This window comes from Populus alba, chromosome 12 (assembly GCF_005239225.2).
Source record: "Populus alba chromosome 12, ASM523922v2, whole genome shotgun sequence".
Lineage (NCBI taxonomy): Eukaryota > Viridiplantae > Streptophyta > Magnoliopsida > Malpighiales > Salicaceae > Populus > Populus alba.
Window position 1 is genome coordinate 12,072,205 of NC_133295.1, and position 132,802 is coordinate 12,205,006.

The 132,802-nt window shown below is 32.1% G+C and overlaps 14 protein-coding genes, 1 non-coding gene and 2 pseudogenes across 19 annotated transcripts in view; 12 read left to right on the top strand and 5 right to left on the bottom strand.

Moving 5' to 3' along the window:
- The window catches only part of LOC118044656 (palmitoyl-acyl carrier protein thioesterase, chloroplastic), a 7,596-nt gene extending 3,913 nt beyond the window's left edge, over window positions 1-3,683 (bottom strand). Inside the window, exon 1 of the mRNA XM_073412896.1 lies at window positions 3,473-3,683. Within this exon, the coding sequence (XP_073268997.1) occupies window positions 3,473-3,683 (211 nt within the window). The remainder of the gene's footprint in view (window positions 1-3,472) is intronic.
- Window positions 3,684-5,674: 1,991 nt separating this feature from the next.
- On the top strand, window positions 5,675-7,009 carry LOC118044655 (HVA22-like protein e). Its single transcript, XM_035053063.2, has 5 exons — window positions 5,675-5,889; window positions 5,987-6,013; window positions 6,121-6,243; window positions 6,375-6,594; window positions 6,749-7,009. Exons 1-4 carry the CDS (start codon window positions 5,843-5,845, stop codon window positions 6,592-6,594), a joined length of 417 nt encoding a protein of 138 aa, XP_034908954.1. The 5' UTR covers window positions 5,675-5,842; the 3' UTR covers window positions 6,749-7,009.
- Window positions 7,010-12,137: 5,128 nt separating this feature from the next.
- Window positions 12,138-13,059, top strand: LOC118044654 (uncharacterized). Its single transcript, XM_035053062.2, has one exon. It carries the CDS (start codon window positions 12,306-12,308, stop codon window positions 12,891-12,893), a length of 588 nt encoding a protein of 195 aa, XP_034908953.1. The 5' UTR covers window positions 12,138-12,305; the 3' UTR covers window positions 12,894-13,059.
- Window positions 13,060-14,508: 1,449 nt separating this feature from the next.
- On the top strand, window positions 14,509-17,725 carry LOC118044653 (11-beta-hydroxysteroid dehydrogenase A-like). The gene is made up of 6 exons (XM_035053061.1): window positions 14,509-14,691; window positions 16,353-16,545; window positions 16,625-16,710; window positions 16,820-16,951; window positions 17,037-17,165; window positions 17,552-17,725. The coding sequence occupies exons 1-6, from the start codon at window positions 14,509-14,511 to the stop codon at window positions 17,723-17,725; spliced, it is 897 nt and encodes a 298-aa protein (XP_034908952.1).
- Window positions 17,726-19,837: 2,112 nt separating this feature from the next.
- On the top strand, window positions 19,838-28,799 carry LOC118044652 (11-beta-hydroxysteroid dehydrogenase A-like). The gene is made up of 6 exons (XM_035053060.1): window positions 19,838-20,099; window positions 20,195-20,387; window positions 20,500-20,585; window positions 27,898-28,029; window positions 28,122-28,250; window positions 28,409-28,799. Exons 1-6 carry the CDS (start codon window positions 19,917-19,919, stop codon window positions 28,616-28,618), a joined length of 933 nt encoding a protein of 310 aa, XP_034908951.1. The 5' UTR covers window positions 19,838-19,916; the 3' UTR covers window positions 28,619-28,799.
- Window positions 28,800-32,677: 3,878 nt separating this feature from the next.
- On the top strand, window positions 32,678-35,027 carry LOC118044651 (ACT domain-containing protein ACR4). 2 transcript variants are annotated; one of them, XM_035053059.2, is made up of 7 exons: window positions 32,678-32,957; window positions 33,046-33,091; window positions 33,219-33,333; window positions 33,414-33,481; window positions 33,555-34,139; window positions 34,244-34,348; window positions 34,476-34,753. In XM_035053059.2, exons 1-7 carry the CDS (start codon window positions 32,884-32,886, stop codon window positions 34,611-34,613), a joined length of 1,131 nt encoding a protein of 376 aa, XP_034908950.1. In that variant the 5' UTR covers window positions 32,678-32,883; the 3' UTR covers window positions 34,614-34,753. The 2 variants fall into 2 exon arrangements, with proteins under 2 accessions (XP_034908950.1, XP_034908949.1); XM_035053058.2 differs by having other exon boundaries at window positions 32,699-32,957; window positions 34,427-35,027.
- Window positions 35,028-39,791: 4,764 nt separating this feature from the next.
- Window positions 39,792-41,507, bottom strand: LOC118044650 (uncharacterized). Its single transcript, XM_035053056.2, has 3 exons — window positions 41,386-41,507; window positions 41,164-41,298; window positions 39,792-40,832 (listed from the first exon to the last, which is right to left on the bottom strand). Exons 1-3 carry the CDS (start codon window positions 41,479-41,481, stop codon window positions 40,389-40,391), a joined length of 675 nt encoding a protein of 224 aa, XP_034908947.1. The 5' UTR covers window positions 41,482-41,507; the 3' UTR covers window positions 39,792-40,388.
- A 3,704-nt stretch (window positions 41,508-45,211) lies between these two features.
- LOC118044649 (chitinase 2) lies at window positions 45,212-46,506 on the top strand. The gene has a single exon (XM_035053055.2). It carries the CDS (start codon window positions 45,388-45,390, stop codon window positions 46,312-46,314), a length of 927 nt encoding a protein of 308 aa, XP_034908946.1. The 5' UTR covers window positions 45,212-45,387; the 3' UTR covers window positions 46,315-46,506.
- Window positions 46,507-49,745: 3,239 nt separating this feature from the next.
- On the top strand, window positions 49,746-57,294 carry LOC118044648 (DEK domain-containing chromatin-associated protein 1). Of its 2 annotated transcripts, XM_035053054.2 has the most exons (11): window positions 49,749-50,633; window positions 50,770-50,803; window positions 52,268-52,347; window positions 52,716-52,775; window positions 52,991-53,101; window positions 53,186-53,266; window positions 53,361-53,432; window positions 54,208-54,739; window positions 56,354-56,451; window positions 56,552-56,582; window positions 56,675-57,294. In XM_035053054.2, the coding sequence occupies exons 1-11, from the start codon at window positions 50,199-50,201 to the stop codon at window positions 56,845-56,847; spliced, it is 1,707 nt and encodes a 568-aa protein (XP_034908945.1). In that variant the 5' UTR covers window positions 49,749-50,198; the 3' UTR covers window positions 56,848-57,294. The 2 variants fall into 2 exon arrangements, with proteins under 2 accessions (XP_073259656.1, XP_034908945.1); XM_073403555.1 differs by lacking the exons at window positions 56,354-56,451; window positions 56,552-56,582; window positions 56,675-57,294 and adding an exon at window positions 55,085-55,272 and having other exon boundaries at window positions 49,746-50,633.
- Window positions 57,295-57,605: 311 nt separating this feature from the next.
- On the top strand, window positions 57,606-59,562 carry LOC118044840 (omega-hydroxypalmitate O-feruloyl transferase-like; annotated as a pseudogene).
- A 9,434-nt stretch (window positions 59,563-68,996) lies between these two features.
- Window positions 68,997-69,542, bottom strand: LOC118044646 (uncharacterized). The gene has a single exon (XM_035053053.2). It carries the CDS (start codon window positions 69,540-69,542, stop codon window positions 68,997-68,999), a length of 546 nt encoding a protein of 181 aa, XP_034908944.1.
- Window positions 69,543-89,245: 19,703 nt separating this feature from the next.
- Window positions 89,246-97,436, top strand: LOC118044645 (protein MICRORCHIDIA 7). 2 transcript variants are annotated; one of them, XM_035053051.2, is made up of 20 exons: window positions 89,246-89,850; window positions 90,023-90,097; window positions 90,212-90,246; window positions 90,328-90,406; window positions 90,801-90,893; window positions 90,979-91,063; window positions 91,160-91,235; window positions 92,146-92,274; window positions 92,594-92,692; window positions 92,782-92,883; window positions 93,638-93,799; window positions 93,875-93,973; window positions 94,731-94,782; window positions 94,865-94,976; window positions 95,068-95,138; window positions 95,261-95,688; window positions 96,263-96,357; window positions 96,434-96,515; window positions 96,640-96,762; window positions 96,883-97,436. In XM_035053051.2, exons 1-20 carry the CDS (start codon window positions 89,403-89,405, stop codon window positions 96,940-96,942), a joined length of 2,505 nt encoding a protein of 834 aa, XP_034908942.1. In that variant the 5' UTR covers window positions 89,246-89,402; the 3' UTR covers window positions 96,943-97,436. The 2 variants fall into 2 exon arrangements, with proteins under 2 accessions (XP_034908942.1, XP_034908943.1); XM_035053052.2 differs by having other exon boundaries at window positions 89,247-89,850; window positions 93,878-93,973.
- Window positions 97,437-103,909: 6,473 nt separating this feature from the next.
- On the top strand, window positions 103,910-106,178 carry LOC118044644 (protein TAPETUM DETERMINANT 1). The gene is made up of 3 exons (XM_035053050.2): window positions 103,910-104,287; window positions 104,513-104,617; window positions 105,453-106,178. Exons 1-3 carry the CDS (start codon window positions 104,176-104,178, stop codon window positions 105,791-105,793), a joined length of 558 nt encoding a protein of 185 aa, XP_034908941.1. The 5' UTR covers window positions 103,910-104,175; the 3' UTR covers window positions 105,794-106,178.
- A 734-nt stretch (window positions 106,179-106,912) lies between these two features.
- On the top strand, window positions 106,913-108,837 carry LOC118044839 (glutamate-1-semialdehyde 2,1-aminomutase 2, chloroplastic-like; annotated as a pseudogene).
- On the bottom strand, window positions 108,584-112,213 carry LOC118044643 (membrane-anchored ubiquitin-fold protein 3). Of its 2 annotated transcripts, XR_004686820.2 has the most exons (5): window positions 112,047-112,213; window positions 111,735-111,962; window positions 110,597-110,767; window positions 109,119-109,227; window positions 108,584-108,722 (listed from the first exon to the last, which is right to left on the bottom strand). XR_004686820.2 is itself a non-coding variant. In XM_035053049.2 (4 exons), exons 2-4 carry the CDS (start codon window positions 111,862-111,864, stop codon window positions 109,172-109,174), a joined length of 357 nt encoding a protein of 118 aa, XP_034908940.1. In that variant the 5' UTR covers window positions 111,865-111,962; window positions 112,047-112,212; the 3' UTR covers window positions 108,910-109,171. The 2 variants fall into 2 exon arrangements, 1 of the variants encoding a protein (XP_034908940.1); XM_035053049.2 differs by lacking the exon at window positions 108,584-108,722 and having other exon boundaries at window positions 108,910-109,227; window positions 112,047-112,212.
- A 7,894-nt stretch (window positions 112,214-120,107) lies between these two features.
- LOC118044642 (bidirectional sugar transporter SWEET10) lies at window positions 120,108-121,712 on the bottom strand. Its single transcript, XM_035053048.1, has 6 exons — window positions 121,670-121,712; window positions 121,260-121,296; window positions 120,938-121,148; window positions 120,683-120,844; window positions 120,481-120,600; window positions 120,108-120,386 (listed from the first exon to the last, which is right to left on the bottom strand). The coding sequence occupies exons 1-6, from the start codon at window positions 121,710-121,712 to the stop codon at window positions 120,108-120,110; spliced, it is 852 nt and encodes a 283-aa protein (XP_034908939.1).
- A 4,940-nt stretch (window positions 121,713-126,652) lies between these two features.
- TRNAQ-UUG (transfer RNA glutamine (anticodon UUG)) lies at window positions 126,653-126,724 on the top strand. The gene has a single exon. It is a non-coding gene; the product is annotated as a tRNA-Gln (tRNA).
- The last annotated feature ends 6,078 nt before the right edge of the window (window positions 126,725-132,802 follow it).

Below are 132,802 nucleotides of genomic sequence, written 5' to 3' on the forward strand. Positions count from 1 at the left end.
CTCTGATTGTAGTAAGTCGTACCACCGGAGAAAATATCTCATTGAAGTCTATTCCTTCTTTCTGAGCATATCCTTTCACCACCAATCTTGCACGATACCGCTCCACTTGATCATTTCCATCACGCTTTATCTTGTAAACCCATTTGTTGCCAATGGCCTTTCTTCCTTGTGGTAGCGGAACAAGATCCCAAGTGTTATTCTTGTGCAGAGCTTCAATCTCCTCTTGCATTGCTGTCATCCACATAGATACATCTGTGCTTTTGATAGCCTCATGGAAAGTTGATGGCTCTCCATCCTCTGTTAGAAGACAGTATGCAATGTTGCTCTCAGTAACATATTCTGAGTGCCAAGCCGGTGGTCTTCTTTCACGAGTTGACCGTCGAACTTCAGGAGTTTCAGACTCTATTTGTTCTTGTTCTTCATGCTCTGGTACAGCTTCAGAAGAAGTATGATTCTGAGTATTTTCCATCTGGACTTCTGTAGTCTCCTTTAAAATGCTATTATTTTCTTTCATTTGCATTTTATCTTCTGCAAATATGACATCTCTACTAATGACTACCTTGTGGGCAGTGGGATCCCACAAGCGATACCCCTTCACTCCATCAGCATACCCCAAGAATACACATTTTCTGGATTTTGAATCCAGCTTACTGACCTCTTGAGTATTGTACATCACGTACACAGGACTTCCAAATATATGCAATCGAGAATAATCAGCTGGCTTTCCAGTCCACATCTCCATCGGTGTCTTCAACTCAATTGCAGTAGACGGAGATCGATTTATTACATAACAGGCGGTATTGACTGCTTCTGCCCAGAATGACTTTTCTAGACCTGCAGCCTTCAACATTGCTCTTGTTCTTTCCAATAGAGTTCTGTTCATCCGCTCTGCCACTCCATTTTGTTGTGGAGTGTATGCCGTTGTGAACTGCCTTTTGATACCTTCATGTTGACAGAAGTTATCAAATTCATCACTGGTATATTCTCCTCCATTGTCAGTCCTCAAACACTTGATCTTCTTTTCAGATTCAAGTTCTACCCGCGCTTTGAAGGTTTTAAAAACTACGAACACATCTGCCTTCCTTCTAATCGGATACACCCAACATCTCCTAGAGAAGTCATCTATGAATGATACAAAGTATCTTGCTCCTCCCAAGGATACAACCGGTGCTTGCCAAACATCAGAGTGAATCAGGTCTAAGATGCATTTGCTCTTAGTTGTTGACGTGCCAAACTTCAACCTATGTTGTTTGCTTGTAACACAGTGCTCACAAAAGGGTAAAGTAACCTTTGTAAGCCCAGGAGTAACTTCTGATCAGAGAGAACCTTTAAACCTTTCTCTGACATGTGGCCTAGTTTTTGATGCCACATCATCGTCTTCTCTTCTGCAGGACTAGCTGATGCGATTGATGCTTCTGCCCCATGATGCGTTTCTCCCATTAATACAAACATGTTAGCAACTGTCTTTCTTGCCTTTAAAACCACCAGCGCGCCTTTGACAATTTTCATGATTCCATTGTCTGTTCGGATCTTACAGCCAAGACTATCAAATTGTCCTACGGACAAAAGATTCTTCTTTAAGTCTTTCACATGTCGCACTCCTGAAATAGTACGAATTAAGCCATCATACATCTTCAATTTGATGGTGCCAATGCCAGAAATCTCTACAGCATGATTATCACCCATGAACACTGTACCTCCAGAGATAGGTTCATATGTATGGAACCAATCTCGTCTAGGGGTCATATGCCATGTTGCTCCTGAATCCATAAGCCAGACCTCAGTGAGCTCTTCTCTATCTGTAGAGCTTGTTGCTGCTTCACTATATAAAATCTCTCCATCTTCTGAGGTGCTTGCAACACATCCTTGAGGTCTTGATGACTCTGCAGTATTCTCTATACCCTTTTTAAACCAACAATCCTTTTTGAAGTGCCCTTTTCTGCCACAGTTGTAGCATTTCATAGCCTTCTTACTTCTTGATTTAGACCTCCCCTGCCTTTGACTCCCACTGGAGCCACGCTCCGTTGATCTTCCTCTTGACACCAATAATGCCTCTGCTTGGTTTGAACTGTTTCTGTCTCCTTTGTTTTTGCGCCTATTTTCTTCTTCCAAGATAGCGGCTGCAACATCATCGAAGACTAAATAGTCTGAGAGGATATTATTGGTCAAGTTGATAATGAGCTGATCATACGAATCAGGAAGACTTTGAAGTAGAAGCTCTGCACGTTCATTTTCCTCTATTTGCTGACCCAACGTAGTGAGTTGTGAAAATAGAGTTCTTATTGTGTTGATGTGGTCAGTCACCGACGTGGTTTCTGCCATTCGAAGGGTATAAAGTCTCCGCTTTAAGAAAATCTTAGTGTGCAAAGACTTGGACTCGTATAACTTTGTTAGAGTCTCCCATATCTCCTTAGCTGTTTTCTTCTCCGCCACACTTGATAATACTTCATCAGCTAATGCTAAATGTATGTTAGCAATAGCATTGCCATCCATCTCATTCCATTTTGCATTATCAGTGATCTCCGCGGGCCGATCCCCAATTGCTGCCAAGCAATTGTCTTTCCTCAAGATTGCCTTGATTCTCATTTTCCACAGTGAGAAATTACTCCCTTGAACCTCTCAATCTCGTACTTTGCTGCCATTGTATTCACCGAGATCTATTCAGCTATCACCGTTTCACAGATCTGTAACGTATATAGAAATAGTATCGTGTGAATAATACTTCACTAAGTAAGTTCCCAGGAAAGATTGGAGGGGTCACAAACGGTCCCGCTTAAAACCCAATCTCCTTAGACAGAACTTCCTAGACTGTATTTAATCACCGCACTGACTTTCTATATACGCCAACAGTAACGAAAGTGAACAGTACCGTATGGGTGAATAGTGCTGTATAGGTGAATAGTGCCGTATACGTGAATAGTGACCGTATACACGAATAACTTTTGTGTGTTAACAACACCAACCAAGAAGGCTCTGATACCACTGTTAGGATACTGACATGCAAACCCGACAAGACAAAAGGCTAAAATGAGAAATGAGACACACAAGAATTTACGTGGTTCACCCAATTAGGCTACGTCCACGGGCAAGTATAGAAGGATTTTACTAAGTAATGTGGGAATTACAACCTCTCTCAAATAATAGGAGAACAACTAAGAATCTCTCTATTACTAGGAGAAAACACCTCACTTACTCTCTCACAAATACCTCACAAATTTGTGGGATTATTTTCCCTCTTCACTCTCCTCTTCCTCTCTTGTTTCTCTCTTATGGTGTGTTTACAATGCTTGGATGCATTGCCTATTTATAGGCAAACATCCATACAAATACAAGGGGTAGGCAAGTGGCACAAGTTTGGCACAAGTTTGGTGCCTACAATTTGTGACTAAGGAAGGATGGCTTCACCACCATTGTTGACTCCCACCATTGTTGACTTAGGTGGTTGGTTTCACATTGGTTGGTTTCACAGGAGGATTACCGGCGCTTGCTTTTGCGTAAAAGCTTCGTTTTTTCGGTGTGATCATGTGCCAAGAACAAGGAAATCCTGCCTTGGCCATGGCCAATACCGTCACATTATTCTTTTTCTCTACCTTGTGCAAATCCCCTGGAAAATATAATCCAGCTGCTCCCTTTGTCGCCATTGACGCCATTGCTAAGTGATCATTCAATGAACACAAGCACATCGGAGCCCAAGAAGAGTTTTAGGTTCGAAAAAGGCAGGTGGGTGAAGCTTCTGGCTCAGGTTGGTAAATTCCTAGAAGGGAAAGTTTTCAAAGTATTTGGTGGTCTAACTACGTATTTATGTACAAAGATTCAAACAAGAAGCCAAGACGAAAGATCGGAAGAAACTTCCCTCCAACAGAGGGGACAAGCATTGGTAAAAGAGGAGAAATGAGATTAATTAGCAGCTCAACTACTTTAATAATCGGAATATTCTCCAATGCTAGCTCACACGCAAGTGTTTAGGGATTTGAATGGTGGTGTTTGCTTAGTTTTAGTGGCTCTGCTAGTTTTTAATTATCTCAATGCCCTTTGCTTTTCTTAATCGATCTGGACTAATGTGTGAAAACTATCAGATTGGTATTATTCTTCCTTGAAGATTGGTGGGGTGGTTGAATTGCTTCTTGGCCAGAAAAGGTCAGTCGACAACTTGTATACATTCAGCTGCTTTTCATTGGTTCAACCACATATTTGTTTTTCAGTGTAATCACGGTTGTTTTTTAAATAATTTTTCGTGCTAAAATATATGCAATAATATTTTTTTTATTTTTTAAAATCATTTTTGAAATCAGCACATCAAAATGATTTGAAAACACTAAAAACATATTAATTTAAAGTTAATAAAAAAAATAAAAAAAAAATTAATTTTTTTTAAAAACGCTTTTGAAACGCAGAAACAAACAGGCCCTATGATCGATAACATTTGACAAAATGATTTCATGGCGGATTTGCTAGAATTTGGAAGAACATGAACTCGGCCTGCTCTCTCTGCCCATAATCATTGCGTGGAGTTTGAACCTGTTTTTTTCTAAATCGATCGCTCCTCGTGTAGGCTCAATAAACACCATTTAACAGCTGAAGTTTAGTTATTTTTTTAAAATATTTTTTTATTTAAAAAATTATTAAAATAATATTTTTATTTTTAAAAAATTACTTTAACATCAACATATTAAAATAATAAAAAATAAAAAAATATTAATTTAAAATAAAAAAAAATTAATTTATTTTTAAAAATACTTTTATATCACAAAAGTTTGAAAATATTACAAAAGTAGATCATATCCTCTTACGCATTATGGACCCAATAGCTGATGGCACGTGTCGCCGACCTTATACTTCAAAAACATGACACGTGGATCTGGCTGGGGAGAAGACAACACCCACTAAAAACCTGGGAAACCTCAGAAAAGCCCCCGAATTATATAGGTAGTCTTGATTGCGTTTCTAAAGAAGTTTTTATATCAATTGAGCCCCTAAGGCTTTCGAACTCCCCAATTTTTAAGCCTCTCCATCCAAACTCGCTAGTGAATTAAAACCAAAATTTACCCTTTTCCTTTATAAAATACATCATTTTGTAAGAAATACAACGTTTTCATTAAGCATATCTGAAGTATTTGGCTAGAAAAAAATATTATTTGAGAATCTTGGATTATTTCAAGGGTTATAAGCCATTAATTAAAGATCAAGTGGGTGTTGATAATATTGTAGAGGGTGTTTTTAAATCAAAATTTATCAATATTATGTTTAATTTTTTTATATTGATGTATCAAAAATCATAAAAAATGTCTAAGAAAAATTAATTTATTATTTTTTAAATAAAATATAATTTAAAAAAACTTTAAAAAATAGATTGCACCATATTATCAAAAGTAACAAACCTCAAGAAAACTCAGGAGATTTTTTATGAGGTTTCTCTTAAAATAATTTTATATAACAAGATATCTGATTAAAGTAAAAAATATTGTGAATTTTAAGATTGAAACGCAACATGGTACTGCATGCACCATAACTTTAAATAAAGATCAATTTGGACGGTACTGCGCTTTTTGGATTGCGATATAGGATATATTTTTAAATAATTAATTTAATGTATTTTTTAAAATTAAAAAAATAGAAACCTACTGCCATGCTTAACTCCCTTCTAGCAGACGCCAAGTGTCCTCAACGACACCATCTCAGCGGTTCCTTCACTTTCAAGTCTTGAGCCACTTATCATTCCACACTGTCTCACTGTCATTAATTGGTTTCGACTTCACTCTCCTTTCAGTTCAAGCCCTTCTCCCAGTTTCTTTGGCGTTTCTTGTCGATAAGAAAACTAACAGGAAGAGCGAGACCAGCAAATATGGGTCGTTTATTGACTTTTCTCACTCACGTTCATACAATATCTGGGTAAATCTTGAGTGATCCCAAGATATTCCTTCCTTTCTTTGTTTTTAGGCCTTAATATTTTGGTTTATCTGATTTATGTTTGTTTAATAACACGCAGGCCAGTGTTGATGTTGCTATACCCCTTGTAAGAATCTGGACCATTTCTAGAAGTTTTGTTTGTGCTCTTTTCTTTCTCTTAGGGTGTGTGCCCACCAAATTTGCAATCTATCTAATTGTTCTTCTGGTAAACAGGTATGCATCAGTGGTTGCTATAGAGAGTCCATCTAGAGAGGATGATAAGCAGTGGCTTGCTTATTGGATCTTATATTCATTTCTTACTCTCACTGAGATGCTGCTCCAATCCCTTCTAGAGTGGTAAATTAAGAAAGTTTTACTTCCAGATTTTCTTTTTTGGCATTTTAATTAGCAGTTATGAATTCTTTCTCTCCTCTTGAATCTAGAGTCCATAATCTCTAGTTAATGGGGCTCCGATTGTGTCATTTTAGGATTCCCATATGGTACTCTTTGAAACTGGTGCTGGCAGCATGGTTGGTTCTACCACAGTTCAAGGGGGCAGCTTTCGTTTATGAAAGGTATGTGAGAGAGCATATCACGAAATTTATAGGGGTACAAGATCATCAGTTTCCCCATCCCGAGTCGCCCATTGCCACCGGTAGTGGTGGCAGAGGCAAGAAGAAGTCTGTCCAGTTCTCAACCCCCGATTAAGTAAGTAAATCAATCTGCTTGTACCATATAATATTTCCATAAGCCACAAATTCGGAGGCCATTTATGTAGTTCGATATCTTTGCAAAAAAAGAATAGATTGATGCAGATTTTTCATGGGATTCTAATGATTTACAATGAATCGTCCATGGACAGGGAGAACATGAGGCTTACTGAAGAGGGGAGAAAAAATAATTAGAAGAGGAGACACATAGATAAGATATCGTCGGCGGCTGGATTTTGAGGGATCTTTTAACCCTCGTAGGGATCTTTAACCCATGTAGGGATCTTCGCTTCTCTGCTCCCACTCTGGTGCTTGTAAATCTTTAACCCATCTACAAGTTTGAATTTCGTGACTTTCCTTTCATATACTTAAGTTAATTCAATATGTTGAAAATGTATGGTGTTTGATGGTAATATTTGTCCCCTTGACGATGATGCTTTGCCGAATTTTTCTTTAATCTTGGGTGTTTACCATCTTAATTATGTGGTGGGATTAATTAGTGAAGTTAATTAATCCTCGCCTGGCCAAGTAATTGGCATCAAATGACGTTCACATACGATTCAGGGAGGGAAAAAGAAGAGTGTGTGGGGGAACAATGAAGATATTTTGAAGATACTTAAAGTCACACGCCAATGCTCTTTTCTATTCATACACCTAATCGTGCCAAACTGAGAAAAGATGATTTAACAAAAAATAAATAAAAATTCATTCATTTATTAGGGCAACAAATGAATTAAATTTTGGTACAACCAAATACCAAGTTCTTATTTGTTAAGGATTCAATGGAGAGAGAATATGGCAAGTAATTTTAATTTTATTTTCAAATAGGTATATCATGAGTTTTTATTTTCCTTGCACAATTTTCTTTGAACGAATAATCTCATATCTAAATTAATACGTAAATTTATTTGACTTTCTTATTGCCAATTTGTTTTTAAATTATTTTGATGTATTATATTAAATTTTTTTTTAAAAAATATTATTTTAATATATTTTCAAATAAAAAACAACACTTAATATAATCTCTAACCCACAAAATTAAATGGGCTCCCTCCCGAGACACGATTTACACTAAATGGGCTCTCGAAAATTTCTGTTGTAGAGGTTTGAGCCATCAAAAACAAGGTTATGGGTTAGGCTGATTCAGCTTTAAGTATTTGGCCCAAAGACAACCTATGCTATAATGTTTTAAGCACTTTCTGTTTTTTTTTTTTTTTTTTTTAATATTACAATGTGTTATCTATATTTCTATGTTAATTTCAATTACTATTCTGTAATTTATAACTGCTTATCGCAGCATATTTCTGTTAGAATCCATAAAAAATTAATGTTTATTGCAAATTTGCCATTATACATATATACATAATTTTCTCTTAATAAATCAACCCTTGATCAGAAAAATAAAGTGCACAAAATGAAGAAAAATATTTTTAGTAGTAAAAATGGGTGTACTGTTCGTCTAGACTAATCATAAAAACACGGTGGCTTTGACATTCTGATGGAGAATATTAATGAATACTCTGAATTTACTGCTCCATCTCTTCTCCAATTTGTGTGGTCTACATAAATGTGACTGATGGTGGCATTTCATCACCTTTTTGAATTAGCACTGAGGGTGTTTGGTTATCCAAAGTGGTTTCTAGAAAATAATTTTTTATATTTTTTTATTTTATTTATTATTTAAAAAATTTATCAATAAAAAATATTTTTTATTTTAAAAAAAATTAGTTTGATTTTTAAAAAAATATTTTTCTTTTATTTTGAACGAAAAACACTTTTAGAAAGTTATGAAAAAATTAGAAATGTCATATTATTTATTGATTATATCAAATTTGATCCTCAAATTTTTTATTACTATATATATTTTGTTTTAAATATTTATTTTTTAATTTTATCCATTAGAATTTAATTTTTATATTAACTTTAGTCTTTATTTTTATAATTATTATTTGCTTTTTCCTTATCATTTTTTAATTTAGATTTTTTATCAATCAAATTTGGTCCTTATTTTTTTGATTGTTACTTATTTTATTTGAAATAATTTATTAAATGTTAATTATTATTATTTTAATTTCTTCATCTTTTAATTTTTTAATTTTTTAGATTTGATCTCTATTATTTTGATTATTATTTATTTTATTTCAGATAATTTATAAAATTATATTTTTTTTCAATTTCATTCTCATTCAACTTTTTAATTTGTAAGATTTGTTTCTCATTATTTTAATAAACTTAAAAAAAATAAAACATTAATAAGTTATTTTTAAGAATATAACCAAATATTGAAAAGTATTTTACAACTTATTTTTTATTATATTATCAAATATATAAAAAATAATTGACTTTTCTAGAATTTATTTTTAAAAATAGGTTTAAGTATATGGCCAAGGCCTGACTGATTCCGGGGAAGAACAGCCTCTCGACAATGAGTTTTATTCAAGTACACCATGGTTAATTTATAGGATTTGTTCAAGTCTGATGATCTAGTGGAATTGTTTGCACCTGAAAAGAGTAGAACCTGAGATCTTGCACAGGACCATATTGCCGATTCCCAGGTGTTCTCAGCTGGGCAAACTCCAGAGCAGGCAGTTCACTACTGCATCCCACATCTGAGGAGAATCATAAACTAGTTGGACCCTCAGATCATAACTCTACCTCTAAAACTAATTGTACAAAGCAGCATGTTCAGAAGAAAATCTCTACGAGCAACTTGTTAAATAAATATGAAGAACAAGAATCATAAAAGTACCATTTGTGACTAAAAAATGTTAAGACTGATAAGCAAAATCAGTAATCAAATTGTGAAAGCCTGCACGCAGAAATGAGACCTCGCATTTCTGCTGGCTCCTTGTGTGCCATAGGGCATCAATGATTCTTCTACATGTGAAAAAAAGTGCAGAGGTCGGCTTCTTCTAACTTTATACATCAATAATGTCTTTCAACCTGTAGCAAACTTCCCCTTAATTGCCTCTTTGTCTCGATACTTAGCTTGTGTTTGTTTAATTAGATTTCCCTCGAAGGAAGGTATAAGAGTGCTTGTACTGTGGAGTACAGATACGTACATTCGCTTATGTACACATCCATGCCCATTAAAAGATCTCTAATTTTTTTTCCGAAAGCCAAGAAAGCTTCATCTCCAGCTGTTCTTCTTCTCTTTATGATTAGCAGGACCATGTGATTAGGCACTTCAGATATTTTTCTTTGTTTATCATCTCCAGCTGTTCTTCTTCTCTTTATGATTAGCAAGACCATGTGCTTAGGCACTTGAGATATTTTTCTTTGTTTAAGCATTAAGGTATCGAGTTAAGAGTACAGTGGCTGATAAACAATGATGCGTTACCAAACCTTTCCTTTTTGGTCATTTCCCTGAAGTTTCATCTCTTCCACAAAACTATATAATAATGCATAAATCTTCATATGCTCTACTAGAATAATTGAATAAAAGCCACTTTTACACACTCCATTTGTACCTCGTGCGGCTCGTGCCCACCTGTAGCTGACAGATACAGAGTTTAGGCATGTAGTAATGTTCTCGATCTCTTTTGTGTCAAAAACAGGTAGAGGAAACCAGTGACCTTAAAATGCAGAGATTCTAATCCACAGATTGGCCATTCTCTCCTTTTTATCCTTCACTTAAACAAGCCAGAAACTCAAGATTTTAAATTATTTGAATCCTGTGGTGAAATCAGGAAATCTTAGCTTTAGCAAAAGCATTCCTGTCCTATCAATCTTTACACGCACCCACAAAAAAAAAGGATCAATAAGGGAAACTCCATTGTTTGTGCCCGTGATGAGATATTAAAAGGTAAGACTAAAAACAGGTAATATTTACTTATTTACTTCAGAATTTCAAGGAATGGAACGTCTGTCTAAAGAAAATCAATAATGCTTTGCTACCTCATCGAAAGCAGTTGCAAATATAGCTCCTCTAGATGCATCTAAAGGGGCCTTGGAGCTTTCACCACCTAATAAAGCTACTTGCATGACTAAACTTTGAAGAGAGATTGCACGCTTGTTTGCTTAAAAAATGTTCACTTGATACACCACACGTATTCATCCTGATCCAATATAAGAATTGTTTAACCATCATTAATCACTTGCTGATACACCACATGTCTTTCTTTATGTTGCAAGATATCAGTAAAAGCATACATGTTGACTGCGATCCGCCATACCTCAATCCTGTTGCTGCTAAGCAAAAAGAAAAATCTCACTAGACACAAGGAGGTAAAAATGATAGAATTTTCTGTTAAAGTAATCGGTCCAGTTTTCTGCCAGGAAATCAATGCAGCAGCCTTTTCTACCTTCAACATATATGATTTAAGTAAGTTTAGATTACCAATGATATGGATGCATATCATAGTAGTTTTACCAAGACAGCTTTTACCCTGTTCAGTGGACAACAAGCTAGAGAAGTGTGTCCAAGAGGATGCTAAATATTGCAATTTGTTCATCAGAAGACAGACAAACTACTGTGGTAGCCAACAGCCAATATCTTGTTCGTCTGTTTTCGAGTTTTGCTTACATCAAAATGAAGATATACAAACAAAGAATGCATCAATTAATACATGTTGTTGTTATTCAAAAAGGGCCTCTCTCTATTTTCATTAAAGGTTTCCATAATCCCAACCAAGCCCTTAATATCATTACCAAGCTTCATATTCTGTGTGGATATATGGGCTTTCAGATGATATATCCACAGAATCCCCTTTTCTGCCAGTAACTTACAAAAATGCCCCACTTCCCAGGTCCTATACCAGCTTCCCTTTTTTGCTCCACTCAACAATTTGCCTTCTGCTAGTAGAATTATGCAAGGAAAAGCTTTAGCACATGCTTTAAGCAAACCTCCCACTTCGCTTCCACTGAGCACTCAGGAAAGAAAAAGATCTAACGCTTTTTTTTAAGTGGACTTCCAACATTAACGTGCTAGGTGTTCCTCTCTCTCAACATTCGAGGAAAAAAAGAAAAAAATGGGTTCCCAACAATATCAAGTCTCCCTAACCAAATAATACAGAAATAATGTATTGATGAAATTATTAAAGCAAATCTCCAAAGACAGTATGAGGCTCGTCTAATAGGCAAAGATTTTTCCTCATTCACTTTGTTAATTATAAGGTACACTGGACCTTGATCCTAAGCAGCCATTCTTGGTTTTCTATTTCTGATGTTCTTGCAACATTAAACACTTTCCTATCCGTCCTAGTTAAAACCACTAAGCTAAAGTTTGTCAGTTGATGCCAGGCAACAAAAATCAAGTAAGAAAACATTTTCACTCTTTAATTTAAGTAGAAAGGAAAGGAGAATGTTCACAGTTTACACAGATTACCTTAATAATTATTCCAAGAGTTCTTTATATATCAACGTATCATAAAATACAGGAAAGCAGGAAGCCAAAAGAAAAAAGTAGCCAATAAGCACTAATCAATCTCTCACAGCTTTTCGTAAAGTCATATAGCCATTCCAAAGTAGAGTAAAAGTAGCCTGTGTTTGAATTTTACCAAATCAACCTCCTTTCCCCTTCTATATAATTCCATGTTTACAATGCCTTGTGTTCAGTCAGATGGCAGTTCTCTTTACTGGTCTTTTAAAATTTGCCTCTGAGTTCTTTCTCGGAATTGCATCTATTCCTTTCCTCAAGGATAGAGTGAATTCCTGGTGACCTTATAACCCCAACTAAACCCTCTTCTGTATTCTAAACAAAATCAAGAAATGGATCTCATTAAGCTAAGAGAGATTCATGCAATTAACAAGTCCAAGAAGCATCAACTTCTTGACAATATTTTCTTGTATTCTTTGACTGTCTTGACCTGTACTCTTTTCTGTTCTAGCCCTTTCTGGTTTCCCTCCCTATTTGATTCCGTGAAGCTCTTTCTCTTCGGCTCTCCTCCAAAATTAGGTTCTGTTTTCCTCAGCCCCAAGTTCATTTTCATAGTTGGCAACCTTATAATCTTTGTCCTTGTTGGAGAGTCCAAGTTCTTTACTTCAAATTCTCCATCAGCTACTGATGTTTACTATGATGAGTACATTGACCACAAGAACCTTCAAACAGCTTCCAGTGTTGAACAGAAGGAGGAGACAAAAATGGGGAAATCATCCAAAGAAAAACGTAGCAGAACTTGCGAAAACGGAGAAAAGAATGAAGGGAAAGGAATGGCTGAGGGAAACTTGAACGTACACGAGGAAAGAAAGGATTTACAAGAACACGCCCTCAGTTTGCCTACAGAGGAATTGAATAAAAGGGCTGATGACTTCATTGCAAGGGTTAACAGACAAAGGATGCTTGAAGCTAGGCTATAATTAGTTCGGTAAAGTTAATAAAACCAAGCTAATTAGTGGCATCAATTAGTGGTTTGGTACTTGTGGATTGAACCTGGCTGAGTTTTAAACTCAAAGATGGTCCTGTAAATTACAGGAATATTATCATAGTACATAAATAAAATGTAATAATCATGGTTTCGGACAACGTGAATATAGTCTATGCTTTCACCATTACATGAGTTTGCTTGACATTGATTTTGAAATGAATCCTATTAACTTATCGGAAACAGATTGGATCACTTGATGCTACAAATCTTGGACTCAGAAACTAGATTTTACAAATTAAAGAAAAAAAATGTTTCTTTTTTATTACAAATTCCCTTTCCTATTTCATATTTTTTTTGAAAAAATCTTTTTTATTAGAAACATATTTTTTAATAGAAACTTATTATGATAATGAAACCAAGTTTAAATAAAAATTATAAAACGTATGAATGAATCATTTCTACACGACTGTGTGTGTGTGTGAATTTATATATATATTGAATAGAAAACTTGTCAATGTTAAAGAATAGCAATAAAATAAATAAGAGCCCAATCTAAAATGAAAAAGAATTATGGAGGATGAAATAAATAAAAAATAAATTCAAGTCTATAGATTAATTAAATTTAAAAAAAAAACTAGTTAAAAAAACATGACCAAATCCTAAAAATAAAATAAAATTGAAGGGTTGTTATAATGTTGTACGGGCAAACACAAAAACCAAATGAAAATGAGAAAAGAAGTAAAAAGAAAAAAAGCCAACCTGCTTCAAACCGCTTGTAATTAAACCACATGTGCCGCCTAGGAAGGTTTTCCTTGTCGTTGCGAATCGCAAAACACCAAGAAAGCTGCTTTTTAACCATTGTGAGCCAACACATACGCCGCCCGAAAATGGTGGAGGAACTCACTTGTTGGCGCATTCAATAAACACGCTAGGAGCTTTTCCTTTTCCTTTTTATTTTTTATTAATTAAATTATCAAATCACTCTCGAACCCGTTTCAGATATAAGTATTGCCAAAATTACCAACATGAAATAACTAATATGCCCCTAAAATCAAGCCTAAGATTTTTTGCTTCAAGGATAGAGTATCATATTGTGCATATCAAAAGGAATTGTTGAAAAAACCCCTAGGCCAAAGACTTTTTATTTAATTTTTTATTTTATTTTTAAAGTAATCAAGTAATTTAATTGTTTAAAATATTATGAAAAAACCGAGATACTCAAACAATTCCAGAATGATAATAAATAGACCTCACAAAAAGACTTCTTTACCCTTCAATACCAGACCAGTTCTCTGTTTTTTTTAGTGAAGAGCAAAATCTTAATTTAGCTTAATATAAATCACCGTAAATGAAGGCAAGTGTACAATATTTTTTCCACTGAAATAGGTTCTGTTAATTTTGATCCGGAAATCTGGTGAAGCCTGATTTTAGTTCATTGGTAATCACGTTCAATTACTGCAGAAGAGCTTTCCGAGCAAAAATTCTGATATTGGCAACAAATCTTCTCGATAACCTTTCCTCTCCGGCTTTCCTGGTTCAGCTACATAAGAAACAGAAATTGCTGTCTTTCTGCCTTTCCTCTCCGGCTTTACTGAAGCTAGCACAGCATGGATTTGATTCACAAGGTCATGAACATTGTACTTCCTCCTATAACCTTGACTCTGATACTTCTCTTCTTGCCGTCGTTTCTTGTTTTCAAGTTTATAAGTTGCATTAAAAGATATATAACTAGTGAAAGGGTGGCCGGAAAAGTAGTTCTAATCACTGGGGCATCTTCAGGCATTGGCGAGGTTGGTATACATTCTGTGCACAGATTTAAATGTCTATCATGTTATGCAGACCTAGAAGTCCAGTGGCGGAGCCACGTGGGGACAAAAGGGGCAATTGCCCCCTTAACTTTTTTTTTTTTTTAAATAATATATTAGTTTAGGGAATTTACTGCAGGGAAGGAAAAAGGAAATGTACCTGCATTGTTTATAATTGTAGATTTGTAGGCTTCTAATATAATATAATATAATATATATATAAATAGCTCTTAAAAACGTACCTGCACAATTGTTTTCCTTTTTTTCTTTTGTTTCCATATTAAATTGATGGTACCATCTTTAAAATATGAAATACCTAGCTATCAAAGAGTATTTTTTGTTTCTTGCTTTTGCTGCGTTGTTTTTTTCATGAGCTGTTGTTCTTTGCCTCTCTCGTATATAAATTTCTCATCAAGTATAGGTAAGTAATTAATCTTTTTTTCCTTTTACTTTATATTTTAGGAAAATTTTCTTTATTTATTTCATTGTTTAATTTTAATTTTATTCTTTTATAATTAGCTATTAAAAATATTAGGGTTCATGATAATTTATGGGTTTTGATATAAATATGTTCAAAATAAATGTTTAAATCTACTAATTTAATCAATTAAATATTTCTTTTCTTATTATAAAGGAATAAATTAATATTCATGCAAAACCATTATTCTTGACATCTCTTGCATTGGCAGAGTAGTTTATTGAAATTTAATATTTTCATATGACTTGTTTGTAAGTAAAATATCAAGTAGAAAGCATGTTTTTTCAAGAATTGTTTCTCTTACACATACACTAGGCATTGCTTTTCAATTAAATATCTAGAAATAATTAAGTATAATTTAATCAACATACTTATTATATTTATATAGATATGAATTGAAATAGGTTTTGATTTTGATGAATTGATGTGTATTTTGATATGAATTTCATATGAAAGATTTAGAATTATTGTGTAACTCAACTGATTTTTATTTAATAGTGAATTATTATGTAGTTGTGTTAATTATTATGTAGACACTAATGATGATAAAAAAATAATCCACGTGGTGATGATGATACGTATATTATGGTATTTGGTGACCAACTTGATACGTATATTATTGATCTACGTGGTGATGATGAGTTCTCTGGTATTGAAGGTATTACTAGTCTTGCAGAGAAAATGGTAAAAACAAAGAAGAATTTGATATTTTCATTAGTATATATGCTTATCAAATTATCATTACTTCTACCAGTTGCAACTGCTATAGTTGAGAGAGTTTTTTCTGCCATGCATATTGTCAAGAGTAGATTACGGAATAGAAAGGGAGATAAGTGGATGAATGATAGTTTGGTTGTATACATTGAGAAAGATATCTTCGATAAGATTGATAATGAAGCTATTATGAAGCGATTTCAAAATATAAAAACTCGAAGAGAACAATTATAATGTAAGTTTTTTATTTTGAAAGTATTTTTAAATTAATTTTACTTGATATGAATTAGTATATATGCTTTGAATTGATTTTTAATGTATATCTATATAATTTAGTATTTGTTAATAATTTGCCCCCTCATTGAAAAAACTCTGGCTACGCCACTGCCTAGAACCCCGCATTCCCAAACGAAAACATTGGAAACTTGTTAACTGTGTTTTGTGATTTTTGAAGTATCTTGCATATGAGTATGCTAGGAGAGGAGCATGTTTAGCCCTTGCTGCCAGAAGAGAGGAGCGTCTTCGAGCAGTCGCAGATAAAGCGCGGATGCTGGGATCACCGGATGTTATAGTCATCTCTACTGACATTTCAAAGGTTGAAGACTGCGAGCGGTTTATTACCAAGGCAGTGAATCATTTTGGCCGATGTAAGGATCTTCTTTCAATTTCAATTATTTCTTTTTCAAAACAGTGGATTTACAATGACTCACGGGGTTTATACAATAGTGGATCATCTGGTGAACAATGCTGGTATTATTCAAATTGACATGTTTGAGCATTGCAAGGAAATCTCAGATTGTGCAGTACTTATGGTATGTTCTCGGTATTACTTACCTACTTAAAATTGCAAGATCCATCTTTCAACATTTTGCGTTGCCAGAAAATTAATTTTCTGAGGATCCGTTTTGGTGCCTTTTGCAGAATACAAATTTCTGGGGTTCTGTATATGTCACCCGTTTCGCTATTCCACACCTAAGAAAAAGTAAAGGGAGGATCGTGGGGATTTCTTCAATTGCTGGATGGTGCTCAGTACCTAAGATGAGCTTCTACTGTGTAAGACTTGCCCTTAATACATGCTACATTCAGTCAATCAATCAGTCATTTATAGAGTAACTTATCAATATTATAATTGCTTCAGGCAAGCAAGGCAGCCATTACAAGTTTTTATGAGACACTAGCTGCTGAATTTGGTCCGGATATTGGAATAACAATAGTCACTCCTGGTGTAGTTGAGTCAGAAATGAGCCAAGGTGATTTTATATCAAAGGTATATCTGAAGGAACTAAATCGTGAAACGACAGATGAATGTTCCTCTTTTTACTTATAAGTTCTTGCGTGATTTTTTTTTCGGGTGAATGAATTTTGCTCTGATTTTAACTGGTTATGTGATATAAATGATGGTAGAAATCTCATGTTCATCATCTATTAACTTGTTACATTTTCACTGCCCTTCACTTTCAGACTTCTATGGTGAAAAGGCCGAGTCAGATGCTAGTATTTGATCTTTAAATCATGTCTCGTCTCATAATTTTTTGTTGGAGATTACTTTTCAATACATGTTTATACCCGAATTCTTCCATGCAATTTGATTCTCTAACAAATTTTTTAAAATGTAATACGCTGCAGGCTCAAATGGACTTTGTCCCGGCTGAGTCAACTGAAAGGTGTGCGAAAGCAATCGTAAACAGTGCTTGCCGAGGAGACAGATACTTGGTAGAGCCGTCTTGGACAAGGATGTCGTTTCTGCTGAAGGTCCTTTGTCCTGAAGTGATGGAGTGGCACTTGCACTGGGTATTGACAGCCAGGACTTCAAAGAAAAGTAACTAGCATTAACATCTGTGGTCTCAGTTAACAGGCCAGGAAATTTGTCTTGCTCGGTTCAGCTTTAATTCAATTTTGAGACCTCAAGCAGACTGGTTTTCTGTTTCATGTTTTTCTTTCTCCTCGGAAAATGCAGAGCTTTGTCGCTGTAGTAAATAAAGGCATTTCTAGTTCATTCTGCAGCTAGAATATGATCATTTTGGAGCTGCAATTCCCAGTTCCTGCTGTCATTTCCTTAATCAGCAAGCAGAGAACGTCCATTTTTATAGATTTAATTTTGTTGGTACTTGGTTATTGTCAAAGAACCATCTCAACGTAATAGTTTAAACTGTTAGGTGAGGTCCCAGGATATGATTTATATTATTTTCTAACACACCTCCTCAAGTGAAAGCTCTTTAAACTTGAAACTTGCATAAGTTCAGATTACATTATGTTTAATTTTTATTAAATAAATAGGGATGGTGAGATTCGAACTCGTGACCGTTTGGTCATCAAGGCTCTGATACCATATCAAAAAATCATCCCAATGTAATAGCTTAAGCTGTTAGGTGAGATCTCAGGATATAATTTATATTATTTTCTAAGAGTTATTAACCATGTTCTAGCAAGTTTACTTCGAGAATGAGTTGCCTAAATCTCATCTGCAAATTAGTTGGTGTCCGTTCTATTTTTTTTTTTTTTAGCATGAATCAGAAAGCCAGTCAGCATTACATGTAGCAAAAATTCAAAGCCAGCTTCAACCTTCAGGATATTTCATTAGTGCTGATTGTGATCACATGCTTCCGGACTGGAGAAAATATTGTAGATTATTCGGAAAAATAAGAGCTTGATCAAGATCCAAACGTATCTTGCTGGTGTTGGAGACATAAATTTCAATACCTAAAAATTAAGCCAACAAAACTATGTTAAACTTTGACCTAACATAGTTTTGTTACTTGTAAACTTGGTGAAGGAGGCTTGGAAGCTATTGAGAGAGTTTCATAGTTGAAAAACTTCTCTCCAAGAAAATCTTGTATCTTCAGATTATATTCTTTTTTTTTTTTCGTGTCTATGGTGAGGTAGTTTATTTATAGAGATTTGGAGGGGTATTTAAGTTTTTTTTTTTTTTTATCAATACCACATGATATTATTTTATTATTTGATTTTTATTTATAAAATCTTATATTTAAGTCAAAATACCTTAACTATCCCATCCTATGTGTCAATTTTATTAACTAAGAAATATATAAAGGCCTATCTATTTTCTATATCATTTATTTTAATTTTATTTAATTTTTTATGTAAAAATAAAATAAAAGACACATGTCAACGAATTTTGATTCATAGAAAGTTTTTGTTTCTACATGTCCCATCAAGACAAGTTACCTTAAATTTTAAAATAAATGGAGATGTCCCAAAAATATGATTAAGAGGGTTTTAAACTTTGAATATATATTTTAAAATAAAATATAATTTAATCATATTAAATTTTTAGAATAAACATATATAGACATATTTTTTTGTTATGAAAATAAAATATAATTGTCAAAATTACAAGTTTAGAAACAAATTTTAATTGAAATTTATCAAATTTTGATGTGTAATTTGTCAAAGATAGGCGAGTCGGTTTACTGCAAAGGTTATAAAATGAGCTTGCAAAGTTGCACTAACTTAATTAAGGTCATCATACTGTGTAGTAAGGGGTTAGGCTGAGGCATGAATGACACGCGGGGGTTTGTTACTGGGCAAGGCCTGCCAAGTATAGGGCTGTCCTTTTCTTCTTTTTTTTTTTTTTTGCCGTCATTAACTATCTTTATGGGTGTTTGCAAACGTTATTTTAAAAAAATATTTATTTTATATTTTCAAGAAAAAAAATATCATTTTAAAAAAATATTTTAAACCACGTGTCTATATAAATAGTACCCTTTTCCAGATCTAATATTGAGTTAGTTGAGGCGAGATGTTATCAACCACATATCGAGTTAGTTGAGGCGAGTTGGGACAACAGGTTAGGTCGGCTGGCCAGTTATAAAGAAGATAGTGATGCATGGCATGCTGCTCGCTCTAGCTAGTGATCCGTATATGTATATATATATGTGAAAGTGTTTATTACAAATTAATTGACTTGTTCATCGAGACATGAATATAAGCATGCTCTCTCATTCCCTTCCAGCAGGGAAATATTAACAGTTCTGCTTCTCCATACTGCTGCGAAGCTATGGATATGACTACAAAGTTGATGAATATTTTACTTCCTCCTATAGCACTCATCGTGCTTCTTTTAATCTTGCCACCATATCTTGTTCTCAAGTTTCTTGGCCTCATAAAAGGATTTATATACAGCGAAGACGTGGCCGGAAAAGTAGTACTTATAACTGGAGCATCTTCCGGCATTGGTGAGGTTAGTCCAGAGCATAATCGATCAAAGTTTCTTTCTTTTATACACGACCTACGTTGTGCAATACCATACATGCTGGTTTTTTTATTGTTTTTAAGCAAATTGCATACCAATATGCAAGGAGAGGAGCTCGTTTAGCACTCGTTGCTAGAAGAGAAGATCGCCTCCGAGGAGTTGCAAGTGAAGCCAGGAAGATGGGTTCGCCAGATGTTATGATGATACGTGCAGATGTTTCCAAGGTTGAAGATTGCAAGAGATTTGTTGATGAGGCAATGAAACATTTTGGACAGTGTAAGTAGAGTTTCCTTTCAATTCTTGAATATTGCTTTAGAAGAAAAACTTGAGATCGATTTAATTCGTATATATTATATCCTGTGTTGATGCGTTGGCTACAATGCTGCAGTGGATCATCTGGTGAATAATGCTGGGATTCCTTGTGTTTGCTTGTTAGAAGAAGCTCCCAACATATCTGATTTGAATTCTGTAGTGGTACATGATTGAAGATGCATGATCTTCACATATCTGTTGTGCATACTGGACCGAAAGCAAACACAAATAAAACACAAACAACAGATTTATGTGGTTCCCCAAAACCGGGTACGTCCACGGAGGCAGCAGATTGTATATATTTGGAGGAATAATACAAACACTCAAACTCAACCCCAATACATACCCAAAACCCAGTGTTTCTCTCTACACTCGGTGTTTCTCTCAAATCTGTATTTTTTCACTCTCACAGTTGCACTCACTTGCACTCACCACACCTTCCTCTGCACTTGACACTTCCTCTCTTCATCCCTTTCTCTGCACTCTCTCGTCTCTGTCTTTATAGGAGAGCCTTGGTGGGAAGTGATGGTAGTCAAAAAGCAAGGAGAGAGTGGTTGATAGTGGTTGAGTAAAGGAGAGGGTGGTTGAGAAAATGTTGACAATTGCTACAAATCTCCACCTTGGCAAGATTTTTCCATCCAATCCTCGTGATTAATCAATGCCGCCTCCATTGCGCCATATGGCGCTGCACCCTGAAGGTGCTCAACACCGAGAGATGTTGACCAAGTCCAAACAATGTTGGAACTTGATCACTGAGACACATTTTGTGAGCATGTCAGCTGGATTATCTGCGGTACCAATCTTCTGTAGCAGAATATCCCCTTCATCCACAATTTCTCGAACAAAATGAAAACGAACATCGATGTGCTTGGTACGGGAATGATGAACCTGATTCTTTGCAAGACAAATAGCACTTTGACTATCACAATGGACAACCACGTGCTCTTGAACAATTCCCAAATCTTCAATCAACCCATGTAACCAAATAGCTTCCTTGAAAGCTTCTGTTACTGCCATGTACTCTGCCTCAGTTGTTGACAAAGCTACTGTTGATTGTAAAGTTGACCTCCAACTTACAGGCCCTTTAGCAAGTGTAAACACATAGCCTGTTGTGGAACGACGCTTGTCTAAGTCACCAGCATAATCCGAATCCACATAACCAACTAAATTTTGTTCGAGTCTATCATCCCTCTCAAATTTCAAACCAATATCAGTTGTGCCATGAATGTACCGTAGAATCCACTTAACTGCCTGTCAGTGACCCTTTCCCGGATCATGCATATACCTGCTCACCATACTGACAGCATGTGAAATATCTGGTCTCGTACAAACCATTGCATACATTAATGCACCAACTGCATTTGCATACGGAATTTGAGCCATATGTTTGCGCTCTTCCTCTGTGCGTGGAGACATTGAAGCACTTAGCTTAAAATGAGGAGCTAAGGGTGTGCTTACCGGCTTGGTCTTACCATCTACTCCAAATCTCTGTAGAATTTTCTTCAAGTATTGGGTCTGTGTCAAACAGACAGTGCCTTTTCTTCTGTCTCTCTGAATCTCCATGCCAAGAATCTTCTTAGCTTCTCCAAGGTCTTTCATTTCAAACTCAGTTCTCAGTTGAGCTTTCAATCTATCAATCTCCACCTTGCTCTTTGATGCAATCAACATATCATCCACGTATAAGAGCAAATAGATGAAAGAACCATCAAGAAGTCTGCGAAAATATACACAGTTGTCAAACTGACTTCGTGTGTATCCATGTTCTGTCATGAACTTATCAAATCGCTTATACCACTGGCGAGGAGATTGTTTCAATCCATACAATGACTTCTTCAGTTTACAAGCCCAATTCTCTTTCCCAGTGACTTTAAAACCATCTGGCTGAGACATGTAAATTTCCTCTTCCAAATCTCCATGTAGGAAGGCAGTTTTCACATCAAGTTGGGCTAACTCCAAATCAAATTGTGCAACTAAGGCTAGCAAAATACGAATTGATGAATGCTTAACAACTGGGGAGAATACCTCATTATAATCTATCCCCTCCTTCTGAGCATAGCCTTTTGCTACCAATCTTGCTTTGAATCGGATGTTGTCTTTTCCAGGATTACCTTCCTTCTTGGCATATACCCACTTGCAACCAATTGTCTTCTTTTCCTTAGGGAGTTGTACCAAATCCCAAGTCTGATTCTTGTGGAGAGATTTCATCTCTTCATCCATTGCCTCTTTCCATTTTGCATTTTCTACACTCTGTACTGCTTCTTTGTAGGTGTAGGGGATTCCATCATCAATCACTGGAAGTGCATAAGCCACCATGTCACAATACCGAGCAGGTTTCTTGATAACTCTTTTCGGTTTACTCGTTGCAATGGATTCTTGTTGTGTGGTTGCTGGAGTTGTTGCATCCTCTTCATCTGAACTTTCATCTGAATCTCCTTCAGTAGGGATTGTCTGAACAGTCTTTATAGGGATGACTGAAGTCTCCAACTCCACCTGTTGTGCATCACCAGACTGTTTTTCCTTCTCCTGTGATTTCTCCTGCTGTAACATGCCAGACTCATCAAAAGTGACATCTCTACTCAAAATCACTTTCTTTGATTCAGAACACCAGAGTCTGTAACCTTTTACTCCTCCACTAAAGCCCAAAAATATAGCTTTCTTGGCTCTAGGATCTAGTTTAGACTCGGTAACATGATAATATGCTGAGCAACCAAATATACGCATAGAGTCATAATCATTTGCAGGAGAATCTGACCATACCTCCAAGGGGGTTCTTCCATTTAATGCTGATGAAGGTAACCGATTAACAATATGACGAGCATAGCTTAATGCCTCGCCCCAGAACACTTTGCTTAGTCCCGAATGTGATAGCATACATCGGACTTTCTCCACCAGTGTGCGGTTCATGCGTTCTGCTACTCCATTTTGTTGTGGTGTTTTGCGCACAGTAAAATGTCGCTTGATCCCTTCATCCTGGCAAACTTCAAAGAAAGGATCTGAAGTGTACTCACCACCATTATCTGACCGAAGAGTCTTAACTCTCTTTCCCGTTTGAGTCTCCACCATTTTCTTCCATTTCAGAAAGATACCAAGGACCTCATCCTTGTGTTTCATCATGTACACCCATACTCGTCTTGAGAAATCATCAATAAAAGTAACAAACCAACGATTACCTCCAATAGATTCATTCTTTGAAGGTCCCCATACATCTGTGTGAACATAATCTAGAATCCCTTTTGTGTTGTGTACTGCAGTGCCAAACTTGACCCTTGTCTGTTTTCCAAGAACACAATGCTCACAGAACCCATGCTTCCCAGTCTTGGCGCCTTTTAATAGACCTTGCTTGACTAGTCCTTGCAAAGCCTTTTCACCAGCATGCCCTAAGCGCATGTGCCAAAGTCTGGAATTATCTGCTTCAGCATCTTCTAAGCTTTTGGAAACAGCTGCTATACCAGTAACAGTAGATCCATCTAGGAAATATATGTTTCCTATCCTCGTGCCTCTTAAGACAACTAATGCACCACGGATTGCTTTTAGGATTCCACCATGCATGATAATCTTATAACCACTGGATTCAAGGACTCCAAGTGAGAAGAGATTTTTCTTCAAGTCAGGTACATACCGTACCTCTGTTAGTGTCTTGACTACCCCATTATGCATCTTCAGATGGATAGTCCCAATCCCTTTGACCTCAGAAACGTTATTATTGCCCATAAACACAACTCCTCCATCGAACTCCTCAAGTCTCGAGAATAAGTGCTTGTTAGGGGACATGTGATAAGAACATGCAGAATCAAGAATCCATTCACCATAATGTTTTTCTGGTGATGAGACCATGAATGCAGAGTCTCGTTCATCTTCTTCTCGTGCAACGTTCACAGTTGGTTCATCTTTTTCCTTATTGCCCTTGATTGGACAATCTTTCTTCCAGTGCCCTTTTTTGTGACAAAAGGCACACTCATCTTTTGCAAGATATCGCCTGTTTGATGATTCTCCTCTAGATTTTGAGCGAGATCTCCCTCGCCCTCGAAATCTTCTAGGGTTTGTTCTGCCTCTAACTGTCAATGCTTCTGACGTTGACTCCTTGTGAACAATCTGGTCCTTCTTCCGGTACTCATTATTCACCAAAGCATTGGACACATCAATGAATTTAATCTTTTCTTTACCATACAGTAAAGTGGTGACGAGATGTTCATATGTGTCAGGCAGTGAATTCAATAATAACAGAGCTTTATCTTCATCATCTATTTCCACATCTAAATTCTTCAAATCAGCTATCATTTTATTGAAATCATTCCGATGCTCATTCATGGAAGTACCTTTCTTGTGCTGAAAACGGAAGATTCTTTTCTTCAAGTAGAGACGATTCTCTATACTCTTCTTCATAAACTTGTCCTCTAGTGCTTGCCATAATTCCTTTGCAGAGTTTTGTTCTGAAAAGGCGTACTTCTGATCCTTAACAAGACAAAGTCGGATGGAACTGCAAGCTAACTGATTTATCCTCTCCCAGCTTTTCTCATCCAAATCCTTCGGTTTATCTTCTAGAGTGAAATCCAAATTCATTTGGACAAGCATATCCATAACTTCACATTTCCACATGCCAAAATTACCTTTCCCGTCAAACTTCTCCACCTCAAATTTGGTATTCGATACCGGGATGTATTGTGGAGGTATACTAGCATTCCCCGCTGATTTTTCTTCTGGAACATCAGCCATTATGACGCCTTTGGATTACAAATGGACTCCCGAAATTGTTAAAACACGCACTTTTATGCTCAAAAGAGCCAAAACAGTAACTTCCGTGTGCTGTTTCACAAAACGGACACCACGGTTGCGTCCGGAACGGTTGAAAATGCTAGGAACAAGCTTGACTCGGCCAAAAACAGGCTACAAAATCACTGAGTTGGCTAAAAAAACAATCTGACCGAGTTGACTCAGGAAAGGAATATTCTGTCTCTGATAAAGAATATTCTGTCAAAGACAAGGGAATATTCTGTCACTGCCAAGAGAATATTCTGTCTCGTTTAACGGAATATGCTCATTCTGTCAAGAGAATATTCTGTCACTGCCAAGGGAATATTCTGTCTCTGTTAACGGAATATTCTCATTTTGTCAAGAGAATATTCTGTCACTGTTTGGTGACGTGGCGGATGACGTGGCAGTCTTCTCAGGCAAGAATTCCGGCAGTCTGGTTTTTCCGGCAAATTTCCGGCGAAACTTCGGCGAGCTCTACAAGGCTCGTTTCAACTCCGATTTTGATGATCTTTATATCGTCGGACTCGTATCGACGAGAGGAATCTCCGCAGCTGGTCAAAATCACGATCTGAGAACTTTGAAAATTCTGCAACTTCGAACCGAGAGCTGAAAAACGTGTTTTTTTCAGTGTTCTAGCTTCCCAAACGCTCTGATACCAATTTGTTGTGCATACTGGACCGAAAGCAAACACAAATAAAACACAAACAACAGATTTACGTGGTTCCCCAAAACCGGGTACGTCCACGGAGGCAGCAGATTGTATATATTTGGAGGAATAATACAAACACTCAAACTCAACCCCAATACATACCCAAAACCCAGTGTTTCTCTCTACACTCGGTGTTTCTCTCAAATCTGTATTTTTTCACTCTCACAGTTGCACTCACTTGCACTCACCACACCTTCCTCTGCACTTGACACTTCCTCTCTTCATCCCTTTCTCTGCACTCTCTCGTCTCTGTCTTTATAGGAGAGCCTTGGTGGGAAGTGATGGTAGTCAAAAAGCAAGGAGAGAGTGGTTGATAGTGGTTGAGTAAAGGAGAGGGTGGTTGAGAAAATGTTGACAATTGCTACAATATCTACCTTTTTATTAAGTTTTATTTATTATTTAATTCATATTTGTTTTGACTTATGGAATTAATAAAAGAATCATGATAACCGGATCAACATGTCAACAAGTTGACTATTTTTTTAATTAAGCCGTGTTTTGTTTTCTGGAAAGTAGTTTTTGGGAAATCATTTTCTAAACTTTCCTGTGTTTGTTTGTCATTAGAAAAGTTGGTCAACGAAAAACATTTTTCAGTCAACAAAAAATACTTTCTAGTCAACGGAAAACATTTTCCAGTCAATTTCAGTCAAAAAAAAAATTTGACTTGATTTTCAGGAAAGTGTTTTCCTTTTAGCTGTGTTTGTTTTCCGGAAAGTGGTTTCCGGAAAATCACTTTCCAAACTTTATTGTGTTTGTTTGCCAGTAGAAAAGTTGGTCAATACAAAACACTTTTCAGTAAAAGAAAAATTTCGCTTGGTTTTCAGGAAAGTGTTTTCCTGAAAAATTTGAGGGGAAAACACTTTCTAGAAGTTGTAAAAAATTTAGAAATGTCATTATTTTCTGATTATATCAAATTTAATCCTCAAACTTTTGATTGCTATATATATTTTTTGTTTTGAATATTTATTTTTCAATTTCATCTCTTAAAATTTTATTTTTATATTAATTTTGGTCCTTATTTTTATAATTGCTATTTGCTTTTTCCTTATCATATTTTTATTGAAATTTTTTATCTATCAAATTTGGTCCTCATTCTTTTGATTGTTACTTATTTTATTTGAAATAATTTATGAAATGTTGATTATTATTATTTTAATTTCTTCATCTTTTATTTTTTTTAATTTTTTAGATTTGATCTCTATTATTTTGATTATTATTTATTTTATTTGAGATAATTTATGAAAATATTTTTTCAATTTCATTCTCATTCAACTTTTTAATTTGTAAGATTTGTTCCTCATTATTTTAATAAACTTAAGAAAAATAAAATATTAATAAGTTATTTTCCAGCTCATTTTCCATGACATAACCAAACACTGGAAAGTGTTTTCCAACTCATTTTTCATTACACTACCAAACATTGAAAAATACTTTCTCGGAATTCACTTTCCCCGGAATTCATTTTCCAAAAAAACTACTTTCCAGCAAACAAACGGAGCCTAAAACACATCACTCTCTCTTTTTTTTCTTTTTCTTTTTTGTGGTTGAATTGGTTGGCCTGGTGCTGACAATCAGAAGGGTTTTTAAGAATGTGATAACGGTTATTTTTTAAAGTGTTTTTTATTTCAAAATATATTAAAATAATATATTTTTTTTAAAATTATTTTTGACATCAACACATCAAAATGATCTGAGAATATAAAAAAATATTAATTTGAAGCAAAATAAAATAAAAAAATAATATTTTTTTTAAAATGCTTTCAAAATACAATATCAAACACTATCTAAATGAGTTTGGTAATATTTTATCCGATTTAAATAAAAATATGACTTGAATCATGTTTCAAATCTTCTAATTTTTATATTAACCTATTAAAATGGAACAGATTTAATAATGATCTAAATCATTATTGTAAATAACTAAATGGATTGTGAAAAAGAATAATATGAGTATCATAATTCGTTAAAGTTGCCTGTTAGATGAAGAGAATTCACGTTCGATGTCTTTTGCAGGACATAAATTTCTGGGGTTCGGTGTATGGCACTTATTTTGCAGTTCCACACCTAAGAAAAACTCAAGGGAAAATCATCGTCATCTCTTCAGCTGCTGGACGTTTCCCTTGTCCACGAGCAAGCATATACGGTGTAAGAATCATTCTTAGTGAGCAGATTTAAATCTCGAGTCTTCCATTTTACTTTGAGCTACTGATCAGTTTGTGTGTCTAACATGCCTTCAGGCAAGCAAAGCAGCCTTAATAAGCCTGTATGAATCACTGAGGATTGAATTCGGTTCAGATATTGGAATAACAATTGTGACTCCTGGGCTCGTGAAGTCAGAAATGACCACAGGCGAGCTACGATCAAAGGTATCATACACCTCAAGAAATTCCTGAAATTTATGGCTAGCTCGACCTGGGCGTGATTTGGTTAAATATTTATCATATTTGTTAAGAAACAGTACTGACTCTTCCACAATCTGAAACACCATCTGTTTTCTCACTGTTTCTTGATTTCAATTTCTCAGGCTAAAGTAGAAAGCCTCCCAGTTGAATCAACTGAGGATTGTGCTAAAGCAATTGTGGACAGCGCTTGCCGTGGAGACAGGTACCTGGTAGAGCCATCATGGGTCGGGATAGTTTTCCTGTTCAAGCTGCTTTGTCCTGAAGTCCTGGAATGGTGTGTCCACGGGCTATTATTCTCCTCTGCACCAAGGAATCTCAAGAAGGCTGCGTAGGAAAGGCCTCCTTCCTGTATGCATTAAGAAAAAATAATGAAACAGCTGGGCTCCTCAAATCCTTAGAGCACCTCACGCAGCAAATTTTAGTTTCTATGGAACGGCTGTATAATTCTATGTTCGTATTAAATGTTGCAAAGTTATTAAAGAGTTAAATAAATTTGAAAGAAAATAATAATAATTTTACGATTAGGATGACATATAATAGGTTAGGTATGCAGCCAAGCCCCATGCCTAACCGGTAAAAAATATTATACCAAACCCACCTAGCTAGAGGGGCAAACTATTTTTTCATCTCGATCAAGTTTTAGATTCTTAAATTGTCACGTAAAAATCATATAATTTCTTCTTATTTCATTAAAAAAAAATAATGGATTTACTAAAATCTCTGTCACGAGATAGAACGAAGACTTTTTTGTGTAATATGGTTTATATCACATGACTTTTATATTATCTAAAATTAGGATTTTAGAGAATTCGTTGGTTTTTTTAAGAGAAAAAAATTAAATCATACTCGGTTCATGCTAGCTTGCCAAAAGATTTGTTTAAAGTTTGAGAATTAAAATTGATATTTATAAAAATAAAAATAAAAACAACTCAAATCGTGGAAGAAAGTTTGTATTTTTTTTAAGCCAAGATTTCTGTTTTTATTCATGTATTTATTTTTAACAAAATTAACAAGTCTTTATTATTAGTGACATGGTTTTTTTCAATTAAAATAAAGACAATTCAAATAAATGTTTGTAAAAACTTACAATACTCCAAGAACATAAAAAAAATATTTTTTTTTCATCAATATTTAAATCATTATATATCTTCTTATGAATATTTATTTTAATTATTGTATAATTAAATAAAAATAAAATTGGAAAAAGTAGCTCGCGTGAACTCTAAAAATCTACTTCCATTAATGCTCATTATCATAGAAAATGAGAATTGTAAATTTAAAATTCTATCTAATTAAGTAAACGAACCAAACAAAATCTCATAAGGAATGGAAAAGAGTGGAAATAAAATTTTATATATATATATATATAAAAAAAAAACAAGCCATGACCCCCTTTAGACGTTCGAGATGAAATGGACTGTTATAACGTCTACAAAAAGAATCAAGTTGATTGTTATTCGGTACGAGATCAAGTTTTTTTAACCTCCACAGAGCGAATAAACCATATATATTAAACACTTTGATGTCTTTAATGGACGCATAGGCCATGACCCTTTTAGCTCACAAGATTTTCGTCGGCGAAGTATTGTGGCGACAACCATTAGATTAGCAAGTATGAAATGTTGGGCAGTGATTGGTGGATGAAGCTCAAATTGATCATCTACACGTGGAAGAAACTCTTGCATATTGGGACTATATATGTGCTCATCTCCAATTGGTTGAGACTCACTAATCTTGGAGGAAAGAGGCTAGCGCTAATATTTGGTGGATGCAGAAGTCAGCACACAACACTAAATTGTAATAAGATAATCAATCACTTCAATTTTGAAGGTATATCTTCAGGATTGTTGCGGTCTCAATGATTTATAAAACGCTATTCATGTTAATGGGGAATCATTCCAGACTCGATTTCTCGCTATAAATGAACAGGGTGTGTTGTTCCTCTTCAAGACAACAAAATTCAGTAACCTGGACAAGTAGTGAGAGGAAATTCAGGGAAGATCTCAAATGGAAGGCAGAGTGAAGCTGGGTTCAGTTTTAGTGGTCCTTGCGGTGCTAGGGTTCTTGGTTTTGGGTCCAGAATCTGTGGGGTGTGCATTTAGCATCCAACTCAACCCATGCACGCTTTCACAGTGCATCGCCGACTGCAAAAAAGCCTTGCAGGAAAAGTTCCTCAGCGCAACCTGCACCACCGGGTCTCAGGGGAAGTTCTGCATTTGCCTGGGGTGATATTATCCACACACAGAAGCCTGTTCTGAATATCAAACTTAAAAGCTATTCGAGATTGTGTAATCTTACTTCATTCTTCTAGCTAATAAGAGTTTGTAAGTTGTTCCTCTTCCCTTAAATTAATCTGAAAAGCAGTGCTCTTCTTGAGCGTTATCGCTAGCAATCGTTAATATTACAAGGTCAGTAATCTTGTAAACTAGTACTGCTATGTCCTGTTTTCCGGTGTGGAGGCTGGTGGCTTGGCAACCAGCCCCTGAAACCCATCAGAGATCCAATAATGACCCCTCTACAACCTGAATAAATCCTTCTAATTAATCATTTTGGAAACTAGAGCAACATTCCAGCTGTGCAAGACATGGTTGTGAATCTGGAATTCATTTCGTTAGAAAGGTAAACTGTTTCTGCAATTAACTCCATTGCTTTTAAGAAATCACGTTTTTGAGGTGAGATGTTGCCCCAGATTTCTTGCCACTCAAATTAGATTGTGTTTGATTTTAGGTTAACAGAGGATCAAATGTTTATGTATTAACATTTTTTGTTCTTTTAATCATGCTTGATTTTAGGTTAATAAAATGTTGTTGGGAGCATGACGTTTGTTTGTAGCGTGTGTTCGGAACACTGTTGAAACCCACGAGTTTCTAGAAAATTGAATTTTTTTTATATATTTATTAATTGTTTTGACCTGTTAATATAAAAATAATTTTTAAAAATTAATATATATATATATATATATATATATGAGGAGTTAGATTGAAAAATCAAGAGAGAACTAATAAAGTGGATTCACGTGCAATGATTCATTCATTCACGTGCTTCCCTCTTGAATAAAAGAAAGAAAGTAGATGGCTTGTTACGGTCCTTACGGAGACATACCTTTCATCAAATCAAACGAAACTTCGTGATAAATCATTAAAGATCCATTTCAATACTCAATCATTCCTTCAAAAATATCTCAAGTTTTTTAAAAGAAAAAAAATAAATTCTTCTTTAAATACAATATTTATCTATTTAAAAATAATTTTTAGTTTTCTGAATTTATTTTGAGTTTGAAAAATATACGCTTCTTTATGAATTTCTTATTGTTTTTCGAATAAAAAAAAATGAACAATAAAAAAGATTTTCTTTCATGTACATGCGTTTTTTTAGTGCTGAAAATAATTATATTTATTTTTTTATATTTTTCATATTTATTTAGTGTTATAAATTAATTTAATTTTTATTACAAAATATAATTTAAAGACTTTCTAGTTTTTGAGTTAAAAATATAAAGTAATTCTTACTGTAAATGAAATAAAAATATAATACAACATTAAAATGATTATTATAAAATATGGTCTTGATTTTTATGAGAAAACATTTGCAATTATAATTTATTTTCTTGTGAAAATTAAGATTGATTTTGGTTTTTGGAAAAATGGATGAATCTTTAGTCTTTCATAAAAGAATAAAAATAAAAAACAATTAACTAGAAATAAAAAAATAATAATTTTGTTTCACTAAACACACCCTAATTATTATCTACCGTTGATTTCTAATAAAATAAAAAGGAATATATAAAACATGAAGAATGGGTGGGTTTGTCATCATGCAAGAAGCAGTGCTGAATGTTGCCACGTTCATTGTTTCTCTATCACTCTACTTGCCATCGCAGCTTTATATATCTTTTGCACAGATCAAAGATATGTGCTCAGTCAATTCAACGCGTCGTTGTTTCATCTTTGCTTCTGGTGTTTGGTCTTCTTTCGTACCTTGAATTTCTTATCCTTATCCACTGTCTGAAAACACTCTACTGTCAGGTGTGGCCGTTTAGAAATCACCCTTTTTAAAAAAATAATTTGGATATTTGTTGGATATTCTTGGAGTTCCAGATTTGCTATAGGCCCTTGCCATTGGCCATCGCCGAATATTGGATCAGAATTTATTACAAAACAAATGGAAAACTGATCAAATATGTTGTCTTTTTTTTTTTCCTTCCCTAGAACTGTCAAATGGGAGCGTGCCGGAAGAACTTTCTTACTTATTATTTCAATGGACAATAAATCAACTCTAACTTGTCAAAGCTGTCACGAGACAACAGTTCAAGAATGCCAAGCCACGTGCTATATCCTGAAGTCCATCAATGATAAGGCAATTGAATCCAAGAAAAAGACAACTCCTAAGAATCTAGGAAATTTTTATAGATGGCAACCTTAACTGTTTTTTTCACGTAACCAACCACTGTGCTTGTCGTTACTCGTTAGTATTCTTTCGGGTTTCTGTCTATAAATGGCCTCGACACTCAACCGTGTTTCTCGCCGGGGATTTAGGCACCGTGGGAGTTTTGGTGGTTTCTTATTCAATTCCTAATAAAGATCAAAGAAACCCAGAAATGGATGACCGTGATGGTGATGGTGATGGTGATGATGCATATGCAAAGCTTGTAAGGAGAATGAACTCTCCAAGGTATTTCATATCTCTCCAATCTGTTCATTGGTAGGAGAAAGTGCAGTGTTTTGTTATTACATGACCCTAGCTAACTGTGTGGTTGCAGAGTTGTGATTGAAAATGATGTTTGTGAGCATGCCACAGTCATTCAGGTAAATTACCTTGAACTTTCAATAACGCAAGAATGTTTATCCATCTAGGATTTCTTTCATGTTTTTTTGTTATCCACTTGTTTCTTATCCGTTGTCTTGATTTTTATTTTTATTTTTCTTTGTTTAGGTGGATACTGTCTACAGGCAAGGTACTCTGCTTGAAGTTGTTCAAGCTCTCGCAGACCTAAACCTTGTAATAACAAAAGCGTACATGTCGTCTGATGGAGGGTGGTTCATGAATGGTACAGTTAATTGAAAACTCTTCTCAAATAAACGATACCCTCTTTCTTCCTTCAATTTGACTGTTGAGTTCGATTTTCAGTGTTTCATGTGACCGATGATGGTGGAAACAAAATTAGAGATGAAGGCATCCTCAATTGCATAGAGAAGGTATTTAGTTTCTCGCTTATTCTCTCTGTCATATGAAAATCTTTTTTGGTAACTGTTTTGCTTGCTTTTACAGGCTCTTGAGACTGATGCATATATGGTCAAATCAATGGGGAAGATGCTTCTTTCTAAAGAGCATACTTTAGTTGAACTGACCGGCACTGACCGGCCTGGTTTGCTGTCAGAAGTATGTGCAGTGCTGACTGACCTGAGTTGCAATGTCGTCAATGCGGAGATTTGGGCACACAATGCTAGAGCAGCAGCAGTCATACACGTTACAGACCAGTCAACTGGAACTGCAATTGAAGACCCGGGGCAGCTTTCCCTGATAAAGGAACTTCTTTATAATGTCCTGAAAGGTCTGGGCGATTATAGGACGCCAACAGTGTCCATTTCTTCTCCTGGGGAAATACATATAGGAAGAAGGTTGCACCAGATGATGTTTGCTGCCAGGGATTTTGAAAGGCCTCCCAGTGAGGATGACAATAGCGTGAGGCCATCCGTAACAGTATCTGACTGTCCCGATAGAGACTACACTGTTGTTACAGCGAGGTCCATCGACCGGCCAAAGCTATTGTTTGACACCGTGTGCACTCTAACAGACATGCAATATCTGGTGTTCCATGGAACAGTCAATACTAGCGGCGATGAAGCTTATCAGGTATTTAAAGACATGATCCCTTTCAGTGGAGTTCCTAATTATGAACTAAGAAGCGGCTAATTTTCATTTGTACAAAATGCTGAAGACAGTTTATATGATTGCAGGAATACTATATCAGACATGTCGATGGACTCCCTGTGAGCTCAGAAGCAGAGCGACAACGTGTCATGGAGTGTATTCAGGCAGCCATTGAAAGGCGAGCATCAGAGGTATAGCTGCACCTCTTTTGGAGATTTATATTTTCCCAGTCCATATAGCCATCTTCTCAGGTTCCTCGCCTGTTGCAGGGACTACATCTTGAGTTGTTCACAGATGATCATTTTGGTCTTCTCTCAGATACTACAAGGATACTTCGTGAGAACGGTTTATGCCCCAAAAGGGCAGAAATTTCGACAAAGAATGGGAAGGCAAAACATAATTTTATTGTCACGGATGTGTCTGGCAACCCTGTTGAACCTAAAACTATCTATTTGATCCGGCAGCAAATGGGACAAACCGTGATACAGGTGAAAGGGGATTTATGTTTGTCTCAGAAATTTCCCCAGCAGACACCAAGAAGTTTCCTCTTTGGGAGCTTTTTCAAATGCCCAAGTTTCCAAAATTTTGGGCTCGACAAATCCCATTCATAGCATGCCTATAGTTTGCAGACATTGCAAAAAAGGCAGAACAAATTGTTGCCTAAAGGACTCCATTACCGTGGGACCATAAGTGACTTCAAGCATGTGCATACATCAAAATGAACTTCAAAGCTAATTGTTAGTTTACATGGTTTGTGTTCAGCTATTGTACAGGTTGCTTTTTTTGGGTTTGTAATAGTGAGAGAATGATTGTAAAGATGAAGATCATTAATGAAAAGAGGCAAATATGTTTCAGCAACGATTTCTTTTCGCACAGCATTGGCTCAATTTTCTACAAACTGTTTTTCTCTCAAGCTGCACCCTGGATAGTGCTCTGTTGCAGTGTTACCATGTTGATGGTATTGAGTGACCTTAACTGGTCAACTGCATTTGCTACAACATATTGAATAAACTTCCATATCGGATCCATCAATTCCTACTTTTAAGCTCCAAAGCAAGTTAAGAAATAGGATTTCCCCTTCTTTCTTTGCGGGATAAAGCAAGGCCCCTGCAGTTGGTGGCGAGGAAATTCCCGCAGAGCAACCAACCTTGAAACAATCGACACTAGAAAGGTAAACTGGATTTTTCAACTGAAACTTGATCACTAACTATACAAGTTAAGAAATCCATAAACTGTCTGCAAATCTCATGGGACATCACCATGCTTCCTAATCCAACATCTCTCAAGAAAAGGAACTAGCAAAATCAAGAGGAAAAGAAAGAGGCTGATAACAAATGATGCACGAGGTGATTACCTGGTAGAACGCAAAAAAACTGTTCTAAAACTGAAGTGAACTATTAGCATTCCAAAAGGCCTTTAGAATTTCATAATGCATACAAAACGAGCAATCAACTCCATTGCAAGTGTTGCTGCCCAAAGTGGAGGTCTGCTTCTTGAAGTCTCATAATCGATAATTAGTTATCTCTCTATCAGCTGTAAATCAGCTCACTTCCATGCATTGCATTTAAGAAATCACGTTCTTGGAGGTGAGAATTTGCCAAGATTTCTTGCCGCACAGATGAGGTTGTTTCTGGTTTTAAGGATTAAATGTTAATTGATTAACATTTTTCCCTTTTAATTAAGTTTGGTAATTTGTAAGAGATAGGGAGGGATTAAATGATTAAAAGGCTAACACTTAACTATATTTTGAGAGTTGAGTGTTAATCTAGTGGGGATAGTTAACAAAAATCTTCGGGGAATTGTGTTTTATTGTTATTTGAAATATAACTCTTACAAAATTTTCACTAATTTTCTCTCTTTTTTCCCCTTAAAATAACGTTAGATTACATTATATTTGATTTTTACGCATCAACCAAATATTTATTTTAAAATTACTTTTTTATCCTTAATACATCATTCCATATCTTAAAATCACGATTTTGACCTCTAGCTTTTAACATCTAAACAAATACAATTAAATTAACTTGAATAAATAATGTAAAATATCAACCCTAAAGGTAGGTTTGATAAGAGATTTATATTAATTTTTGAGTTTTTATATCTAAATATAAAATTAATATATAAGAGAATTTATTGACATATTACACCGGACTAATTTGAAGTGCATTCTTAAAAATTAAATAAATAAATCATTCATGTCTTTTTATGGAGGGTGGTTCATGAAAAAAAACTTATATTGAGTAGTCGGGCTTTCCTGTACAATATACTTCCCTATAAATGGTTTTTTCTTTGAAAGGACCCCCTTTTAGCGTGACGGCATCACACTTAATAAGTCTGTGTCTAGAGAGACTTTCTATATCTTTTGTGTCTATTAACAGCTGTCACCTAACGATTCATGGTCGTCAGAAACACTACTAGAAGAACTACTAGGAACCTTGTTCATACAACGCGCTACTACTTTCTCTGGGCATCTACATAAATTAAAGGATTGAAGAGGGTAATAACATTCCTATTTTAACAAAATAAATTATTAGCACCTCCTTTATATAAAAAACTACCTAAAATTTTATTAGTTGTAAAAATACACATTAATAATATATTGTCACAAAACAATTGATTCTATTCACGATGGGTCCTTAATATTAAACTTACCCAATTTCCATTACTTTCTAAATTTCCAATATATTACTAAAACTATTAAACCTTTAGAAACCTACCTTACCAAATGCCACATAAACTTTAAACCTCTTTACCATTATTAGAATACCAAAATAAATAAATCAACACCAATGCATGTAAATTTTTTCTAACTCTCTTGAATATTTTGACGGACTTAATCCATCGATGGTAGTATTTGTTGGTTTTTTACATGTCTTCAATAATTCCATCGATATAAAACATTTTCAATGTCAAAAAACTATTTGTATTCCTTATCTACTCATCCTACAAATACATTAAAATCATGGCACAATAACATCATTCTATATATAATAATGAAATCATAAAATATAAATATTTTCCTTTCAACCTATTCCCTTCATGAAAATGTTTTCTCGCTCATTCGATAATTCTATCATTATTGACTTCACTCAGCTCATGATCCAACTTGATAGTAAATACATGTACAATGGCCGATAATTTATTGTGATTTATACACTTATCTCATAATGGTTCGTTAGAATCTTTCAAAAAATTAAAAAATCAAGTTATATCTGCATTTGATTCTTCATCTACGATTAAACATTTATCTGTATAACCCTGATTCATTCTTATCGCATTCATAACCATGTTCTTATAAGGATCACTATTATCATCTACAACTTCATGCATGTTACTAGAACTAAAAGTTTATTCAATCATTCTTTCTAACATAGTCTTGTAAGGAACATATAGTTCTTTATATGCAAATCAACACAAATATTTTTTCATGAACTCTTTTTGTAAAAGATGTATCATTACAAAATCTGGATCAATAAACTTTTTATTTTTTACACCTCTTACATAGACATCTAATATCGTTTCCACTAATATATCTTGGATTAGATAATGAGTAATTTATAAAACCCTCAACCTCATTACAATAATTTATCATACACAACTCTTTGGGTGAATATTGATACATCAATGAATGATTATCCATTACTTATATCAAACCTATATAAAACATTGATGACAACATGTATTACTTAATTATGTAAACTAAATAAATTAACTAATATTGATTTAACTTAAACTTATTAATCTATTTTAATAGTACTCTTAAGTCATTATCAATTATTTATATAAATTCAAATTCCTATATATTTACTGAAATTTTTAACTCAACAATAAAATTGATAATATATAAAATATACTCATTAAATAAATCATTATTTATTTCATTACAATACACCTAAGTCATAAAATAAAAATCAATTTCATCAAATTACAAACAAATATAATTTTTTTAAAATCTCAAATAAACCCTAAAATGTACAAATCATACATCATAATACAAATTTCTATAAGAAAAGGCTATAGAACAAGTAAACACAAAAATAATATAGTTTTGCCTACTTGATATGGAAAATCCTAAAAATAATTAAATTAAATAGTGATATTATAGATTGAATGTTGGAGTGGCCGAACTTATAATGATATGAGATTATTTGTGATAAAATAAGCAGAGAGGGTATGTTGTTTTTCACAGAGAAAATGGAAAAAGAAAAGGAAATTAAAAGGGGAGGGGAGTCGCTCATCGTCAGATCATAACTAAATATCACCGACAGATTTACAAATTGATATTATTGACGAGTTTGTTCTATTTATTTTTCTGTTGTAAAAATGACACATCATTATATCTTTTTGCTTATTTTAATTTTTTTTTTCTATTGTAATTTCATCGGTATATACCGATAGAAAAAAAAAATCGGTGTTTACTAATAGATTTAATGAAAAAATATTTTATCAGTAAAGTTCATTGCAATTTATCGATAAAAAAATTTTCATTAATATTTTTATTTGTATTAATTAATTTTTTAGTAATGAAAAAAGATGAAGATCTGGACACAATTTAGCAGTGGTGGTTGAATTCATCACAAAGTTGGCATTGGATTAGTTCCTTGCCATGTGAACGGAGGAGAAGAACCTGAGAAATAAGCATGTTGCTGCCATGGTCGCACACAGCCAAAATACAGACCTATGGGCACATAACCACGTCGTGGAAAGGTGAAACTATTATTTTACACAGTGGCTGCCTCACAGAAAAGGAGAAGAGGATATAATTTTAGAAAACCCTAAGATGAGATGGCTCTGATATGTTAGCTTAATTGGACAGAAATCAGGTTCGACTGCATGATATCATTCTCAAGAGAGTTTTTGGGCTACACAATATGGTGGCAGCCCTCTCCCCATAGATACCTACTGCCTACTGATCTAACAGGTTAATTCACGGCGGCAAAGGGGACAAGTATTGCTTTCTTGCAACCACTTGGTGATACAATGTCGGTGGTAAACATGAGAACACGGCGTCCGAGCGGCTTCAATACCAGACTCGAATTCTTCCATGCAAACCGCACAAACTCCAGATGAACTACCTGCATCCTGATGGTTGAAATTAATTACCACTTCCTCCAGTGATCTTTCAACTAAAGTTGTGGAAGATGGGTTTGGCCTGCGTTGTTGCCGCAGATCAGCCCTCGAAATACGACGGCCGATTGTCGTTGGTGTTGTTCAGAAAGACCTCCTTTCTGTCCAGGCTGAAGACGAACCGTCTAGCAGACGACATGAAGGCTGGAGCTATGTGATGCTAAGCAAACCCTATCGATAAAATTAATCTTTTGTTGAAACTGATCTGTCGTCGTGAGTCTCTTCATTTATTTATACAGCTTGTAAACTAAAAGGACACGGATTGGACGTGAGGCTTGCGATTAATTAGTCTTATCTTTCCTTCCATGGAATCCGAGTAAAAGGCGGTGTCTTATGGGAATTCAGAATGGTTCTTCGCGGATTCAAGTAGTTGTATAAGAGATGGATCAAAGGGTACTCAACAATTCTTCCGCACACAAAAACTCTAATTGACAGCAAAAATCTTAAGAGAATGAAACATCTAGATAACAACGGATCAAAGTTTTGCAGACAGAATTGCACCCAAACACGTTTACCTGGACAAGAGCATTTACAACGAGAAGGGGGCAAATTTAAACGGTGGCGTGCCTCCATTTACCATATTCTATAGCAAATGATAACTGCACAAAAACGATCATGGAAGAGAAAGAAATTAAGTACAACTAGTTTTATCAACGTGCTCATGCAGACATACAGCTATATAAGAGATATGCATGAAGGGTGCAGATTCAACATTATATGGAACATAGAAATCTTTAGGAGCAACCTTGAGATGTCAAGCCCCATTCTGTGCGCATTGGATAATAGCAACATAGAAACCTTGTAACCAATCCGATATTGAATTGTATATTATCACTAGAGTATCAATTAGCACATGTCTCGTAACACTCTATTTCGGCGTCAAAGAAGAACTTGTGCCATAGATCTGAACCAAAAACACTCACACAGACAACGCCAGTCACAGCAGAACTATACAATACAGAGTTCCAATTTCCAACTTAGCTGATCTCACTCTAGAACAACTAGAAAGCCAATGCAAATAATGCAATGGCATATCGTATATGAACAGAACTAAACCTGGAAAAAAGAAACAAAACACGAATCATACCCTTTCCGAGCAATCATTCAAGTGGGCAATGGTCCACCAGCAGAGCCACCCAATCCCGAACCAAACAAGAACATCGTGGACACCACAAAGCTCCAGATCAAGAAAAACAAGCACACAATGCGCCCTTTCATGGAAACAAGGTCAGTCATCCAGTCTTTCTCTTCAGGCAGTGTATAATACTCATCCATAACAGCCTTCGTCAATGCATCTAGAACCTTCTTTGACCGAACATCAGAATTCGAAACCCCAACTCTCGCTTCTTTTAGAAGCTTCACCGCAACATCTGCCTCCAACCCCTCCACTGGACCGATCTTTGAACCGCATAGTTTGCCGAGTCCATATTTCTCGACGGAACCTGGCCCGTCTGTGATGGTGCTGATTTCTGAAGTTGGGGTAAGATCAGAGACAGATAATGTGTCTGTCGAAGCCCATGGAGCCGGATTTAAAGGCGACTCGGAGTTCTGGACCGAGGAAAAGAATTTATCCAGACAAACAGAAATCAAAATACATAAAATAGCTAGATGACAAAATTTACTAGGAATTTTTAATCATTTCAACTGTGATTTTTTCTTAACAAAAAAAAAATCAAAATGAAAACAAATTGCTAGAAGACATTTAAGGATTATGTAACAGGAAATCAGCATAAATTAGAAAAATAGTAATCTGTGATTACGATCGCAGCGAGTTCAAAAGATAAAAATCGAAGTACTATACCTAAAGCAGTTTTGCGTAAGAGAAAAATCGAAATAAAATCGAAAATAAGGAATTTCAATGAAATGAAGAGAAATTTACTTGTGCTGTTTGGCCACAGTGATTAGCATCAAAGATGTCTGGAACTGGAGCGAAATCACTCAATTCGTAGTTGATTTCCGGCGAAACAACTTCGGCGGCCGAAGAAAACACACCGTTCAAGCTTTTCTTTGCGATCTACACAAGCGAGAGATATTCAAAAAGAGATTCGGAAATATAGAGAGTAAATTTAGGGTTTGGAGTTCAATTAGTTGATTAATTAACCCTTTGTGGCTTCTTCAATTGAGACTCTTTGAATTTGCGAGCGGAAGAAGATGATGATCGCGAGAGTTCTTTTAATGGCGTTTGGTACTCTTTCATTTTGGCGGGACAAATTTGATTTTTTATTTGTTCTTCTTTTTTAAAAAGAAAAAAAAAAAAAAAACTTAAATAGATGAAAAAGTTAAGGGAGAGTCTTATATACAGTGGAGCCCGGGATTATGGAGGTTACAGCGCTAAACGCTTAAATTATGGTTTAATAGTTTCTGGTTATTAAGAGGGTTATTAATGGTTAAAATGTTGACTTTTTTTTTAATAACAAATTTGAGGATATTGAGATTTGATAGATTTTCAATGGTAGCGCTCAACTTCAATGATTTTGAAACTTAATGGGTTTTGGCCCGTAGATCAATTGGCCCAACCGTTTATCAAGTTAAGTCCAGGCTTATTAAATTTTTAATTGAGTTCGTCCCACTACAAAGGATTTTTATTATATATATCATATTTATTATTTATTTAATAAAAAAATTTAGATGCACAATATCTATATGAATATTTATTATTTGGATATTTTTTAATATTAAAAATTGTTCATTAAATATTTTTTAAGGGTCTGAATTGGGCCTGATAAAAGTTAATTATGCCATCCTCAAGCATAATATAGAACATAGAGATAATCATTGTTGCAATCATCACCTAACTACCCCTTTGTAATTAATATAAATATCTATCATTGTCTTCTTGTTATTCTTGGATCACCCCTCTGTCTCTGTTAACCTCGTCATTTGTTTCCATCAAAACAATCATCGCCATAACTATAAGTTTGAGGTTTAAATATGGTTTATTTTTATATTTTAAAAAATAATAATAAAAAAAAATTATTTTTTTAAATTAAATTTTTTTATGATATTAAATCATTTTGATACACTGATGTTAAAAATTACTTTTTAAAAATAAAAAATATTTTATTTTAATATATTTTCAAATAAAAAATATTTTGAAAAATAACCCCACCACACTTTTCAATACCACTTTAATCGAGAAATAATAATGTGTGAATATAAATCCAGATTTAGGAAATTTTCTAGTAATTTCAAGACTTTGATGTAAACTTACCTCATTTTTTATATTTTTTTTTTACTGGCTTGGGTCTGTCCAACTCCTTAATTATTCAAAAACATAAACTAATTTTTCTAGTGATATTACTGTGCCTTAGGACACACGAAGTACTATTCATTACAATATTATAATTACTATGTTACTCCTTTATTAGTTTATCTTTTGTCTTTGCTCTGAGAGTAAGGTTTTTTTTTTACTATAACACAAATTTCTTTTGAGGATTATACAGAGTTATTTTGATAATTATATTTTCAATACATGATAAAATTTATAATGTAACCCTTGAATAACATAATTCAATGACTTCTCCACAATGGTGTTCTTGTATTTTTCATACTTGATAGAATAGTAGAATTACTATTGTATCCTTACCATTTAAAATTTTTAATCTTGGCTTTAGGGTCTTAGTTTTAATTTTATAATGGTTTGTTTGTTATTATTGTTTAATCATGAAGGCAAATTCGGTTTTGTACAAATAAAAAATAAAAAAATTGTTAATGCATGCCTTACATATGTTAAGTGTTCTACTGCCTTCTAGCAACGCATGCAGTTGGCTCTAATGGTTGTAATCGTGATTTCACCACATCATTTGATTCATCTCGTCATCTTCTTCATTTTTAGGTGGTGTTTGTGGTAATTCAACATGGTTTGGTCCAAAATTTCTTTTGTTTTCTTTATTTTTTTCCTTCTTTTTCTTCCTTGAATTCTATGATGGCTATACAAAAAATCATATCTACCCTTCAATTTATTTTTTCTTTTGATTCAATTTCTATTTTCTTATTTGCAATTGTTTTATTTACATTGATTGTTTCTAACTGGATTTTATTTTCAATTTCATTATTGGTCATTCTTTTAATTGTTATTTATTTTGTCTTGAATCATTTTCTTGATTGATTTTTTTTTTTTTTAATTTCACCCCTATGCATTTATTTTCATTTAATTTTTATGTCAAATTTGGTCCTATTTTTTAATTATTTTCTTAATAGATTTGTTTTTTACAATTCCACCTCTAAACATTTAATTTCATTTGATTCTTCCCTAAATATTTAATTTCATTTAATTTTTATATTGGATTTAGTCTTGATTCTTTTAATTGATTTTTTTTTGTTTTGCATTGTTTTTTTTTATTGATTTTTTTTTCTTAATTCCATCCCTTCAAATTTGTTTGATTAAGAATTTTACTTCTTTATTTTTTCAGGTTTGTCTTTAGTGGGTTCACCCTAGTCTCGCGACCCGGGTAATAGATTTGAATAATTAGACTTAGTTGACTTCCATATTTTTTAAAGCATTATTTTTTGAATATTTCTTTTGCCAGTTTTTTTTCGCTTTCCTATTTAGAGGGTCATTCCAATTTCATATCATAAGTCATGTGTTTGATTTATTGACCTGGGTTAACTATCGGGTTTGCTCAATGTTTTTTTTGTTATCTTCTTTTTTTTTTCTTTGACAAGTTTTTAAAATTTATATTTTTAAATTAACTTGTAATAAATTTCTTGATAGGATCCAAATCTAGGATTCTATAGGTTGCGAACTTTTTAAGATTTGACTATGTTTATGATGTTTGTTCGGGTTTGCTTGATTCTTAAAGATGTTTTCAATTTCACCTCCTCTAATTTTTTCTATTTTAAAATCTTGATCCTAATTTTTTTAATTGTAATATTTTTATATGGGATATTTTTTTTTTAGATTTCATCCTCATTGAGTTTTTTCTTGTCAAATTTCAGCCTCATTCTTTTTCTTAGTGTTTTTTTTTCTTTGCAAGTTTTTCAACAATTCCATTATTAAAAATTAAATTAGATATCATTTAAGTTTTTCAATTGAACCCGAGTCTATGATTTAACAAGTTCAAGTTTTTTATATTAGATTATATTTAGTAGGTTCACCCGAATTTATTTGGTTTCTCCCTCTTTTTTTAAACTGATGTTTTATTTATTTTTTTTTTTTTAAGCCTGACTCTTTTTTGTTTTATGGTTTTTTTTAAGTAAGGTTAGTATTGGGTTGTTTGATAATTTGGATATACTTGAGTGAGGCTTTTTTTTCCTGTCATTTATTTATTGTTTTTTTTTTGTATTATTTAAATGATTACTTTAATCAATGACTGAGACTTTAATTTTTTTTAACATTTTGCTTTTTTTACATAAATCAAAATTGTTCGGCATGGCAGTTCACTTTTAAATTTTTATTTATTTATTGTTGCTTGGTATTGCATTCCAATAGATGGTATGATAAAATTTGAAAAAAAAAAAACTAAAATTATTATTTTTTATTTTTTTGATATGCTGGTATTAAAAATAATTTTTTTAAAAATAAAAAAATAAATATTATTTTGATGTATTTTTTAAAAAAACACACTTTAAAAAAATAAGAATGTCTACATTTCTAAACATGAAAAATCACTATTATTTCAAGGCTCGAGCATGGAAAAAAAAGAGGTGTTTAATAATATTAATCGTGTGTTTGGCTTAAAGATGTGATTGGTTTTTTTAAAAGATATAATCCATTTAAAACATAAAACACATCTCACAAAAATAAAATATACATATTTTTTATATGAATACCACACAAAAAAAACCAACTAAACCTCTATCAAAAAAAAAAAAAGAACTCTTTAATATAGGAATGGAAACAAAGCGATGTTCTTTCAAACACTTCAGTATAGTGGTCGCAACAGTGTTCCTAGTAAAACAAAATAGTTGTCTTTCCACTAATACGTGCATTTGTCAAGAAGAAATAATCTTCAATCTGAAAATTGCATCCACGGCAATCCACATATATTATATTGATAGCTTTTGCTTTGCTCAATTCATGCTAAGTATTTCCGCATTGACAAGGTATATATAGACAAGGTTAACACCCAAGAAAACACAACCTCTTGAACAGTTGCAAGAAATGGAGTTTTCAAGGTTGTTCATCACCCTTCTTATTCTTCAAGCTATCTTCCTCTCTCAAGCATCGATCCAAGCATCCCCTGCAAAACCACACCTCTTCCGTGAATACATAGGGGCCGAGTTCAATAATGTCAGATTCACCGACGTCCCTGTAAACCCTAATGTTGATTTCCATTTCATCCTCTCTTTTGCCATCGACTATGACACCTCAAGTTCTCCCTCCCCCACCAATGGAAAATTCAACATCTTTTGGGACACTGATAATCTAAGCCCTTCCCAGGTTTCTTCTATCAAGAAGCAACATTCCAATGTCAAAGTTGCCTTGAGCCTTGGAGGGGATAGTGTAGCGAATGACCATGCTTACTTTAATCCTTCCTCTGTTGATTCTTGGGTTTCAAATGCTGTTTCTTCACTCACACGGATCATTCAGCAGTATAATTTGGATGGGATTGATATTGATTACGAGCACTTCCAAGCTGATCCTGATACATTTACAGAGTGTATAGGGCAACTCATTACAGCCCTTAAGAGAAATGGAGTCATCTCGTTTGCCTCTATAGCTCCTTTTGATGATGATCAAGTTCAGAGCCACTACTTGGCCTTGTGGAGGAAATATGGGCATCAGATAGACTATGTCAACTTCCAATTTTATGCATATGATCAGGGGACCTCGGTGGCCCAGTTTCTGAATTACTTCAACACGCAGAGTTCTAATTATAATGGTGGTAAAGTATTGGTGAGCTTTATCAGTGATGGAAGCGGAGGGTTATCTCCAGCAAATGGCTTCTTTACAGCCTGCAGTAAGCTTAAGAGTCAGAACCAACTCCATGGGATTTTCGTTTGGTCCGCAGATGACTCTAAGGCTGGTGGTTTCCGCTACGAAAAACGGTCACAAGCTCTGCTAGCAATTCCTCCCCAATATTGTTAATTACAATGAAATTCGGCTTGATTACTCTATGTGATAAATTAGATTCCGTGGTCATGTACTAGTGATCATGATTATGTTTCTATGTACGCAATACTTGTATTTCAGATTCGGTTGTTTTTGCTGATGTTGGTGTGCCTTATTCCCTTAGATCAGTGCTGGATAGTTGGTCCTGTATTATTTCAAGTTACGTCTTCCAAGTACTCGATGGATTGTCTGTGAGAATTATCTTTTGAGGGTATTTGAAGATATGGTGTTTTTTATTTTAAAATTATTTTTTAAATCAACACATCAAAATAATTTAAAAATATAAAAAATATATATTAATTTAAAATAATAAATAAATAAATTCTCTTAAAAATATTTTCTTATCCCAGTGCTAAACACTGCCTTTGATTTGGCTCGGATATTCGGTCAGCCTATGGTCTTAATAGAATAACGGTCTTTGGTAAAACAAACTTTTTCGCCTTGGTGGTTGGAGTGGTAATTATTTAACATTAAAAAATAATAATAATAAAATAAAAGACAATAGCTTTTTAATTTCCACATAATCAAAGTTCACCGTGGATTTAAATCTATGTGAAATTATTATTTTACCATTTTAAAAAAAAGCTGACAACTTTGCCATAAAGATAAACGGTTTTTTTTTTTTCATTTGACTTGTTAGTTATTTCCAAATATTTTAGTACAAATTGGTTTTATTATATTTCTTGACACAGTAAAATAACTTAATTATTTTTAAAAGTAAAAAAATTTTAAACTTGTGTAAATGAATTTTTTTTATTTTTTCAAATATAGTGAAACGACTTAATTATTTATTTTTATTTTTAATTTTATACTAGTTTTTCTTAAATATTTTTATTTTATATAGTTTATTTATTTATTTACATGTAGAATTAAATAAATTCATGGAATTTAGTTTTTTAAGTGAAAATTCAACATCTAGCCCTTAAGTTTTAGCTAAACATTAACTCTAATTGAGGCTCATGGTATTACGAAAGTTCATTTAGAAGCCAATTAAACAATAAAATTGACCTTATAGTTGACTTGTGTGCATGTTTTGAAAAATAAGATAATGAGAAGAAAAAAAAAATTCTTTTGTAAGAATATGGATGTTTCCTTGCCATAAATTCTAGAAATGCATCTTGGTAAATCAAAGATAACCTTCTCTATATATACCCAAATTAAGCAATCCTAATATTAAAAGAAAGGTAAGAGGAATATCTACAACTTTCATGTTTATAACTTTCTTAAAATAAGTTGATTTGATAAAGAAAATAGAACTTCAAATTAAAGGTTAATATCTACTAGTTTTGTAAAGAAAACTACAAAAACAAACAAAAGAATATTTGGGTCAAAGAAAGAGAAAAAATCAAGGAAGAGACCGTGACTGTAGTAGGAAAAAATAGGTTATTTTTTACCATTGAAAAGGGGTAGAAAAAGAAGGAAAGAGAGAGAGCATGTTACAAACAGAAACAACACGCTTCAACATATTCAAGACAATTTTTTTTAATTCTTCTGGTTAATTTTTCTTTGATGCATTTCAATGAGAACATGCATGGTTTATAACAAATTCATTATGAACTAAATTTTATTTTTCCAGGTTTAATGTAACCTAGTTTTGATTACACAATTTAGATTTTAAGTTATTTTTATTTCCAATGCTTTTCATGTCGAGTGTTTATCATTGATCTTATTGCTTATAAATTTTTGACCAGTTATTGTCTAATCTATTAAATCATAATAAGATCAAGAGGTAATTTATTATTAGAAGTTTTTAGGATTAAACACTACTAGTTGAGCGAGAAATATAGATACTTCACTGATTTAGATTAAGAAAAATCCAAAAAACTTAATAAATATTCAATTAATTTAGTTTACATAGAAAGATGTTGATTTTTTAGATAAAGATATTTTTAATGTTGTTTAGAAGAAAATTTTGAATGATTAAGGGATCTTTTAACCATCAACATGAAAATTTGAAATTTTATTAAAAAGAATACCTGTATCTCAAATTCAATTGTTTTTTGTTAATGTTGGTGTGCCTTGTTGCCCTTGGCTCCATGTTCTATAATTAGTTCTGAATTTATTTAAAGTGAAGTCTATCAAATGCTCGATAGACTGTTGAGTTATATTTTGGTTTGGTTCATATATTCATTCAGCTTGTGGTCTTAATTGAGTATTGATCTTTAGGATCAACTATGAGATTTTTTTTTTTTTTGTAAAAACAAAACTTTATTGTAGTGATTTGAGTGAGAAATAATTAATAAAATAAAAGATATTAGCCTTTCAATTTGCACAAAGACAAAGTTCATCATGGATCGAGATGTGAAATATCTATTTTTTCCTTATAAAAAACCAACAACTTTACCATGAAGGATAATCTAATATTTTTTAATTGACTCATTTGTCATTTCCAAATATATTTGGACAAATTTTTCTTATCATATTTTTCACATAGCAAAATAACTTATAGCCGTAGGAAAAGAGGGCACCTTACCACTGCCATGGCGCAGGGTAAGGTGGCTATCCTGCCCATATCTTAGCACAGGGTAGGGTGGCCGATCATGACTTGCATTAATGGTGGCAGGGTATGGATGTGGCTTGTGTCCAGTTTTGTGGGCAAGTGGGAATGGAGATAGAGAGCGAGAAAAATGATTTAAAATCTTCTTCTTCTCTGCCTTTGCATGCGTAGGGAGGAAGGAGAACAGTGCCGTTCAAAGCGGCATTGTTTCAGTGTTTTGTTTTTTTTTTTTTTTTTTAAAAAAGAAATGTAATTTGAAAGAACCAAAAAATAAGTTACAACAAACCTCAATCTAATCGAGCCCATGGAGAACAATAGAGAAAAGGAAGAAGGGCTAACTGAGGGGGAGAAAGGAAAATGAGTAAGAAAAGAAGAATAAAGAAGGAGAAGAGAAAGGAGAAGGAAAGACCTTACTAGGCTCGGTACATTTTGCCTGACTAGGCCCGAAGGAAAGAAAAGGAAGAAGACAAAGATAGGAGAAAAAAAAAAAAAAAAAAAAAAGAAAAAAAAGGGACCAACTGTAGCAATGAGCTTATTCGTTCATGTTCCTGAGAAAGCCATCCTCTCAAAGAACTCACGCACGAACAGCTAAACCCCCACACTACTGTGTTTTTTCAACTTAAAATCAGAAAAACTCTGTGCTGTAGAAAAGTGTTATTAAAAAAAAAAAACAACACAAGCCCATCAAATCACGAAGGAAAGCTCAAATTCAACGGAAGAAGTTCTTGACACCGTGAATTTCCACACGCAATAGCCAAGAGAGCTACAAATTCGTTGCTGGTGGAAAACGGAATCATGAAATTAACCACTAGCAAGAATACAAGGGGCTTTAGCAAAAACACCACCAGAGCAGGAATCAAAAGATAAAAGCCACAACAAAACAAAAGCAATGCAATCATCCACAGAAACCAGTGACCCTGTCTTCCATTTCTACTCCCACGAGACCAGACCGAGTAAAAATTGACAAGTGGTGCATGCCCAATAAAGACAGCTAGCTCTCTCCTAGCAGGGCAATACAAAAATGTACTGCGCCTTAAAATCATCCTCGCTCGATCTAAAAAAAAATCCTCCACTATTTCTTAGAGTGGAAAACCAAAAAAAAAAAAAAAAACAAAGCCCCAGAGCCCGCTCTCATTTTTCGCATCAAAATATTTTGAACCCCCGCCTTACTCTTATTTCCTTTTTGTCTCGAGCTCAATCAAATCAAATCAAGCCAGCCAGCCCGCCCCCCTCTCGAATTCCCCAAATCCCTAATTTCTCTCTCGCCTTTCTCCCTGCCTGTTGCGCACAGGGGATCTTGCTATTTTGTGATCTCTGTTAAAACCCTAACTTTCAGGGTTTTAGTCTCTTCTGTTTTGTCTCCATGGCGAGTGAAGCCCTAGAAGAGAAGAAATCAGAGGAGGAAGCTCCTGCTGCTGAGGAGTCAAAACCAGGAGCAGAAAGGGAGCAGACCGAAAACGAAGGACCGATGGAAAGTGCTGAGAATGAAGCGAAGGAGGAGGCCGACAACGAAGAAGTGAAAGGAGAAGAGGAGACTGCGAAAGAGGGTGCAGAAAAGGAGGAGTCCTTGGGAAATGAGGAGAAAGAAGAAGAAGCGAAAGATAAAGGAGAGGAAGAGGTAGAGAACAAGAAATCCAGGCGAAGAAGCAAGAAATCGAGTAGGAATTCGACTGGGAAGAAAGTGAAGGAGCTGGTGACTCCGAGTAGTGACAGGCCTACCAGAGAGAGGAAGGTGGTGGAAAGGTACTCTGTTCCTGAGCCTGGACGGTCGGCGACCAAGCCTTTTTCTATTGAAAAGGTGAGATTACTCAAATCTTGGTGTTTCTCGAATTAAAAAAAAGTCTTTTTACTCAAATTTGCGTGTTTATCTTTAAAGAAATGGTTTCTGGGTATGGGGGTTTTGAGATAATTGTGGCTTTTTTTTGTGATTACAGGGACGAGGAACACCTCTTAAGGACATTCCCAATGGTATGTTTGTTTTCGTTGGTTGTTTTGGCGCGTACATCGTTTGATGATTGTATGTATGGTTTTTTTTGTTGATCCTGTGTTATTGTTGGCGTTGGTGTTTATGTAGTGTATTCTATTCTGTTATCTATTTAGTAACTATGGTTTCTAAACTCTCTGAAATTATCAAGAAACAATAGAACAGATACTGACTAACATAATCGCGATTAAGCAATGATGACAAGTTTTGACGCATCTATGGTCGATGCATGTCTTGTATGCTCTAATTTTGTGTGAAACGAGCGTGTGTTAATTCTGTAATGGTATATGATGGGTTTCCAGTGAACAGTGTGGGGATTCATTATGTTGCATGACTAAAGTACATTGTTGAGAAAAGTTAACAACTGCTTAGGAGGGAAAGGTATTAGTATTACAGGGGACATGTTTCTCAAGTGCTAACAATGGAGTCCATTGTACAGTGTGTAGTCACTTCTGCAAACAAAAGTTTTGGTAGATATGTAGTATAGGGGAAGGTTTGATTGTGTAGTAGGAATTGGGTTCTATCTTAATAATTAGTTTTAAAAGTTGTTGCATTGCATATGAAGGCACGCATGCCATTGTTTTAAATGAATGTAAATCCATTCATGAAAGGAGAAAATAACAATTGTTCCATTGTTTCCTCTGTGCTTGCCTAACTTGGAGGAAAACTCATCCCAATTAAGTCTTACTTCTGAGCTAATTGTCACTGTCTTCATGGATCTCGCTGTCTTTTTTGTTCCACTAAATTTATGGATGAACAAAATTGTGGCATAGGTTATCAATAGCATGAGAATATTCTCTGGATAAAACTATAAACAACAAACAAAAGCTTTCGTCTTGGTGATTCAGAATTCAAAATTGTAAATTTTGGTGGCATGAACTTTCATAACACATGTGGGTTTACTCTCAATGGGTTTTACTGTTCAGGGTACTTGCTTGTTGTGCTGGGTTCTAATTGTTCTGGAAAAATTGTCCTGAAAATAGAGGATGCCATCTATTTTAATTGGTGTTAGAAGTCCGGTAGGGATGCGCGTGCATGAAATTTTAATGATTCCTCAAACAGGACAAGCTTGATGGCATGTATGAACTCTTCCAAGATTTTTCACACGTTTGAGATGTGAGCTAATATTTTGATTGACATCCTTTATTGTATCTTGGCTTTCTCTTGATAGGGTTTTGGGCATTTTTATATACTATCATTTTTGTCATTAGTGTCAAAGGATGCATGAGTATTTTATAGGAAAGGAGATAGATTCTCAGGTTCTGAATTTAGAATGCAGGAATACTAAATTTCCATAAAATATTGCAAATGAAAGAGATTTTCCTGGACATCAAGAAGGAACAGATTTTCTTATCATGTTGACTTGCACATGGTTTGTCTTACCTTTATTCATCTTTTTTGTTACAGCAGACTGGCCTGTTTATTGTCTGATATTCTGAACTTTTCAGTGGCTTTCAAGTTGTCCAAGAGAAAACCTGATGACAATCTGCAGATTCTTCACTTGATTCTGTTCGGAAAGAAAGGAAAGGTGCCTGCCTGATAGTCTTTTGAAATGTTTGTTTTAATTCATCTTCCTTTGTTATTGCTGTCTTGGTTGGTTTTTTTTTTAATCATCATTGATTAAGAGGGTGTTTGGGAGTGTGGTAGCTGTTGCTTTTCAAATAGTTTTTCATGCTGAAAAGCATGCCAATAATGTTTTTTTATTTTTTAAAAATTATTTTTGATATCAGCACATCAAAACGATCCAGAAAGTACAAACCGAACTCAATTTTAGTAAAAAAAAAAAAAAAAAAAAAGTTTGAATTTTTTTGAAAAGCAGGTCACACCTCAATCCCAAACGGCCTCTAATTCTTTTATATTTATGACCATTCTAAACTATGTTATTGTGATTCTTAGGCACACAATTTAAAGAAGAACATAAGCCAGTTTTCAGGCTATGTGTGGGTTGGAAATGAGGTACTGGCATTCTTGCCTTTTATTTTCTTTACATGTTTATGCACACGTTCGTGTATTTATGCGTTTCTTGTTGCTTGTTGCATTTCTTGTTGCACAAGCATGCACTCTGGTGAAAACAAGATTCTATCCCTAATTTATTCATGGCAGCATCTCTTGTGTTTAACAATTGGATGTGCCTTGAAACTGTTTTGATTGGTTTTGTCACATCTTATCAGGAAAAACAGAAAGCAAAAGTAAGGGAAAAGCTTGACAAGTGCGTCAAAGAGAAGTTGATGGATTTTTGTGATGTGCTCAATATCCCCATAAATAGGTCTGTTGTGAAAAAGGTTGGTATCACCTATTTTAGAAGTTATGTCTTCATGTGATTTAAATTCACCTAGAATGGTCACTTGCTTAGGCCTTGTTTTCAGGAGGAACTCACTGTAAAAATATTGGAATTCTTGGAATCCCCACATTCCACCACTGATGTTCTGCTTGCTGACAAGGAACAGGTTCTCCATTCTCTAAATATTTACATATTGCAGCATTAGGTAGCCATTTACTGTTAATGTGAAAGCTGATATTTGGTGCTTATTTTTGTTTCAGAAAGGTAAGAAGCGTAAGGTCTCAACCAGCAAAAATCTGAGTCCTGGTGAAGCATCAACGACACCAGCAAAGGTTTGTGGTATTTTCTCTGTATAAAACATTATATGGAGCTTTTCTTTAATAAGATCTTGGATGGATGTGTTTTCTTGATGCACTCCAATAGAAGTGCTTTGTTCTCTTTGATGTTGCTTTTGGTGACCTTTAAATATCATATTGGCTGTGGGCTATTTTTGGTTATTAGCACTTTTTTTTTAATATTGGTGAAATAACAGTTTGAAAAAGAATTGGCAAAATTGCATAGTTGTACATGTCTTGACATTCAAACTTGTCGCAATTCAGAATTGCAACATTTAAAAAAATTGTGAAATAGGCTGCACACGAGGAGATAGGAGAGAGAGAAAGAAATAAAAAAAGGCAAGTGAGCCACATGACATGTAATTTGTTTTCCATCCAATTTATTGCTGTTTTGAGTTTCATCATCCTTGAAGTCCAAACTAACATGCCCAGGATGTCCTTTTAATTAACAACCGTGAACTATATTGGATACATGATATATTTTCTTGACTTCATCTTCCATATATGTTTGCTATTTCTCAACTGTTTTAATCAGAAAATTGGAACTTTCCTAAGCCTTCAAGACCAATTTTCTAGAACATTGGTGCTCTGCTGAAGGGTGCTTTATGACATAGTTCTTTGAAGGTGGTGTAAATAATGAAAGATACTGCTTTTGCCCATCTCTTGTTTTTAATTTTTTATCTTCAAGATAATATGACACTCCTACTTTGCTGATGCATGTTCTGGTTTTTATGTGAGCTGTTTATGAATTCTTTACTTCATTGTTCTGCAGAAACGAAAACGAACACCTCAAAGTGGACAGAAACGAAAGCATTCGTTCAAAGATGAGGACGACGACGATGAAGATAAAGTTGAATCACCAGATGCTAAAGATGATTCGGAAGATGATGGTGAAAATGAGGCAGGAACGAAAGACATGAGTGATCACGAGGAGACTAAATCAGAAGAAGAGGAGGATGAGCCAAAGGAGCAGACACCATCTAATAAATCAAAAAAATCTTCAAAGCAGAGTTTGGTGGCTAAAAGTGCAGAAAAAGCTACCCCCGGCAAGAGGAGCACCCCTGCAAAACCTGTTAAAGGTCTAGAAAAATCAACCAAAAAATCTTCTGACTCATCATCAAAAAAAGGTGCTAAAGATACTGATGGAACTTCTGGTTCAATTTCTAAATCAAAGGGATCTGCATCTAAGAAACAGAAAGTTGAAAAGGAAAACCCGAAGGACCGAAGTGCTTCCTCTAAAGACAAGGTCACTGCCAAGAAACAGTCAACCAGGTCCCCATCAAAGGCTTCTGCAAAAGATCAAGGTGCAGTATTTTTCATTCTATTCTTGATGTTTGAAGTTTTTGGTTTTAATTTGTGATTGTCTGGAGCTTTTGAGCAAGTGATTTACTCTTTTGCATTGTGGCTCCTTAACCCTCTTTTATGCTATTTATTAATTTTACAGTTATCATTGTCAATAAAATACAGGTTACTTTACATCTATCAATTATTTATTGATTTTATAGTTGTCATTGTTGTGATTGATTTTATAGTTATCATTGTTCTTTAAACATCAACTTTCTTTCTTCTAGTTGCTTTTGCACTCTTTAACAGACAGAACTTTATTAGATTCATCTCATTTTTTTGTGCACTTTTTTTTTGGTGATCAGAATTTGTCAAAAAGGAAGTTTGAGATCAGTGGAAGTTTATCACTGTTGGAGGGCATTGAAACATGCTAATTGAAGACAACAACGATTTTTTATAGGAGATTGGGCTAGGATAGAGCAGTAATTATCAAGTGACAATAGAGGTTGTGTTTTTAATGAATATCCAAGAAATATGTGGTGGGATTGTATTTGATAGATCCATAGATAACATGGCTGGGTAGGTAGTGTTAATTTTGAGAGAACAAATATCCATGCTTGGAGTGAAATGTTACCCATCTGATTTGTTAAATGGTTTGTCATACCAAACATAATTAGAGGTAGTTTACACAGGTAATTTTTCTCCCCTTTCACCTCCTTCATAAGACCTTAAATGTATCTATATCAATATGCTTTTTGAAGATTATACATATAATAAAAAAGCCAAGGGAAAAACCAGGCCCAACATTGTTGTTCTTAAAAGAATTGAGTGGGCAAACTTAGTGGTTAAGCATAAAGGACATCTTATGTTGCAGAGTTAAGAGAAAGGACAACACTATAAAGCAGCAATTTTTACTGAGAAATGATGCATGTCTACTCTTTCAATTGTAGAGAAAATAGGATGGAGTAACAGATGTTATTTGGAGAAATAATACGAAGAGTGAAATGATGTCATTGTGGGAAGTAGCAAGATGTGGGGTGAGAAAGCGACTAAATTGACATTCATGGAGTGCTTGTTTCCTTGGAATGGAGAAAGATTGTCTGTATAATAGTTATCTATAACATCTTGGATTTAATTTTTGTTGTGCTTGGTAGGGGTTTTTGTTAAGCCAGAAACAAGGCTACAATGGATAATGGTCCATTGGCAATTTGCTGAAAGTGTGTTTTTGGCATTGTGGTAGCTTTTGTGGTTAAAAAAAGATAGGTTTAAAAAAAAAACCACTTTTAGTTGTAGTTTTAAAAAATGTGTTAGGTTAAAACTGCTTTAAGATGGATTTTTACATGTAAAATAAATGAAAATCAAGTTTTTTTTAACTTTTATAAATCCAAAGTTTGGAACACAATTATGTGCAGGGCACAATGCAAAAAGAAAAGGCTATCTGGCTAATCAAATGGTTTTTTATCTGTGATTGGGCAAAAAGCAGAAGCTATCACAATACCAAATGGTCTCGTAAATATCATGTTTTGCTTTTAATTTACTTGTCAAATTGATTTTGTACTTGCATGATCTCCATTTGTTTTAAAGTTATTTCATAATTTGTGCCCTTGCCAAATGATTTTATGTTGGAAAATTAGGTAAAGCCAAGTCTAACAAAAAGGCCAAGGCAGAACCCACCAGACAAGAGATGCATGCTGTTGTAGTAAATATTCTGAAGGAAGTTGATTTCAATACTGTAAGTCTTGCCTGTGATTTAGCTTTGCAATTTGCACAGTTATGACAGTTTCTCTTGCTTGTTACACCATCCTCAAAAAGCTGTTTTTGGTGATGTGCAGGCAACTCTATCTGATATTCTCAGACAACTTGGTATGAATGGCTCATATTTCATTTATTACTTGGATGTTGGCACATTTCCATTCCAACTTTGCTAATCACATGTATAAATTTGGTCATATTAGGTGCCCACTTCGGCATAGATCTAATGCATAGAAAAGCAGAAGTGAAGGATATCATTACAGATGTGATAAATAGCATGTCTGATGATGAAGAGGAAGGTGAAGGGGAGGAAGCTGAGGATGATGCTGAAGCTGGTGATGATGCAGATAAAGATGGAGACGAGGAGGATGACTAGTTCATTTTAATACAGATGCTTATTTGACTCTTGTGGAACATGAGGTATGTGGTGTATTCTCCAGACATGATCCTCCACTAGAAGGTTTCAACCGCAGATATTGATGGTGCACTACTGTTGCATTTGGGATCTTGTTATCGTTTCCAGATGAAAATACCCAACTGGGTTTGTTTTGTATCATATGCTTTTAGTACCTTTTGCTCTTACAAGTAGTACTGAGCTGACCTAAATGATTGGTAGTTTTCTTTTCCCATCCCCACCCCCAACTTAATCCCTTTTCGTTTAGATTTGGTTTTTAGGTGTATTTGTTGACTCTTTCCTTCAACTGAGTAGAGGTTTGAACTGCAACTCTCATGTGGTCCTTAAAGGTGGTTATAACCATGAACCTTGTAGGTTGAATGTTTTGCAGATTTATTCTAACAGTTGAAAAATCTCTTTTAACTTGAATGTTATTTCTCGTGTTTTGTTATGCAATCTAATAGCCTTTATGATTTGAAACAGAGAGAAGTTTACGAGAAGGAATTGTCACTTTGAGAATTAAGTGCCACCAATTGTTGCTTAGCTTACCAGCAATTAATTTTATCAGTTTTAGAGTTACTTTGGGAGGAACTCATAAGTTTGATGCTCAAAAACCAAATGATCTGAGGTCATTATCATTATCAATGGAGTTATTCATGTGGTTAAATGCTGCCACTCTCTGAATTGGTATCCATCCTTATCTTTGGATCCCGGTCTTTTCGTTACTTGAACCAGCATCAATGGAGTTTATGTTCATCGTCGGAGCCCGTCCTCTTCGTTACCTGAACTTGCATAATGGGGGTGTTCAAATCCAAAGGAAGTGGTGATCGTTTCAAACAGCGCTAGCTTCGTCAGTTGTATGGAGAAGCTTTTGTGCTTTGGGATCTAGGTTTAACACGCGGCAAGATTTCCTATGGATTTGGTCCCTCAGCCAAAAAAAGTTGGATCGAAATGTTTCAACCAACAAGCTACCAGTCACTGTTTTTTTTCATTTTTTCTTGCTTGGGCTGACATCAGGCTAGCAAATGCAAAATTTCTTGCGGCGTTGAAGATCGGGAGGGCACCTTTTTCTCTGCTTCAGCCATGCATTTATTATCTTGAGGTGCACACGGACACCATAGCCTGATGAAATTTCAGGTGGAAATGTATACAGTCGGTAACACAGATCATTAATTTGCATTGTTAACCATTTTACATTATATAAAGGGTGTCTATTGAATAGTCACCCAGCTCATGGGTCCATGACTTGTATCTCCGTAACATAAAAAATCAAACTAAAGTGGGTTGCAGGGATTCGGCAAGTAATTTTATCTGTAAAAGCTATAGACCAGGCAACATTTTTGTTTACTAGAAATCTAATAAAGTAAATGGAAGTTGGCAAATTTTGGACGCCCAACCCCACCGGCCACCCCAGAATAACTCCTCTCTCACCCCAATTTTGCGAGCTGGTGATGTTTTGGTTCTTTGGTAGTAGGCTACCACAACCCATAGATGACCTCCCCATAATCGGCAACAAGGACACTGTCACCATGACCAAAAGAAGACTAAAAAAGGTGCTGTTTTCAATGGCTTTTGGTACCCTTCCTCCATTAATACAGCTGCACGAGGAATTTTTACGAAACTAGGGATCAACATCGCCTGTCCTTATCATGTTGTAGTGTTTTGTTAACAATATTCAATGTTCATCAGGTACATTCCATCCTATATATATCTCCAACATCATTATACACATAGCTACCCTGTTTCTAATTTCATACTCTAGTATTGCAGCTATGCAACTTCATCAGACGTACAAGGATTTTATGGTCTGTAATCTTTGGTGTTCAAGGAGCATATGTGCATTTGCTGAAAAGATTCTAGATCTTTTCCATTGTTTGGTTTGTTGAATCATCTTTCTTTGTTTATGTGATTCCACCTAAGACAGAGTTTATATACCATGAATTTGCTGAGATTGAAGATGTGTAAAACACCAGCAAGCGTTATGCAGAGGAAATGCTCTATAGATCCTTTTTGTTTTGACCCAGAGAAACTTCCCCAACTCAAGGAAAAAGCCATGGAAGATGGAGTTTTAGCCAAGTGCATAACGTTTGAAGCTCTCTCAGCCTTCGTGTGGAGAGCTAGATGCCAGGCATTAAGGATGGTAGCTGATCAGCAGATAAAACTGCTGTTTGCTGCGGATGGACGGTCTAGATTTGAGCCACCAATACCTGACACTTTGGCAATGCGATTTTCTTAACAAATTCTCTGTGCAAAGCAGGAGTGCTAATGGATAACCAGTTGTCCTACGAGCAGGGCTGGTTCAGGAGGCTGTTAAAATGGTTGATGACAGTTATGAGATCAGCGATAGCTTATTTTGAGGTTACAAGAGCCAGGCGTTCTCTGGCTGAAACTCTTCTAATCACAACTTGGTCTAGGTTATCTTTCCAGACAACAGACTTCGTTTGGGGGTTGCCTGTTTTATCAGGGCCTGTGGCTCTACCAGAGAAGGAAGAAATGCTTTTCCTTTCTCACGGGAAAGAGAGGAAAAACATCAATGTGCTTCTCGGCAAGCCAGCTGTAATATTCTGAAAGAAAAAGAAAAAATTAATAGGAAATGACAACAATGTCCTTGGAGGAGTAAGCATTATGTATAAATAAGTTAGGGACACTTTGGTAATTGCATAAAGTTGATAGATATAGATAGAAAGAGAGACAAAAGGAAGAAGAAGAAATTAGAATTTAGAAGAGAGAAAACCGAAAGAGGGAAAGAAGAAAAAAAAAGGGGAGGAAAAGATAAAGAAAGGAGAATAGAGTAGGGGAAAATACGTTTTTAAGCTAAGCACTATACTTTGATATGTATAATTGTTGTAATTAGTTATGATTTTGAATTAATTGAGAATTATGAATTTGAATTTTATATTTTGAGTTTAGTTGAATGATTAATTTAAATGTAATGAATTTCTGAGGTATAAATTGAAATGTTAAGGGTATGTAATTTTAAGGAGATTGGTGGATCAAGATTCTGAAATTCTAATCAACTAGTTGACTAGTTGGCTTGATGGTTTCGGTTGACTAGTTGGTCTAATGGCTTCAATCGATTGGTTTGTCTGATAGTTTCAGTCGATCGTTTGGTCAATTTTGATCGATTGGTTGACTAAACAATAGGGGTTGATCGGTTCTTTTATGTTTGGTCAGTTTGGAATATGTTTTAGACCGACCAGATGAGTATGTTTTAGTTTTTTATTGTATAAGTTAAGTCTTTAAGAAATAATCATGTTTGTTAGATTATGACCCTATGCTATGCCAATTAGAATATTCATACTAACACGATAGTGTTAGTCTCTGTGCACATTATAATTCTGAATTCTAGTTGGTCACGAGATTTACCAACTTGTGGTGATTGATCATTCCACAATCTAGAGCATTATGATCATTGTATATTGATTTTTTTATGAGCCTTGCCTCATGATATTTCTTGTTATGGTCTGCTTGTGGAACTCAATTGTAAAAGAATGAAGCAAGCTTGTATATATTTTTCATTGTTGTATTACCTCGTAAGTGTATATTGGATGTTATTACTCACTAAATTGTTGAACTCACCCTCTCAATATTTATAATTTTCATGCTTATAACTTGTTAGCATGTTGTTTTTATGATTATTGTAATTGATACTATTCTATTATATCTAGTTAGTGGTCTACATTTACTAAATTATATTAAGAATTGTATCAAATTATTGATTTATATTATGGACTGAATTATGATATCAAATGCTATGAAGAGCTCTGATTGAGTTAAAAATGAAGAAGTTTGTATGTAGGTTTAAGTATGAAGTTTGCATAAATAAGGAACTTAGAGGAGAACTTTACTTATGTGCCGATCATGGATCCAAAGATTGGATTGTGACATCAATTACTGCCATGAAAATCTTTGAAGAACTAATGAAAATTTGATCAATCAAATATTCATCAGAGTTGGCGAGGTCTTCTTGACTTCTATTATTGCAATTGATTATTGCACAGTGAAAAGATCAAAAAGCTCTTATCAAATGGCAATTTGGTACTTTTAAAATGATTTTTTTGTTATTATCATGTAAAATGATTGGTAATTCTTTATTTGAAAAATATATATAAAAAATCAAAAGCACAGCAAAATGACCAAAATATCATTGAAAGTCAAAAAATTAAAACTAATCTTAATGAGCCTTTTCAACTTTTCCCAAAGGATTTTTTTTATATTAACAAATCACATCAGTAGCAATTTTGTAATTGACTAAAAAAACAATAACAATAGCATATAACATACCCAGAGGAGCTTGAGATGCGCGCTCTCCCTTTAAGCTACGTGTGTAACGCCTCCTAATATTCAAAAATACCCTTCGACCGCGATCTTTTTTTGTTGGTGCTAGCATGTGTCTTTGATTGTAGTCCGGTTTGTTATTGGTGAGCCATTTTTTTCTTTCCTTCTTTCTCCTCTGAAAATTATGTTTACCCCTCATGGTTTATTGATATTTTAACTTTAATCCTTATTCTTTTGATTTTTCATTTTTTATCTTGGTTCTTTTATAGAAGTTTTATTTGTTTTTAATTGCATCCTTCAATCTTAATTTACCAAATATTATATTCTTCAATTTGATCCTTATTCTTTAGATTTCTAATTTTTTTCATTGACTCTTTTGTAAAAGTTTATTAGTTTTCAATGTTATCCTTCAATTCAAATTAATAGTATTATATTTTCTAATTTGATCCTCATTGTTTTGATTTCTAATTTTTTTATTGGTTTATTTGTAAAAGTTATTATTCTTTTTAATTTTACCCTTCAATCAAAACATTGTTTTTATTTTTTTATATCAATTTTGATCCACATTCTTTTAATTGTTATTTTTTGAATCCATTTGTATAATTAAAATTCTTTGTTTTAATTTCATCTTTCAATATTTGATTGATTAAGGATTGGACTTCATGGTTTGTACAAATTTGATGCTTCGGGTCTAATGACCCATGTCATGGGTTTGAAAAGTTAACATTAAAAAAAAAAAAACAGCTTTGTAATCTTTTTTATTTTTTTATTGGGTTTATTCACTCTCATGATTTTGGTTGCGAGTTTGACGAGATATTCAAGGTTGACTCGGCTCTAATTACTGTAATTACAAGTTTATCATGCTAACTTGGATTGACTAAAAATGATTTTTTTATGTCTTTTCTTATCCTATTTTTGCTCTTGGACATTACTCTTTTATATAAAAAAATAATTCGGCCCACAGGAAACTGCAGATATCAAAGTTAATTTTGTGTCTATTACTTTTAAATAACAACAACAACAATAATAATAGATTTATACCCGTGAAAAATGTTAAAACTTAGATTTGTGTAATTTTTATAATATTTCACTTTTTTAATCCGATATCAATTTTTTTATTAATTAAAACTGAATTTATAAAATTTATATCTTAAAAATAAATTAATAGAATAATATAAAATTAAAAATTTAAATTATCAATGATTCTTAATTGTGAAAATAAATATTATTGTATCATCACTTGATTTAGCAAGTTTGCAAAGAAAGAAGGTGTAATTAATAACTAATAAGGATTCAAATATTACATAATTTAATTTCTATACTACCGTAAAGTATTGAACAACATGCAGGATTTTGATATGGATTGACTAGGTATAAGAAATGGTTTTGTTGATTTTTTTTTCTTTTATATCTCATCAAAAAATATTTAATATGCATCTTAAACTAAATTTTATGATATAATCATTAATTGGTTCAAGTAAAAATAATTTAAATAAACTTTAAGAAGTTGTGATATAAAAAAATTTCTTGTATTTTTTTCTTGTCTAACTTGGTATCTAGTTTTTTAGTTTTTAATTTTTTATTTGCAAACATGGTAAGAGGGACTCAATTTATGTTTTAATCTTTTATTATATGACAGTATTATTGGTGAAAAATAAATATATTGACACGTAATTTTTTTTTATATCTTGATCATAAAATTCACTCAAAACTTACATATGTTTTACTATTATATAGATAGATATAGATGAATATATATGTTAAATGTATTTTTTCTTTGGCAAGAAATGATAAATATGGAGAGAGAGAGAGAGAAATTAAAAAAAAAAAGATTGTGAGCCATTGCAAGACTTCTAATTAAAAAAAAAAAAGTAATACTAAAATAAATAAAAAATAAGAATACATATGAGTTATAAGTTATTGGATTAGTTAAGATTATAAATAATAATCCAATGATTAGTGTAATTTCTCATTAATTTATGAGGTGAGTTGACACAAAGAGTTGGAAAAAATATTAGGCCACGTTTTCCAACTCTAATCTACAAAACCAGGGATACCTCTCTACTCTACCACTTGTAGACTTGTAAATGAAATAAATAAAAAGTAAGCCTATTCTGTATTCTTGATGTTTGTCATCCAACCATATTTTTAATATTTTTTTAGTTGTATTTTTTTTTTAATTTTTAAATCGTTTTGATGAATAATATCATTAATTAATTTTAAAAAATAAAAAAATATATATTATTTTAATATATTTCTAAAAAAACCTATATTACATTTTCAAATAGATAAACACATTTTGTCATTGTCTTTGGATGGTGTCTCAATGTCTCTACCTCCATCACTATATTTTTTTGAGATTTTATGTACTTCTACTTTACAAGTTGCTTACCTATTAATCGAAGCTATTATATGTACCTTTTTCATGGTCTAGTTTCCTTTTGACTTTGATAAATATATATCCTCCACCCAATATCACAATGAAATTAAAAAAAAAAATAAATAATTTTCATTTAATTTATGATAATTAAAAATCCCATCTAGTCTTCAAAAATTCCTAGATAAGAAGTTAGTTATACTAAAATGAAAACACATCACCCTAGAGTATTTTATCTAAAATAAATTGCTTCTATATTCTGAACTTATGATTATGTACCTAATGGACATTTTTAATTATTTGTCTAAACTCAACATGTGTTAAAAATGTGATTTGGGATCAAGGTCTCGTCTTAAATCATAATTCTCATTTTTAAAACATGGACGTTGGACTTAAAAGGATAATAAATGTTAAACTAGGCTTTTAAACTCATTTTCATTTTGTTTCAAATTAGGCTTGGTCCATCACTCACATTTAATGGACCTTTTGATGTCATGTTGACGTAACTCAAATTAACTCACAATTTGAAATAAGAGAAAATTTTCTGAAAAAAATCACAAATAAACAGTTTTAACATTACATAAAAAATATATATTCCTAAAGTCATATAATAAAAGATATTTAAGAAAAACAAGAAAAATAATTATTTTATATTTTATATTTTAAAATAATATAGTATCACAAATAAGCAATTTTATATTTTAATTTTTATTAAAAGCATCTTAAAAAAAGAAGAAAAAATCCAAATGTAATTTATTTTAAAAATAAAGCCAAAAATCATTTTTTAAAAAAAGGAAAATATCAGGAAAAAAAAAGCACATAGAATCAAGTCAGAATGCATAGAAAAATCTAAGAAAATTAAATGACATTGAAATCCTTTAGTTTTCAATCTCAAGAAGAGGGATTGAATTTTCCTTATTACTCCAGGTGCATAAAATAGTGAGGCAAATGAAAGAAAACTAAAAAACGAGGACCAGATTTGAAATAGGGGCTGGAAACACTGTTGGAGCATGGAACACTCGCGGTACCAGCTGGCAGCACTTGGAAATCCTGACTTGGAAGGCGCGTGCTTTTCACTCTCTTTATATAAATCAAAAGAGACAAACGGACGAATTACACTAGGTGCTGGAGAGCTAAAAAATATATATTATTTTTAGCTCTTCAGTTTTTAATAGTAAATTGAATGAAAATCATTCAATTTACCATTAAAATTCGCATAAAAAAACTATATTTACGCTTTTTAAAAAAACCATATTATTAATTTTGTTCTTGTAAATAGCGTCTCAATTGTAGATCCTCTCAGTTCTTTCTCCCACTGATTCTAAATAAATTCTTTGTCAAGACACGGCCATGATTTGTTAGTGACTCTTGTGTGTAGCTGACGAGAACGGAGGAGATTAGAGCTACGTTGGCTGATTGGGGAAGAAAAGAAGCTGTGGGTTTTCGGTGATGGTGGAGAGAGGAGATAAATCGGGGTTGTGGTGGTTTGGATGGAGAAGGGAAGGCCGGCGTTTAGTATAAGAAGAAAGGGACGGTGATGGTTTACGGTGAAGGGACGGTATGGTGAGTATGGGTCTTGGGATGATTGCTGGATTGGGGTTCTCTGGTTCGGTTTTGGGCAGATTAAAAATGATGGATAATGAGTGTTTGATCGGTGCTTTGTGGTTAAGAGAGACCATGGGAGAGGGAGAAGTAGGGACTGGTTCGGCCGGGAGCAATGGAGAAGAAGGTCCCCTGTTAGCGAGTATTGTTTGATAGGTGTTCTTCAATTTTTATCATTCATGGTGGCTAGGAGAGTTTCCATGGATGTCCCATCTTCTTCGATGCATGGCTTCTCCCAAGGAGAAGCTCCACATAATTGCAGCTTGACAATTTTGTGATAAGATTGGAGGTCCTAGCGATGAAGATTGCTTTACCCTTTTTCTTTTCAGCGAATTGTTCTAGCTCATTTATGGAGGGTTCCTTGATTTCAAAGTGTCTAGCCATAGGGATTTTACTATTCACTACAATAATAATAGAGTGTAAAAGGCATGGAAGATTTTTTATAGTAATTAATACACTTTACTATTTACTACGATTGTGGTGTGATGCTGATGGCCTTGGCAAGAAAAATTAATTGTTTTTCATTCAGGAGTATTTTAATTTTCTTACACGATTTATTTATCATAACTAATTTGTTTAGAGTATTTTTATTAGTTTAATTTTTAATACACAATAAAATAACTAAAATACCCTAGAATAAAAAACCTAACATTGTTGGAAAAGGTTGTTTTGGTAGTTTTATTTTTTTATTGTACATTGCAATTACACAATTGCCATTGGGGTTAAAAAAATATACCATGTTAATAGGGTGTTGATGTGTTTTCCTCAATTTTTTTTTTTTTTGTTGTAATTATTGGGATTTGTCAAAGGAGATGAATTATTTTAACATTTAATTAATATTTTTTATTTAAAAAGTTGTTAGTATCAGCATGTGAGAGATATAATATATTTTGGATGGTGCATGCAATGCTTTCCAGTAGTGTAAAATTATCTTTTCTGTCTCATTTTGTGCTTTGTTGTGTTTTCTTTTTTTTATAGCGGGTGCGTGTCATCTAAAAGTGGCTATTTTATCATTGGTATCCTTTTTTGTTTCCTTTCCCTAATTTCTCTCTCCTACATGAAGAGATGCGTTTTGATCCCTATTTTTATTTCCTTTTTCAGGTTCAATCCTTTTAGTTTTGATTTAAAAAAAAAAAATTCTATGATTTTTCAATTTAATCCTTCAATTCTAATTTTCATACATAATATTTTTCGGTTCGGTCCTTTTACTTTTGATTTCTTATTTTGTTCATTTTCTTTTTTGTCAAAGTTTTTATGCTTTCAATTTTATCATTCAAGTCAATTTTATTATTATTTTTTCAATAATAATAAAATTTTCAATTTAATCATTCTACTTTTGATTTCTTAGTTTTTTTTTCTTGGCTCTTTTGTCAAAAAATTCATGGTTTTTTAATTTTATCATTTAAATCAAATTTATGGCTTTTGTTTTTTCAACAACAACAATAATAATAATTGTAGCAGTAGCAGTAGCAACAAACAATAATAACAACAACAATAATAGTAGTCATAATAATAATTGTGGTGTTGATAGTAACAATTATGATAACGATAGTGATAATAATCAAAATGACCTTGGAATAATATGTTTTGGTATATTAGTTATTTTTTTTCTTCAATTTAACCCTTTCAATGAAAAGTTTTTTTTCTTTTTTCTTATAAGTTTTTTTGTCCATTGTCCTTTCAAGTAAGTGTTATTATTTTTTGATTTAGTTCTTCAATTTTAATTTTTCATGTATTTTTTTCCTTAAACATTTTATAAAAGTTTTATTTCTTTATGATCTCACCTTTCAATCCAGGTTTATAGTATGCTATTTTTTTCAATTTTTCCTCATTTTTTTTCTTTGCTTGAGTTATTTCTCTTTTCAATTAAACCCTTCAATAAAAAAAAATTAGTTGCCCTCTAATTTATTTTTTATTTTAATTTTCACCCTCATTCTTTTAATTACTATTTTTTTATTTTAGATCTTTCTGTGTAGTTAGTTTTCCCCCTATTATGTTCTTCTATGTTTGTTCACCCAGTCCAAATTTTCACAAATAAAATACAAACCATTTGCATCACTTAATATTGTTTTTTAGAAAAAATATAAACCCACAGCTTGGTGCGAGCACATGCCTGGTTGATTTCTAAATCCTAAGCATTTACATCCCATATGAGGATAATATTAACTAAAAAACTAAAATGCATTGGGGATTTATCATGTAAAATGCATTGTAGATCCCCTCACATAGCATTGTGGATAAATTGTTCATAATGCCATTTGTTTTCCATCTTTTTTTTTTTTGGCCTTTATTGTACCAAATTATAAGCCAATTTGTTGGGGAATTGTAAGATTAAAATATCGGAAACCAAAGTAAAAAAAAAAAAACATGTAACAAATGGGTGGCTTAAAGAAGTTAGGGCAAAATATTTATTGTAGTCCCTATATTTTACAAATTATAGATATTGGATCCCTTCAGTTTTCAAAATTAAAAGAAAAAATTAATTTTGATGCCAAACTTTATTTTCCTTGTTTTTTAGCTCTTGGTGTGAGAGAAGTGAGAGAAAGTCGTTGAAATCCAATAGTTGAAAAAGAATTTATATTGGAGTTGATTTCAGCCACGAAAACTATTGAGATTGGTGTCAAATTGTTTCTTTTAATGAGGAGAGCTCTCATTAGGGTTTTTTTTTTTTACCATGGAATTGCCAATAAAACACATATCATCTTTGTAAGATTTTTTATTTTGAGTTGATTTTGGATTTTAGGACAGTCCTTTGAGTTTTTTAAAGCCATGAATTGGTTTATCAAGTTTTCAATGATGTTTTATAGGTATTTTGGGAAAAACATGGGTTGAAAATTCAGTTTTTAGATCGAAAAACCATCAGCCTGATTTTTTCAATCACCATAGTGGCTGGAAACTGTCAATACAAATGACATGTCGTTTGACTCTTTTTCTAAAAAAACAGATGCAAAATAAAAATAAAAAAGCCCAGTCACGTAGGCCCTAACTAAATGGCCTAGGCCTAACAACGTCTGATCTTTTTTTTTAAAAAATGTTTTTTATATGTATTTTTTTAAAATTATTTTTTTATTTATATTTAGATTAATACTCAATTTTATATTTTTTTTTGTTTAGAGAGCCTCTTTTAAATAACGATTATTTTTTGTTATTTTGTATGCATTTAATTTTTAAAGAGGTTTTTCTTATTTATCTATAATTTTTTTAATTTTTTTTATTCAATCATTTTAATATATGTGTCGATCTCTATTATATATTGTTTGATTAAATGAAAAAAATTAGCAAATACAATTGATTAAATATCTCATTTTTCGAGATTAAATATCTTGATTTAATCATATCTCTTGGTTTTTTCAGTTTCACTTTTAATTATCATTTATAATTATTTTTTATTTATTAACACATTTAATTCTCAATTTATTTGATTATATGCATTCATAAATTTTTTAATTATAAAAACATGAAAAAAAAACCTGCGTATACAAAAAAAAGAAATCCACGAGGAAACAGGAGGGAAGTATCTCGTCAGCTACCATCCCCATACAATGATATAATACAGTAGGGGATTACAGTCACCGTTCAGTTTTTGCAGAATGACCGGAAGTTAGCCTTGGCCACCAAAAGGCGACGGCACATTTTCCATACCTTGAATAGATTCGCCATGGCTATTAATTATAGAAGATTGGAGTTGTTTTTCTATCATGTAAATAACAGTACAGAATTCTGAGGAGACTGTACGGTAATAGTTTTGCTGTATATATTGATCATAAACACAAGTACAAATAACCAAGCTTCCTAGGTCAATAGAACCAGCTATATGTGCTTAAAACCAGAGATTAAGGACGGACTATTTGATCATGTAGATGGCTATACATAACTAAATCAGCTTCAGTATCCTTGATGGACTGAGAATCCTATATGCACCATAACCATCCTTTCTAGAATTGAAGCGACGAGCAGGACTGCAAAGGGCTAACGAGCTGCAACTTGGAGGATTAATCATAATATCATCAACTTCCTCGCTCTCCATCTGCGCCAAGACTTTGTAGAAAAAATCAACATCACAGGGAAGCAATATTGGACCTTCACTATTGTGTCCATATTCCAGTTCAGCATCTTCTAGCAACATTTTGAACAGTTGATGGTTAGCAAACTCTGCCTTGACTGCAAACCTTTGTTTTTCAGGCCCTACATAGACTGAAAAGCAACCATCAGGAGCCACTTGAGTCTTCTTTTTTGACTTGTTGGTGGCACTAACACCGTCTTCTTGATCGCTTGGTTTTATGGTGCAGTGCCATGACTTGCTCTTTGTGAACGCGATGACAGAATTCTTTGACGGTTTCTTGCGGCCAGCAGTGAGTGATCGATACCACGCCCTCATAAACAGGCTTTTCTTCCATTTAGTGTCCTTCACAGCATCCATTCTTTCTACAGAAAGAGCAAAAAAGCTAGAGAACGAGAAACAGAAATCAACAGAGACCTAGGCCCTTTTATATTTACAAGACGGTAAGAGAAGCTAGAAGGTGGAGCTGATGCAGGTGAGAGAGAAGGGTGGGGAGGTTTTTTTTATCTCTTGTACACCCATTGAAGATAAGGATGGAAATATAAGATCGTCAGGCAGAAAACCCTGCACGAGATATGTTTTGAAAGTGGAGAGAGTTGGGATAAAAACTTGAACAATCTCCGCGAAGGAGAGGCGGCACTGTTATATAGTATAGGCTAGGCATGACATATACTCCCAGCCCCATGTATTTACTCCCCCGTGAAAAATAACAATTGTCAACGCCACTTTGGAGCATCAAGATTTTGAATATGACTTGGGGAAACCCCATCATATATGATAAAGAAAATACTCACAGAAAAGATGGCCGCTTCGTCCTTATTTGATTATTCTAACGACTCCTCCTCCTTGCCAAGTGGGCATCAAAATGTGTTTAACAGTAGCTGTTTTTCTATACGGAAGATTGCACCGTTTCTCCTTTTACATATGGATTGATTATGTAAATTTTTTTATTTAATTCTTAAACCTTTTTTTTTTTGCATTTTTTGGGCCACATTTATGGCAATTGAATAAAATTTATGTGCTGAGGATGAAATTGAAAGATTAAAGATCAAATTAAAAAAAACGATATAAATGAATGATGGTTTTAAAGTTAATACAAAAGCCTAATTTGGTCCTCATATTTTAGAAACTATACATGTTTGGTATCTCAATATTTTATCAATTCTATTTTGGTATAAAAGTTCAATTTTGTTATTTTTTGGTCTCCGATTTGAGAAAGAGAGAGAGGTTATCGAATTTTGACAATGAGAGAAAAAGTGTCAAGCCACCAAAATGATCAATTTTTGTGTTAAATAGTTTCATTTAATTAGAAAAGTTCGTTTTAGGCGGGTTTTTTACCTTGAAATTGCCTAAAAAAATAGATTTGAGTTCAAGAAGATTTTTGGTTTCTAGTTCTTAATTTATTACCTTTAAATTTATTAGCATGCATAGTTCTTAATTTTTTTTTTATTTCATGTTTGTATAAACTTTTGATTTGCACTTAAAAAAATAGCATATTTAATTTTTTTTAATTGGAGATAAAAATTTCTTACCTGCGGTGGAGCGTGAGTCACATAACTAATAATAACTTGTTTTTTTTTTAAAAAAATATTGTTTATTTAACTATATGATAACAAAAATAAATAATCGTAAAATCAAGCGTTAAACCAATACTGGGATTTTTTTTTAAGACTATGATAACCTCATAGGAAACAAAACGAAATAAATTATAAAAATCAATTCTCAATCAGTCTAATATCACATGATGAAATTGAAAAAAAATAAATTTATAAAAAAAGAAGAAAAAAGTTATTATCATGCATTTGCGTCGTCAAGCATGCATGTGTTTTCCCACTATGGTTTTTTATTATCATGTATAATGGATAATTTTATATTTGAATAAATATAAAAAAAATTAAAAACATATAAAATAATAATAATAAAACTAACCTTAATGAGCTTTTTAATCTTTTCCCAAAGGTTTTTCTAATATTACCAAGTTAAATTAGGGGCAATTTAGTATTTGGCTTAAAAAAAAAGCGTATAACGCACCCGGGGGTGGTGGGTGGCACACTCTCCCTTTAAGCAGTATGTGCAACACCTCTCAACATCCAAAAAAATTCTTTTTAACATATCAGTTTTTGTTGGTACGACACGTGTCTCTGATTATAGTATAGTTTGTTATCGATGAATATTTTTTTCATTTCTTCTCTCTTCTCCCCTGAAAATTACAGTTTGGCCCTCTTAGTTGTTAGTATTTCAATTTTAATTCTTATTCTTTTGATTTTTTATTTTTGGTCTTGACCTTTTTATAAAAGTTTTACTTGTTTTCAATTACATTCATCAAATCCCAGTTTACAAAATAATTATATTCTTTAATTTGATCCTTATTCTTTATATTTTTTTTCCATTGGCTTTTTTTGTAAAAGTTTCATTGAGTTTCAATATTATCCTTCAATTCAAATTGATAGTATTATATTTTCTAATCTGGTCCTCATTATTTTAATTTCTAATTTTTTTCTAGGTCATTTCGTAAAAGTTATTATTTTTTTCAATTTCACCATTCAATCAAAACATTGTTTTTATTTTTTATGGTTATTTTTAAATTTTTTTGTTCTTTTACTAAAATAATTTTTCTTTTCAATTTCAAATTTCAATCAAATATAAAATTTATTTTGTCTTTCAAGATTGTCTTTAATTGCTATTTTTTTAATATTTTTGTGAAATTGAATTTTTTTTTAATTTTATCCTTTAATATTTGATTGATTTAGAATTGGACTTCATGATTTGTATAAATTAGATGCTTTGGGTCTAATAACCCGGACTACGAGTTTAAAAAATTAACACAATATTTTTAAAGTACTTTGTAATTCTTTTTATTTTTTTATTAAATTATTTTAATTTGAACCGCGAGCCTAACAAAATATTTCAAGTCGACATGAGGTTAGTTAAGATTATGATGCAATGATTAGTGTAATTTCTAAACTTTCTTTCTTTTAGCCTCTCATTAATTTAATAGGTGAGTTGACAAAAGGAGATGGAAAACGTGGACTGATTATTGAAGCCGCTAATCTACAAAACCAGGGATGCCTCTCTACTCTACCACTTGTAGACTTGTAAAAGAAAGAAATAAAAAGTAAGCCGATTCTGTATTCTCAGTGTCTGCAGTTGCGGTATAACTGTATTTTATTTTTATAAAGGTTTATTTATTTTTAATTTAATTTTTTATAGTTTTTTATATCATTTTAATATACTATATTAATAATATTTTTAAAATAATATTATTTTAATATATTTTAAAATAAAAAATACTTTCAAATAAAACTTTTCATGTCTACTTGTTACTATCATTCTTACCAGGAACGGAATAAGGGAGGGGCAAGCAGGGCGGCCTTGTAAGACATTTTAATTTTTTTTTATTTAGTATTTAAATATAAAATAGTATAATATTTTTTTAAATAAATAATTTTTTTAATAATATATCTTGTTATATTAATTTTGGTCTCCGCTATCAAACGCTGCTAACTCCGTCCCTCTTAATCCTCATTATATATATTTTTTTATATTTTTAATTTAATTTCTAGGTGACATGTACATCTACTCACCAACTTGCTTACCCATCAATGGAGCTTATTATATGCAACTTTCTTTATTGTCAAGCTCTTTTTTGACTTCGATAAACATATAATATTTATAAACGGGATTCAAAATTGCCATCAATCCCCTTCAGAACGTTGAAGTTGGCAACTACAGAGAAACATGGCTACTAGGGGAGGCCTTCATTTGCTTCTTTCAATACAGTAGTTCATGCACGATTGGTGTGTGTGTGTGTGTGTGTGTGTGGCTCTCTTTGTGGGTTGCAAAGCTACTGATTTGCTCGATACCTTCTTCCCATTTTTATTTTTATTTTTATTTTATAATTAACATTGGAAGTTGAGCACTAATGTGTGCAGGAGTGGGATACGCATGAACATGGGTGTAGTGCTGGCCTCAATCATACCCAATATCTTAATCTAAATGCTACTGATAAATACCGTGCGAATGTTTTCTTAAAACATTTTTTGTTTGAAATTTTATTAAAATAAAGGTTTTTATTTTTTTAAAATTTATTTAAAATTCAATACATCAAAATAATTTAATTTACAGCGATGTGGCTACAATACCCACACTCTCGAAACAAGGATTAATGTTAACAATTCGATCCTGAATATTACGAAATAATAACTCTTGATTTTGGAAGACTGTGGCAGCCAGGAGATTACCAAAAAATAATTAAAAAAATAAAATGGTGGTTTTGCGTGGTTAATATATAATTTGGAGGCTGGAGTATTATATATTAATTAGTCAATTGATACGATATTAATGAGTTAAAATTCACTCAAAGCAAAAACTATTAGAATATCATTTTCCATTGGCAGACAATCCTGTGGCGACACTCCTACTAACGTGAGAAATTTGTCTTTGATTTTGTACAAAATTGACAAGTGGAAACCTGCTGATAAGTGAAGATTCTATGGAGCAATCATTGGCCCATGTCGATACCTTGACTTGCACCCAATACTAGGATAAATTTGCCTTAAACGGTGTTTTATTGAATGTATAATTATAGTAATGTTTATTTTTGTGTTTTAAAAATATTTTTAAAAAAAATTTTAATTTTTTTATTTTTTATTTCAAATTAAAATATTTTTGTAGTATTTTTAAATTATTTTGATACACTGATGTCAAAAATAATTTTTAAAAAATAAAAAAATATATTATCTTGATATATTTATGAGTGAAAAGTATTTTGAAAAACAACTTTACTAGCAAACATGTCATAAATTGTTCCCCTATTGGGTTCTTTTGTTTTTTTTTTTTAATCTAAACTAATAGATTTTGACATTTGATTTGCATATGATTTATTAAAAACATGGCTTTTTTTTCATAAAATTACCTTTTACCTATTAACCCAACCCCGTCATCTAAGAAATTATTTTTTTTAGTATAACAGAAAAATAATTTACTAAGAAACTAACCAATAAAATCCATTAACTCCAAAATGTTCAAGAAAACAATTATATACTTAATAAAAACAAGAATATAAAAAAGAAAGAATTAATAAACAAAACTTGTAGGGTTAGCATAATTCCGTTGATAAAATTGATAGAAATTACCATAATATTGGTGTAAATAATAATAAAAATTTCATTGATAAAACTATTAAATATAATAATAACAAATTAATAATTAGTTTTATTCGTGATTTCATTAGTTGTAGTTTGATCAATAACTCAATTTTTTATTAAGTCATACATAAATTACATATCATATTTTTGGTTTGCCAGATTCTATACATTTTAGAGTTTTGTTCCATTTGAGTGTGTTTGGTATTGTGGTTGCTGCTGTGGTTGTAGTTTGAAAAAAAAATTATGGTATTGTGGTAGCTGCTGTGGTTGTAGTTTGAAAAAAAATTATTTTATAAAAAATACTTTTAGTTGAGATTGGTTTGAAAAAATATGTGTTTTTGTACTTTGTTGAAAGAAAATTTTTTGTTTCAGGGTTAAAATTGAGGTTGAAGAAAAAATAGTTTTAATGTGTTTGGTTAAGAATGCTTTTGAAATTTAGGTTATAAAATAATTTTAAAAAATATATATTAATATTGATGGTTTTTAATTTAAATATTATTGGATTTAACTATTGTTATTACATCATAAAATAAATCACACTTTATATAAAATATTTTTTTATTATTCCATTAAATTATCTACAATTCCATCACGTATGAAATTGAGATTGCAGTCAAATTCTATAAATACAGTGTCATCAAGCGATCTTCATCTAATTTATATAGTCATTAAATAATGTTTAACACTAGTTTTTTGAATAAAACATAATTAAAAATAAAAAAAATATTTTCTTAGATCGAACCTGATTCAATGTATTTTTAGCTTTGAACCGGACCGATTTGGCCGGATCAATTTTACTATTGATAGAAAAAAATAGGTGAATAGTGGAGCATGGCTTTACTGTTAGAAGAAAATGGATGAACAGTAGAGCCATGTTCATCCATTTTTCTATTTCAAGAAGCAGCCGAGAGCTGCTTCTTGATACCTATGATTGCACCACAGTTAATGGTGGGGTCTATCATTGAAAAACTGTGATGGGAATGTTACCAAACAGAAAAATTTGTGGTTACAGGTGAATCTCACCTGCACCCACAATACCAAATAGCCACAAAATATCATCTCACACTCCAATAATAAGATTGCATTCGTTGCATCAATAATGTCATAATTTTATATAGATCGTATATAACCTATAGTTGTTGCTTATTCAAAGGAATACTTGCTGCAAGAAAAATTCAAAGCCATACAAAAGGGAAAATGCATCTCAACTCGAGGGAAAAAGAAAAAAGAAAAGAAAAACACGCAAGGATATATTATTTAATAATGACATAAACACTTGCAAGATTCAAACATGGTGCCGAATATAGTCTAACAATGACCTATAACGAAGGAAATATATACATATATAATGATTAGTTTCCTTGTTCTCATAAGGAAGCATGAACATTAACCAGTTCAGATCGATAAATAACTTTTAAATTAAGAAATAAGAAAATTGAGTCCTTTCATTATGGAACTCGACTAGCCTTCGTGTGTTGCTATACGTATTCAAACCTCGTGAGGACTATAGTGACGATTGAAGGTATGGTATATATACACGTCAGCAACTTCTTAATTTTATTGATCTCGTAGGCATGGAAGCTCTAAGAAACGGTCAAAATCTTGGGTTGTGGGCACTATTTGTATTTCAAAAAAAAATTTGAAAAAAAATTAAAAAATAATAATTTTTTTTATTTTAAATTAATATTTTTATTTTTTTAGATGATTTTAATGCATTGATATCAAAAATAATTTTAAAAATAAAAAATATATATATTATTTTAATATATTTATGAATAAAAAATATTTTAAAAAAATAACTATAACCACACTCTTACGTGCTATAAGCTTCACAATTTTTAACTCCTCATTAAACCATCAATTTCAAAAAAAAAAAAAAACAGAAAATAGTAGAAAGATTTAGGGATTGTTTGAGAGTGTAAAAATAGTTGTTTTTTAAAGTGTTTTTTACTTAAAAATATATTAAAAAAAAAATTTAAAAATTATTTTAGATATAAATACATCAAAAAGATTAAAAAAACATGCGAAAACTAATGTTTTTAAAAAATAATTAAATTTTACCTGGCACTCATTTTGAACACAGTTCCAAAAGTGTGGATCGTTGGGAAAAAATCATTCTATATTTTCATTTTGATAAATGGGGGTGTCTCGGGTCCTGGGTCAGGCCTGAATGATCGACTGACACTCATAAATCACAAGCTTTGGGCCTCTGAGGGTGAGTTGCTTCCACCATTGAACTTAAATGGGCTCAAGCAGTTGGACTAGGCTAAAGAAACTTTTTCTTTTTTCCTGAACCCCTCCCTATTCCACGAAATAATAATAATAATAATAAATAATTTCACTTGAAGTGATTAACTGGTACACATGAATATAATCTTTTGTTAGCAAAAGGGTTTTTACTTGGCCCGCGATACAACCAATGTTTTTAATCATAAAAAAAAATATTCAAGAACAGCAAGTATTTTAAAAATATTAATAAAAATCAATGATGTGAATTATATTCAACTCCAAAATGTTCAAGAAAACAATTATATACTTAATAAAGCTAAGAATATAAAAAAGAAAGAATTAATAAACAGGTTAATATGATTTTATCGGTAAAATTAATAAAAATTAGTAGAATATTGGTGTAAATATCAATAAAAAAAAATTTATTTGTCAAACTATTAAATCTGATGATGATAAATTATTTTCAACATGATTCATGAGTATAGTTTGATCAGGAACTTATTTTTTTAGAAGTCACACATGATGACACATCATATTGCAGGCTTGCCGGATTCTGTTCTTTTTAGAGTTTTGTTCCCATTGCATAAAACGTCATCCCACACTCCAATAACAAGAGTGCATTCGTTGCACAGTTGCATCAATAATGGCATAATTTTACATAGATCAAGTATATATAACATATATTTGTTGCTTATTAAAGGGAATACATGTTGGAAGAAACATTCAAAGCCGTATAAAAGGGAAAATGCATCTCAACTCGAGGGAAAAAGAAAAAAGAAAAGAAAAACCCGCAAGGATATATTTTTTAATAACAACATAAACACTTGCAAGATTCAAACATGGTGCTAGCTAGAGCAGAAGATAGTCTAACAATGACCTATAACGAAGGAAATATATACATATATAATGATCACTTTTCTTGTTCTCCTAAGGAAGCATGGGCATTTAGTTCACATCTTAACTTCTAGTTTGACAAATAATTTTTAAATTACGAAATAAGAAACTCGAATCCTTTGATTATGGAACTCAACTAGAGCTTGGTGTGCTGCTATACGTATTCATGACATTGGAGCACTCTTTATATATATATATATATTGGTGAGGATTCAATGATTAATCAACAAGGTTTGGGCCCCATTGAATTCCTTGCCGACTTGAACATAAATGGGCTTAGCAGGTCGGACTAGGCTGAAGGGATATATCATATATATTTATTTATTTAGCGTCGATTGAATGTCAAAATTCGAGGCATGATGTGAATAGATGTTAGTAAATTAAAAGAGTATGTTTGGTATTGTGTTAGTTGTTGTGGTTATGATTTTAAAAAATATTTTAGAAAAGGTATTTTTTAAAAAAATATATGTTTTATTAAAATCGTGGTTGAAATTGAGGTTGAATAAATATTTTATATAAATTAATTTTAATGTGTTTGCTTAAGAATGTTTTTTAATTTGAGGTTATAAAATAATTAAAAAATATATATATAATATTAATGGTTTTTAATTTAAATATTGTAGATTTAATTAATGTTATTATATCATGAAATAAATAATACTTTATATAAAATATTTTTTATTGTTTTATTAAACTATCTACAATTCATCACGTACGAAATTTATCGGACATGAACTATAGTTTTCATGGTTTTTTAAGCATGCAATAAAATCATGTAAAATATCATCAGAAACAAAATTAAAATTACGATCAAATTTTACAAATGTCATTCATCATGTGATCTCCTTATAATTTATGTAGTCTTATTAAATAATATTAAACACTAATTTTTTAAAATAAAATACAATTAAAAATTAAATTTTTTTACTAATTTTTTTTTTTAAATCACTCTCCACGCGAGACAAGGAGAACACATAAATAAGACTAGGAAAGAACAAAGGGAAACAAAAAAGAAGAAAAAACTGGTTTCATTAGGCCAGCCCTCCATCACCGTTATCATCATCTTCAAGTGCAATAATATGGGAAAAATAAATGGAAAACTGTTAAGAATAGCCCTCATTGTTGAACAAAAGGAAAATAGTTTCAGTAGGCCAGCCCAGCTGTCTCCCTCGACGCCTTCAGCAGTGGCACGTCCACGTAAAAACAACCCTCATGGTTTTCTCATCTTGACAAAATCCATCCATACCCAAAGCACTGGTCAAGGAAGGAAGAGGAGAACAATTTTATACTATGTTTAAACACAATTGTAATAACACATGAAATGAAAAGCATGTAATTTCTGCTTCAACGAAACTGCGTTTTGAACGCAGATAAAAGTGGGCCCATGCATGAAAATTGCAGCTCATTATGTAACAAAATGGTATGTTACAACTGTTAAATAAAAACGCTCCGCAAATGCTTAGCAAAACAAGCTCTTAATTTTATTAGGGCATGTTTGGAAGTGTGGTTATGGCTGCGTTTTAAAATGTTTTTTGTACTGAAATACATCAAAATAATATATTATTTATTTTTTAAAAAATTATTTTAAAATTAATGTATGGAAAACGATACAAAATAATAATAAAAAAAAAAAAGTCTCGAAGGCATGGAAGCTCGAAGAAATAGTCTAGAGACGCTGTTTGGTAATTGTGGGTGCGGGTGAGGTTTACCCACAGCCATATATATCAATGTTTGTAAAGCAAAAAAAAACTGATTTTACTTGTAGGACCCACTAACCTTTAGAGAAGCAGCAAAATGCTGCTTCTGGTGGGTATTTTTAAGGAACAGTGGACCATAGCTCCTACTATTTAGTGAACAGTGGAGACAGTCGCACTGTTCACTAAAGTGAATATATTTTTTTTTTTGGAAAAACTATTGAAAAAAGTTTAGTTTATTTTTTTTCCTTGAAAAACTAGTGCAGTTAATTGTGAATAATATATTTTTATATTTTTCAAATTAGTTTAAGGTGAATTAAATTTACTCGTACTGTAATCTCAATTTTATTCCTGATAATATTTTTTCTAATTTCATTGCACACTCAAAAAATCATGGAAACTATAGTTATTGTCGAATGACTTTTGTATGTAATAAAATTGTAAATTTTTTTTAAAAAATTGTGTTTTACTTGAAAAACTAGTATTTAATATTATTTAATAACACTACATAAATTAGAAATATATCGCATGATGACATAGTATTTGTGGAAATTTAATCGCAATTCCAATAATAAAGATATCACAATCTTTATTATTTAATAACACTATATAAATTTAAAAAATTCAGTTTTTGTTGTTGCGCGATTAAAAAACCATGAAAAAATATAGTCATTGTTTGGATAGATTTCATATGTAATGACATTACATATAGTTTAATGGAATAATAAAGAATATTTGATATCAATATTATTTATTTCATGATATAATAACAGTAGTTAAATTTACAATATTTAAATTAAAAATTATTGATATATATATATATATATATATATATATATATATAAATTATTTATAAACTCAATTTGAAAAGCATTTTTTAACAAACACATTAAATTATTTTTTGTTCAACCTCAATTTTAACTATAAGTTTTAACCAAGCATATATTTTTTCCAACCAACCTTAATTAAAAAACTTTTTATAAAATAATTTTTTTTAAAATCATAACAACAATCTCAATACCAAACACATCTTAAATCTTTCGATCGTTGCCACACCAAGGTGCCACGAATCCACAGGCTTCACAATTTTTAACTCCTCTTTTGACCAACAATTTCAATAATTAAAAAAAAAAAGCAAAAAATAGTGAAAGTTAGAGATTATTTAAGAGTATAGTAATAAAAATAATTTATTTGAAAATATATTAAAATAATATATTTTTAGTTTTAAAAGTTATTTTAAATATCATAGCTCAAACGATAAAAAAAAAAAAAAAAATTATATTTTAAAAAAATAATTTTTTCCTAACACTCATTTAAGCACAGTTCCAAAAGCGTGGATCATTGGGAAAAAATCATCCTGTATTTTCGTTTTGATAAATGGGGGTGTCTCGAGTCCTGGGTCGGGCGTGAATGATTGAGTGACATTCATAAATCACAGGGTGTGGGCCTCCGAGGGTGAGTTGCTTCCTCCATTGAACTTAAATGGGCTCAGCCAGTTGGACTAGGCTAAAGAAACTTTTTCTTTTTTCCTGAACCCCTCCTTATTCAACGAAATAATAATAATAATAATAATAATAATAATAATGATATCCCCTTTAAATAATAATAATAATAATAATAATAATAATAATAATAATAATAATAATACATATTTTCACTTGAAGTGATTAACTGGTACACATGAATATAATAATAATAATAATAATAATAATAATAATGATATCCCCTTTAAATAATAATAATAATAATAATAATAATAATAATACATATTTTCACTTGAAGTGATTAACTGGTACACATGAATATAATAATAATAATAATAATACATATTTTGAGGAACTTGACTTGGTAAATAAGCTAGTATTATTTAATTAAATAATAAAAAATAAACAATAATAAGTAAATCGACTGGTATTAAATAAAAAATATAATAAATTAAACAAAAATAACACTGATAAAAGAAAAAAGAAAACGATAAAACTCATTTTCTAACTAATTTAATGTAGAATGACAAAACTAAAAAAAAATACAAAAAAAATAAAAATGATTTGAGTCATTTCAAATTAGCATGTTAAACCTCCAACCTAGTTTATAATACTATAATTACTCGATAAAAAACAAATAACAACAATTGTAAAAATCAATTTTCTATAAACCTAATGTATAAGAGTGAGATAAAAAAAAATCAATTAAAAAAAAAACACTCGTAAAACCTGGGTAAGCCCATAAGACCTAAAAATATAAATAAAATTTTATTTTTTAATTAAATTAAATCACTTGCGTGAGAATAATCATGAGATTTTTGATTCATGGTGTTTTGTTTTTATTTGTTTTTTAAGTCACTACTATAACAAGTGTAAATTCTTTTAATTATCAAATTCTTAGATTTTTTTGCACTTCTTTGAAAATATTAATATGATAAAAATGAATATATTTATGAATGAACTATGAAGATTCAATGAATTTTTATTAATGGATATTTATTAATTACTAACATTCATCATAATTAATAAACATTAATGAGTTTTGAGTTCTATAAATATATCTAGTTGACAGGTGAAAAAATAATGATTAAGAAATATTTTGGTTTTTTTTTTAATTTTTCTTTTTATTATCTCCACATCTTAGAATTTTTTTCTCTATAAAGACAAAGTCGAGTTCATTTCATCTAGTTTGTAGACCTTAAAAAGAAATGCATACTTTGTGGTGTTGTTAAATTTATTCTGAGACAGAGACCACTTGGACAAACAATCACGCTCTAATCTAAAAAAAAAAAAATGAAAGATAAAAAAAATTAAAATAATAATAATTAATATTTTATAAATTATTTTAAATAAAACAAGTAACAATAAAAAAAAAATAAGGATCAAATTTGTTAGATAAAAAAATGTCAATAAAAAAATGACAAGATACAGGCAAATAACAATTATAAAAATGAGAACCAAATTAATATAAAAATTAAATTTTAAGAGATAAAATTAAAAAATAAATATTTAAAATACACACACACACACACCAAACAGATAATAAACATATAATAAAAGAACAAGCAAATAACTCAAATATAATAAATAAATACTCAGTACGTGGCGTTGTTATACCTGAAAATGATCTAAAAGATTGGGTCACAGGTTTCCAGTCTATATACTGATTTTTTGAAAAGATCAAAGAAATAATATAAACAGATTTCTGATGCGAATGAACAAGGTCAGACCAACAATGTCAGGATCCTTGATCAAACACAGAGCATACTTAATGTACATAAAGTTTAACAAGAATATAAATAATAAAAATAGAATCTTACTTAAATTTGTAAATTAGCACAAGAGATATTGGGTACAAAGGAGAATTGATATGGGTTTCAGGTTACAAGTTACAATGGAGAATAAGGTTTTTTCTTCGGGAAAAATAATAGTCTGCCTTTTAAAGAATTTGAAGTCCTCTTTTATAGACGAGTTGGCATGGAAGAAGCCAAAATGCCTGGTTGGAAGAGCTTGGAGATTCCATCAGTACCTATGTGAACCCATGTGGTGTTGTCTGCCATGATTAGGTGGTGACAAAAAGGAAAGCCCATGCCCTATGTGGTGACAGAAAAGGAAGATGCTCATATGGTGACAGAAAAGGAAGATGCTCATATGGTGACAAAAAAGGAAGATGCCTATGTTTTTTATGGGATCTTCATCTGTTGTCTTGCTGCTACCAACACTGATTTTTGCTGTTTGTAGTAGTAGTAACAGGTAAAGAAAGCCTAAAACAAACAGGCTTAAAATAAAAAGGGACTCAAAACAGGTGAGCCTAAAATAGGGCTTTTGAACAAATGAGCCTGAGAAAGTTTGAAAATGTTTTTTTTTTTTACTTAATGTCGCTTGATAGGTGGTAAAATACCAAAACAATCATCTTCATCATCATTTCCAAGGGAAATGGCAGGAGATGTCGATCCAGATGAGCTGGATTGGGACTAGACCGTGTTCGAGTCTTGGCTTTGTATAAGGCTTTGGACTATTTGTAGGTATTCTTCCTCAGTTCTAACAGAGGCAAGAAGAGCTGCCGTTTGAGCCTTTCTGGCTAGAAACTTTGATTAAGGATGATGGTCAATGATGAGAGTTGTTTGATGTTTTTGTAACCATTCTGTAACCGCTAATTTGGAACTTTTGGATTCTGATGCAAAAGAATCCCACCATTTGATTTTAAACTTGCGAACCAGAACTGGATGTCCGTTTTGTAGATTATAATCATAGAACCATGAACATACCCATGGCATAAAAAATTTTGTATAAAAAATAAGTAAGGAAGAGAACTTTCTTTCAGAAGGGGCTGGTTGGAAGTTGTTTTTGAAATGGAGGTAGCTGTTTTCAACCAAAGGATGATCTTTGAGGTAATCAACATGACAACCATAGTAGTCCCACCATTGGAAGAACCAGAGGGGGAGGTTTGTAGTATTCATGTCATTATGGAAGTAGAAAAACCAAGAATGACTATGGTTTGGATTTTGTAAGAGGAAGGCATTGAACCATGCCTGTTAGTAATCCCAGTATGTATAGGTCGTATTGAAGTCCTAGGGGTTTGTACGAAAGTGTATGGGGAAGGAAAGAGGTTGATGTAAGGGTTGTCCCCAGTCTTTAAGGTGAATAATTTTGTGAATGATACATATGGAATATGTTGGTTCAGTGTGATCGGAATGAAGTTTAAAGTGTTTGAACTTGACAGAATTAGTAATCTCAAGGATTGCGGCATAATAGGACTGTGGTTTGGCTAGATTACAGGGTTTGCAGTACCAATTTGGAGGGAAAATTTTTGAAGCAACAATGGAAGGGTTTTCATGGTAAAATCCTTCTTCCATAGTTAAAATATTTTGAAAAGTAGTTTTGAAAATATATTTGGATTTGGTTTTTGAAAAACTGGTTTGTTGTAAAGAAAAGAGGGGTTTTGAAGTGGAAATGCCTCTTTGATGTTTTAAAAGTGGTTTAGAAATACTACCTGTTTGAGAGACAGAATCACCGGAGGTCTGTTGAGACACTTTTTATAGCGCCAAGAGTAATTCTGGGGATTTGGAAATGGTGTCGACCCAATGTTGGACTGCGTCTGTTTGGTCTTGTTGGGGTTTTGTAATTTCTTCTTCTTCTTCAATAACTGCCTCATACCAAGATTTGATTGGTTTGACAGCTGAGATAGCTAAAGACTTAAGTTTTGTAGAAGGTTTGGGGTTCTCTGGTTTTGTAGGCTGGGTTTGAGGGGCTTTCCCCTTGTCTTTGGCCTTTGCTTTCGGAGGCATCAAAACTTGTTTTGAAGGAATTCTTGGGTTAGGAAATCTGGAATGGAATTTGAATCTCCTTTAATGTACACAATATCAAAATAAAAAATGCTTAAAATAGCTTGCTATCGGGCAAAAATTTATTTTGAGGCAAGATTTTGGACATATTTTTGCAGAACTTCTTTTGCAGATTTACAATCAACACGTAGAAGAAATTTTTGATTTAGTAAATCACTTTGAAATTTTGTAATACAGAGAACAATTGAAAGGATCTCCTTTTTTATAGTAGAGTAATTTTTCTAGCAATCATTCCAGTGGGCAGATGTGTATTGGAGGATCTGTTATTTGTCATCTTGAACTTGTTTGAGAATCCCACCATAACCTATATCAGAGGCGTCAATCTCAACTATCTTAGAAGCTAACGGGTTAGCTAGATGGAGGAGGGGAATGGTTTGGACTTGTTTCTTAATTTGTTTGACGAGGTTAGTATGAAGGTTGGACCAAGGAATGAGGTTTGTTTTTAACCTATCATGTAAGGGTTTTGCTAGACAACTAAGATTAGGGTAGTAGTCTAAAACATAATTAAGACTACCTAAAAACCTTTGTAATTGGGTTTTATCGATGATCTTATCAGGAAATTTGTTAGTAAAGGTAAGGAACCTCTCTATTGGTGTTACAATGCCTTGGCAAATATAATGGCTTAAGAAACGGACACGAGTTTGAAAGAGAGAAATTTTTGTTTTAGAAACAACTAGATCATTTTGTTTGACAGTATGAAAGAAAATATGTAGATGTTTGAAATATTGATAAATGGAATGTGAAAAAATAAGCACATCGTCAATGTAAAAAATACAGAATTTTGAATGTGCATTGAAAATATCATTCATGATGCGCTGAAATTCAGATGGAGTATTTTTTAGACCAAGGGGCATGACATTCCATTCATATTGACCAAAGAAAACTGTAAAAGCAGTTTTGTATCTATCTTTTGGGTCAATCTGGATTTGCCAAAAGCCAGATTTCATATCGAACTTAGAAAATATTAATACAGAGTGCAATTTTTGTAACAAATCTTTTTTGTTAGGGATTGGATATCTGATCCATTTGAGAGCGGTATTCAGAGGTTTGTAATTGATCATAAGTCTTGGTGTGCCTCTTTCGATTTCAGAGTTTTTATTCACATAGAAGGCAACACACGACCAGGGTGATCGAGACTTTTGGATAAGACCTTTAGACTTGAGATCATGGATTTCAAGTCTGCAATGCTGTTCTAAATCAACATTCATTTGTATGAGCCTTGCTTTTGTAGGTATTAGTTTTTCTAAAAAAGTATTTTCATAGGGAAGATCAACTATGTGTTGTTTTCTTTTCCAGAAAGCATTAGGTAAGTCCGAACAAATCTGTTGCTCAATCTTATTTTGTAAATCAACGATTTTCTTTTGTAAATCAGGCTTTTGTAGTTGTTTGGTTATACGACAAAAAAAAACATGGTTTTGTAAATCATGTAAATGGAATTGTTTGCCATGAATTAGTGCATTGATTTGATAAGTATGTATGAAGCATGCTTTAATTAAATTCAAATTTCTAGTCTTAGACTGCTCTAAGAATGGGAAAACAAGTTTGATGCTATTGATTTTGGAAGTAATGCAATTATAATGTGCTAGGTATGGAGTGATCATGTCAATGAATGGAGTACAGAGAATGATGGTATGATTAATATCTTTTGTAACAACAAAAAATGTTTTAAGAGAGAGGCCTTTGTTGAAAACAGAGGCTTGAGTTTTTCCTACAATATGTAATTTTGAATTATTAGCAGTAGAGAGTTTTTCAGATGTATTTTGCAAAAATCTTTTTGGAACTACTCCTTCTTTGATGCAGTTCAAATATGCACCTGTGTCAAATAAAGCGATGGTGTCAAGTTTGAAATCTTCTAAGAAAATAAGAGTAATGCTAATTAAATATTTTTTTGAAGATATTTGTGTTAATACATTTAGAAAATCATCTGGAATATACTCAGTATTTGTAAGTGTATGTGGTAATGCATGAGATTCAATGGTCTGATCTTCTGTATCAGACTCACTATCAGACTAGCTTTCAATTTTGGATAAAAGATTTTGTAGTATGACAAAGTCTTTTTGTTGGGCTTGTTTAAGGGATTGTAATTCGGATTTAAGGGTTTTTATCTCAGAATGTAATTCTAGAATGGTAATAGTGGTTTTTGATTTTTTTTTATTAAGGATCTTTGTAAGATCATAGGTACTGATGCTGGTAGAGGGTAATATAGAGCGGTTAGATGATGGAGGGTTTTCTGGTTGGTTGAAATCTTTCAATAATTTGTCTAGATAGGTCTTTTGAAAGTGAGGATCATCAAGTCTTTTGATAGCTTTAAGAATGAATTCCTGGTCTTGGGTTAAGACGTTGATTTGTTTGGAATTTGTAGAGGTATCTGAAGCGGCACTGGTAGTTGCTATTTCATATATATATATATATATATATATATATATATATATATTATATATATATATATATATAGCAATTAAAAGTTTAAGGATCAAATTTGATATAATCAGCAAATAATATGACATTTCTAAATTTTTATTAATTTACAGAAAGTGTTTTCTGCCCAAATTTTTCAAGAAAACACTTTTATGAAAATCAAGCCAAATTTTTCTTTGACTGGAAAGTGTTTTCCATAAACTAATTTTTTTAATGACAAACAAACACATGAAAAGTTTTGACCACTTACCGGAAAACAAATATAGTCTTAGAACAAATGATTCAATCTATATAGATGATAACATCAAGTTCTGTCCTATTCCTTTTTGTATTTTTAAATATGTTTTTAAAAATTTTGAAAAATTTTAGTTTTTTTTTTTGGTGTTTTTAGATAATTTTGATGTACTAATATCATAAATAATTTTTAAAAAATAAATAAAATATTATTTTGATATATTTTTGAGTAAAAAGCAAATGCAACCATACTCTCAAATAGACAAATAACTCTCTTAAACTTCTATTAAGAGCACATTTCTCAATTCAATCCTGATTGAATAGTTGTTATTTTCATCATATAAATCTCATGCTTAATCTTGTTTTTAAAAAATTATGCATATTTATTTTTATATAATAATATTTCATGCAAGTAATTTTTTTATTAATTCAAAGGCTGTGTTTGTTTCTTGGAAATTATTTTTTAGAAAACCATCTTCCAAACTTTCCTGTGTTTATTTGCTATTAGGAAAGATGGTCAATGAAAAACACTTTTTTGATCAACAAAAAACACTTTTCACTCATAAGAAAATTTGGTTTAGTTTCCAGGAAAGTGTTTTTCTTTTATTTTGAGCGGAAAACACTTTTTAAAAATTATGAAAAATTTAGAAATGTTATATTTTTTTTGCTGATTATATCAAATTTGGTCCTCAAACTTTTGATTGTTATATATATTTTGTTTTGAATATTTGTTTTTTCAATTTCATCAATTGAAATTTAGTTTTTATATTAATTTTGATCCTCATTTTTATAATTGTTATTTGCTTCTTCTTTTTTATCATTTTTTAATTGAATTTTTTTTATCTATCAAATTGAATTTTTATTATTTTAATTGTTACTTATTTTATTTGAAATAATTTATGAAATGTTAATTATTATTATTTTAATTTCTTCATCTTTCATTTTTTTTTTATTTTTTAGATTTGATCTCTGATTATTATTTATTTTATTTGAGATAATTTATGAAATTATATATATTTTTTAATTTCATTTTCATTCAACTTTTTAATTTGCAAGATTTGTTCCTCATTATTTTAATAAATTTGAAAAAAATAAACATTAATAAATTATTTTTAACTCATTTTCTATTACATAACTAAATACTGAAAAAAAAATTTCTAACTTATTTTTCATTACATTACTAAACATAAGAAAATAATTCACTTTCCTGAAATTTAATTTTTCAAAATTTATTTTCTAAAAACAAACTATTTTCTAGCAAATAATCAGGAAAAATTTATAAAACAATAATAATAACAATTTTTCCAACAGTAGGCCTTGTAGTTGCTTCTCCATGTACATATAAAGAAAACCAACCCATTTTTATATATAAAAAAACTTTACTTCTAATAAAAAGAAAGTCATTTTTCTTGAGAGTTGAGGCCCTTATAATATATTTTAATGTACTTCTTACTTAATGAATATGTTATTTACCGAGGATAAAAAAATAATTCAGAACTAGTGTTTTTTTATGAACCGATAAAATTAAATTAGAAGAATTTGATGGACTACTCTGATGTTTTATATCATTATAATATTTACACAGGTGACGAAAATAATAAATATTATTTTCTAGACTTAAATATTTTTAAAATTTTATGTTAAATTTAAATTATATTAAACTTATATTATCTAGAGAGATAAAGTTTAGAAACACGATTCTTTTATATGCTACTAAATAAATATATTTATATAAAGTTTTTTAAGATAAATATTTTTAAAAATATTTAGGAAATTTAATATAAATATCTTAAATAAATATTTAAATTATAATATATTTAATATATAAATATTTAGATATATTTATAAAGATATTTTAATTTTAATTGAGATCATGGCGACAACATTCCTTGAAATGCTGAAGTTAAGACAAAGACCACATTAATCGATCAATGATGCTGATAAAGTTAAATAAATGATCTATTAAATAAATCTGTTAGTTAAATAAATGCTATCTTACAGAAGTGTGTTTGGTGGACATATTAATTTTCGATTGGACCGAAAGGAAAAAGAATCATCACGCGAGGCTGACATATCAAGGCCCTGTCTTGTAAAAGTAACTAGACAGATGGACAGGCCACACGCTCCCTGCATTTAACGGACATCGCCGTTCCATCCACTCTTCAAACGAAAAAAAACTCGAAACTCCTTTTTCTCAAAGCCACATGCAAAGCCAAAGTCAAAGGCGAAAAAAATCTCCTTCAATTTTTCTCATTCTTTTTGGTTTTTAAGCATCATGGGTGGCAATGTAAAGCGTGAGATTCTTGAGCAGTTACCTAATCGACGAAACGCCGCCGTTTCCGGCGTTCCTCCCGCGGTAATCGAACTCAGTAGCAGCAGTGAAAGTAGCAGCGGCAGCAGGAGCGAGTCGGAATCCGAGATGGATGGAAACAGTGTCATCTCTAAGAGACCGAGGGGTTCTAGTGGTGTTAATGGAGGTACTGAGAAGAAGAAGAGGAGGAAGAGGAGGAGGAATTTTGAGGATTTAGGTGTTGTGTTGCCGTTGGGGTTTCTCGCTCCAATTACGCCGCCGCCGGATTCGGAGACGCCCTCTGAAGCGGAGATGATGGCGGTGGAGTCGACGGAGTGTAGGAAAGTGAGTTTGACTGGTCAAAGTAGTAAGCAGTTCTGGAAAGCTGGTGATTATGAGGGTGCTCCTCGAGCTAATTGGGATTCATCTTTTGGTAATTTTTTAATTTTATTCTGCACGCTACATTTGCGTAATTTTTTAATTTTATTCTGCACGCTACATTTGCACTTATTATTGTTAATTTGATTATTTGAGTCAGTTATTTATTTATTCTTAATTGCAATGGGCATTGCAAAGGCTTATTTTTTTATATATATAATTTGCAGGTGGAATGGATCATGTTCGGGTTCATCCAAAATTTCTGCATTCTAATGCAACTAGTCATAAATGGGCGCTCGGAGGTAAACTTGATTCCTTTCTTTTCTACATAGATGATTACATATGTGGGACTGATCATTTTATTTTGGTTTACTGTGATTTCATAAAAAAATTGTTTGTTCTTCTCCTTTTTGCAGCTTTCGCGGAGCTTTTGGACAATGCGTTGGATGAGGTTAGTTTTTCGTACTGGTTACTTCTGTGTTGTGAAACTTGCAACTTTTGAGTTTTGATGGTTTATTTGTTTTCGTGTTAGTTTGGCAATGGAGCCCGGTTTGTTAACATAGATGTGGTTGAAAGTAAGAAGGATCAGAGCAGAATGCTTTTGATTGAAGGTATGTGCTTATTTTTGCCTAGCTGGTGTTTATCCTTGTTGGATTTAGTACTGACTTGAAGTTTAATGGATCACTGGTGATATTGGGCAAATTTCGAAGTATATGCAAGTTGTTTTGCTTCATTTGTTATGGAATGGGCTTGTTTTCCTCGATCTTAATTTGTGTAGTCATGAACAGGATGCTTTGATGATGTTTTGTTTTTCATTGTGTGTTGTGTCAGTTGTGTGTTATTTTTTTTTTTTTAAAAAAAATCTTAGATGCCTGAGATTTTTTCAGCTTCATATTATATTCTCTGCTTCATGTCATGTTTTCTTCCCATGAGAGTTTTTTTCTTGATGATGCTATTATATTCTTAATATGTGGTATCTTTTGTGGTGCTTTTTCATTTTTACAGATAACGGTGGTGGAATGGATCCAGATAAACTACGACAATGCATGTCTTTGGGTTATTCCGCAAAAAGCAAAGTGGCTAACACCATTGGACAATGTAAATCATATTCTCTTGGGAAAGATGCATCCATTTTATTTTTCTGGCTGTAGTTTCTTAAATCCATGTGTATTTTGTTATCCAGATGGCAATGGGTTTAAGACAAGTACCATGAGGCTTGGAGCAGATGTCATTGTGTTTTCACGTTGTCAAGGAAAAGATGGCAAATTGTTTGAGCTCTTTTTTTTCCTATAATCATGCTGTTGGCGTTGTGTTTTTTTTCTTGTTGATGGTGAATGTTGACAGTGTTTTCTGTTTGGTTTTAGTCCTACACATAGCATTGGATTGCTATCATACACTTTTTTGAGGAGCACAGGGAAAGAAGATATTGTGGTGCCCATGGTAATAAATTGAACGTTCTAATTCATTGAACACACACACACACACATATAAACATGCCATCTTATATGTAGTATGTAGCTGCAAACTCTGGATATCTTTAGGATGATTAATATCTTCGCCGTCCTCTCTAGGTGCCACAATTTCCAATGACTTCAACTTCACAATATTGCATGCTATTCTGTACAGTTCCCAATTGTTCTCAAAATTGATCAGTTACTGTATTTGGTGTTAAATTTTTTTCTAGTTGAGTTAACTATTTTAGATCAAGTGTCATACAGTCTAGTAAAAACTATACATTTTCTTCCTATAGAGTAAGATTTTGGTTTTCTAGGATCTCTCCTCTTTACACTGTTCCTAATTATGTTTAGAGTTGCATTTAGGAAAACCTCTCATTTTCTTACAGTGGTTTTAGGTTTTGGATATCATTGGGCATTTTTTCTTTTTTCTTTTTCAGAATGAACTTTGGGCCTTCACTATGTTGCTGGTTTTGCTCTTTCTTTTTTTTTTTTTTTTTTTTTTTTTTATGTGTGCTCTGCGGTGTGGCATGCATGATGCATAGCGAACTTATCTGTATTGCATACAGCGGCCATTTGGAGTTGCTGGCATTAGGTTATACTAGCATATGATTGAAATTTAGACAGAAGGATCTTGTTAAGAGGAATGCCCAAATTTGGGTTCTCAGCTCCTCTGTTACTATTTTGGTGGCAACATGCAACTGTTCAGTGTTGATTACATGTTATCGATACACCTTAGTCACTGTTTTAACTCCAATTTTTCACCATTTATGTTTCTGGTAGTTTTATGTGTTAACTATGGAGTGTGAATCATGGTTTCCTGGAGATGAATAATTTAAAACCTTTAATGAAGTCATACACATCTAAACTTTTTTGTTTTGTGAATTTTTATAAAGCTTGACTATGAAAGAAAGGGACGGGAATGGAGCAGGATGGTACGGTCTTCTACTGGTGATTGGAATAGAAATGTGGAGACAATAGTTCATTGGTCTCCATTTTCCAGTGAGGCAGACCTTCTTCGTCAGGTATTTACTGTTGATGAAGTGTAAAACAAAGAAAAATAATAATACACCTGTGTACATACTCTTCTCTTGTCTTCTGTGTTTGGTTTCCATTATTTCTCTCTGATGGTCTAGATTTCAGAATTATCATCGTATTTGTCTATCTAGTTCATGCATATCATTTTGCTGCTCTTTTATCCAAGTGTGATTCTCTGTGTTTTTTATATATATATAAATAACCTTATTACTTGTTTTAGTCTCTTTTTTTTTTTGCTGTAAACGTCTTCTTCTTCTTCTTAGTTTTTTTTTTTTTTTGTTAACTGCAAGTTTTTGTACTTTATAGTTTAAGCTTATGTCAGATCATGGGACACGCATAATTATATACAATCTTTGGGAGGATGACCAGGGAATGTTGGAACTTGATTTTGACTCTGATCCTCATGTATGTCTTCAATGTCCTAATCTCATTCCAAATAAGATTTTGAAACTGATCATTTGGAGAGTATTTTTATGTGGTGTATAATCTGACAGGATATCCAACTAAGAGGTGTCAATCGAGATGAGAAGCATATACAAATGGCAAAAGAGTTTCCGAACTCCAGACACTTCCTTACTTATAGGCATTCATTAAGGGTAGCTAATCCCTCTATACTGTTGCTCTTATTCAAATGATGATTTTTTGTTCTCTAATCAGAATTTTGATTTCCTTGACAATTCATATCTGGTTGATTATCTGTGCTTTATCTGGCTGATCAAATCTTGATTCTGTAATTCACATTTTCTACTTTAATAGAATGATTTAGCTAATCTCTCCACACCATTATTTTCTATGCTTCATTATTTTGTACCTTTTCTACATTTTCTACTTTAACAGAACTAGTTTTCTTTGAGTGCAACACGTTGGATCTTCATTGTTTAACTTGGGGAATTTAATAAAGCATAATGATTATGAAATTCAACTAGCAAGAAATTTTCAATTTCTTTACCTTTCAATATAATCAAGGTATATTATCCAAGTCTTGAGAAACTCGACGTGAAATTGTTTAATGCTTGAAAGACTTTTTTTTTTGGCTGAAACCATTTTGTTTGAAAATTCTTATAGTGGCATTTTTAGTTCATAAGTTTAACACGGCGCAGGTGTTTTTACATCTATTTTACTATTTAGAAAAAAAGAAAAGAAATTGTAAGAATGTAGGGAACAGGTTGATATGAAGTGGGGATTAATCCGAATAACTCCATTTGTGACCTGCCTAAATTTGTGGAAATTAATATGGCTTGACTAATTTGTTCTGTTCAATTAGACAGGCTTATTTCTTTGGCTGTTTTAAACATCCTTGATCTCTTGTTTAATAACTGATCGGTTATCTACTTCCATGTCAACCTCCAGAATTATACATCAATTCTCTATCGCAGACTGCCTTCCAGCTTTCGAATCATTCTCCGTGGAAAAGATGTTGAGCACCACAATATAGTGAATGATATGATGTTATCTCAAGAGATAACGTACCGGCCACAACCTGGTGCTGACAGTGTTCCGAAAGACACAAATGTAATACAACTTAACTTGGTTGGATAATTCTCTTCTTTGCTTATTCTGTTACTGATTGCTCGCATCTATTGTCAGCAGATGACTGCTGTCGTCACCATTGGCTTTGTGAAGGATGCAAAGCATCACATCGATGTTCAAGGGTTCAATGTTTACCACAAAAATCGACTAATCAAGGTTTTTTTTGCTTTTAGAGAAATTATCATTGATTTTCTTTTCTTTTTGTTGTGAAACTCAGTGATGCTGTGATACTGAATGCATGATGATGCAGTTTTTTTTTTTTTTTTTTTATTATTATTATTATTATGTCCATTTATATTTGGTTCTAGGCCCTTTTTCTTTGTTTGAACTTTTGTGTGCTTGTGTATTCTCCAGAATGGACGAGTATGGTTAGAAATATGGTCAGCAAAAAGTTCCCAACATGCCCCATTTCTCATTTTGTGAATGAACTGTGAACAGACAAGTGTGTTTGAACCATGAGTAGATTCATTTATGTTCCATGGAAAAAGCTAGAGGAATTAACAAAGTGTATGAACTTAAATTGCATTTTGGTCTGAAAAATCATGTAAAAGTTGGAAAGTGGGCGTAAATACTTTGGGGTAATGAATAATTGGGGGAAAATGAATTGCACATATCATTGGATTTGACATTTTTTATTTTTGCAACCTGCAAAAAATGCCAACCCCAATTTTTTAATGTTTCACTCATAAGTTTGTTGACGATGCATATATTTTCTCTTTTCAAATTATCATGTCCTTTAAAGCATGCAGATGGGAAGTATTTAATATGTTAATATGCAGATGTACTTAAAAGAATCCATCTGAATTATCAACAAACATTTGATTCCCAAAGCATTGAGTTGCTGTAATTTGAGTATGCCAAGCAAAGTTAATTGATTGCAATTGTTCTTAACAAAGCACTGTCTGTTTTATAGCCATTTTGGAGGCTTTGGAATGCAGCAGGAAGTGATGGACGTGGAGTTATTGGTAAATTTTTGCATTCCATTACCCCAACTATCCATTTCTAGCTAAACTTTGTAAAAATTAGTGATTCTATCTCTGCTGACAGGTGTGTTGGAAGCTAATTTTATTGAGCCAGCTCATGATAAGCAAGGATTTGAACGCACAACAGTTCTTGCAAGACTTGAAGCTCGATTAGTACAAATGCAAAAGCATTACTGGTTTGTTGTTCATGTTTCTAACTGATTGTTATCAATTGCTCTTCAGGATATGTGAGGTTATCCTACTAATAGCTGTGCACAACTTTCTTAGGTGCACTTTCTGCCACAAAATTGGTTATGCTCCAAGGCGAAATAAGAAACTGATAAATGAGTCAGATAGAGGTATATTTTGGGATGTTTTAATGTTTTCAAGTATATGGTGTTTTGCATCAGGCATTGCCTTCTTCTATTGTATACTAGTTTTGAAAGCTTTCTTATTACCCCCTTACTGATCTCACACAAAGTTGTCTTTCCAAATGAAGAGAATTCTCCTGACGATCTACCACCCACATCTTCTCAATCTAAAAAGAAGTATACATCTTTGAGCAGTAAGATATCCCCCTCACATTCTAACCGTGGGTATGTTAATGGAAATGCCTTCAATAAAGGGAATATAAGAACAAAGACCCCAACCAAATTGGGAAAAAATACTGTATCTTCAGGACCTTCACCTCCTGCTCAAGATGAGAGTGGTGAAGATGATGAGCGTGTTGCTCTTCCTATGAGAGAAGCAAATGGGAGCGCTCAAGAGACCACTCCTACTAACAAGTCTTTTGACAAAAATGGGTTGCCTAAAATGTGGTCGTCTTCATACTTGGAAGATTCTGGATCTCAACAAGATTGCATGTCTGGAGGGGCAACTGTTCAAATAGGCACAAGATCCCAACCAAAGGTTGCTTCTCTTGCATCATTTTTTTATAAATTCTATGCCAATTTACAGGCTACATTTATGAAAACGTGCTTTTAGTTGATGATGTTTCCCGATGCTATCCTTTTTATCTCTGTTTTGAGATGTGTGCTTTTAGCTGGTGATGTTTTCCAATGCTATCCTTTTTATGTCTCTTTTGTGATGTGGGATCTTATCCCTGGCAATAACCCAGATGGTAGTTTTAGAGATAGAAAGGTCCTTTGACAGGTTCCTTGTATGAAGTTGATCATAGACTCCCCTGTCATTAAAAGATCTACATTGAGCTGCTTCAAGAACTATTGCAAAAGAAGCAGACCATGTTAATGATAGCTGTCAAAGATTTTTCTACTCTTTAAATCTTAGGGCACGCCTGATTATAATTAACAGAAAGGCTTGGTCAACTGTCAAGTGCTTCATGTTGTCAAGCAATTTTATTTCCTTATCATTCATTTTTAGTAAATGTTAAGATTGATTTAGGTTTGCCATCCTTTCTGTGTTCTGTGCCTCTGCATGTTGTGTTGGAGTTACAGAAATCATATCCAGGCTGTTTAATTGACAGGTGGGTGATGTTGATAAGAGGGATCATGCCCTTCCGGAATCTGATATGCATGTCCTTGCTCATTTGAAACAAGAGAATCGTGAGCTAAAAGAAAGGTTGATTTTCTCTCCCTCTGATCTTTTAAGAACTATGCTTCCTTCTATTTTATTTAACTCCTTCCTTGGTTTGCAGATTACAGAAACTGGAAGGAGAGACTCGATGGAAGTGCATGGGTGGTTTGCAGTGTGAGAAGTGTAAATCACTTGAGATACAGGTATACAACATCTCGGCTTGCCATTAGTTAATGTGTTGGATGGGATATCAGGAGCTATTGTTTGCCACATGGTTTGTTGAATTTGAGATCTCCTGAAACTTTAATTCCCTTTCTGCTTCTTCAGTTGCAGGAAGCACAGCAAAAACTTGAAGAATTGAACAAGGAACAGGAAAGTCTGATTGATATATTCTCAGAGGAGAGGGACCGACGAGACCAGGAGGAGGAGAGTTTGAGAAAGAAGCTAAAGGTTTTTTGCATTATCCCTCCCCCTTGTCACCATTGGGGAGAATTTGTTGCCTGTGCTTTTTAATTTGTTTTTCCGCCCCTCTTTTTTGTCATAGTTGGATGACTCTTGAGGTCCTTGCAGGATGCATCAAATACTATTCAGGAGTTGCTCGACAAGGTCAGGCTGTTGGACAAAAGATGAAATCTCATCTCAAAGGACTATGCTTGAGAGCACTTCATATCAATCTCTTCCACTAGTTATCTTGTGCAGATTGTGATCTTCCTCTTTTAGTGTCTGGTTTTCATCATGACCTTAAGCTGACGTAGCTTTCGAAATTCGCTAACATAGGAGCTGGGTACATGTTTTTTCTTCACTAATCCCTTATCTTTGCACTCTCTCCTGGCATCCTGTTTCCTCTTTTCGGCAAATTCCTCACAAAAAGAGGGGGTGGGGGGGAGGGGGGGGGGGCTCGGTCTGCTAGATCATATGGTGGTATTTCCTACTTTTTGGTTCGGGCACATTTCCTACGATTTGTGCGGAGGAAAACGGGGAGGAGAAGAGCTCCATTTGTGATTGTATATAGATCCCATACCTTGAACTGTAGGCACATTTTTGTAAATTCTGTATATAAATCCTGCATGCATCTCCCTGTTATTGGAGTTTGGGTAATCATAACAGTAGAAAAATTGTCATATCTATTGCATGCGTCTCGGTATTTTGGTGCCTGTTAGCACTATTGATAAAGTCACTGGCAATTAAAAAGATTTTTGTCAAATTGTCAATTTTTAAAAAAAGATGTGATAATTGACTTTGATTTTGCATTTTACATGTTAGGGTGGGGATTTACATCCACTCAAAAACTAATGGGCTATGGGATGAATTGGAGGCCCAAAGCTTGTGTTCAAACTACATCTCTGATTTGGCCCAATGCTTCCTTAAAACCCAGGATGGGCCGCATAAAGTTAACTTAGGTCCTGTTCGGGGGCTGGGGTTGTTGTTGTACTAGTTTTTTATTTTATTAATTTTTTTTTTAGTGTTTTTGAATTGAAGTAAATAAAAAATAATAAAAAATACTATTTTAATATATTTTAAATAAAAAATATTTTAAAAAATTAATTATAACTAAACACCTGAGACACTTGGCTTGATTAGAGGCAAAAAAAGTCAAATTACATGTATCTTCACCTCCTTTTGTATTATATATTAATAAGAATTTAAAAATGCGTAGGTTTTTTTTTTACTGTAGCAGGTTTTGATTTTTTTTTAATTATGTTTTTTTTTTTTTTTTTTTACATGTTTTTTTTTAATTTTTTTTAAATTATCTTTTCTATTTTTTATTTAATATTGAGTTGCTTGAAAATTTAACTATATAGTTTTTTACTTTAAAACATTGTGGATTACTATAATATTTTCATACATTATTTTTTTTATGATTTTTTTTTTTCAAAATGGTCTTTGTAAATTTTATTTTTTTTATATTAAGTTGGTTGAGAATTTAGCTTTGTTGTTTTTTTTTAAAAAAATAATAATATGGATTGCTACAGTGTTTCTCCTACATAGTTTTTGTTTTGCTGCAGTGTTTCCCTATATATTTTTTTTAAAAATTATCTTTATCAAATTTATTTTTTTAATATTGAGCTGATAGATAATCTAGCTTTAGCTTTCCTCATATATTTTTTTATTTGTTTTTTTTTTTTTTTTCAAAATTGTCATTTTTATATATATATATATTTTTTTTTCAGAATTATTTTTGTTGATTTTATTTTTTTACTATTGAGCTGGTTGAAAATTTAATTTTTTAGTTTTTTTCTTTAAAACACTGTAGCTTTCCCCATTTGTTCCCCCCCCCCCCCCTTTTGTTTCCTTTTTTCACATGTCTTTTTTTTTTTTTTACCCAAAATTGACTTCTATTTTTTGTTTTTTTGAAAATAGTCTTTGTCGGTTTTTTTTTATATATTGAGCTAGTTGAGAATTTAGGTAGCTCTTTTTTAAAAAAAAAAAAAAAACACTATGAATTACTACAGTGTTTTCCTTACATGGTTTTTGTTTGGCTGCAATGTTTCCCCCACATATTTTTTTTTTAAAATTATCTTTGTTGAATTTATTTTTTCAATATTGAGTTGATTAAGAATTTAACTTTAGCTTTCCCCATGATTTTTTTTCATTTTTTAAAATTTTTCCGAAAATTATCTTTCTTCTTTATATATATATATTTTTTATCATAATTATTTTTGTTGATTTTATTTTTTTACTATTGAGCTGGTTGAGAATTTAGTTTTTTAATTTTTTTTTCTTTAAAACACTAGATTTCTATAGTGTTTCTCTACATGGTTTTTTATTAAATAATTTTTTTTTTAGAATTATCTTTGTCGATTTTATTTTTTTCATATTAAGCTGATTGAGAATTTAGCTTTGTAGTTATTTAAAATGTTGTAGATTACTACAGTGTTTTCCCACATGATTTTTACCTTGCTACAGTGTTTCCCCATATGGTTTTTTTATCGATGTTTTTTTTTCCAAATATGTTTTTGTCAAATTTATTTTCTTCATACTGAGACAGTTGATAATTTAGTTTTTTTTTTTCCTTAAAACACCGTTGATTGCTACTGTGTTTTTCCATATGATTTTTTTGTTATGTTTTTTTTTTAAATTGTCTTTGTCGTTTTTATTGTTTTTTAATATTGAGCTGGTTAAAAATTACAACTGTAGATTTTCTCATGAAATACTATAGATTGTTATAGTGTTTCTCTGCATGTTTTTTTTTTCTTTCGTTTTTTTCATATTTGTCAAAATTATCTTTGTTGATTTTTTTTTAATATTGAGCTGGTTGAGAATTATAATTGTATGTTTCCTCACAAAACACTATAGATTGCTACAGTGTTTTCTTAAATGATTTTAATATTGAGCTGGTTGAAAATTTAACTTTAACTTTCCCCACATGTTTTTTTTTTTTCATTATTTATTATTTATTTTTTGCTTTTTTTTTTCCTTCCAAAATTGTCATCCTCTTTTTTTATTTTTATTTTCATAATTGTTTTTGTCGATTTTGTTTTTTTAATATTGAGTTGGTTGAGAATATAGCTTTGTAGTTTTTTCCTTTTAAAATATTGTGGCTGGTAACAGTTTTTTTTTATATGATTTTTTTCACAAATCCATGATAATGCACAAGTATGCCATAAGCTCACGGCATCGCGCGTGCATATCACGCCTTTTACTAATATATTTACTTATTAATATATTATATTATTATATTATTATATTATATTATATTATATTATATTATATAACTATTTTTTTCTTTTTAATTTTTTTAATGAATTTGTTTTTGTTTGATTTAGTTTGTTAAAGTTAATTTTCTTTCTATTTAATTACCAGACTTTCATACTTTCATGACATGTATCCTGGGCTTGACGGGTTAACTTGGTTTGATGGGTTAACTCAGTTAATTTTGGATAAACCTGTCATTTTTTTTTCTATTTAGTTATCAAACTTTATGATACGAATCCTAGGTTTTACGGGATAACCTGGTTTAAAGGGCTAACCCAATTAATTCACTTTTTTTTTTCTTTTTCTTCATTAGTTTTTTCCTTCCTATTGATTTTTTTTCTTTGTTTTTTTTAATTAATCTATTTAATTATCATACTTTTATGACACGACCTTATAATTAGACCCACATCCAATATTCTTGAGTCTAGTGTTTGCAGTCAGACTCACTTAAACTTGGATCATGCAAGTTTAATGTTATTATTAATATTATAAATATTACTCTTAGGTTAGGCGTTGCAAATATTTTTTATGCAAAAAAAAAATGACATGTGGCATCGCGTGGGTCATGTATCTAGTTGTATAGTATTACCTGTTTGTTTTAACTCGAGCTAGATTTTAAAAGTATTTTTTATTTTTATTTATTTTAAAAAAAAGGTTAGAAATCATTTAAAACATTTTTCATTAATGTTTTTTTAACGTACTAAATTACTTGTAAAATCAAAACCTATAATCTCAATATTAAAATTAAAATTCAATCACCAAGACGAAGAGACGACTAACATTGACATCCAAAAAAAATAAAAACGCCATAAAACAAACACACATTGAATGCAATGATTTAAATGATTTCTAACCTTTTTTGGATCATCATCTCCAAGGCTCCAAGCTTCCCACTCAGCACCTTCCTCTAGCCACCATCTCTTGAGCATACTCTGTGTGTCCCCTTTGTGCTTCATTTATCAATTATTTCATTCATCAATTACTTTAGTCTCATTTCCTTTCGAAGACCATAACTCTCTTATCAACCATAATAATAACAAAACCATCTTTATTCTTGGAGAACTAATAGGTTTATAAATGGATATTTTCTCATTCTCTACGTTACCATCCAAGGTTTTTGGTATTAAAAGCTATTATAAAAGATTTTATTTATTTATTTTTATGAATGTATATATGAATCATGTGCTAGAAAAAGATTTAATCTTGATCCAGGAGGATCCAATTTTAGTGGGGATAAAATAATATAAGTATATAACTAAATTGATTAAGATCCAAAAAGCCCAAAAATTATAAACTTCTAAAGTTAAAACATTTAAAGTTATTATAAATAAAATTCACTACAATTTTTCATCTTCTTATAATTCACAACTGTTTCCTACAACACTTTATATGTTGAAAACATTGTAGAATCTTCTTATTATTAACTGTTTAAAATATTTTTTTCTCTTCTCATTTCCAATTTAATTGCATAACTAACTTGTAACCAATTTCATCGTTGAAAATATCAATCAATTATCACTTATAATTTTATTTTATCGATACTTAAATCAATTAACACCACCATTATTCTTTTAACTATCAATCAATTATCACTTATAATCTTTTAAATATTCTTCAATTCTTCTGTATTGTTGAAAAAAATAAAAAATAAAAACTATGAACTTGATTTGAATGATATAATTTAAAACTATAAAATTTTTATAAAAGAACAAAGAAAAACAATAAGAAATCAAAAGCAAATGGACCATATTGAAACCATTATTATCATTGAAAAAAAAAATCATACACTTTATATGAAGGATAAAATTGAAAGCCATAAGAACTTTGACAACAGAAAAAAGAAAAGAAAAATTAAAAGTAGAAGAACCGAATCGAAACACCTTATAAATACAAATTAAACACCAGGAGCTAAATTAAAAATAAATAAAACTTCAACAAAAGAGAAAATGAATAAAAATTAATAATCAAAACTGAAAGGTCTATATCTTAAATAACAATAACAATGAGAACCATATTATATTTACCAGGATAAACACGGGAAATTAAGGAAGAAAAAAAAAAAGGTCACTAACGATACATTAGCCACATTTGGAGAATACATGCCTCCTGTAATGGAATAAGAGATGATGAAAAATAAATTTAAATGGTGGAAACCCAATTTTGACTGTCGAGAATCACTGTATTTGCTACCCAAAGTGTGTGACTGCTTCAACGCGCTGATCCTTGCTCTGCACGCTCCAATAACTTTTTAAATGTGAAATTATTATTTTAATGGTAAATTATGTTAATACTCTCAACTAAACTTAAAATCAACAATAAAAATTAAGGCTAAAAGACCCAAATACTCCTAACTATGATAAATTTAATATCTTGCATCCAAGGATGCATGTGTGATTATATTATGTATGAAAAAAAAATAAAAATATCTAAATACCCCAACTCAAGATCATTTTTTTTTTCTTGAGGGTATTTGTATTATTTTATTGTTTATTAAAATATTAAATATATAAAAATATCTCCAAACAAATTAGTAATGACTAATATATATCAAAAATACTAAAATAACTCCTTTATCAAAAACATGTATTTTTTAATGAAAAGTAGAAGATAATTATTAGGTAAATGAAAAAAAATGTGAAAAAGGCCACAATGATTACTCGATTTTAATTTATGTAGTTTTTTTAATAATCTTCTTTTACATGTATAATTCAACCATATATTTCTATGGCACCTCCTCCTTTATAAATGGAATGCTCAATCATTTTCCATGGACCTCCTCCCTCTCCTATCTTTATCATGATCTTAAAAGAAATTCTTCTCCTCGAAGCCTTTTCTAACCATTTCTTGCATTTATTTTTGCCTCTTCATTGTCATGCTTTCGAATAAAAAGAAAGAAAGAAAGTAGAAGTCACGAGCTCAGCGGCGCAAAGCCTAGAGCCATCGGGTTCGGTGCATGACAAGAAAGAATGCTATGATGGTGGAACCCCCTCCGAGCATTTTATCTCACAAGCGGCACCTAGTCACCATCAAAGAATACCCGCAAAAATACAAAACCCAGGTCTCAAGTCTCAAGCGCAAGAAGAATAACGTCAACTGCCCAGTTTAGAAAACCCAGCTATCTGGTTTTTCCCTAATCTCTTTCTCTCAATCTGTAACCAAACAAAACGCACGCGTTTCGGTGTTGATTGTTCTGCATCTCTCTCTATCTGAGGTGAATACGGAAGGAAGAATCAGTGAACTCTCCAACTTCCGGACGTATACCATACACCCACACATACACTCACGTTGTATGGATGTACGTATCTATTTGAATACGGTTTTTTGAGCTTGAAGGGTACGAGTTATAAATGCAGTGTTCAGAGGAAGATACCGATGTTTTTTGTCATTTCTGGCTTCAACATCATCCTCTTCTCTCTGTCTCTGCTTTTTGTCTCCACCGTTATAGCGTAGTAAATTCCGCAGTCTGCAGCAGCACCTTTTTGTTTTTTAAATCTTTATCTTCCCTCGACAACTTCCTCTGTTGAGAACTCTGCCTATTTTGTTTTTCATTCTTCATGCTTTTTACAGCTCTGATCCAAATCTCCGTAGTTATGGCTTCCAGTGCATGCTTGGGAGTGAGTTTTTAATTGTATTTTAGCCCGTTTTAAAAATATATTTAATTTAAAAAATATTAAATTGATATTTGTTTTAATGATTCTAATACGTTAACATTAAGAGAAATTTAAAAATTATTTTTATATATTTAAAAATAAATAATACTTTTGAACAGCCTTCCTAAACATTTAAAATCTTTCTCCCCTCGTGTACCTAAGATGTTTTAATTTTATAGGCAGGGAAAGTAGTCGTAGCAGTTTCTTTTCTGTGTTTTGAAAGTCAAATCTGAACCATTTGTTTCTCTTATAATCTGACGGTCGTTCTTTGATGTGATATATATACAACTACATAATACCTCTCTCGTTATGTTTTGCAGATTTTTGAGAGAGAGAGAGAGTGAGTGAACATCTTATCAAAAAACGAAGCTCTCCCCGAGTCAGACTCCGTCGTTTTGTTCTTACTCATTTTCGAGTTGTTCTATCATTAGTCAGTCTCTTCGTCTTTGACTTCTTGGAGACGCCATTCCTTTTGACAGTTTCAAGAAGAGAAGCTTTTGAGTTTGAGAGAGTGTCAATGAGTTTTTCTTCTTCGACGATGAGGACGGTGGTTTCGAAGATAATTGGCGTCGTTTTGGTGATGGTCGTCTTGCTGGCTATACTGATATCCACATCTTCATTTCTCTCAGGTTTGTCTCTGGATTTTTATTTATCTTGATGGATTAAAGTGATTATTTATTTATCATTGAAGTGGTGGGTTTTGGTAATTTTAATAACCTTTTGTTTTTGTCTTCATTATTTTATTTTTGTTATAAAATCCAAAATACCTGATCCATCTCATCATCTGTTTTCATTCCTCTAATTATTATTATTTTTTATTTTTTGTTATATATTTTTTTAATATTAATTTTCAGGTTCGAGTAAAGATGAAAGTGGATTCATGGGCTTGAGCCGCATGTTTCTTCACGAGGAGGGGAAATACAGTGTCTCTGCCCTGCATCGCAAGCTGCTTGTTCGCTGTAAGGACTCATAATTTTTGCAAAATTATTTTAGGTTTTCCTTCTTGAAAAAAGAAAATAAATATCAGGTGGATTTTGCAATTTCTTTTTAATATGGAATTTTTGTTTTTTATATCTTCGAAATAAAATAAATGGGGGCCAAAACAAAGTGTTATGACGTGGGGGAAGGTATATGTGGGTCTTTTATGGTTTATGACACTCCCTGATAACAAATACCCTTTTATCTCGGCAGCAGGGAAGACCGTCGGCACATTATTCAGATGAGCGTACGATATACGTGTCAGAGGTGCACGTCCGTGTTTTCTAGCTATGTTTCATGCTAACGTGCACCGCTGGCAAATTGTGGTCCCTTACACTACGGACACCCTTCTTCAACAATTGGGCTGTCGTAGTAGTAGTAAATAGGAACACTAAGTATCTTCTTGATGGGATTTAGAATCCCTTTATGTTTCTGTCAACCTTTTTTAGCCTTTCTGCTTAAAAATTTGTGAGCAGCCTTAGCAAGTTGTTTTGGGCCAAAAGGTCTGGTTGAGTTTTCAATTTTTGTGCACGGGGAAGGGAAGCATTGAGCTTTGAATAAAGGATGGATCATGAGTTAATTTTCTCTGTTCCTCTCTCACATAATTCCTGTGACTCGCCTCCAAAAAGTATTTTTTGTCTTTTCAAGATTCCCTCTTGGTGGGTCAGCTGGTTGAGTTCACATCGCGTTTTAATGAGGCTGCCAAGCGTGTAGCTACATTTTTTTTATTTAAAAAAAGAGCATATCTTAGCTTTCACTGTCATGGAATTTAATAAAAAGTTTGCCTTTTACCTTGTTTGTATCTGCTTCACACAGCGCTGGCAATGGAAGAACCTAGCAGGATCGGAGAAAAGTGTACAGGCGCTGATATTGTAATAAGTCAGGGACCCACGGCTCCTCTCTCTAGTGGCATACCTACCTACACTGTTCAGATCATGAACATGTGCGCCACTGGATGTGACATCTCCAGGGTTCACCTCAACTGTGGCTGGTTCAGCTCTGCTCGCCTCATCGACCCCAAGATATTCAAGCGGCTTCGCTACAACGACTGCCTCGTAAACGATGGAAAGCCTTTGGAAACTGGTGGCATTCTCACCTTTGAATATGCCAATACGTTCTCGTACCCTTTGTCAGTCTCCTCCATAACATGCCATTGAAGAGTATACAAGGACCAAAAACTAGCAACATTGGCATATTATATAGCGCACACTGCTGGATTTTTGTCAGACACTTACTGCCCGGAGGCCCTAGTGTGTTTTGGATGGATTTTTTCGGGGCGGATTGAGAGGTTTAGAAATTAGAATACGGTACAGGGTCTTGCAGGCTGAATTGGGACGAAGCAATTAGATGCGATTCTGATTTTTTTTTTGGGGTGACCTCTCTGTATATGGTTTATATTCGTATATTATAGTTAATATTCGATCATGGATGCGAGAATTTGAAGCAATCGGAGAATGTTTGTGTTGTTATGGTGGATGAGGACGACATGGCTGCACAAGCACTGATCTGTGTTTTCTACTGTTTTGCGCGTCACAAATTTCATAATGGCCTCGTACTCTATGTTAACCAAAACTTGTTGCTTCCCATGAAAATGTAAAGTGTTTAAAAGACGTTTTTAAAAATTATTTTTACTTTTAAATTATTATTTTTAATTTAAAATTGATTTAATAAAGCACATGCAAAACACTAATTTAAATATATATACACTATTAAACTACTGATGCAAATTTTGATGAGTTGTCATGTGAACTATCCATGCATATAAAAACATTTAAATGCCTATTAATAGAGATTATTACGTGTTTGGTGTGTGGGTTTTTTTATTTGAGTGTATCTTTTTTTTAAAAAAAAAAAATTATATGATGTGGACATTCTTAGCTATAAAAATCAGAAGCATTCAATTAATGAATTTCTCTTAAAATGTAGATATTCAAATAAAAAAAATAAAAGTACACACACTTATATACAAAAATATAAAAAAATAAAAATTCACCTAAAATCTCATAAATAAATAAATAATTTAGCTTCAACTCCAATAAAAATACCTTTCTCTGACTTTAATTAACATCACCCATGGTCAACCTGGCACTGGAGAAGGCTGAATTCAAAAAAGGCCACTGACCCGACCCGGATCATGTGAAGTGTGGCCCTATGTAAACCTAACAAGTGAAAGATCCACCGGTTTCCCTTGCAAAATCTTTTATAATCAATCATCTTTGACCAGACAGAGACTGTTAATACCCCAAAAAATTAAACACGAAAAACCAGTGTAAAAAAAAATAATGGCTTCGATAATTACAGGTGATAGTGTTGGTTTAGGACTTTCATGTTCCGCAACAAGAAAGCTATATCAGACAAGAAACCATTCTTCATCAAGGTTGTCCTTTTGCAGCATTAAAATGGTTGTCTCCGTTGAAGAAGAGAAAAAGAAGAAGAGTTTCACTCTTAAAAAATCTGAAGAAGCTTTTAATGCTGCCAAGGTAAAAATAAAGCACTACCCTTTTTTTTTTTTCCATCATTAATAATGGGTTTTGATTGTTTTGTTAATTTGAGGTCTCTAGTTTCCTATTTTGACTTCTTAAGGTCCCAAGTTTGTGCTGTTTTGAACGTAGTAAGAGTCTTCTTGGATTTGGATTTGGTTAAGTTGTTGAAATTGGTTTATTTCTGGTTTGAGTTTGATTTGAGAGAGCAAATTGTTGATTTTGTAGAGCTGTAGCTGAAAGTTATCTTATTTTGAAATTTCTTCCGTTGGATATCTAGGAATGAATGGGAATGGAGATTGCCATTATTTAATTATCCAGAAAAGATTTTCATTCTCTTGCCTGAATCAATGGAAAAGATAGCAGACGGACCATTTCATTGTCTGTTGCTTCTCATGGAAGTCTACTAGATATTGGCTCTGGAATACAGTGTACCCTTTGGTTTTATTTGTCAATCTTGCGGACTGACATTTACTTGCAGGTACTCGCCGCCTTGGCTGAAACAATGAAGAAAGGAACCAGCTTTGGTGCCCCATGTCTTCTAGAGAATGTTTTGGCAGAGATGGTGATCAAAGCAGTTTCCAAGCATAGAAATGGTTCGGTTTGTTAACTCAGCCACAGAAGCATGTATGGGTGTGCTTCGCCTGGCCCGCGCCTCCACTGGACGGGAGAAGATTATCAAGTTTGAGGGCTGTTGCCATGGCCATGCCGGTCCATTCCTTGTCAAGGCAGGTAGTGGTGTTGCAACCCTTGGGCTCCTGACTCCCCTGGTGTCCCCAGAGCAGCAACCTATGAGACTCTAACAGCCCCCTATAACGACATTGCTCCCATGGAAATTTTTTTTGAGAATAACAAAGGAGAGATCTGTGCAGTAATCCTTGAACCTGTTGTGGGAAATGCTGGTTTCATTCCCCCTAAATCTGAATTTCTCAATGCTCTTAGCAAGATAATCAAAGAAAATAATGTTCTAATTTTCGATGAAGTCATGACTGGATTCCGTTTGTCCTATGGCGGCGGCCACGAGTATTTTTGCATAACTCCTGATTTACCAACACTAGGGAAGATCATAGGTGGTGGTCCGCCTGTTGGTGCATCTGGTGGGAGAAGGGAGATTATGGAGATGGTTGCACCTGCGGGGCCAATGTATCAGGCTGGGACCTTGAGTGGGGATCCATTGGCTATGACCGCAGGGATACACGCTCTGAAGCGGTTGCAGGAACCAGGAAGTTATGAATACTTGGATAAGATCACCAGTGAACTTGTTCAAGGCATTATTGATGCTGGCAAGAAAACTGGGCATGCAATTTGTGGTGGATATATACGTTGGAATGTTTGGGTTTTTCTTCAAGGAGGGACCTGTTTACAATTTCGCTGATGCAAAGAAAAGTGACAAGCCTGGCACATACTGATGAAGATATTCAAAAGACAATAGCAGCAGCTGAGAAAGTTCTCCGGCAGATCTAGAGATTTTGTCCCTGTATCCCTCTCTGATTGTTGATTTATCGCCCTTTTCTTGTTTCCGCCGTTTCTCTATCGCATGATTACCCTCTTTGTAGATGATCGTTCCTGGTCAGGTCCACCTATTGAGAATCCGTATTTCTGTAACCTGGTTAATCGACTGTATTATTCTCTTTATAATAACATTTGCCTACATTTGATGCTGCAGTGATCTAGGATGAGTGCAATTTTAACTTCAGCAAAATCGTCAAACTTGCATAGCACTTGCAGGGCAGAAAATGCTAGGGGTAGCAGGTACTATAAATCCACCCACAAATTGTTAATTTGCATCATCATTAACACAGAAGTATTTCTCTTTGATATATGATTACGGATCATGTCTTTACATCAATGGTTGTATACAGCTTTCTATTACTGGTACAAATCTTCGTCTTTAAAGAACAAACCAGGAAAAAAAACGGAAAGAAACATAACACAACTGGACACTTTTACAATTACACGTGAATACTGCGACACAGATGTTCAGAGAAAACAATTGCTGTACCTAAAGTGTTGGTACCATGGGTGCAATTCCCGAGATTTCTACGTACTTTGCCTTCACATTATGGAACACGAACACACGATTTTCTTCGGAGATTTATCAATCTTCTTTTCTGCACAAAGAAAGACATCGAGTAATCGTTAAAATAAGAAGCTTTTGAGCAACAAGCTTGAAGAGAACTAATGCAATGATTCCACGTGAAATAGCCCAAGCGTAAAAAGAGGCCTACAAACAAGGAAATAATGTATACTATGACAAACAGATGTTTAAAAATAGCCTAGGCTGTAAGGTCTCTGAGCTGCTAAATTTAAATTGAGAGAATACTACCCCACGGGAAATTTTAAGTTTCAATGGAGTTCTGCAACATGAGAGCAGGCACAAGTCAATATCCAAGGCAGAGAAATGCTTATAGGTCGTTTGTTTTTGCATTTTAAAATCGCTTTTGAAAAAAATTGAATTTTTATATTTTTTTATTTTAAATTAATATTTTTTAAGTGTTTTCTGATAATTTTGATACGCTGATGTTAAAAATAATTTTTAAAAAATAATTTTTTTTATTTTAATTCATTTCCGGAAAAAAAAACACTTTAAAAAGCAACCGCTGCCATGCTTTCAAACACACTGAGCAAAACCCCCACCATCGAAACCTAAACTTAAGTATATAGAAAAGCATGTGATCACTACATATTCCAGGAGCAAAGAACTTTGAATATGTCCAGTAGAATAGACCAACTGATTGAATTATTTGATATGGGCTCCTTTTCCTTTTCTTTGTTCATAACTTCATGGAACTCAAAACCAAACTACTCTGACCACTGGAGCAAGAAACAAGTTCTTCAGGAAAATGAGACCCCCCTACAGAGAAATGTACAATTTTCCTTGTTGACATACTCCAATTTAGACTTCCCAGGGGCATTGTATCACCATTTGTTAGATTGACTCCTCGGAAGGAAAAAAAGTGGTGGAACTCAGGTGAATGAACTGACTTTGACTCCAGCCCATTATAGTAGGGTCTGGATGGTTATAAATCTGGGTCTTCATCATTCATACAGATGACCTCCAAGGATAAATATGGAGACACGCTAGAAATGCAAGGAGAAAGCACACATGTGCACCACTTAGGATCTATGAAGTCAAGTCCAAGTACCATGTCGAATTTCTATATCTTCCTCATTGATATAAATAGAATATCTTTGACAGCGAGTTTGAAATCAAGTAACTAAAGGCTAGGAAAAATCCAGCTAAGCATAAAAACGGTTATCACCATGTGCACATCAGAGTACAAAACATGAAAGTTTTGACCAAAAAGAGGACATTGGTAGTTAAAACTACTGCTTCTGTCAGAATCCAAATCAGATGTTCAATCATGTCATTTCGATTCCATGAGGTCCATATATAACCATCAAGCCAGTAAAAAAATCAGTTCAGAAAACAAAGGAAAAGGTTGTTAAGCAGGACAGATGATTTAAAATAGAAAATACCTGTTTTGGTTTTTGCTAGAGATGGCTGTACAACAACATGCATTATGATAACTCCCCCGGCCGCTTCTCCGAAAGGTGTTCTACATTGACCCACAGTCTTGTTGTTATCCAAGACTTTACCAGAGCTTATCAGCTTGATTTCATTCACTGCCTTGGGAGTTATTGTTTTGCCTAGAAATAAAAAAGAAAGCATTCAAAAAAAAACATAACCAAAACAGCACGAAGAAAAACCCATTGGAGACATCCCTGCCCTGAAAGTAGACAGGTTTTTCAAACAAGAAGAGATCTTTAGCTTTCTTAGCTTAGCTGTCAATATTTCTAAATTTGGAATTCAGCATTTTCCTGGAAAGGAAGAAGACATGGCTGACCAGTGTTCACATAAAGAACACCATCATCCATGCCTAAAGACTTGGCATATTACAGGCGGATTCTATTACCTTTCTTGATTCTGCACATGCTCCCACCGCCCTTACTATATTAGGTCACATACCCCAGACTGAATCCAAAAACTTCAAACTACCCAACATATTCTTCAACTGTAACAGTTTTAGATAGCAAAGCAATCATATGTTACCAGTCCACGCCACTTAGTCTCACCTTAATCAAGCAGTAATACAAATCATAACCAAATACTAACAAAAGCAGGCTAGCTTCCCACGATTTATTTCCAACAACAGCCATAAAAACAAACCCCATAAACAAAACCTACTCTACAAATTCGAATCAATATGTTGTAGAATCAATATGCCATTACGGCAGCCACAACTTCAAACACCAACAATCTCACAACATAAATAACATCTCTAAACCACCAACTTTTCACAACATCAACAGATAGATCACCCGTTTTTTAATCGTGAAGTAAAAACTACCATTTACATCAAACTATTTGAATCCTCACTTTTTCAACGACTTACCAAAAAAAACCCAAGAAAATTAGCACCCGCTTTGAATTTCAATCACTGGGTACTAAACATGGTCCTAAAAGTTTCCAACTAAAGCAAATTAACCCAATTTTAGAATAAAATAAATCTTCCCAAATCAGGTAAATTCAACTAAAAAAAATCAGATACATAAATATTAAAACAAGTAATTTCTTTTTCGAAAGAAATAGCGAGAAATTGAAAACAAAAAAAACCTCTGGGCCAATCAGAAACAATCCGCTGCTTAAGCATATCAACAGTAGACGTTGATGAGTACCGGAACGGTCCGATATCCGACCCGTCATAAAGCCTGAACTTTATATCCACCAAATCCTCCTCCGGCATTTCTATTTGACTTTTGACCTGTTTCCTTCTCCTCCTCCAACCAATTACCACAACGTGTTTAATATTCCACTCTCGGTTTCCCCAATCAAAAAAGACACCTAAAATTCACACACATCAACCAAAAATTAACAGATCTAAAAATATAAAGAGAGAGAGATTACAGAAATGAACGCAGACGAAACCTTTTTCTTTTCTTTAAATTTTGATGACAAAATAATTAACAGTCTGCCTTTTTTTTTTGGGAAAAAGATAAAAAGGAGACGGGCTTGGATTGGTAGTGAAGAAGGTGGAGGAGGAGGGGGAGTAGGTGTTTTGTTTGTTATTTTGTTGGTGAACTGAAACACACAGAAGAAGATGAAGGCAAAATCAAATCTGTAAATGGTGAAAAACGACGCTGTTTTTTTTTTTTTTTTTTCCATTCACAAGACGCGTCGTTTTGTATTATTTTAAATGTTGTTCATAAGAAGAGTCGTGTTTGGAAACCGATATCAGTTTAATTATTTTAATATAAAAAAATATATAAACATTGCTAATATTTTATTTATAATATAATCTATATAAAAATTGATATAATATAGCTTAATTATTTTGGAAAATTCAAAGAGAATTTAGATGATAAAAAAAATATATAGTTTGATTCAAGATAAATATATATATTTATGATGTGATATTCTTAATAAATATTGAAACATCAATATATTAGGTCAATTCAGGTCAACTCAGCTTAACATATTAATTTGCATACTAAGTCATAAAAACATAAAAACCTCGTTAAAATCAAATTAAAATAAATTATAAAATTTAATTTTTAATAAATTCAATATTGAAAAATAAAGCAAAAAACATTGATTAAAAAAAACCTAAAAAGTAACTTAAGTTGATCTAAGTTAATTTGTCAAACTTACAATTTAGATCATGAGACTGAGATAACATAATAGAAAGTAAATTAAAATAAATTATAAATCTCTATTCTCAATCAACATGTTGAAAGACAAAATTAAAATAAAAAACTAACTTAAGTTGACCAAGTTAACTCATTAATCGTATAGTTTAAATTATGAGTTTGAGATGACCTTCATAAAAATAAATTGAAAAAGATTATAAAGCTTAATTTTTATTAAACATAATATTAAAAGATAGAATTAAAATTTTAAAAAAAAAACCATAAATTAGAATAAAAAATAAAAGAAAGAAAAAAACAATTATTCTAATAAATAATGTTATGTGAGAAGGGGTATAATAAAACCTATTCTCCTTTAGTTTTTTTGTCAACGCGTGGGCTATGAAGCATCTGTCTACTACTGGTATCCATCCACTAAAGTAGAAAAAACCCTAAGAATAAAGAGGAAGAGAGGAGAAAAAAGAAAAATATGAAACATAATTACATCTTATATATCCAAATAAAATTAATCAAAACCCCACCTTAAAACGGACACAAACCTCCTAAAAAAACCCAAAAAAAAACACCTTTTGAGATTGGACTACAAAGCTGGATCCCAATATATAAGATTTATTAACTATAAATATACATTAAAGTCTTCAAATAAAATATTTACAATTTCCTTATCATTAATATTTTTAGCATTTTTATTTTTAAATTCTATCTCTCTAAAATATTATTATATTTTTTCTTTTTATAAAATTACTAATTTTATTACTAGAAAGTTTTCACATTCATCAAAAAAAACTTTTTGCAGATATCAATTAACTTGATTTATTGAACATCATTTGCTATTTTCATAACTATAAGCTATAATGACTTACGAGAAAACACCTACTATTACAACTCCTAATTGATATATAATTTTGTTGCCATTTAATATAATAATTAATTTATTGGACCAAAAATTAAAGTTATTGAAAATACTAAATCTCACGTTAACAAGGATTTAGTAAAACGTAACTTTAACACCTTTTCTACGTAAGTCCCAACTGATTGAGCTTTCTAGCTTGATTGGATAGCTAGAGCTAAATGGCCAGTGAATTGGGTGAAAAGTCCTCTTACAGACTTGAATAACAAATTTGTATTTGATTTCCCTGATATTGAGCATTAATTAAAATTCAGAAGTAAAAAAAAAAAAAAAAGAAGCTAGTTTCAAATTGGAAAATAAATGCATGGTTTTTTAATTTTTTTAATTGGTAATATTTAAATATTTAAACATGTTTTGTTTAGAAATATTCAAAATAAGATTTAATCTTAATATTCTTGTTAGTTGGAAATTTATAATGTAATCTTCCATTGCTTGGTTTATATGATATCATACTCCTAAGAATTTTATTAGTTCATTAAGATCAGCTAACCACCCCCTCCTCGAGCAATATCTGGCTTAGCTAGTAGTCCCATCTCGTTTGAAGATTATAATCAACGGGTTCCAGTGTATCATAAATAATGTGCTAATGCATCATAATGCATGTCTGTTGAAATATGGATTTTTTTTAATAAAAAAATTAACACATTTAATTAAAAATATTGATGAAATAACACAATTGAAAAAAAAAAAAAAAAGCTAAATAGCACAATTTATACATGTCACGATTGAGAAATGTGATTTTTATAACTTCTTGTTGTTCAAAATAATGACATAAAAAATATTAAATGGAAAGAAAAAAGAAGAGATGAGAAAGAAAGAGAAAGAAAAAGGATATTAGAAATATATCGAAGTTTTGATTACAACACCACCAATATAGCAAGAAAGATCTCTATAAAACGAAAATAACAACACCAAAAAAGGTCATCAATAATGAATTCAGTGGACCACACTTGCTATTTAAAGGCGAAAAGTAACTCACTTGTTTTTTATAGCAAGTGTGCCCACTCGGGTCACCATTGGTAATTTTTATTGGTGGTGTTGGATTCGTATCGTCGGGATCTTTTCAATGATACTAATAGTGTCGTAATCGGAGCTTTGATATGTGTCTTCAGGGTTTTTTTTTCTTTATTTGTCTCTCTCCTTTCTCTCTCTAATTCATATTTAACATTATTTATTAGATGTTGATATTTTAAATAATGATAAGTTATAAAAGTCATGTTTTCGATATTTCACCAATTTGTTTTTCAACTGAATTATTCAGTCATTTTTTTTTAGATATTAAAAACATGCTAAAAACCAAAAACAGCCTGTGTAATATGTGTCTATATTCTGATATGTACCTGTATATTAACAAAGCTTGGATTTGTGTTTTGTAGGGTAATATTTGCAAGGTCTGCTTGTAAATAGTTGCACAATGGCACCTGGTGTAAATCAGGTCCCTCCTCCTTCTATACAAGGTCCTTCATTATAGATTGATTGAGGGCATACAATCATGCCATTGTTTGTAAATTTTTTTTTTTTTAATTCATATAGGATCTTCCGTTTAATTTACACATACTTTAATTAATTTTTATAAACTTCAAAGTTAATTACTAGATAAATTTCTAATGACCATCAAATTTAACAACCACATAATTTAAATATGAGATTATAAAAAAAAAACAAAGTTTTTTTTTTTATCCCAAATTCTTAATATTATTTATAATTTTAGTTGGAAAATGGTTGTTGGTAAATAGTACGTATAACATAAGTTCTGGCAGTGACATTGCCCGGCAACCTGCTTCGTTGTTAATCCAACAAGCGTCATCTGCCTGGGAAAGAATTTGCAACATATATATATATATATATATATATATTCCTTGCTTCAAAACACCAAATCCTAGTAGTTAGGCTAACCTGCAGCCTCTTATTCGATAAATCTTTGCTTCAAAACACCAAATCCTAGTAGTTAGGCTAACATGTAGCCTCTTGTTCAATCAATCATCTTTTATTTAAAATCCAATAAGTTAATTGATGAAAGCCAAAAGAGAAAACCCCACAACATTGATATTAGAATTTTGATTTTAAAAGCCCTTAATATACATTTTAGGGATTCTATGAGTTGTCGCAGCCATGCTTTGTATTTCAGACCAAGATGTAATTATGGCGTGTTTATTTTTATGTTTATAAAGTATTTTTAAAATGTTTTATAATTTTTTTAATATTTTAGTTTTTTAATATGATTTTAGATAGTTTTGAAGTATAATATTGAAAATGAATTTTAAAAATAAAAAAATATTATTTTAATATATTTTAAATAAAAAATATTTTAAAAAACAATCACTATTATAATGCAAAACAAATATAATTAGAGTTCGATAAGACTAGATTATTGCTTCTCTTTTCTTGTATTTTCTTTTTTATTTATTTTTATTTATTAATATTTGTAGAGAGAAAAAAATGTTTTTGCCAATCAGAATTTTTATTTATTTATTAAATTTAACGATTATTATACCCTTTCTTTTTTTTGTGAATGAAAGATTATGACTTTTAACAACTGTTTAATTGTATGTTTAGGATCGGTAAAGGATTTTCCATTTATATAACATATTTTATGACAATGGATATAAGGATTTGGCCTTTTTTATGATTAGAAATAAAATAACTAGCAGTGATGTATTTACTAATTTTTTCGTGTTTTATCTTATAGCTAAATGGTATTTATGTAGTTTTAAACTCAAATTAGTTTCTATACGAAAATAAAACAAGTCATGTACTTGTTACTTGCAATCTTAAACTACTTAAGTGGGACCACAAGTCACTGCTAAGCTGTCTTGATTATGGATTGTTTGAGCGACGTGCCGTTGATGATGAACTTTAAACCAATTATAAAAGTGACATGTTGCAAGTAGTGTCTTCATCTTCGGGGGTATCAAAGAGTGTCGGTATAGTTGTTTTTAAGAGTACCGTGTTTTTTAAAATTTTAATTTTTTAAATTAATTTTTTAATATTTTAGATGATTTTAATATTTTAATATTAAAAATAATTATTTTAATGTATTTTTAAAAAAAACACTTTCAATTGCGACAACTATAATATTTTCAAACACCTCAAAAATATTAAAATAATATTTTTTTAATTTTAAAAATTATTTTTGATATTAGTATATCAAAATAATTTTAAAATAAAAAAATATTTAATTTAAAATAAAAAATTAAATTAAACTTTTTGAAAGATATTTTTATAATACATAATCAAATGGTTTCTTAATGTATTTATATTTTACGTGATGGAGATTGGACTCTGATGAAGGACACCTCGGCCAGCGTGAACCGGATAGGGTGCGCGCGAGATCACATCCGTTTCCAACGAGTTGGGCAAACCCCTAAGTTACTCGGGGAAGAGTTCTGTCATGGAGGACATGGTTAGGCCGCCAGGCCTTCGACCCATTCGTTGGGTTTTAGGTCGAGACTCTGCAGAATCTTTGGGCTTCTGGGACAAAACCAGTCGCCGTTAGGTAGAAACTATTGTTACCATTAAGAACTGGACTCCCTGCTCTTGTTTCCGTTCCAAAACCTCCTGCCCTGAAAATAAGAAAAGTGGTTAAGCTTAAAGGAGGCCACGGCATGTTGTCTTGTAAAGTTAGGGTTCATCGGATTGGATTGTTTTTTTCCATGCCGATGGAATCTCTTCGAAAACTTGGGTCAATCTAGTTCTTACAAGTTAAAAGCCTAAGAAATTGTTTGGCAACGTGGTTATGTCGATGTTTTCTGTGATTTCATGCAATAAACTGTTTGGTTAATTAATAAAAACGTGTCACTGTTTGCTGGGTCCCTCGTGCTGCTGCGTTTGAAACACAAGAAAATAAGAAGCTGTTAGGAGCTGCTTCCTGTGGGGCCAAAATCTAATTCATGCTAATGTTCAGTGACCAGTGCCTCCATTGTTCATTGAACAATTTTTTTTTTTTTTTTTGAAAAACAAGTGCAGTTAATTGATTTCACTCGCACTGTTCACGTGAACAATAATTTTTTTTAAAAAATTAGTTTAAGATGAATTAAATTTACTCGTACTGTGATCTTAATTTTATTCTTGATAATATTTTATTTAATTTTATAGTTCTTGTCGGATGAATTTTGTATGTAATGAAATTGTAGATAGTTTTTTTGTTAAAGTAATTTTTTTATATAAAGTGTGATTTATTTCATGATGTAATAGCAATATTTAAATTCATAATATTTAAATTAAAAACCATCAATATTAATACATTTATTTTTTAAATTATTTTATAACCTCAATTTCAAAAGTATTCTTAACCAAACACATTAAAATCATTTTTTCTTTAACCTCAATTTCAACCACAGTTTTAACCAAACATTTATTTTTTCAAACCAACATAACTAAAAATATTTTTTATAAAATATTTTTTTTTCAAACCATAATTACAGCAGTTACCGCAATACAAAACATACTTTAAGAGCATCAACCCCCATGGCACAAGCATTACATGAGCCGTTTTCCATCTTACACCGTGAATCAAGCCGAAAGCAATCCAACTTACAAAGTCTCAAGGAGGTTTAAGCAAAACTGCAGAAGTCTTGGATGCAAAATAGATTCAAACTGTGTCAACAAAAGCATTGGAAAGAAGACGATACATAGTGGGTGTATGATACCTGACAAAGATTGACAGTGCCCTCTTGAAGTAATTGACCAGTGGTGATGGTCATTATTTGAACTATTCGAAGTGGTGATTACCTCTTGATTGTGATGATATCACAGATTCCACCATATGTTTTTGCTAATGGAAAGCATCAAGGTTCATTTTTATTCTTGATTTGGAAAGGAAAGAGACAGGCCAGCCATGCGAGGGAGCCCACAATTAAATGAGAGATGCCCTGCCAAACTCCTGCATTTGTTGTGGCCTGGGGCTCATCCATTCTTCCAGTTTAGTTTGTGGCGTTGGATTCGACACGCATGGATTTAATATCAATTATCAAGTAGGCTAGTGCTTTCAGGTATGATTGGAAAAGTATTTATTGTTCATGCGCATGATACAAGACGAAGTGGCAAAAACAAATGTATAATTTAATATTTATTTTTGATAATAAAGTGGAAAAGTGGAAAAAGTATTTATTTATGATACAATACGAACCCATGTTCCGGGTGGGTGGGCTCGAGATCTTTACCCTAGCTCATGCTCTTTGGGTTTTTTTTTTAGATTTTCCTTTTTTAAGAGTATTTTTTGAGTTTATTTTGAGGGATTTTTCAGGTTTATTTTATTTGAATTCATCAGCAGCTCCCTAACTTTTTATGGCATCAATATGTAAAAACTTGTAAAAATATATGGTTACCAAGACAAGTTCATCAAATTTCCTTCACATAAGAAGAGGTGTTGAAATCTCAGATAATAAACTGGAGAATTCATGTGTAAGAGGATGCACCATATTTGAAAACTTGTCTAAGTATGTAGAGGAAAACCATGAGGAAACTTATACTTAGAAAAATTCTTAGGAGGATGAGATGAGATATAAAAGACTTCATACTTAGAATATTTTTTTAAGAGATTATGAAAATTTATAGAGAAAAACATCATACTTAAATTTTTTTTTATTAATGACTAGTGGAAACTCATGAAAGATGAGTCTATACTTATAAAATATTTTAAAGGACTTAGGGGAATCCAAGGAGGGTGACCCTTGGCGATACCAATACTTAGAAAAATTTTAAAATAGAAAAAAAACAGATTTATAGAGGGTGGTTTTATTGTACCAATCCATTCATTGGAGAGTGATTGCATTGAAATATAAAGGGTGTGACCTTTCTAGTTGGCATAAGGCATAAAAACCTTTAATTAAAAAAAGATCTCACTGAAAAGTAAAAGGTATGTAGCCTCCCTGATAATGTCCTAGAGGCTTGGGAGCTACTGAAAAATCTCTAACCTCTATTATAATTGTGTGAGGTCTTGGGAGCCCTTCACTGTTTTGGTGAATTTTGTTTTTTATCTTTTTAATTTTTCTTTCTAGCTTTGTGATCAAATCTATTTATGATTCACTTTTTACTTATTTTTTCCAAAAATTTTTTTTTGGCTATAGTTTATCTCCTATCTTCTTATATTTTATCTTGTGATTTTTTTTAGAGAAGGGCTCAAACTCTCAATGTTTATATATTTCGGTGTATTTCTTTACTTGTTTGTCATTTCGTTCTCTATTTTTATTTTTTCAATTTCTTTTATATTTTTATTTTGTTTTTGATTTTATGTTTTAAATAGGGTCACAAATCGATCATGACACCAGGGAAGACATCAATGGCATGAAGCCTTAATTACACGAGGACAAATTACCTAAACAGAAACTAATTACATAATTAAGGCACGACCACATACATATACAGTTACATGCAAATTATAGTAACTTTCTTGGGGTTACCATAGATCATTTTAAAATTATGGCAAAGCTGCTAAAGTTTGTTTACGACATCTATGGCTTTCATGATTTCCAGGGCCTGTCCCTTTGCATTTTGATCCTCAACAAATCCGTTTCCACTAGCATTCAGCTTTGGAATCACTATAGTTATCTCGGAGCAGATTGCTGGACCCAACTTTTCAAGGTCCACAACATGTTCATATATTTCTAATTGAAGTTTAGGCTCGACCTCCTCAACTTTCTTGGGGTTCCTATAGATCATATAAAGTAGCATCTGGAGAAGACCGAGGATAAAGCCCAGTATGTTTGGAATCTGTTGATGGGAAAGAGAAGCAATGTAAAAACAAAATCATTAAATGAAAAGTCAATTTTATATTTCATGTATGTATAAATATTTGATCACTTACAGCGACAAACTGATCTTTCTTTAGATAGCCATAGAAGAACCACATGAGTGCACTCAAAGTTAGGAAAAATGACATAGAGAAAGGCATGAACTCCACGCTCTTTGTTTTTATGACTTTTCTCTGCGAATTAAATTCAATGAAGTATTAGAAAAAGATCAAGATTAGCCTGAAATTTGTGTTTTGCATGCTCGAAGTCACTTACTACAATGAAAAGAGGTGCAACAAAAACGCATATAGAAAATATCATGCAAATCCATCCAAGAACTTGGACATGTTTGTGGCCCTGTGCTAGGAAGAGAGTTAGCACACAGACGAGACCGAACCCAAAGACATTGAACAACAGGAGAAGTTTGAAAGTCAGAATCTGCACCAAATTGAGCTCAAAATATTAGTAAATCTGAAGTGTACTTCGAAAAGGGCTTTAAACGTCACGTAAGCTAGTGTTCATGGGATGTACTTTATCCTTCTTCGTGGCATATAAAAGGTAGACAACAATGTAACCTATCGCCGTAAAAAAGGCAAAAGAATTGATGGTGATTAGAAGGATGGTCTCCTTCTTGAAAATCGCATAGAAGAGCCAAAGCATAGCACTAAATAGTGCAATCACATAAGGGATAGATTGGAACCCTTCGCTTGTCTTCTTCTTGCAAATTTGATAAAATGTTGGCCTGTGATATCATCCATCGTCAATCGTACGTGTTAGCAACTAGTTAATACAGAGGAAGGTCATTAGAGTACATCTGAAGACTTGAGGCTAGAATTTTCAGACAAGGACTTACAGAGGAGAAAGGCAGACCAAACAAGAGATGATGTTTCCTACATTCGCAGAGAAAAGAAAAGAAAATATAAGTTAGTTTCTCGAGATATATAGTAAATGGTCGTTCTTACAAAAAAATAACACTCTTCGTTGCACCCTCCTGCAATTTTGCCTTTCAGCTAAATGAAAAGAAAAGCTGAAACTTTTACATCAATGGAGAATTACTCATATATAATAGATCAAAACTTTTACTGAATCAATAATTTAGAGAAGCAAAGATATGTGTAGGAGCTGCTGTGCATGTATGAGCATTGAGTAGTTCTTTATCTAAACGTTCCTTGCATCAGAGAGCCGGGAGAAAAGGAAGGAAAAAAAAAGGAATTGACGGGGAAGCATAGAAGAGCAAAATAAGGACTTTGTAATTATTTCTACCTAAAAGACCGAAACCGAACACCCATGTTAAGTGCAAGGCCATCTCTCCACTGCAAAAAATCAAGAAAGACAATTATAAGTCTGTCTCTCTCAACTCTCTCCCCCAGCACCAAAGCCACAGTTTCTCAATGGAAACCCTAGCTAGGTAATGTTGTATTGCTTAGCAAAGCTCATGAGCTATTTATACAAAGACTCGACCTAGTCAAGTTGCAAGGTTTCTTATCTTTTCTTTTCTGACAGGGAAGTTGCATGTTGAATTAATAAATATAACATATCAATGTAACTGTGGGAAGTGTTAAGAACTCAAAATGGTTTCTTTCCCAGTTCGTTACAATGCTTTTAACATATTCCAAACAGCCTTTCCAGCCCTAATGCCATATTCACCCATATTTGGTTTCCTGTTCTTGAAGGTTGACACTCAATCTTCAAGGACGAGGCCCCTAATGCTGGTACCATTCATAGTACCCTGAAGTTCTTGGGGCCCCACCAGAAGGTTCTTTCTGAGGTGTCATCCACCATGTGATCTTATTGGTTACAGCTCATCTTTCAAGTGCTAGCTAGTAAACTTCACTTGATCAGGCTGATCCTTAATATATTTCGTAAGAGAAAACAAGAAAAAGAAAAACCCAGCAGCTGGTTGCAAAACCATCCATATATAACCACATTTTTTGGTGAAAGCAAGCGATCGGCTTCCTTGGAATGGTTTTGATCCTGTTTGTAATATATGCCCATTATCCAAAAAACTGTGTTGCCTATATATAGATCCATGCTTTTAGAAATCTTAGAGTTAGGTAACATATCAAGGTTTACACAGTACTGTTGATAAGGAATATTGAGTGACTACAAATTAATTTTCAGAAAATCACTTGGGCATCCTCGATTGTTAGCTTAAAAGCATTTTCCATATATTCATAATAAATAAATTATTTTTTTATATTTAGCGATAAAAATGATTTTTGAGAAATAAATTACTTAATTTCTAATATTTAATTAAAAATTAATAAGTTGGAAATCATTTCGATCTTCACTAGCATAATCTTTCGATTTACCGATGAAAAATATTTGTATTATTATTTTATCGGTAATTAATTTACTAACAAAATCACTGATAAAAATATTTTGTCATTAATTTTAGTTGCTTATTCTTAATATAATCAGGTATAAGAAAATCATGAAAATGCTTTTCATGAAAGCATTTTTTCAGCAAGCAAACAATTCATTAATTCCTTAATTATTTTTAGGTGTGCTGTCTTCTGAGTCCCTTATTCTTATTATTACCAGGCTCCTCAAGATTTTAAAATATTATATAATATATTTTTTTAATGAATGTGGTAAGGGATGAATTAGAATAAACTTATATGTTAATCAAGATTAGTTTTTTAAATGATTTTAGAGATATATTTTCACATTAATTTGTTACATTTAAATAAATTTAATAAATTCATCAAAATACTAGTTTCAAATCCACAAAATAGAAAGAATGACATTTTGAACTACTTAGCCATCTCCTTAGGTTTTTTTTTTTTTTTGGAAGTCTTAAGCTATTTTTAACCTAATCGCTCCAATAGTTTTGTCCACGCTCAACCACGGTATTTGTTGCAAGATGATCCAATTAATTCACATTTTTCTTACTATAATTTCAAATTTTTGGCCGGAGAAAAAGTTTCTATATGTTCAGAATCTTGCAATTCCGCCTAAAGATTAACCGAATTGTGAATATTAACATGTGAATCATAACGTGCTAAATGGGACCAACATACTAAGTGGTAAAATCCAGTTGGCACACTTTTATTATAGGAGTCTACAAGCTAGATCTTGAAACTTACTTCACTTCCGAGGATAATTCTGATGTGGAATCGCACTTCTGTGGGTAAAAGATGCAAACAAACGATGGAGATGTGACTGAGCATCAAGATAAAAGCATATGCTGTTCTCCCTAAACAAGAAATTAACAACTTTTAACATTTGTCACCGGAAATGCCCTCTCCACTTCCTCACCGGAAAAACTAGTTTATGCTTATGGGTTGTGGCAGTACATGTCGAGTCACCTATGTATATGGACTTTTCATGTCTGCATCTTGGATGGGCTGGTAAAGTGATCGAGGTGATCTCTAGTTGATGGGCTTGATAGGAGGTTGGACATTCACGAAAAAATAATTTTGAGATCTCAAGATGGAGATTTTTTATTTTTTCATGGAGTTATGTGCGAAGATTTCAATCGTGATATGGAGAATTCAATTGAGATATGGAGCGATTTTTTATAAAGTTCTGAAGATATCACCATAAAGATTTTCCATAGAGGTCATGTATGAGAAAAATCACTGTTTTTATTCAAAAACAAAAACTGAAAAGATAAAGAAATGATTTTGAAAATGATAAGATCTCGATTAATGTATCATGAGGATTTTTCCTGTTTGTTTAATTTTCTTATACATCATGGCCTCTAGTTGATGGGCTGGATGGGAAATCTCTGAGTAATACATTAAAAAAAAGTCCAAAATTATTTGATACCGACTAAAACTGTGTGTGTTTCCTAGAAATTAATTTTTTATATATATTTTAACATATCAAATATATTTTTTATATATATTTTAAATACCGACTAAGACTGTGTTTGTTTCCTATAAATTAATTTTTAAGAAATTACTTTTCAAACTTTTATTTGTTTGTTTATCATTAGAAAAGCTGGTCAACGGAAAACATTTTCCGGTCAACTAAAAATACTTTCTAGTCAAAGGAAAATTTGGCTTGATTTCTAGGAAAGTGTTTTCCTTTTATTTTGAATGGAAAACACTTTTTGAAAATTGTGAAAATTTTAAAAATATTATATTATTTACTGATTATATCAAATTTGGTCCTCAGACTTATGATTTCTATATATATTTTGTTTTGAATATTTATTTTTTAATTTTATCTATTAGAATTTAATTTATATATTAATTTTGGTTATTATTTTTATAATTATTATTTTTTTTCCCTTATTATTTTTTAATTGAAATTTTTTATCTATCAAATTGAATCTTCATTCATTTAATTGTTACTTATTTTATTTGAAATATTAATTTTAATTTTTTAATTTTTTTTATATTTATTTTTTATTATTTTGATTATTATTTATTTTATTTAAGATGATTTATAAAATTATATTTGAACATCCTGCCACACAGGTTACAAAGTTCATATTTGAAGCCACTAGCTGTATTCTGTTGATGTAACACAAGTTAAGGTCAATATCATCAATGGCGTACAACGCTTGGCATGAAATAATTTAAGAATTTCCCATTCAATAACCTCTTTATTGATTATCATCAAATATTATGCAGATATAATTTCTGTATTAAGTTGTGTCATTAGGCTGGCAGCTACTTCAATTACCATTACAAAACATTAAATTCTATATATATCATTTGGGTTTTTTTATTTTTCTTATTTTTTTTTATAAATTTAATTAGATTTATATCAATCAAATCTCATGTTAACCCACGAAATTAAACAACTTCTTCAATTACCATTACAAAACATTAAATCCTATATATACCATTTGGGTTTTTTATTCCCTTACTTTTTTATAAATTTAATTAGACTTCAGATCAACCACATCTCAGTTAACCCACCAAATTAAACTAAATTTTAAAACTATAATAAAAACTATTAAAAAAAAACAAATTATCTTCCGAGGCTGATTTGTGCCTTTTGTGGACCACTAGATTTTCTTCTTTCCCAAAGTTGAATGTCGTCGCAAATGCGCAAGCAGTGAGGAAATTACACAGAGCTCAGAAGTGCTGGTTGGACTGGGCTTGGTCCAGGCCCAAATAGCTGGAAAATTGGGAAGTCCAAGCCATTTGGACCCAGCCTTAACGGGTAGGATCCTAGCCCGCTGCAAAATTTCTTAGCGGTCAACATGTACTTTTCCATCCAAACTTTTCCCTCCCAACGGTTATGATTTTGAAAAACCCTGCATGCATTTTTCCATGCATTTATTGCCAAGGATGACATGGCATGAGAGTGGACAGAGGAGAGAGCAATGGAGAGAGAATGAGTGATTGAAACACGCCGAAACTTTAATTTTGACATCATCAATAATATCATAAAAATTTTGACATCTTGAAAAATATTACTTGGAGGTTTTAGTGAGCCACAAGTGCAGCTGGAAAATGATGGGCTGTTTGAGTCGTTCAGCCATATCTAAACTACTGGAATTCAAGCCCAAAATGCCAGAAAACACAACACTAACCCTGGCATGCTCATATATGCTTCTTGTTTTTAATCTAAACTACGAGAATACAAGCTCTTGGTGCTTATTAGTTATCGCATGCCTCTGCATATTATGATAAGAGTTGGTTCAAGTTGTGAGACACACTTTAATTGGTTAGATTTTAAGTTTGTTTTTTTAAAATTATTAGTTCGAGTCCTACAAATTTTAATATCACGGAAAATTTATATGATTGTTAACTTCAGAACTTGTAGAATTAGTTAAGATATTCATAAGCTGATGCAGACATTCAAGTTAATAATAAAAAAATTGATTCAGTTAAATGATATCTTAAAGCAAAATTATAAATATAATTTTTTAAAATATTTAAGAAGTAATTTTTTGTTATTATTTTTATATTTTTGATAAGTGAAGTTTTGGGTGATGTTATTTTTACTTGAAGTTCACAAATTAAGTGAGAATAATTTTCATTTTATAAAACATATTAACAAATATAATTTACTTGTTCAGCAAAGATTTTGAACCATTATCCAAGCGTCACTTACCAAGAATTTAGTTAATTACCATTTGAGATTTAACCAAACTAAAAGAATATAAAAATCGAGCTAGAGAATGGTCTAAACTACCCTCATCACCGTTATATTTGAAGAAATGTGTAAGAAGGATGCCACATACGAAGGGTAACGTACTCTCTTGTTTTAAAAAGAAAAACAAACAAGGTGTATTTCTAGTTGAAATATGATTATAAAAGTCAAACAGTCTAACAAAGTGGTTCTATGGTGTAGTGGTTAGCACTCTGGACTTTGAATCCAGCGACCTGGGTTCGACTCCCGGTAGGACCTTTTTTTTGTTGCAACAATTGCATGGTATCTGCTAGTTTTATTCTTATAGTATGATATTTTGTACCATAATTTGATGCAAAGTAAAGTGCTTTGAGGGAGATTTTGCTCCTCTCGTGTAAATGTTGATAATAAAGTGTTAGTGTAATTAAACTTAGTTCTGATACCAGTTTATTAAGGATTTTTTATATCTTAAAATTATATTTTTGTAAAGCATGAATTATAATAAAAAAAAGATTGAGAAAAGTACATGAGAAATAAAAAACACAAATAAACTGGTATATTTTTTTTATATCTTAAAATTAATATATATATATATATATATATGCATATTATTTTTTTTTTTTGGTAAATTACATCCTCCATTAACAGAGAGAGATCAAGATTTCAATATAAAAAAATAAATGGAGTAACAAACAAACAGAGAGACAAATCAAGATTTCAATATAAAAAAAATAAATGGAGTACAAAGCTGAGAAAAATAATACTTGAAATCCCAAAACCAAATACATCCAAAAACAACCCGTGAAAGGTTTATCAAGTTCTGATGTTGCTCGAGGATTTTTAGGGTGATATTGTTTTATTTATTATTATTATTATTTATTTAGTTTAAAAAATAAAATTTTGAAATTAATAATTTTAATTTTTTTTTGTTCATTTAAGAATTTTATTGTTTTTTTTTTTTTATTTCTAGGTTTCCTAACTTATTTAGATTGGTTCTTGGTTTATTTAAAGAGTGGTGAACCTTTTTAGAAAGGTAAACTACATAAAGTTATTTATGTTAGTGAATATGTTTTATAGTCAAACCAAATATATATATATATATAAAACACTATATATATATATATATATATATATATATATATATATAAAACACTGATTTAATTTATGTAAAACATGTTTATTAATAATAAAGGTTTTTTATCTTTAATATTCAAAACATATATGATTAATCAATCTAATTTTTTATTAACAAATCTACAATCAAGTTAAAGTTTGTGGAACATAAATATTTTATATAGAAAATTATACAGTTGTTATAATTATAAGATTTCTATTTCATCAAAGTTTCGTTTTTAAATACTCTTGGTCAATATTTCTATTAAGACTAGACATAAATTAAAATTATTGAAACTGGTGCATATGATATGCTTTCTTAAATGAAAAGAAATAAATGTTCTTATAAACTGAGATATGAGGGATATTTGATACTAATATACAAATACTTGTCAGATAGCATAATGAGACGACCCTCACAAAGTTGTTGCATTCATGATCCATAATAGGATGTATTGAACAAATATATTATGTTAGGGATCAATGATTAGATAGTTTATGTGAAAATTTTTAGAATCCATAAAAAAGTGAACCACACGTAAAAAAAATATTTGTAGCTGATAATGTTTTTTTTTTTGCTAAAGTTCTAAACTTGATGACAAGTTCTTTCCGACATGAGGGAAACTAATTCTAGATTTTTATAAATATATATATTCTATGTTCTCCATTCCATTGATTTTCCTTTCACCTCGCAATTAGATAAAATTTATAACTTTCCTTTTCTTATCCTTGCTATTCTCTAGAAATTTTCTTATTAAATACCATCTTCAAGAGTTGATCTCTTCTAAATTGTGTTAGTCATTTATGGATAACTAATCTGAAATCCAATTTAGAACATGACATGACTAAATATTTTGGTCACTGGGTCGTTAGGTATATCAATGGGTTGCAAGCATTGATAAGATTCTTTATTTTTTAAAAAGAGATTTAAGAAAAAGTCAATATTTATTTATTTTTTTTGTGATGTCCTGATTTTTATTACATCGGCTAGATTGACTGGGCTTAAACCAAGTCAACCTATCAATATTCGGTGAAATCAGGCCCCTATACCTTTGACTAAACCAATTCTGTAATTTTATATTTAAATTAATCAAAATCTCATGAGCATATTCTTGTCTTAAATGTGAATAAACACGATCAATGATTCATAATTAAAAAATACGATTTATAATCGATCATTGTAAGAAGAAAAATATCATTTTAACTCTTGAAATGAAAATCAAATTATACTCTTGATTAGCTGCATCGTATTTTGTCAATATATGGTCAAACCATTTGAAACCGAATGCACGTCAGGAAAAAAAAATTAAAAAAAAGCTAAAAATAAAATAAGTTATCTTGAATTCTTAGCGTTTTGCATGTTAGAGAGTGCACACTAAGAAAATAGTAGTTTGAAATAAAGAAAAAAATAAAAAAAATTAATTTTTTTAAAAATACTTTTAAAATATAAAAACAAGCAGTGCCGAAATCATAAAAAACTTAAAAGTTTTTTTTTAATTAGTATTAGAATACTAGTTGGATGTTGGGCACGCAATGGAGGTTTCCTTCTCTGTTATATAAATAACCAAATAAATTATATACATTAAAAAAAAAAAAAAAAACCCTTAAGGGAAAGGTATAAACATGGAAGTTCTTTTTTATATTTTTTAAAGACAATAAAATAAATCAAACTGAAGAAAAAACCTGTTTTACTGAAGAAGTTGCTTATGTTACAGAGTTAATTAATCAGTGCGATGATTAGAATAAAATTTATCATATTTTAGTAATATCGAATGCAATTGACTAAAAACAAATACATGATATAAGTTGATTTTTCAGCATAAATACAAAATCAAAGAGAAAATTATCTATTATAATTTCTTTTAATAAATTCTCATTTATGATTGGTTTCATTTGTGTGATAAAAGGAAACAATACCTGATATTAGTGCACATGAACAAGTTTAAGTGTTTTATACGGTAGTTTAACTAGTTGGCCTTTATATTTTTATAAGAAATTGATTACGATATCTAATAATGGTTAAATTATGTAACAATGACACAATTTTTAAATTTTCATTTAATATACCATTACTTATTGGTTAATTATGTTTTCGAACCGAAATATTTTTTTAAGACTTTCAATGCAATTGGATAGAATAACATTTGAAATTCAAGATTATTTAGTTTGTAATAGATTTGTGATCGGTGCTTTGCTTGGAGTTGTTCAAAAAAACATTCAACATAAAAAAATGCTAAGAAAAAAATTCAAAACCTAAATCAGTAGTTCAATTAATAATTTAAATATTATGAATAAAAAAATGCAAGAACAATCAATAAATTAACAAAAAAATAACAAAAAAATAAAAAACCAACATAAACCCATCCAGAATATCAAAAAACCTAATATTGAAGGCAAAACTAAAAAAAACACAAAAAAACCATAATTAAACCAGATTAATTCACAAACTCCATGACTATGAATATGAGATTTATATAACCTCATAGCAAAAAAAAATCACTTGGAAGGAAAAAAAGGAAAGCATGAAGATTAATTTCCAATATATAAAATGTTAATTGACGAAATTGAAATAAAACAATTCAAAAACAAGAACAAAAAAAATCAACCTACGTTAACCATTGAAACTAGTGACTTTAATCATGAACCCAAGATAAAACCCATAGAAGAAGAACAATAAAAAATAACAAAGCAAAACTCTAAAACCAGTGAAAAAAACCAAGCAAACCTTTTAAACCTGATCTGATCTCCAAAACTCGTAATCCATTAAATTCTGGACCCGATTTGAATCAAGAAACTTAATTTCTAACCAATTTAATTTTGAAGGATGAAATCGTGAAAAAATATTAATTTGAAAAACTTGCAAAAAAAAATAGCAATAAAAAAAATAATGATCAAACTTGAAAGAAAAAACCCGAAGTGCGGGTATCGATAAGGTGTAGATATAAAAAATCCTAATGTATGGGTATCCATTGACATCTCTAATTAGCTTCTTCATATCAAGTTTCTCTTTTGTGGAGGTTTAAATAAGTTACCCATATCTAAATTATCATTTAAAAAAAAAACTATATTTTTCTTTTTTTTAGATTCACGCTTTAAATAATAATATGATCAACACACTCATTTATTGATTAAGTTATAAATTAAACCTTAAACCTTAAACCTGAGTAAACCTCCGAAACTTGATTTAAAATCTAAAACTTATAACTCGTGAAATTCTGGACTTGGATTGAATTAAATAGCTTAATTCCTAACTAATTTAATTTTTGGAGGATGAAATCATGAAAAAAAATATCAATTTTAAAAACTTGCGAAAGAAAAAAAGATAGCAATAAAAAAAATAACATATCAAATTTGATAAAAAAAAATCCATGGAAGATGATTTTTTTTTTATATAAAAAATAACAATCTAAAAAATGACTCAAAACAAAATGAATAACAATAAAAAGAATAGAGACCAAGTTTAAAAGAGTAAAAAAAAATAAAAGGAAGATAAATTTAAAAACATTTATAATTTTATGAAGTAAGCATGTTTTATTCTTTATTTTTTTTTAAATATGTCTTGTGGCATATATTCGACTAGAATAAAAAAGTGAAATATGGACAAACCTAAAAAAAATATGGAACCCATAAAAAAAGAACGGTTAAAAAATCAGATAAAAAGGAAAAAACATATATGACACAAATGTTAAGTGATAAAATTAAAAAAAACATCAACTTAAAAAAAAAAACAAAGAAAACCTACGAAAACCTTCTAAATCTAGGTAAAAGTCTCAAACTCGTAACCCGTTAAATTCTAGACCCGGAATAAATAAAAAAGCTCAATTCCCAACCAATTTAACATTGATTTGCCTAAGTAAATCCAACAAAGAATAACAATTAAAAACACCCGAGAAAATCCAAGTCATTTTCAAAATCAGTGAAAAATCCTAGAGAAAGCAAATGCATAAAAATAAATTCAAAACTTTATCTCAAATAAAATAAATAGCAATCAAAAGAATAACAACTAATTTTGAAAGATAAAAAATAAAATAAAGGGGATGAAATAGAAAAAGAATTCTAATCTTATAAATTGTTTTAAAAAAATCATTTCAAATATTGAGAATGGAATTGAAAAAAAAAATCAATTTAAAGAATTAGCCACAAAAAAAAAACCAAACAAAAAATGACAAATGAAAATATCAATTCAAAAAACTTACCAAGGAAAAAAAGAAAAATAGTAAAAAAAAAAATGAAAACCAGATTTAAAAGATAAAAAATTGAAAGGATCGGGATGGAATTGATAAAGCATATTAATTTTATAAATTATTCAGGATAAAAAAATTATAATAAAAAGCTAGGGACTAAATCTAAATAATTAACAAATTAAAGGGTTGTTCTAGAATTTTAAAGGGGTTGAAGTTAAAATTTAGGTAGGGAGAGAGAAGAATGGCAAAAGAAGAAATGATCGTTTGTGCAAAATTGCTAGGAATCTTGGAACACATGTTGTTCCATCATGTTAGGGCAATATGAGGATTCCAATGTAGCCGGTGAAGATGGTGTTCGATGACCGAGCTCCCCTCCACGCACCATACATGGCGCACAAGAGGAGTCCACTTGGTGGCGCGTCAATGTTTAATTACTTAACATTTAGTAAAACACAACAATGTCCATGAAGTAACATGATATTACAAAAAAAAAACCATGATAAAAAGATAAAAAAACCTTTATAAAAGAGTTTTGTTGATTTTATCTCTAAAGAAATCCTTTCACAATTTTGAAAAAAATTAAAAAGATCATAACACCCCTAATTGAAAGGCAACATATTTTATTATTATTATTTATTATAGGGGTAAATCAATATTTTTTCTGTGCAAAAAAAAAAAAAAAAACCAACTTAACCCTATAAAAATTACTAAAGGCAATTATATCACTGTGAAAAAATCATCTTATTTCCAAGTACCTAGTTGAAAGGTGTTTTTGGGACCGAGCAATTTCATCGCATCACTATTCTAATGTATAGTGGTAACTTCTTCTTCTTTTTTATTTTATTTTAATTTAGTTTTTAATGACAATTGTTTTCTTAAATTAAAAAAAGGCTGTACAAATATACGAACAGCAAATGAATTATGAGGTCCATTCGAACGGATCCTTGTTGCTAAACTTATGGAAACTCAAAACATTCTTAATAACTTCTTACAGTCTAAACGAACTTCATAGTTGAATCAAGTTTAATGACAACAAACGCAATTTACCACACCAATCAAT

Coding starts and splice junctions, on each gene's coding strand:
- LOC118044643 (XM_035053049.2), bottom strand. CDS start 111,864: ATGCCGGAGGAGGATTTGGTGGATATAAAGTTCAGGCTTTATGACGGG. Junction 110,768..111,734: donor TGTTTCTGATTGGCCCAGAG/GTTTTTTTTGTT, acceptor TTTTATTTCTAG/GCAAAACAATAACTCCCAAG. Junction 109,228..110,596: donor TCTAGCAAAAACCAAAACAG/GTATTTTCTATT, acceptor TTCTTTGTGCAG/AAAAGAAGATTGATAAATCT.
- LOC118044652 (XM_035053060.1), top strand. CDS start 19,917: ATGGATATGACTACAAAGTTGATGAATATTTTACTTCCTCCTATAGCA. Junction 20,388..20,499: donor AATGAAACATTTTGGACAGT/GTAAGTAGAGTT, acceptor ACAATGCTGCAG/TGGATCATCTGGTGAATAAT. Junction 20,586..27,897: donor CTGATTTGAATTCTGTAGTG/GTACATGATTGA, acceptor TGTCTTTTGCAG/GACATAAATTTCTGGGGTTC.
- LOC118044650 (XM_035053056.2), bottom strand. CDS start 41,481: ATGAAAGAGTACCAAACGCCATTAAAAGAACTCTCGCGATCATCATCT. Junction 41,299..41,385: donor AATTGAAGAAGCCACAAAGG/GTTAATTAATCA, acceptor TCGCTTGTGTAG/ATCGCAAAGAAAAGCTTGAA. Junction 40,833..41,163: donor ACTGTGGCCAAACAGCACAA/GTAAATTTCTCT, acceptor TCCTCGGTCCAG/AACTCCGAGTCGCCTTTAAA.
- LOC118044649 (XM_035053055.2), top strand. CDS start 45,388: ATGGAGTTTTCAAGGTTGTTCATCACCCTTCTTATTCTTCAAGCTATC.
- LOC118044644 (XM_035053050.2), top strand. CDS start 104,176: ATGAGTTTTTCTTCTTCGACGATGAGGACGGTGGTTTCGAAGATAATT. Junction 104,288..104,512: donor CACATCTTCATTTCTCTCAG/GTTTGTCTCTGG, acceptor ATTAATTTTCAG/GTTCGAGTAAAGATGAAAGT. Junction 104,618..105,452: donor TCGCAAGCTGCTTGTTCGCT/GTAAGGACTCAT, acceptor TGCTTCACACAG/CGCTGGCAATGGAAGAACCT.
- LOC118044642 (XM_035053048.1), bottom strand. CDS start 121,712: ATGGCCTTGCACTTAACATGGGTGTTCGGTTTCGGTCTTTTAG. Junction 121,149..121,259: donor TTGGTCTGCCTTTCTCCTCT/GTAAGTCCTTGT, acceptor ATGATATCACAG/GCCAACATTTTATCAAATTT. Junction 120,845..120,937: donor ATGCCACGAAGAAGGATAAA/GTACATCCCATG, acceptor AATTTGGTGCAG/ATTCTGACTTTCAAACTTCT.
- LOC118044651 (XM_035053058.2), top strand. CDS start 32,884: ATGGATGACCGTGATGGTGATGGTGATGGTGATGATGCATATGCAAAG. Junction 34,140..34,243: donor GCGGCGATGAAGCTTATCAG/GTATTTAAAGAC, acceptor ATATGATTGCAG/GAATACTATATCAGACATGT. Junction 34,349..34,426: donor TTGAAAGGCGAGCATCAGAG/GTATAGCTGCAC, acceptor CGCCTGTTGCAG/GGACTACATCTTGAGTTGTT.
- LOC118044646 (XM_035053053.2), bottom strand. CDS start 69,542: ATGGATGCTGTGAAGGACACTAAATGGAAGAAAAGCCTGTTTATGAGG.
- LOC118044655 (XM_035053063.2), top strand. CDS start 5,843: ATGGGTCGTTTATTGACTTTTCTCACTCACGTTCATACAATATCTGG. Junction 5,890..5,986: donor CACGTTCATACAATATCTGG/GTAAATCTTGAG, acceptor AATAACACGCAG/GCCAGTGTTGATGTTGCTAT. Junction 6,014..6,120: donor TTGATGTTGCTATACCCCTT/GTAAGAATCTGG, acceptor TCTGGTAAACAG/GTATGCATCAGTGGTTGCTA.
- LOC118044648 (XM_035053054.2), top strand. CDS start 50,199: ATGGCGAGTGAAGCCCTAGAAGAGAAGAAATCAGAGGAGGAAGCTCCT. Junction 50,634..50,769: donor AGCCTTTTTCTATTGAAAAG/GTGAGATTACTC, acceptor TTGTGATTACAG/GGACGAGGAACACCTCTTAA. Junction 52,776..52,990: donor ATGTGTGGGTTGGAAATGAG/GTACTGGCATTC, acceptor ACATCTTATCAG/GAAAAACAGAAAGCAAAAGT.
- LOC118044645 (XM_035053051.2), top strand. CDS start 89,403: ATGGGTGGCAATGTAAAGCGTGAGATTCTTGAGCAGTTACCTAATCGA. Junction 93,974..94,730: donor ACAAAAATCGACTAATCAAG/GTTTTTTTTGCT, acceptor TCTGTTTTATAG/CCATTTTGGAGGCTTTGGAA. Junction 95,139..95,260: donor GATAAATGAGTCAGATAGAG/GTATATTTTGGG, acceptor TCTCACACAAAG/TTGTCTTTCCAAATGAAGAG.
- LOC118044654 (XM_035053062.2), top strand. CDS start 12,306: ATGGATCTCATTAAGCTAAGAGAGATTCATGCAATTAACAAGTCCAAG.
- LOC118044653 (XM_035053061.1), top strand. CDS start 14,509: ATGGATTTGATTCACAAGGTCATGAACATTGTACTTCCTCCTATAACC. Junction 16,546..16,624: donor AGTGAATCATTTTGGCCGAT/GTAAGGATCTTC, acceptor TTTATACAATAG/TGGATCATCTGGTGAACAAT. Junction 16,711..16,819: donor CAGATTGTGCAGTACTTATG/GTATGTTCTCGG, acceptor TGCCTTTTGCAG/AATACAAATTTCTGGGGTTC.